Source organism: Culex quinquefasciatus, chromosome 3 (assembly GCF_015732765.1).
Source record: "Culex quinquefasciatus strain JHB chromosome 3, VPISU_Cqui_1.0_pri_paternal, whole genome shotgun sequence".
NCBI classification, from domain to species: Eukaryota; Metazoa; Arthropoda; class Insecta; order Diptera; family Culicidae; genus Culex; species Culex quinquefasciatus.
In genome coordinates, this window is record NC_051863.1 from 7,425,755 (window position 1) to 7,533,322 (window position 107,568).

At 37.4% G+C, this 107,568-nt stretch overlaps 9 protein-coding genes and 1 pseudogene across 19 annotated transcripts; 7 read left to right on the forward strand and 3 right to left on the reverse strand.

Moving 5' to 3' along the window:
- Positions 1–2,129: 2,129 nt before the first annotated feature.
- On the reverse strand, positions 2,130–70,161 carry LOC6032253 (axin). 4 transcript variants are annotated; one of them, XM_038265092.1, is made up of 11 exons: positions 70,084–70,161; positions 30,043–30,989; positions 16,514–16,883; positions 11,125–11,972; positions 10,495–10,626; positions 10,295–10,406; positions 10,097–10,231; positions 9,819–10,035; positions 9,446–9,749; positions 9,033–9,383; positions 2,130–3,119 (listed from the first exon to the last, which is right to left on the reverse strand). In XM_038265092.1, exons 3-11 carry the CDS (start codon positions 16,598–16,600, stop codon positions 2,990–2,992), a joined length of 2,316 nt encoding a protein of 771 aa, XP_038121020.1. In that variant the 5' UTR covers positions 16,601–16,883; positions 30,043–30,989; positions 70,084–70,161; the 3' UTR covers positions 2,130–2,989. The 4 variants fall into 4 exon arrangements, with proteins under 4 accessions (XP_038121020.1, XP_038121019.1, XP_038121022.1 ...); XM_038265091.1 differs by lacking the exon at positions 70,084–70,161 and adding an exon at positions 32,042–32,615; XM_038265094.1 differs by lacking the exons at positions 10,495–10,626; positions 70,084–70,161 and adding an exon at positions 32,042–32,618.
- On the forward strand, positions 36,258–46,055 carry LOC6032254 (ninjurin-2). Of its 5 annotated transcripts, none has more exons than XM_038265101.1 (3): positions 36,258–36,712; positions 44,569–44,745; positions 44,817–45,012. In XM_038265101.1, exons 1-3 carry the CDS (start codon positions 36,662–36,664, stop codon positions 45,000–45,002), a joined length of 414 nt encoding a protein of 137 aa, XP_038121029.1. In that variant the 5' UTR covers positions 36,258–36,661; the 3' UTR covers positions 45,003–45,012. The 5 variants fall into 5 exon arrangements, with proteins under 5 accessions (XP_038121029.1, XP_038121026.1, XP_038121031.1 ...); XM_038265098.1 differs by lacking the exon at positions 44,817–45,012 and adding an exon at positions 45,121–45,380 and having other exon boundaries at positions 36,259–36,712; XM_038265103.1 differs by lacking the exon at positions 44,817–45,012 and adding an exon at positions 45,431–45,799 and having other exon boundaries at positions 36,264–36,712.
- On the forward strand, positions 54,576–56,431 carry LOC6032255 (odorant receptor 94a). Of its 2 annotated transcripts, XM_038265096.1 has the most exons (3): positions 54,576–55,894; positions 55,953–56,219; positions 56,277–56,431. In XM_038265096.1, the coding sequence occupies exons 1-3, from the start codon at positions 55,076–55,078 to the stop codon at positions 56,346–56,348; spliced, it is 1,158 nt and encodes a 385-aa protein (XP_038121024.1). In that variant the 5' UTR covers positions 54,576–55,075; the 3' UTR covers positions 56,349–56,431. The 2 variants fall into 2 exon arrangements, with proteins under 2 accessions (XP_038121024.1, XP_001842892.2); XM_001842840.2 differs by having other exon boundaries at positions 55,953–56,431.
- LOC119770366 lies at positions 58,224–61,342 on the forward strand. The gene has a single exon (XM_038265097.1). It carries the CDS (start codon positions 60,446–60,448, stop codon positions 61,304–61,306), a length of 861 nt encoding a protein of 286 aa, XP_038121025.1. The 5' UTR covers positions 58,224–60,445; the 3' UTR covers positions 61,307–61,342.
- On the reverse strand, positions 58,937–60,065 carry LOC6032256 (annotated as a pseudogene).
- Positions 61,362–64,333, forward strand: LOC6032257 (odorant receptor 94a). The gene is made up of 2 exons (XM_038265104.1): positions 61,362–61,592; positions 64,255–64,333. Exons 1-2 carry the CDS (start codon positions 61,383–61,385, stop codon positions 64,324–64,326), a joined length of 282 nt encoding a protein of 93 aa, XP_038121032.1. The 5' UTR covers positions 61,362–61,382; the 3' UTR covers positions 64,327–64,333.
- Positions 64,369–69,353, forward strand: LOC6032258 (putative odorant receptor 71a). Its single transcript, XM_038265095.1, has 4 exons — positions 64,369–65,405; positions 65,461–65,560; positions 68,885–69,157; positions 69,214–69,353. Exons 1-4 carry the CDS (start codon positions 64,672–64,674, stop codon positions 69,274–69,276), a joined length of 1,170 nt encoding a protein of 389 aa, XP_038121023.1. The 5' UTR covers positions 64,369–64,671; the 3' UTR covers positions 69,277–69,353.
- LOC6032259 (actin-related protein 1) lies at positions 69,328–74,777 on the reverse strand. 3 transcript variants are annotated; one of them, XR_005278791.1, is made up of 5 exons: positions 74,538–74,777; positions 71,373–71,437; positions 70,430–71,303; positions 70,084–70,367; positions 69,328–69,721 (listed from the first exon to the last, which is right to left on the reverse strand). XR_005278791.1 is itself a non-coding variant. In XM_001842844.2 (4 exons), exons 1-4 carry the CDS (start codon positions 74,583–74,585, stop codon positions 70,224–70,226), a joined length of 1,131 nt encoding a protein of 376 aa, XP_001842896.1. In that variant the 5' UTR covers positions 74,586–74,777; the 3' UTR covers positions 69,328–70,223. The 3 variants fall into 3 exon arrangements, 1 of the variants encoding a protein (XP_001842896.1); XR_005278790.1 differs by having other exon boundaries at positions 69,328–69,766; XM_001842844.2 differs by having other exon boundaries at positions 69,328–70,367.
- Positions 74,778–88,178: 13,401 nt separating this feature from the next.
- On the forward strand, positions 88,179–97,344 carry LOC6032260. The gene is made up of 5 exons (XM_038263728.1): positions 88,179–88,397; positions 88,476–88,818; positions 88,888–91,539; positions 95,288–95,464; positions 95,521–97,344. The coding sequence occupies exons 2-5, from the start codon at positions 88,501–88,503 to the stop codon at positions 97,162–97,164; spliced, it is 4,791 nt and encodes a 1,596-aa protein (XP_038119656.1). The 5' UTR covers positions 88,179–88,397; positions 88,476–88,500; the 3' UTR covers positions 97,165–97,344.
- Positions 97,345–100,638: 3,294 nt separating this feature from the next.
- Positions 100,639–102,318, forward strand: LOC6032261 (suppressor of fused homolog). The gene is made up of 2 exons (XM_001842846.2): positions 100,639–100,896; positions 100,957–102,318. Exons 1-2 carry the CDS (start codon positions 100,754–100,756, stop codon positions 102,161–102,163), a joined length of 1,350 nt encoding a protein of 449 aa, XP_001842898.2. The 5' UTR covers positions 100,639–100,753; the 3' UTR covers positions 102,164–102,318.
- The last annotated feature ends 5,250 nt before the right edge of the window (positions 102,319–107,568 follow it).

Here is a 107,568-nt window from a genome sequence, read left to right on the forward strand (position 1 = left end):
GAAACTATTTAACTTAAACAACTACATTTGTTATCATGAAAACGCATAAAAAAAAGAAATGTCACAAAGAATTCGAAATTGTCTTGGAAAATGTAGTCTTTCTGATTCAATCTGGTTTTAATTTCAAATATAAATCATAAACCTTTTTATTTAATTCAAATAAGCTGTGAAAGACTTGACTTCTGTTTAACAATTTTATCAAATTAAAATAATTTCTATTTACAACATATTTTTTCTAAAATAAATTTCAACAATTACTTTAAACAAAATTTAAGGCTGGAATCAGAGTGAGGTTATTGTTAAAAACTATTTTTAAATAATAAATATATTCCATTATGTCTAAAATGAAAATAAAACTTTCAAGATCGCTTCAGAAGGTCTTATTAAAATTAGAGCAATTAGAAAATAAACTAACTCATACATGTCAGCTTTGTCTCACGACTGTGGGGCGATATTAAGACGACAAAAAAAACATTTTACAGTCAAAGGACCTTTAACTTTGTATCACATGATTTATGGTCGAATACTATTATCCGAAAAACTATCCGATCTGTTACATTTTTATTCTTAATTCTATTTTGGGTTCCTCAAATATTTTTATCTAAATAATTTTCAGTTCTGATACGACTTTCGTACATCTCTTTTGATTTTGTTTGATTAAAAAGATGATATCTGATTTTATATGGAAAAAATGTAAATAATCCGGGTATCCGTGGTCCAAGCTCTAATAAAAATAAGTTTGTTTTATATAATATTATCATTCGAATAATAATAAAAAAAATTGCTTACTTTTCAAGATTATGTAGTTCATTTTAACAATCGGTAAAATTCTCAAAAATTAAAACATATTTGATTTTTTTTTGGATTGCCGATTGAGTCGAACAAGGTACACTAAAAATTTAAAATGTATGATTAAGATCATTTTTCATGAACATAGATTATATTTTTCAAATAACATTATTGAAGCTATGAAACGAATCTAACAAATATTAAATTACAAATTGACAAAAAATCTTGCAAAATTTTCAATAATGATATTTGAAATTGTCAAAAATACTCAATTTCAAATCAAGACATAATTAGGTACTATATACGAATTAAATAAAACAAAAATTGTATTCAATGAAAAAATCTCTTTCAGTTTTGTAAACCCGTGAAATCCGCGCCGTCGCTGACTCAATCCGCGAAATTCGCGAAATCCGTGAAAATCGCGAAAGTGTAACCACCCTGCGAGATATGATCAAACTAAAGGCAAAATGTTGAAAGAAAATATTTAAATAAAATCAGAATGACCAACAGAACTAACAATACGCCTATCGGTAGGCAATCGACAAGGTGTCAATATAGTTTTGAGTGTTCGCCGCCAGATGACAGAACTCTGGACTTGGAAGCTTTGCTTGGAAATCGTTGAAATTCTAAGTAATTTCAGATCAGAAAAAAAGTCTCATTTCGCTTTTGACTCGAATTTGGTTTGAGAATGCTGACCAATGAACAGTTTCCATAACCATCGGTTGTTGTGATAAATAATAAAATTAACACAGGAACAAGGGGCTGGAAACTCTAACTGAGTATACTAACGATATTCCAGTATACTTGTTAGTATACTAACCGAAAAGCAATAAACTGTTAGTATATTAAAGATACTCTCAGTATATTGGTAAGTATACTGGCGATATGTAAAGGAAATAATAAGTATACTAACATATATTTTGATATACTGGTGAACATAATAAATATAGCTCTAAGAGTTTCCAACCCCTTGCACAGGAAGGTTTTTCTTTCGTTATAGATTGTTTTATTCACCTATATTTGTAATATATAAATTTCTAAATATATTTCATATTTTCGTTTGTCGATTCAGCAACGTTTTTTGCCATTTTTTTGTTATTGCAAGTTTAACACAATTTACTTTGTATAACTATATACATTCTCCAATTCTTTCCAGATAGAAGCTGTGGTGGAATACTATCTCCAAAAAAGCCAATGTAAATTAGAAAATTTTCCTTTCGTGAACCATGCACACACACTGTAATAAAACTTAGAAGCAAATATGCACCGTTTCAACTGTCGACTTGTTTTTTTTTATTTTGCCACGATCGAGGGAGATGAGAGGGACGATTCTTCCTTTATTATTATTTTCTCTGTCAATAAATAAAACTGTTCTACGTTATTGCGGTATCAAACACAAATAAATCCTCGAAACATTGCCCTTCACTAGGTATTCTGTTTAAAGAAAAGTAAGTAAATAACATAACTAAACTAGAAAGGAAAAAAAATACTGTTAAGACTCCTACTCTCTCCTAGCTGGTGTGGCGGTTCTACTTTCACGGCAGCTGAAACTTTTGTCTGATTCGCTCTTCTCAACCAGGAGAAGCAAAGATCCCTGCCTAGAAAGGATTGTTTTTTTTTTTACAATTATGGCAAAATGTGTTCCAGTTGTGCCACTCTGCTCTCAATGCTATTTAATTGTTTGCTTCCTTGTTAACCTGCTTTTTCCACGATTGGCGTTGGAGAACATTTCAAAACGTTTTCTCTAAATTCTTAGCTCTAGCTTGCTCGCAGTTCTGAACACTTTTTGATTTTCTTCTGGTTGTTTTTTTTTCGGGCTTAAGTCGTCGTTTTGTTAATTTTAATTTTGCCTTGGCGCGATCCAAATAGTTTTCAACTGTTTTAACTCTCTCTTCGATTAAAGGCACTTTGACTGTTCCACGCGCGGGGCTCCGAACTGTAATTTTAAAAATATTCCAAAACAAAATTACGAACGTAAAGAAGACTTGATTTTTTTTTTACAACGTGTCTAATTATAAGTTAAAAAATAACACAATTCGGTTCCAAACATAGGAAGGAGATTAAAATGGGTAATTTTTTTTTGTCGTGGCTGCGTTCGATAAATATCCAAACTCGTGGATAATTCAAGCTCGAACGTAAAAAACAAATTAAAAGCATTCTCTTTCTCGCTGGTGGCAGTTCCGCGGCGGCAAGACTGACTTTACACCTCGATCGGCTTCACCGTGCCCATGACCTTGCCCTCGAACAGGGGCAACATTTCATTGTCGTTGTTGATTTCCTCCTGGTAAACTGGATTGTCCACGTCGTCGCAGCGGGTTTTGAAGAAGAACCTAATATGTAGAGCAAGAGGAAAGAGTTGAAATTTACGTTTGAGTTTGATTTTTTGAAATAGGTATTTTGAAAATTTTATAAATCCTGTAATTTTTTTTTTGTTTTTTTCGAACTTTCTCAATTTTGTATTTTTTTGACAATTTGGTCAATTTAATCAATTTGGTCGATTTGGTCAATTTGATCGATTTGGTAAATTTGGTCGATTAAGCCAATTTGGTCATTTTGGCCAATTTGGTCGAGTTAGTCAATTTGATCGATTTGTTCAATTTGGTCGATTTGCTCAATTTAGCAATTTTGGCCAATTTGATCAATTTTATCGATTAGGTGAATTTGATTGATTTGGTCAATTTGGTCGATTTGCTAAATTTAGCCATTTTGGAAAATTTGGCCAACTTGGTCAATTTGATCGATTTGGTCAATTTGGTCGATTTAATCAATTTTATCGATTTGTTCAATTTGATCGATTTGCTCAATTTAGCCGATTTGTCAATTTTATCGATTTGGGCATTTTGGCCAATTTGGTCAATTTGGTCGAATTGGTCAATTTAGTAAATTTGATCAATTTAGTAAATTTGATCAATTTTGGTCAATTTGATCAATTTGGTCGATTAAGTAAATTTGGTCATTTTGGCCAATTTGGTCGATTTGGTCGATTTGGTCATTTTGGTCAATTTGGTCATTTTGGTCAATTTGGTCGATTTAGTAAATTTGGTCATTTTGGCAATTTGGTCGATTTGGTCAATTTGGTCATTTTGGTCAATTTGATCAATTTGGTCGATTTAGTAAATTTGGTCATTTTGGCCAATTTGGTCGATTTGGTCAATTTGGTCAATTTGGTCGATTTGGTCAATTTGGCCATTTTGGCCAATTTGGTCGATTTGGTCAATTTGGTCGATTTGGTCAATTTGGTCATTTTGATCAATTTGATCAATTTGGTCGATTTAGTAAATTTGGTCATTTTGGCCAATTTGGTCGATTTGGTCAATTTGGTCAATTTGGTCGATTTGGTCAATTTGGCCATTTTGGCCAATTTGGTCGATTTGGTCAATTTGGTTAATTTGGTCAATTTGGTCGAATTGGTCAATTTAGTAAATTTGATCAATTTTGGTCAATTTGATCAATTTGGTCGATTTAGTAAATTTGGTCATTTTGGTCAATTTGGTCGATATGGTCAATTTGGTCATGTTGGCCAATTTGGTCGATTTGGTAATTTGATCGATATGGTCAATTTGTCGATTTGGTAATTTTGGCTAATTTAGTCGATTTGGTCAATTTGGTCGATTTGGTCAATTTGGCTAATTTGGTCGATTTGGTCAATTCAGTTAATTTGGTCATTTTGGCCAATTTGGTCGATTTGGTAACTTGATCGATATGGTCAATTTGGTCGATATGGTCAATTTGATCGATTTGATCAATTTGTTCAATTTGGTCGATTATGTAAATTAGGTCAATTAGGTAAATTAGGTCAATTTGGTCAATTTCATCAATTTGGTCGATTTGGTCAATTTATTCAATTTGATCAATTTGGACGATTTTGTCAAATAGGGCATTTTGGTCGATTTGGTCAATTTGATCGATTTGGTCGATTTGGCCCATTTGGTCAATTTGGTCGATTTGGTCAATTTGGTCATTTTGGTCGAATTGGTCAATTTAGTAAATTTGGTAATTTTGGTCGATTTGATCAATTTGGACGATTTTGTCAAATAGGGCATTTTGGCCAATTTGGTCGAATTGGTTAATTTGCTCAAATTAGTCGATTTGGTCAGCTTGGTCAATTTAGTCAATTTGGTAAATTTGGCCGATTGGGTCCATTTGGCCAAATTGGTCGATTTGGTCAATTTTGTCGATTTGGTCAAATTGATCGATTTGGTCAATTTGATCGATTTGGTCAATTTAGTTAATTTGGTCGATTAGGTAAATTAGGTCAATTTGGTCAATTTCATCAATTTGGTCGATTTGGTCAATTTATTCAATTAGATCAATTTGGACGATTTTGTCAAATAGGGCATTTTGGTCGATTTGCTCAATTTAGCAATTTTGGCCAATTTGATCAATTTTATCGATTAGGTGAATTTGATTGATTTGGTCAATTTGGTCGATTTGCTAAATTTAGCCATTTTGGAAAATTTGGCCAACTTGGTCAATTTGATCGATTTTGTCAATTTGGTCGATTTAATCAATTTTATCGATTTGTTCAATTTGATCGATTTGCTCAATTTAGCCGATTTGTCAATTTTATCGATTTGGGCATTTTGGCCAATTTGGTCAATTTGGTCGAATTGGTCAATTTAGTAAATTTGATCAATTTTGGTCAATTTGATCAATTTGGTCGATTTAGTAAATTTGGTCATTTTGGCCAATTTGGTCGATTTGGTCAATTTGGTCATTTTGGTCAATTTGGTCGATTTGGTCAATTTGGTCATTTTGGCCAATTTGGTCGATTTGGTCAATTTGGTAATTTTGGTCAATTTGGTCGAATTGGTCAATTTGGTCGATTTAATCAATTTTATCGATTTGTTCAATTTGATCGATTTGCTCAATTTAGCCGATTTGTCAATTTTATCGATTTGGGCATTTTGGCCAATTTGGTCAATTTGGTCGAATTGGTCAATTTAGTAAATTTGATCAATTTTGGTCAATTTGATCAATTTGATCGATTAAGTAAATTTGGTCATTTTGGCCAATTTGGTCGATTTGGTCGATTTGGTCATTTTGGTCAATTTGGTCATTTTGGTCAATTTGGTCGATTTAGTAAATTTGGTCATTTTGGCCAATTTGGTCGATTTGGTCAATTTGGTCATTTTGGTCAATTTGATCAATTTGGTCGATTTAGTAAATTTGGTCATTTTGGCCAATTTGGTCGATTTGGTCAATTTGGTCAATTTGGTCGATTTGGTCAATTTGGCCATTTTGGCCAATTTGGTCGATTTGGTCAATTTGGTCGATTTGGTCAATTTGGTCATTTTGGTCAATTTGATCAATTTGGTCGATTTAGTAAATTTGGTCATTTTGGCCAATTTGGTCGATTTGGTCAATTTGGTCAATTTGGTCGATTTGGTCAATTTGGTCATTTTGGTCAATTTGATCAATTTGGTCGATTTAGTAAATTTGGTCATTTTGGCCAATTTGGTCGATTTGGTCAATTTGGTCAATTTGGTCGATTTGGTCAATTTGGCCATTTTGGCCAATTTGGTCGATTTGGTCAATTCGGTTAATTTGGTCAATTTGGTCGAATTGGTCAATTTAGTAAATTTGATCAATTTTGGTCAGTTTGATCAATTTGGTCGATTTAGTAAATTTGGTCATTTCGGCCAATTTGGTCGATTTGGTCGATTTGGTCATTTTGGTCAATTTGGTCAATTTGGTCATTTTGGTCAATTTGGTCGATTTAGTAAATTTGGTCATTTTGGTGAATTTGGTCGATATGGTCAATTTGGTCATGTTGGCCAATTTGGTCGATTTGGTAATTTGATCGATATGGTCAATTTGGTCGATTTGGTCAATTTGGCTAATTTGGTCGATTTGGTCAATTTATTCAATTTGATCAATTTGGACGATTTTGTCAAATAGGGCATTTTGGTCGATTTGGTCAATTTGATCGATTTGGTCGATTTGGCCCATTTGGTCAATTTGGTCGATTTGGTCAATTTGGTCATTTTGGTCGAATTGGTCAACTTAGTAAATTTGGTAATTTTGGTCGATTTGATCAATTTGGACGATTTTGTCAAATAGGGCATTTTGGCCAATTTGGTCGAATTGGTCAATTTGCTCAAATTAGTCGATTTGGTCAGCTTGGTCAATTTAGTCAATTTGGACATTTTGGCCAATTTGATCGATTTGGTCATTTTGGCAAATTTGGTTGATTTGGTCAATTTGGTAAATTTGGCCGATTGGGTCCATTTGGCCAAATTGGTCGATTTGGTCAATTTTGTCGCTTTGGTCAATTTGATCGATTTGGTCAATTTGATCGATTTGGTCAATTTAGTTAATTTGGTCATTTTGGCCAATTTGGTCGATTTGTTCAATTTGGTCGATTTGGTCAATTTGGTCAATTTTGTCAATTTTGTAATTTTGGTCAATTTGGTAAATTTGATCAATTTGGTCGATTTGGTCAATTTTGGCGTAATTGTATTTTTTTCAATTTAGCTGAATTTGTTTTATTTTTAATTTTGCCAAATAAGTATTTTTTCCCAAGCTTGGTCAATTTTGTAAAATTTGTGAACTAGTTTTTTTCAAATTGCTCGTCAAATTTGTTATTTTGTTTGAACTTGTATGTATGCAAATTTGCCTTTAAAAAATGCCAGATTTGCCATTTTGTATTTTTTCTGTCAATTTTGGAAAACTTGTAATTTTTGCCAAAATTGTCAGTTGGTCAATGAATTTGTTGTTTGAAACTTAAGGGATTTTTTTATATTTTTTAGAATTTTGTTGATTTTAGAATTCATGTGAGTTGTGTTTTGTGAGATTTTTAAAATTTATTAGATTGTCAGGAGCTATTAGATTTTTGAGATTTAAATAATAATAATATTTTTTGAATTTGTGTAATTTAAGATTTTGGAAATTTGATGAGATTTTTTAAATTTATGATATTAGATTTTTTAGATTTATAAAGCATGAGATTTTTAGATTTTAAAAACGATTTTTAAGAATTTGAGATTGAAGTTATTTTTTTGGATTTAAAGCATTTTTTTCAGTTTCAGCATTTTACATTCTTAAGAATTTTGAGATTTTTATAACTATTAAGGTATTTGCAAATTGGAAGATTATTCACGTTTATTATTATGATTTCTATTTTTTTTTTTCAATAGATTAGTCAGAAAGTTGAGATTCTTGATACATGTGATTTTGTGAAATTTAAATATTTGAGGTTTTTTTAGGTGAGATTTTTAAGAATTTAAGAACATTCATGAGATTAATTGATTAAATATTAAATAAATTTGCTCTATTTTTCGAGATTTTAGATATTTTCCTTGGGATTGATTAGATTTAGGTCCTATTTACTGCCGTTCTACGCATAATTGTCCCATGTTCAAAAAAGTGCAACTGAGAAAAACGCGATTGAAATTTTTCGACCGATTTCTGTGTTTCTACGCATAATTGTCCCGTGGGTTCCTATTCGCCCTATGTGTCCCTAATCACCCCAGTTAGCAGTTTATCACCTTTATTTGTGATTCTCTTGCTTTACAAAAGGTAAACAAGACATAATGTTTAGTAAAACTAATGATTCCGTGTAAGAAAATACTTGGTGGGACAATTATGCGTAGAAGTTTAACGATGGGACAAACAGACTTGGTGTTGTTTTTAATGAGTTTCCGAACAAAGTACCAGATTTTATGTGTTTTTCTTAAAGTACACATCAAACTAAACTTAAAAATGTCATAAAGTCAAAATCGACCAAAACTGACATGGGACAATTATGCGTAGAACGGCAGTTTAGGAGATTCGGGATTTTAGGGATTTTAAGAGCTTCATAATCTTGATGTTTTTGTGTTTTTTGTTTATGTTATTTTCATGAGTTTAAAAATTGTAGAAAGTTTTTTTAGTTCGATCTATTCTTTGATATTTTTTTTAATTCTAGAATTAGGATGAGATGATATCTAGAGTTTATTTTTATAGGTCCTAATAAACATATGAAGCACAATAGCTAATAGGACCGTTTAAAAAAAACTCTAGATATTTTTATTTTATTTACATGATTCAAGATTCAAACTATTTAAAATTAAAAAATGTAAGATCATTTTTTGAAATTTCGGGATTTTATTTTGTGATTGAGCATTTTGAGATTAATGTTTTGTTTAATGTTAAAAATTTTGTATATCTCTGATTTTTTTTAATAGCAGAATTTAGACGTTCGAGTTTGAAACTAATTGGTATAGGGGATCCTCTTGGATTGAAATGCTTGCTCAACTCACCGGTAGTTGCCCTTCTTTGGCAGGTATTCTTTGAACTGGCGCAGCGTCGGCGGATTGCTGCCGGGGATTTTTATCCTGTACGGGACTTCCTCGTCGCAGAACGAGTACACGACGACGGTGAACTCGGTGGTGGTGGCGGCGCTGACGACGGCGCCGGCGGTGGCAGGTGCAGGTGGAGGTGGCTGTTGGAAAACCGGCATGCCGCGCGGTACTCCGGGAAGGCCCTGCGAGGGCTTGGCAGGTATCGGAGGTGGAAGGAGCGACGAGGGGTGGGTCATGGCCGACGGAGGCAGCGGCGGAAGCGGCATCGTTTGGATCATCGGCTGGCCCGAGTGCTGGTACCGTTTGGATCTGGAAGGTCAAGGTGGGATTTAAACAGGTTTCTTCTTTTTGGGGTGACCCTCGAAACTTACCTCCTCGTTTCATCCTCCAGCCGCCGGCTGGACTCCTGCAGCAGCGTGGCAGTGTTCATGACCGACATGTCGCAGTGCATCGTCCGGGAGAGGGGCCGCGAGGTGCTCGTGCTCGCACACTGCATGTCCTTGTTGCTGTACTTGGTGAGCGTGTCGGACGAGAACAGGCTGATGCCGCTGTCCGTGTTGACCGAGGGCCACTTGTTGCTGAGCTTGCGGGGGTGAGGCTGCGCCGGCGGTCCCATCAGACCCAGCTGGTGACCTTCGGGCATCGATTTCGAGTGTCGCATGGATGATTGTGCGCCTGTAAGCGGGGGGAAAGGCGGAGGGTTAGCATTTGAAGTGACGTGCAAAGTGCTGCAGAGATTCTTACTCATCGAACCGAAGCTGCCCATTTCGTGGCGTCGGGCTCGGTTGATGTTCGGGGAGGGTGAGACGCGGCCCGGCGACCGGTTCGGCGTCAGGTCGGAGAACACCCGCGACACGTGCTGGTCCAGGATGTCCTGGTCGGTTTCGTCCTCGACCTGTAGCTTTTGGCGAATTTGCTCCGCGAAGAACTTGTTGCTCTGCGAGTTGGTTGACTGGTCGGCCTAAAAGTGAAGACAAGAGGTAAAACTTGAACAATTCTAAACGGTTAAGAGTCCTTCATACCTCTTGTAACTTTTTGCCCAGCAGCTCATCGTTATCCTGTAGCTTTTTGACCTTTTCGAGCTTGCTCATCAGCTGCGAAACAAATTCTTCCTTCGGCAAGGGCTTCTGGTTCATGCGTTGCGTTCGGGGAATTATCTGGTGAAAAAAGGAGTATTAATTAAACATTCAACTGAGCTCATTTGATCAACCCCAACTCACCGCATGTCTGTTGAGTTCGCTGTTGACCATGGCGTTCTCGTGGATCAACCTCCGTTCCAGCGAGGCCTGGTGGTGATTTCGGTGCATGTTGTGGGGGTGTGGCCGGCCGTCTCTGCAAGAAAATGCCAAAACAACGGTTAAGCCAAAATTTCCTTTAAAAAAAAAACTTTTTCCAAAACATCAAATCTACGAATACTTACGTCGAAATGCTCGACAGGGACATCGTGTCGGAGTCGGTCCGGCCCGAGCTGAGGCTGGCCTGTTCCGAGTCCCGGCGCGACACCGGATTGTAGGACGAATACTTTGTGTACACGGAGAATCCGGCGCGCGGTCTGCATGCACAATAGAGCCAGCCAAGGGGTGTGTGTGTTTGTGCATGTGTGTGCGTGTGCAGGACGCAATCGTAGCAACCATGTGCAAATATGGCGCGCAAATGGGGGTGGGATTTGTTGGTGGTGTTGTTGTTGTTGTTGTAGAACAACGTGATGAGGGATTTCAACGAGTGGTAAGGAGGGAAGCACACAGCGAGCGCATGCGTTTCAAAGGAGGAAATCAAAACAAAAGGATAATGGAAAATATGACCATAAAAAAAAACAGCGGTAATGCACACATTCAACACGCACACACATAAAATATTGGCGATGTGAGCAAATGAAGATGAAAATGAAAATAAGAGAAAGAGAAATAAAAATAATTTCATTAAAATATAATAATCATAATTTTAAAACCTAAAAGCTACCAAAAAAGAATCTAAATTTTCTACAGTGCCCAGCAATCAAAAGCGCACAGTGCACAGCATCAGTACAGAACGTAGAACAAACGAAACTTACCCAGAAGGCCTCATCTCGAGCCGTCGCTTCTCGGTCGCCCGGAGCGCGTCCTTCGTCAGCGTCATCGCCGGCTTGCTGGTGGACATGCTGGTGCAACTGCTTGCGCTGCCACTCCCACTAACGCCGGACGTCACCGAGAGGCTACTCGCGGCAATAGCAGGTCCAGTTGCTCCGTAAAGCTGCTCGATCGAATCGGCATTGACTAGTAGTTCCGAGTCTTCGTGCAGCGTTGGCAAGGTGGAAGAACTGTACGAAATCAGTTCCGAGGTGGAGCTGCTGCTGGTCATCGAAGAAACCGCCCCTCCCGCCGAACTGGAACTGGCCGCGGCAGCCGCCGCAACGCCCAACGGGATGCTGATACAGCTTCCCCCACCACTTCCACTCCCACTGCTCGTCTGCATGTTCTGCACGTACTGCAGGTACAAATCCGACTGCAGAAAGTTCGGATACGTCGTGGAGCTGATGATCGAGACCACATTTTCCTGCATCTGGTCGAACACATCCGGCGTCAGTATCACGTGGCCATCGTTCCGCAGACCCGCCTTGATCATGACACGCATCTCCTCGTCGACGTACATCGGCGAACCGCGCGGCGCCCGTTTCAAAAACTTCCGATAAATCACCCCAATCATCATGAGCATCCGTTCGGGGTTCCGCTCGCGTTTGAGGCCCTGACAGGCGAAGTAAAAGTTCAGATGGTTCAGGTGCTCTTCGTCCTCAAGCTCCACGAAGCGCTTGAAGAGCTCCGCGCCATCGCTATCGTCGAGCAGGTACGAGACATTGTTCGCCCACCGGCAGTACGCCGGCGGGGAAGTCCGCGACTTGTCCGGATGCAAGGTGTCCGTCATCTGGGGATAGAAGAGACGTATATTGGTTTAATAAATTAACAAACAAGGATTTTCGAAAACACTATCAATTAAAAATGCTGTGAAGTACAGAGCAATCCTAACCCTCAATGGTTTTTAGATTTTTTTGTTATCGTTTCATTGAAAATATTTTTAGTTACGAAAAAGTTTTTAAGTTTTTCTTCTATTATTTTTAGTATTCTAAATGCATAATTTTCTGTTGTTTCATTTTTCAAATGATTCTTCAATATCAATATCTTCTATGTCTCTTTTAAGATTTGCTGGTAATATTTTTTTCAACATTATGTGCTATAAAATTAATCATTACATTTTAAGATGTAGCAAATTCACCTACATAAACTGATATTTTTCTTATCATTTTATATGAAACAAGGTCTTGTCCGATATTTCCAAAGTATGATTTTCGAAATTATTGCACAATTTTTAATGTTCCTATTGTAGACCGAGTCACGTAGCCTAGTGGTAACGCTTCCGCCTCATAAGTGGTGAACTTTTCTCTTCTGGATTCAATTGCTTAGTAAAGGGAAGGTAGTGTATCGTCACCAGCTGGATCTTATCATGACACCTTAGGGAAGGCGACCTATGAAAAGTTAACATTAACCTTAACATGTTAACATTAACCTTAACATGTTAACATTAACCTTAACATGTTAACATTAAGGTAAGAAATAGCCACTGAATCCGCTTTGTAAATGCGGCTCCGATACTCTTCATGGGTCATGGGAAAAATTTACTTTACTTAAGGCTACCAACTCTTGCTGAGCGAAAATCCGTACACTTTGCCGATATGACACCATGGTATAACAAAAACTGATAGATAAATTTAATTTGAGAATTAAAAAATATAAAACTGTGTCGCTTTTACCAGCCCGGGAGCATGTTGACAGCTGTTGACTAAGCGTACCGTAATCTGGGGTGAATCGGGACTACAGTCTTAATAGGGGCAGCAGTTTCTAGAGCATTTAAGCCTTTTAAATTTGGAAATGGATGTACACATTTTGTTGGCCTGAGTCTGTTCTAACCGAAACCAACCAGAAAAATCAAAATATAGTGCTCCAACATGGTTAAAACTGCTGTCCCAATTCGCCCCATGTGTCCCGATTGACCCCCGTTTACGGTACCTCTTTTTGTGGGCCCAGTGAACCTAATATGGCGGCCTTCGATATTATCTAGCCAAACTTTTTAAAATTACGAATAGTTTAAATAAATATAGTTTTTGCCTTGTTTCGGTTGAAAAAGACAAAATAAACAGCCTGGAATCATTTTCTTAAAAAAATTGTTAAGAGATACGCCACGTTCAAATATTAGTCTAGAACAGTTGAAGTGAGCGTGCCGCGAAAGCCGTCACGAAAAAAAAGTTTCCCATGCAAATTTTGAGTTGCGTTTAATGGGCGGACTCCGACGAGGCCCACTGGCCATCTGTCGGTGAATACGCGCAACTCACGAAAACTGTCATCTTAGGGTCCGGCTGATTTTTACAGCTAACAAATTTCACAAAATGCTATCAGAGTGACTTGCACGTTTAAAAGTATTCATAAAATAAACTGTGATTTGAATCAAATCATTATATTCTTCATTTTTTTTTGTTAAACGTTTAAAAGTTTACGAAATGTTAAGTTTGCTTTTACGAATAATATCGTTCTTAGTGTTATCACGAACACTTTTCCAGAGTTTTTTTTTTATTAAATATATTAGTAAGGAATTTCTAAAAGATGAATTTCAGAATTTTTTTAAAATGTCCTTTCAACATATGAAAGAAAATAGTTCAAAAACTCTAGAATTATTGATAATCAAGTTTGAATTGAGGAAACCCCGGAAAACTCTCCCTTTTAAATTCAAACTCACAGAAAAATAAAAATTTCTAGTTAACAAAAGCTTCGACCAAATCAAAAAAGCAATTCAATGACTAGAAGTTGTTAATATTCCGTACAAATCCGTATTATGCGTAAAATTCCCTACACAAATTCCGGCCTGTTAAAAATCCGCGAAGAGGTTCGAAAATCCGTATGGTAAGGAAAAAAAATCCGTACAGTTGTTGGTCTTACTTATACTAATGATTCTACAAATCGTCGCGAACATTTCAAAAAGCGCCATCAACAAAGGCTTTGCGTGAGACATAATTCCTACTGAAATGTTAGCGACGAAATATTGAAAATAAAAAAAAAAAACATTTTTCAAAATGATGGAGTGCTGAGTTGTACTTTTACACATTTTCCAGAAACCATGTTAAACATTTAAAACGACAGCAGTTCCTAACGCTAAAAGTTTTTTTTTTTGTATGGGATTTTACATATTTACGATTATTTTTGTGACACAAAACAGCTCTGATTGGTTGAATATTAGATTAGAAGAAAGTGATGAAAATTTCACCAATTCCTGATGTGAAATTTAAAATTTTTACCCAAAATCTGCCACCATTCCCAGATGTTATATTACCATATTTTTTCTCCACCCTACATAGGAGAAATTCCTGAATTTACGGCAGTTTAAGGACTCGGTCCCAACTCCGTTCAATTTGCAAATGCTCACTATTTGCACAATTTATTTTGAGAAAGTTTTGATAGAAATTCGATTGATCACTTCTCATTAAGCTATTTATTCTGCTAAAAACGCACTTAAGGGGTTACATACATGTAGAAAATCACAAAATTTCATATTACAGAAAATTCACTAAAAAGATGATTTTCAATCACTCCTGAAAGTTTCGTGAAGATATTTCGTGGCTGAACTGAGTAAGAGAAGAATTAAGTTCACAATTTTGCCATGCGCAAAGCGAACTGTCAAACTTTGTGAACGGTTTTCTCTAAACACCAAGTTGATTTACGGGTGCCACGATATCTCGAGATGGGATGGACCAAATTGGCTGAAATTTGGGGTGAAGACTCTCAAGACATATTCCGTGTGCATGACGAAGCCCGATTTTGAAATTTTGCTTTTTAAAAAAATACAAAAATTTAAAACTGACGATTTGTTATATGAAAAACATAAAAATATTTTAATCTTTTTTTTTTAAATTAAGTTTTTGACAATCGGCCTTCGTCATGCACACAGGACCGGTTCAACGAGTCTTCACCAACATTTTGAGCCGATTTGGTCAAAACAGTGTTGAGATATCGTGGCACCCGTTTTTTGAAACTGTTTACTTAAAATAGTTATATCTCGGCAAAGGTACATCCAAATGTCTTTATATTTATTTTGTTAATAGATGAAAATATATATTTTAATGCCCTGCAAAAAGATTACATGTATGTAACCCCTTAAAACAAATGTTACAGTGCAAGGATCAATACACGGAAAATTTTGTTTGCAGATTTTTTAATTAACTTTTTTTCACAACAACAGAATTTTCCAAAATCCGTGTTTTTTGATTTTCGAGATTTTTCAATATGTAGCAGGAAACAAAAACACGCATCTTTTGAGCCACAGAAAAGTATGGTCAAAAATCCTGCCGCCAAGTTATACATTTATGAAAAATAATGTTTTTTGAAAAAAATATACATAAAATTTGTTTGACCTAATTTTGTTTATGTCAAATTGAATTTGCAATCGACAAGTACTTAACAGATTTTTTGATAAAGGGTCCCGATTTCAAGATAAAGCCACCGAAATATTGATTTCAACAAAATATGAATTTTTAAAAATAAAAACCATGAGTTACCATTTCTTAATTTTTTTTTTATGTTCAGAAAATTTGCTATAAAATTGTATAAGAGGCATTGCAGATTGGACCTTTAGTTGCAGAGATGCAGCGGCTTCAAGAAAAAGAAAAAAAAAATGAAGTTTTCTAAGTCTCGCCCAAATAACCCTCCTTTTCTGATGTCGATATCAATTCGATTCGATTTTCAACTTGCGTGAAATTTCCCGATATTTTCGAAAACAATATTTTCAATTTTTTTAATCATGACTAACATTTTAAAAGGACCAAACATTCCATATTACACCCTTTTGAAATGTTAGTTTTGATTTTTTTTTTAATATTTCATTCAAAAGTTACAGAAAATTCATTCAAAAGTTACAGATTTTCGAATATTTACGTACCACTTTTGTATGACCAGCTGCCAAAATTGTATGGAAATTTGTATGGGTGTAATGGCTTCTTTGGAGGTAGGGAAGGTCCCCACGAAGTTTGAGCCAATTAAGAAAATACAAAAAAAGGTGAAAAAAATATTTGTCGTTTATATCACGATAATTTTAACATTATGCGCATTGTTTTAATTTTCAGACGTGATCCTTGAATTCGTTTTTAGATCGGAAAAAAAAAATCCAGATTGGTGTATGTAAATTCTAAAAACCATAGAAAAAACTGAACATCTTATTCCTATGTGAGCTAGAGATTGACATCAATTTAAAAGAAATAATGCTGAATGCTGAAGGAAAGTTTTTATTTCTTCAAAAAATATCTAAACTTTTTGTAATGTTCTGTACTAAGAAAACCCTAAAATGTAGTTTAGGTTACCTTGAATGGATTCGCGATTCACCGGAGGTTGAACATAATTAATAACAAAAATAATGTGTGTATTTACCTTGCGACGGCTTTCCTCTCCTGGCACTGGTGGTCTGGGCCCACTGCACGTAAAGTCATCAAATTTGGAAAAGGAGTACTGACTCATCGGTGAAAAGCTTGCGGTGTCCGAGACTTGACTTGAACAGGGGGCTCGAGGATCTCCTCACGCAAACTCCGCCGGGGAAGACGACTTGCCGGTATAATGACGGGTCTGATCAATCGTAGTGATAATGAGGCTGATGAGTTTACAACTTGGGAAATTGGAAGGAAGCTGTGGTCCACAAGGGCGAGGAGTCTGGTTTGTGGTCAGCTTTGAGGTGTGAATTTGATAACAAGAGTCGGCGTGTGTGTGGTCTTTGGAGCAACTCCTCGGGTGGGCTCCAGATAACCTGCAATTGGGGAAAAACGAGAAAAATTGATGCGGTTAGAGATCGGCATTTTTCATCTGGTTAGTAAAATCGAGCAGCTTCTGTGGGCTTTGTGTTCCGCTCTTAATGAAAACGGTCCCTCCATGATTCTTTTTCATTCAACCGTCAATCCAAACCCAAACGAGAACTCTGCTCTGTATTTCGCATATTCTTCGCATGAGTTCATTTATGTTTTATTCCCTCCCTTCCATTGTTCTGAATGTATAGGCAAGGATCACCGTCGTGGTGCCTTCAGCATAATTATGTTACTGGAGAGCCTGTGTATATTAAATACAGCCGTCCTGGGACGATAGACAAACACGCCATGGGGAAAATGTTGGGAATAGGTCAGATTCATGGATTTTTTTTTCTGTTTTCTCTTTTTTTTAATTTGGTAGTTTATAAGAGTAAAAGTAACTTAGTGTATAACTTTTATTTTCAAAAAATTAAATCAGTTCTTTATTTTGAAAATTCCATTCCACAAATGTATTATCTTTTTTGAAAAATAAACTTTTTCAACACTTTTTTTGTATGTTTTGAAACATTAAATCCACCCTGTACCGCCCTGCATCCCCCTGAAGCAAGGATCCGGCCAGAATCAAGGGCCCTCGAGCTGCTTCACGCTGGCTGAACGAAGGACACACGCTGAATGTGAGTGGTTTGCATTTATTCGCTCCCTTTTTTCATTCCTCAAAAAATTCAATGGAAAGAAACTAACACAGCCATATCAAATACGGACGGGGTCCTTTTGCTGGTGGCAAACAACTCGTGTTTTTCGTCCCCATGCTTTTAATCGTTATCCTGCAGCGTGGAAGAACGTGACGCAATTGGTCCGTCGGAACGAGCGAATCGCAATCGCAGGGAGGAAAATGGCCGTCGGTGTCTGGTGACATTATTTTTTGGTGACATTTTCTAGTGATGGAGATATTCGGTGTATAAACTGAGCTGAACGAGATTGTCGTTCAATCGGTTAATGTATGTGGTAGTGAAATAAATTGTGAACTTTTTAAATTAAACATTTTTTTATCCTGTACGTCAAAGTTAGTGAAGAAACAAGTTCCCAAAAATCATCTTAAAATATTTATATATATTAGCCTCTTTGCGATTTTAATAAGAAGCTATTCAGTTACGATATTTTCATAATAAACTTATGAAGTTTAACTTTAGTTTAGTTTGGATTCAGTCTCTAATCACGTAATTTAGTTGCCCACAGGGCCCTGCCGTTTTTCTGAATTTAAGATTTGATTTAACGAATTTGCCAGTTTTTGATATGGGGTCCAACAATTTGGAGATTTTGTAAGGTTCGTTAAAAAATTACGTCCATGAATAGAGGGAGATCTTGGGTTTGTGACAGCATGTTAAAGATCTGAAATCCCGAAATCTCTGGAAGTAATATTTGAACAAAAGTTAGCAGTTAAATATCTGAAAAATTTTAACCCAGAGCCGAGGGACAACAATTTAAAAAAAATGTAAAAACCTAATCAACAGGTTGTTTTGTGTGCTCTAGTGTTTGTTTTTACATAATTGTGGTGATGTCCAGTTAAAAAAACTGACTTTATCATAAAATATCGGAAACATGATTCTGAGAGTTCGACTGTTGTTGTTCTTTTACCACATAGCGAGTTGCTTTTTCGGCGTATCAGTCAGAAGCTAGTAGATCGTTTATGTTTGATTGTCCGACGTTTCGGCACCACTTAGTGCCTTCTTCAGAGGGTATGGGGGGTAATTTATTAAATAAGTGAACTAACATCTAACTGACAAAGCAAAAGTCGGACTTACTTGTTTGTTTGTCCGTTTTTTTTGTAATTTTATCACTGTAGTCGATGAACAAACAAAATCCCATGCTACTTTACGTTACACTTTGAAAAGTGTTTTAACAAGGACATGCACGTTACATGCAAGCAAAACTTCCTTTTTGTAAAAATCTGCTTTATAACGTCACGAAATGTATAGCAGCTGCAAAAAAAGAGCTGATTTTTTAACCATTCGATTCAGCAGTCAATTATACGTTAAAAACATCAAAAATCTAATTTATGTTGATTGGCAAATTTAACGTAATCTTCCACAGAGTTATTAGCAGTTCTCTAGGAAATCGGGCTTTTTTTTAATAAATTATATTATTTGTAGTTTTTAATCCGGCTGAAATTTTGTTGGTATCTTCAGTATGCCCAAAGAAGCCATTTTGCATCATTAGTTTGTCCATATAATTTTCCATACAAATTTGGCAGCTGTCCAGACAAAAATGATATATGAAAATTCAAAAATCTTTTGAAGACATTTTGATCGATTTGGTGTTTTCGGCAAAGTTGTAAGTATGGATAAAGACTAGACTGAAAAAAATGATACAAGGTTCAATTTTTTTTGGTGATTTTTAATTTCACTTTTCGTCACTAAAACTTGATTTGCAAAAAATACTATTTTTTTTCATTTTCTGATATGTTTCAGGGGACATAAAATGCCAACTTTTCAAAAATTACCAGAATGGGCAAAAAATCTTCGACCGAGTAATGAATTTTTGAATCAATACTGATTTAAAATAAAATCGAAATAACGGTCGCAAAAATTTTTCAATTAAATTTTTCGATATAAAATCGAATTTGCAATCAAAAAGTACTTTAGTGAAATTTTGATAAAGTGCACCGTTTTCAAGTTATAGCCATTTTAAGGTAACTTTTTTTTTTAATAGTATCAGTTATATTTTTTTAAATTAGTGCCCATGTTTGCCAACTCTAAAAAAAAGTACTGGATTTTCTAGGCTCTTTTGAAAGAGCACACGATTTTGAACCGAACTGCATCAATAACTCAAAAGCGATGAAAAAGCATATGGGACATTTATGCGATCAGGGGCAGCATATCGTGTTTCGAAATTACGATAATTTTGCCGACAATAAGGTAGTATCGCCGATTATCGACGATGGCTCATTTAATGTAACTTCTTTATTTGAACTCAATCAAACAAAATCTTTCTGACTTTAAATTTTTTTTTACATGAGCAATATTATTTTAAATGAAGCAAGATTTAAAAAGTACTTAAACAATTTTACAAAATACCGTTTTTACCAAAATATTGGAAATTTATAAATGGTTATTTAGTGACGTAAAGTTTTGTGTAAAATTTAAGACCCTTTATTTAGTGCAGATCTATGCAAAATTAAGCGTCGTTTGATTTTTGTATTGGATACAAAGCAAATTTGTGTGTATAACGAACCGAACATTCGAAAAATGTGTACGCAAAAAAAAAGTGTTATGCGCAAGAGATGGCGATAATAATAACGTAGTATTTTAAACCAATATTTGCACAACAAAGCATTCCTGTGAGCATACCAAAATGGAAACAAGAAACTTATCGCGTTCTGATTGTGCCATATGTTTGACAGCAAAATTAGCCAAATTTGCGAACATCTGTAAACTGCAGATTTCAATTGGAGAGCTCGCGTAGGTGCAAATCGTGACCAACTCCAGAACCAATTGCGTACCGGAGTAAGCAAATACTGACTAGCTAATTTAGGCGCATCCACAAGATGTTTGGAGCCGTCAGGCAAAGAGTTTTCATGAGATTTTTAACAGTTTGTATGGAGCATGTAAATTATAGAGCAAAGTGAACTTGGGTGTTTGAAAATCTAACAAAGATGAAGTCACTTATATGATGATATTGACGATATGATATTGTATTTTTGCATTCCAACTATGTTAAAGATCCGCATCCTATTCATTTTTAATCTATTTTAACATAATCAACTCCGTTTTGAAACCGATTTTGTAAGGAAGTTTTCTTTCAGTTTACATGCAAAAAAGTGTCTTGGTGAGAACATCGACAGATGCCCCTTCGACGTTTTCAATTTCATCAACCATTGTAAAATTATTGGTTGGCTTTTCAAATTAATAATTAATAAACTTGCATTGCAGCAGAAGGCAATATTCAATTCCCGAGTACATATTTATTTGAATGTGTTCAAAACGACAACAAAAAATATATAGGAAAGGAACCTCTTGAATGATCCTTCGGCGTCCCCAGTTTTATTTTGCTTGCCACAACCAACAGCAGTCATTCTACCGATTCAAAGGGAAATTGCAAAAAGGGGCTGAAACTTTTGTTCCCTCGAACCCCTCTGAGATGGAACGGTGGCGGGAAGGGATTATAAAATGAAATGGTGGAACATTGGACAGACACAGTGAACGTCGGATTTTATGACGTGAATAAATTTGATTGAGGTGAGAAATTCTTAAATTTTCATCTGATTGTTGAGTTTATTGTTCGATTTTTTTTTACAGTAATGATTATATGTTTCAAAGTTTTAACTGTTTAAAAAAAATATATTATACGTAAAAAAATTAAGTAATTAATCCCAATCTTTCAATATTTGCAACAAATTTATCGCTAAACCCTCTAATTAAACGGTTTAAAATAGAAAAAAAAATATTTTTACCAGTGTCTGATACAAACATCAGATTTTAATGAATTTAAATCTTTGTTCTATAGTGCAAAAAACAAAACAAAAAACAGTTGCCTTCTTACCCAATCCAGAGGAGAAAGGATAAAAAATCACGGTTTGTTAAAATAATAAAAAATAAAGAAATGTTTATTCAAAAGAAACCATTTTTATAAAGATATAGTCCACTTAAGGAGCTATTAGACTAGGGCAAAAAAAAAAACAAATAAGTTCGCAGGCAAACAAATCTCGGGTGAGTTTTCAAAAAGCCGTAAGCGCCACCGTGACCTCCGACCCTAATATTCGTTTTTCTCAAATTGTAACAAAATTTCATTTAGTTTTAATTTGGGGCACTTGAAAGACGTGTAGATGAACAATCTGAAGCAACTTTGAAATTGGTTTTTCGTAAGTAGGTCGAATAGCGATGCAAAAAAGGCTTTTTTTACTATTGGCTCTTATGTCTTTTTGAAAACTAATCCGAGAAATAGAGCAGGCAAACTGTCAAAAAGTGTGTGTTTGTCTTAGTCTAATACTTTTTTTTAGGATTTCTAGAGTTCCCAAAACTGGGGTAGCCTCAGTTAAAATTCAGACAAACGTAAAAAAACAATAACAAAGCAAAATGATCAAGAGGTCTGTCGATGCAAAAATAGTTATTAACAAATAAAATATTATTTTTAAGTGTCATAAAATTTCAGGTCATATTCAAAAGATGTTAAAAGCGTATGCTCTGGTTTTTTGTGTGAGTCACTTTTTTTTTGTTACGATAAACAATATAAAAAATATAATGCATTGACGTTCCAGCAACATTCGGTAACTGTGCGTTTTTCTATGCCCAGTTAACGAACATGTACTGTATTATATAATATTATTTCATAGTAATTCATAAATATTTTTATAGGCTCGAAAATTTCACTTCATTTTAAATAAGTATGGAGATTATTTTCAATGTGGTAAACTAACTGGTGATAAAATTGAATTGCATCAATATATTTATGAAAAACAAGCAAGCATTTGAAACAGTGTTCGACAAAATATATGTAAAAAAACATGCAAAAATAACAAACAAATAAACAGTTCTTATTCGGTAACTGGGCTGAGAACGTAGCCCAGACACCGAATGCTGCCTGCTAACTGGGCTGAACGAAAAATTACGAGGGGACCACCGATGCATCATGTTATCCTGATGATATATAAAAATTAAAATTTATCAAATTTATTTACAATGCTTACTTTTCGTATCTCTTTAATTGTGAGTTGGAATTAATTTAAAGTTCGAAAAAAGTATTTTTATTTATTGAACATGATTTTTGTATTCATTAACCCCTCGGTCATTTCGGTTTGTTTTGGTTTTTTGACGTTTGTCTGCTTTTTAACTGGGCTACGGCCCAGTTATCGAGCGCCCAGTTAAAAAGCAACCCAGTTAAACAACGCCCAGTTACCGAACAACTACACAGAAAAAAATAATGTAAATTTGGAAGCTGTAATTTTGGAAGGTTGAATATTACCTCTTTTATGATGTAATTTTACCTCAATTTAGACTGAAAAAGTGACATTACACCAGAAAAGTGGTAAAATTACACATTTCCAGAGGTAAAATTAAACCTTTTTTCTGACTTAAAAGATGTACCCCTTCCCAGATGTAATATTACCATGATTTTTTTTTCTGTGTAGGGGAAATTCTCGTATGTTTGGCAGGTTAAGCACTCGCTCCTAACTCCATCCAATTTGCTTATTTTCATTATTTAAACAACTAATTTTGCAAAACTTTTGATAGAAACTTGCTTGCTCACTTCTTATTGAGCTTTTTATCACTCGATTTCAGTTGAAAACGCTTTTAATTAGCTTTAATTGAATGGTAAAGTTCTGACCTGCCAACATTAGAGGCACGCTGGAATTAGATGCTGTTCCCCTACTGTATATTGAAAAAAAAAAAACAAGAAAACCAAAATTTTCCGTGCAGCTAAAGTTTCTCAAAATGACCTACTGAACACGGGCGAAAAAACATGTTGGTCAGTAAAAGATTCAAATGACATAATTTGTAGTTTTTTTTTGTTAACAGTATTTAAACATATCATTAAAATATAATGGCACTTCAGTGGCAAAAAAAACTTATTCAATGTGTAAAATGCTTGATTTAAAAATAAGCAGCAAATTTTATAAACTCATATTAGTTCAAATTTGTATTTTATTGAAAGTTAAAAACCTAGTCAAACAACAAATCGTGAATTTCTCAAATTTAACATTAAAAGCCACCCTGATAATATATTTGGTGAATCAATTCAATTTGTGTACTTTAAATCTGTCACCCAACGCAGATTTTTGTTAAACAGGATTGATTTTTTTTCGGAAAAAGGACATATAAAATGTGTGGCTTAATACAGTTCATATTACGCAGGTTTTCTGATAACTTATTTAAACTTTCGATCAAGCAAAACAAAGTTTTTAACAAACAAAAAACACAGTTATTGAATGTTTTGCTGTATTTAGTAATAATACAAATCACTTTTTTTATTGAATAGGCCGAAGTTCTAACAAATATCATTGATAATGTTGATTATTACCTCCAATTAAAACAAAAAGCCAAATCCGATAATTCAATCCTCCTGCACTCAACCGTGACACTTTCCGGGATGATTTCTTCCTTTCACTGAGTATCCCGAAAACAAAAAAAAAAAACTTTACTACGAGAGTGTCCTTCGTTAGCGCATCGAATGCATTCACATCCGAAAGAAAGCAAATCCACAAATAAAAAGAGAGGGAAAAAAAGTGTCAACACGACTTTTGCGTCACTCGACTAGGAAAGCACAATACAAAAGCGTTTTTGAGGAGAGATGTAATCCTAGATTTCAATCACAATTGACAAAATCGACTTCCGTGCTTTGACACTCGCGGCGGCGAAAATCAAACTGATGAATGCGGCGGCGGCGATGGTTTGATGAATGCCGTTTGGAAGGATTTTATGTGAACACCCTCTATTCTCATTTCCATTACATCCTTAGGGAAGTTGAATATGTTGGGCACATGCGCATTACTGCTTGAGCTGATCACAACATTACAAGTCTGTTGGATTAATTGACCGGCATGATGAATGTGGCCGTCTGGTCTTAATTTTGACAGCAAAAAAAAGAAAAGTTTAAAATTTCCGTAGTAACAGTTCAATAGGGCGAATCTGCGTTTGTAAACAAGCAGTCTATCCCCTTCTTACTTGACGTGAACTGCCACTTGAGCAAAAGGGATAGACTGCTTGTTTACAAACGCAGATTCGCCATATTGAAATGTTACTACGGATTTTGTTAGCTTTTCCGTATAGTTCCTTTTTATCATCGCAAAAAATAAAAAAAATAAAGTAAATTTTACAAATGTAACAAAATCAATGAACGAATAATGTTGCCTCTTAATTTTTGTAAACATAATTTATTGTTGATAAGAATATTGTAATTTGTAATTATCAGCTATTAATTTTGATCGTTACAATTAATCGTATGAACTATTCAATGTTGACAATCTTCAAAAAGAGATTTTGAAAGTTTAGGGGTTTTCCAAGTATATTTAAAGGCCATTCAAAGTCCTGCAATTTTCTGTGCAAAAACAGAATAAAAATAATGCGTCATCCGAGAATAGCTCCACTCATCAACGACTTATGCTTATTTTACCTGCTTTCTTTAGCTTTTCTAAGATTCAAAACAAACCGTAAGCAAAATAGACATAACAGGTCAAATGCAATAATTATAAATGTAAATTCTTTACATTTGGAAAACTTGAACTGCCGTTTGAGCAAAAAAAAGTACACCGGGTTTTTTCAAGATTTACGATCGAGGCAGTCATAAATCAGGAAGGCACACACAAATTTTTCGTCAGCTACCTGTTGTTCCGAAGAAAGTTTCCCCAAACTGATCTCTCAAAGAAATGCCGCTCGGCAAAGGAGCGTTTCTGCCGCATGATTATCTCTGGATTATCCTGCCCTTGAATATACAAATCTTTACTTGAACTATGAGCGGGAACCGTAAGAAAAGGGGGAGAATTGGGATGATTGAGTTTTGGATTTGCCCGTTTTAGTCTGGTGAAAGGGGGCCGGGCAGACATGTCCTCCCGGTCAATCGATTATTCAGCGCTTCTGTATGCGATACGTGCGTATTTGTATGAACTGAACTCAAATATGATTACAGTACCGCAGAATCAGTGTCCGATTATGAAAAAATCATATTTTCGTAACAGTACAAATCATAAAACCTCTTCTGGTTGTGACTTTTGAAGGGGTTCACATGTTCTTTGCATGGTTTCTCGTCTCCATCAAGATAAGGATTAACCCCATATTTTCATAGATGCTGTTGGCGGAAATCGAACTAGAAGAGATGGTTGAGGTAAGTACGTCTTCACTTTAGCACGAAAAAAAAATTACTTCAAATTTATTAGAGGGTTAAAATTTTTATTCGATTTTTTTTTGTATTTTACTCCTATCACCTTTTGCCTATTTAGTGATTTCATGTTTTTACAGTTACTTTTATTTTTTTGCTTGTTTTTTCACATTTTCACTATAGATTGTTAACATTAACATTTAAATTTTGTAAAAATGAATAGATGCATAGGTTGAGATAATACAAAAAATACTGCATAATTATTTTTACATATAATTAGGGTTAGTTAAATTTCACGATTTCGCGGACAGCGTGAAATCCGTGAAATTTGGCTTTTTTGTGAAATCCCCTGAAATTTTATGTTTGTGTGAAACTGTAACGATTTTTCTCAAAATGATTTATCAAGCTCAAATAGGAATGAACATAATCTTATGAACTACTTTGAATTAAATGAATTAATACCCTTGTTTAATTATTAGTATAGTGTTAGTGATTTTTGACGTATTCGTGGACGACGTGAAATTCTTGAAATTTATCAATTTTCTCAAAACATTTTTTTTTTCAAATTAGCAACATAGTAAATATTTCATCCACTATTCAAGTAAATTTTATTAGTTTTTAATTGGAAAGCTTGATATGAACCATTTGAAGAATTGATCATTTTTTTCAGTTTTTTTTTTTTAAATAAACTAAGTTTAGTAATATTTTCATTCGCTGTTATAAGATAATTACTGCTATTTTATTAGAAATGTAGAGAAATAAAAAGAATCAAGTTTGTTTTATTCCTAATAAAATGAAAGCTTTGAAATCAAATTTTAAAAACATTACAGTTTTTTCTGTGTCCTGTTTAATTCTAACGATATTTGATTATTTGGATGGACTATTCTCGTGAAAAATAAAATACTACTTTTTGTTTTGTTTTTATTTTAATTAAAGTGTCGATTTCGTTACAAATTATATTATTTTTGCCTTTTGATTTAAAATTTAAATTTTGTAAAAGGATATAAAAACCTTTAAAAGAATGTTAATATGCCAAACTTCGCAAAAAATCAAATTGTTTTACTCATTTTTGCTGGACAAGATTGTTAAATATTGCTTTGATATGAAATTCAATAAAATAAAACAAATCAGCGAAAACTTTTGGGTAATTCTCCGCCAACTCACACAGCAGTTGCCCCGACCCCTCTTCGATTTGCGTGAAACTTTGTCCTAAGGGGTAACTTTTGTCCCTGATCACGAATCCGAGGTCCGTTTTTTGATATCTCGTGACGGAGGGGCGGTACGACCCCTTCCATTTTTGAACATGTGAAAAAAGAGGTGTTTTTCAATAATTTGCAGCCTGAAACGGTGATGAGATAGAAATTTGGTGTCAAAGGGACTTTTGTGTAAAATTAGACGCCCGATTTGATGGCGTACTCAGAATTCCCGAATAAACGTATTTTTTATCGAAAAAAACACTAAAAAAGTTTTAAAAATTCTCCCATTTTCCGTTACTCGACTGTAAAAAATTTTGGAACATGTCATTTTATGGGAAATTTAATGTACTTTTCGAATCTACATTGTCCCAGAAGGGTCATTTTTTCATTTAGAACAAAATTTTTCATTTTAAAATTTCGTGTTTTTTCTAACTTTGCAGGGTTATTTTTTAGAGTGTAACAATGTTCCACAAAGTTGTAGAGCAGACAATTGCAAAAATTTTGATATATAGACATAAGGGGTTTGCTTATAACCATCACGAGTTATCGCGATTTTACGAAAAAAAGTTTTGAAAAAGTTGGTCGTCATCGATCATGGCCATTCATGGTCACCCGCGACAGACACGGACGACGAAACAAAGAGAAACGCAAAAATTAACTTTTTCAAAACTTTTTTTCGTAAAATCGCGATAACTCGTGATGTTTATAATAATACGCATGCCCTACATTTTATTTCAAAATATATGTAGAGTAGAGCCCACACATAAACTAGGTGGAATCTTTATTGAAAATTAAGAGATTTTTTTGTGCCACCTTCAAATTTATTTAAGATTTTTTTTAGTTTATTGAAGAATAAAATATAATGAAGCATAAAAAGTAGTTTCTGTGATTTAAACATAAGATTTTCAGAGTTATTTTAACAATTTTATCGTTCCGCGAAATTTGCGTGAAATTTGGTGTTTTGAAATTGAGGTCCCCGTGAAATTTGCGATTTTCGAGCGTGAAAAATCACTAAGCCTACATATAATATATAGTAATAATATAGTGCAATAAAGTTCTACAAATTTGTAGAGCAGACAATTACAAAAAAAAATATGTATACACATAAGGGGTTTGCTTATAAACATCATGAGTTATCGAGATTTTAAGAAAAAAAGTTTATCAACGAGATATAAAAAAACGGACCTCGGATTCGTGGTCAGGGACAAAAGTTACCCCTTAGGACAAAGTTTCACGCAAATCGAAAAGGGGTCGGGGCAACTTTTCCTGATTTTCTGTGAGTTGGTAGAGAATTACCCAGGTTGAAAGGACAACATCATTAAACGTGATTTTCACCAAAATTATACACATTTTTTATCCAACAACTTAAATTTTTCTAAGTTTCATAATTTCTCGGCGTCGAGCGAACAGTTGTTCTAATTTCTGCTGAAGTTCGGCAGATAAAACCAGAGAGTTGACCGATTTTGGTAAAATTTAATCGAAATTCAGAAGTTAAGTTCATTACAGTTCGCTTTACAAACGATTTTTGTTACAAGTCTGATAATCTAGGAGTATCAAATCAAATTATTCGCTCTACAGTCCCTTGCCATAGCGTTCTCGGTTGCGAGATTTCTACTCGAAACTAGGTGTCCAAAGGCTTGATTGTTGAGGCAATTGCAAACCTCTTTTTACACCATCCACCCCGGGATTCGAACTGACCTTTGGGTTGTGAGTCCAACTTCCTACCAGCGAATTCCTTCCAGTAGTATCAGGACCGGGAATAATGTGTGTGTTTTTTTAAAACAAACTTTGAGTTTATACATCATATGAACGTTTTTTTTTATTGGAATAAATATGTAAAAAAAAACTTGTTTGTATGAAGCGTAGACAATTGCATTGAATTCCTGAATTTTTATTTGTTTTGTTCTAAATAAATTTGTGAATTTTTGAATTCATTTTTGAATTCTAAAATTTTTAAATTGTGGATTGTGGATGGCAAAAAAATTGATATTTATTTTGACCGTTTTCATTAAAACATTGTGCGTCAAGCTGAGAATTGACATATTTTCATACAGTTTTTTTTTCAAAAATTAAGATGACCACAAATTCTAAAAACGTTTTTTTTCAACATTTCAATATTTGTTCCAAATATGTCAACGTCAATAATTGTAACTGGCTTAGAAAATATTTAAGTTAAACTCTCCATATTGCCCATGTGTTCAATACGCCAATGTCCCTTTAACCCTCTCCCGCCCATGGTTACTCAAGAGCACCAAAACTTTGAACGCAAATATCTCGGAAGTAACACAACTTTTCATGGTGCTTTAAGTTGCAGGTGTTCATGTAGAATGTATACTACCATCTCCCCAAATTTCACCAAATTTTGTTAAGCACAAGCAAAGTCGCAGTACGAAATGTAAACAAAAATGGGCCAATTTTAGGGAAATAAATAAGACCTGTTTCCGAAAGCCCGTAAAAACTACCAAACACAAAATTTTATGAAACAAAAAATGTTTTGCTATCATTCGAACCTTGGACAAGAACGGTTTTGAGTGTTTTTCCACTTTTTTAAATTTGGTGCACCAGAGGCATATGAGTCATATGAGCAACTAAATATTCAGGAGCACTTTTTCTAAATTACAGAAAAAGCTTTTTTTTATCAAAACAAAAGTTTATAAACATTTGGGCTATTCATAAACAAACAAAACATTGTTATTAGACCGATGGTTTTATTATTTTCCTTATTTTTCATGAAAATGGTTGTTTGTGAGTTTTGAATGAGCCAATGAAAGAAATCTGAAAATTCAGAGATTTCAGAATTTGTAATTCATACTTCAGAAATTTGGTCTTACAGCAAAAAAAAGTAGTTTTAAACACTTTTCGAAGCATTTTCAAACAACTGAACCAATAGATTTAAAGAAAACGAGATTTTGTGATTAATAAAAAAGTTGCTCATCTGTCTGATGGTGCTCTGGTGCACCACTTCAAAATCAACTTATTTGCACCAATTAATGATTACCCTCGGTGGGGTCAACAGTGACTAAATTACCAACCCCTTATATCAACTTCCGGTGTGGGTAAGTAAAATAGTCACTCAGTTATGAGCGTACCGGTAGAGATGCTCTAAGGAACATTTTTCAAAAGACTGTTTTCAAGAACATAAACACACAAGCTCACTTACCTCAGTCTTTGTGTATTATAATCCAAAACTCAATAGATACAGCATTATGATATCCATCATGGTGACACTATCGATTCCTCTTCGCTTCCGTTTGATTATCACTTAATTGGAGCACCTTTGCTTTGCACCCATTCCCGAACTGATTTCACACCCAAACACCTTACTAATTTAACAATGACACATCTCATCAGCCCATAACACAATAAACAGCGCTCGAATTTTCCACTTTTTTTTTGTCGACACCTCCACCAACTCTCACTCTCTTCTCTTCTCCTTGCAGGGAAGCACACTGCCCCGATCGGTGTGCAGATCGGGAAGTATAGAAACACAGAAAAAAAATTACTAATAAGAAAAAAATAGCCACTCTCGCGCTAAGCTATCTATCCATCGCGTCGCCGTCGTCTCTCATGCGGCGGACGCGGACTTGTCGGCACTTTTAATGTGTAAAACTTGGCTTATTCTTCGGTGGCCTCTTCTTCTGCCATCTACTTATTTTTTTCCCTCTCTCGTTTTCGTAGTAGTGGCCGTCTTTGCAGCACTCTCGATTAAAACCTGTTTATTCTCCTACTTCTTCTTCTTGGTTGGTGTTGTTTTTTTTTCTTTTTCCTTCAGCTTCTTCCTCACTGCTCTGTTTCGCTTGACGTGTGTGTGTGTGTGTGTGTTTGTGTGGATGACTGCCGCCACTGTACTCTGTCGTCGCCGTGGACGGTTCCGCGCCGTCGAAGCCGCGGTCACTGCTTATGGATATCGATTTGATCTCGCGGCCAGCAGACACACTTCTTTTGAGCGATAAGATGATGATCTCTCTTTGATGGTTAAACAGTTTTTTTTTCAGGGTTCTCGTGTGGTCTCGGGACAGTAACGATCACGGAAGACCGGGTCCGGGATCATGGCCTTAGTTCATGTGTCATGAAGAAGCGATCCAGCCGAGTTTTGTCCTGTGATCACTGAAATTGAAACGGAGAAACAATAGCACATGAGCATCGCGATAATGGTTGAAATAGTTTGGTGTATGACATCGAAACATCTAAACGCATGTACCATGGTCATGAGCCTCGTGCCATTGGCATCAACAGTCAATGCGACGACTAACGACATGAAAATCTCATAGAGTAAAAAAAAAAATCGGTATATTTTTAGTTGTAACATAAACAATTATCGGGCGTTCTGGTACGTTCCACACTGGATGTGGAGAGAGAAAAAAAACAGTAAAAATGAAGATTCAAAATAGTGGGCAACGAAAAACGTAAAAGTATTAACACTTTAATTCATTTTGCCTGCTTCGTTTTCTGTTCGGTGCGTTTCTCACCACACACACATACACAAACAACAGCCGCATTCGGTACGCTTTAAGTTTTTACGTTGTCGGCGCTGGCGTTCTCCGGGATGCCAGTTCTCGGTTCTCGACAGCATCGTACATTCCCTACATAACAGCTGATACAGCTTCCTTAAATGTTTTACATCTTTGTTTCTGGGGTCATGTTTTTGGTTGGTCTTTTCACTAATAGTTATGGCTGCAACGTTCTCTTTTTTGAATTCTCCAGGGCCTTCTCCGTTAGCGATATCTAAGCTCTGTAAATATCTTTCATGTAAATTCTTTAGACACTTGATTGTTGACAATTTCAAATAAGTCTGAACTTTCAACACCATAACATAGGACCATCAAGAAAATCGTTTCGATTCAAACGATCTAGCAACCCTGCCCGTTTTTCTTCTTTTCTGCCTCTTTTTTTTAGGCTGTGCGTGTTCCCTTAAGACACCTCCGCAGCCGCAGAGATTCGGAAAGAAATAACAAATACAGTGATGTTTTTGAAGCTCAGCTCAATGACGACGACGGTGGCGGCGGCAGCGATTCATGAATACATATGCATGTTGGAATTTCTATTGCTCTATTTTTCCTTCACTATTACTCTTCTCATTGGTTTTGCCAAACAGATAAATCTTCAGATCACGAATAGCTCTGCAAATACTACAAATTCCATAACACTGCAAAGATTACCTTGCAAATGGAGCAGCGATCAACGATGAAACCATTTTCATTCCACAGGACCCAGTTGAATTTCTGTTCGGTTCTTCAGCTACGATCCAGACCTGTCATAAACACAAACTGCATCAAGGTAGGCACAGCACAGCCTTCAGAATTATTATTATTATTATGCTGCCATTAGAAATCGGCCTGCTTGGACAGACGACGGACGAGGTTCACGCGCACACTAGACATTCCGCGAAGGCAAAGACGGCGGCGACGACGATGACTGACAGCCGTGGACACGAAACGCCATCATTTTTCAACTTTGCCCATAGACCGCGATAGGGAAAAAAATTACAAATCTCGCGTTTTCCTATGATGTCGCGCACTATTCCAAAAAAACTGGATGCTGACCTCGCGTATGTACAGACTCGTCGTTCCGAAAAAAAAGACCCCAAACTCAGAGTGGACTCGGTGTCTCGGTCGAAAAAGAAGAAAACTGGAATCTCTTTGCACTGGTACTGCCTGGCCTGGTGGCAGTTCTGTCCTGTGTTGTTCTTCTTCTGTGTCCGCATAGGGTACTACTGCCTGTGTGTGCGAAGATATTCCTTTGACAGCAGAGACGGGAGCGCGCTCGGGTTGTCAAACTTGGTGGCTGTCATCGTGGCGGCTGCGTACTGTGCGATTCTTGATGCCAACATGACGGAATTTGTTGTTTAAGTTGACTGTTGCTTGCCCCTGGGGGAAATAATGTACTGAGATGTTGTTGAGTTGATTGTTACACCGCAGCTTCCTTAAACGCTTTACATCTTTGTTTCTGGGGTCAAGTTTTTGGTTAGTCTTCGTTTGTTTGTTTCGTTAGCGTTTGTTTACGCTTTGGTTGACAGTAAAGTTTGTTCATTCCTGAATTCTCCATGGCCATTTCCGTTAGCTGTTTCTAAGCTAAAGTCACTTGTTTATCTAAATGTCATTTTGATATACACTGTGATGGAATGTTGGTAAAAACAATTCTGCATAAGATTGCATGATGTAAATTGTTATTTATTGAAAATTCAGCTGTTGTGCCAAATCAAGTATTTTGAGAAAAACGGATTTTATTGTACGTCGACAAAACTTCGCTAAATCAATTTCCCCATTAGAATAGAATATTAGTTAAATTAAAATTTTAGTGAAATTCAAGATTCAGAAGATGCATTCGAACATCCTCTACCACCTGGATTGTTTGTTTGCCAACTAAAAATAAATCGCAAGAATTTGACTGCAAATAAATGTCAAAGTTAATTCTTTTTCTTTTGTCGTAAAACCGACGTTTTTGCAGTAAAGCAATATAAAAAAACGTTACTTAATCCACCTTTAGGTGGTTGGTGCCTTCCTTGCATTCATAAAAGTGAATACCCTACACAGCCTCAAAAAAGTGTAAAAATAACACTTATTTTTATCAAAATATCCGAGATCCGGCCTAAAAAAAGTGTATACAAAACACTAAAGTACTTATAACTTTTGATATGGTTGTCTGATCCTCAATCTCTTGGGCTTATTGAAAAGGTCTTTTGATTACCTATCCAACGATGGATCGCACGATAGATCCGGACAGCTTTTTCATCAAAATATTTGAGATCCGGCCTCAAAAAAGTTTATAAATAACACTTAAGTGCTTATAACTTTTGATGGGGTTGTCAGATCTTCAATCTTTTGAATGCATTGGGAAGGTCTTTCAAATACCTTTCTAACAATATGTAGCATGACGGGGTTTCTTACAAAAACCACCCTTTTTACAATCTTCAGAAGTTTAGCTAAAATCGTTTTTTTAGCATAACTTTTGAAGTACTTTTCTAAACTTCATAATATTGACTAGGGTCTTGTGGGACCCCAAGACGGATCGAATGAGACCAAAACAGTCCAAATCGGTTAAACCAGTCCGGAGATAATCGTGTGCATATTTTTCGGTGCACGGACTCACATCCAGACACACGCACAGACATTTGTTCAGAATTTGATTCTGAGTCGATAGGTATACGTGAAGGTGGGTCTACGAGGTCGAATAAAGAAGTTCATTTTTCGAGTGATTTTATAGCCTTTCCTCATTAAGGTGAGGAAGGCAAAAACTAACTTAATCCACCTATGTGGTTGTTGCCTTCCTCACTTTTTGCCAACATTTGTTGATATGATGGGTTTGGACACAAATTCTATCTATCTTCTATATATATTCAAAATTTCGACGGTTTTGTTCGAACGTGAATCAATTCAACACGGAACGTCCGATCGAGGTACTCTTTGTTGCGTTGGGTTCGTATGGTAAGTTCGTGAGTGCCTAAAAGTTACAACCGATTTCGGAAAATTTGCAGATTGTATGGGAAAGGTTAAAATTAAGTTTTGATCACAGGAGGCTGAAAACGTCAACAAACGAAAAAAGGCAGAACGAACTTTGTCAGGCAAGGCTTGTTTCTCAATAAAAAAATACACAAATGTCACTTAAGCGGTCATAACTTGAGACTGAGCGTTGTCAGATCTTCAATGTTTTGGACTCATTAGAAAGGTCTTTTGATTACCTAACCAACGATCGGTCGGAAGATGGATCCGGACATAGTTTACATGCATTTAAGTGAAATCCGTCATCAAAAAAGTACATAAATATCACTTAAGTGGTCATAACTTGAGATAGGGATGCCAGATCTTCAATGTATTGGACTCATTTTAAAGGTCTTTCGATTACCTACCCAACGATGGGTTGGATGATGGATCCGGACATTGTTTACATACATTTAAGTGAGATCCGGAATCAAAAAAGTACATAAATATCACTTAAGTGGTCAACTTGAAACAGGGTTGCCAGATCTTAAATGTATTGTACTCATTGGAAAGGTTTTTCGATTACCTACCCAACAATGGGCTGGATGCTGGATCCGGACATAGATTACATACATTTAAGTGAGATCCGGCTTCAAAAAAGTACATAAATATCACTTAAGTGGTCATAACTTGAGACAGGGTTGCCAGATCATTAATGTTTTGAATTCATTGGAAAGGTTTTTCGATTACCTACCCAACAATGGGCTGGATGCTGGATCCGGACATAGATTACATACATTTAAGTGAGATCCGGCTTCAAAAAAGTACATAAATATCACTTAAGTGGTCATAACTTGAGACAGGGTTGCCAGATCTTTAATGTTTTGAATTCATTGGAAAGGTCTTTCAATTACCTATCCAACGATGGGCTGGATAATGGATCCGGACATAGTTTACATATATTTAAGTGAGATCCGGCATCAAAAATTACATAAATATCACTTAAGTGGTCATAACTTGAGACAGGGTTGCCAGATCTTCAATGTTTTGGACTCATTGGAAAGGTTTTTTGATTACCTACCCAACGATGGGCTGGATGATGGATCCGGACATAGTTTACATGCATTTAAGTGAGATCCGGCATCAAAAAAGTACATAAATAAGGTCTTTTGATAATCTAACCAACGATGGGTCGAGTGAGGGGTCTGGATATAGTTTACATGCATTTATGTGAGATCCGATTCGCAACTCTGACACTTTTTTATACGTAACTTTTGAACTACTTATCGGATCTTCAAACAATTCAATAGTGCAGTATGGGGCACCAAACCAGATCGAATGCAACTTATTTGACTCAAATCGCATCAGCCTGTGCCGAGAAAACTTGGCAAGAATTTTGAGCACCAAGGGGAATACGCACACACATACACACACACACACAGACATTTGTTCAGTTTTCGATTCTGAGTCGATAGGTATACATGAATATAGGTCTACGAGCTGTTTTTCAAAAGTTCATTTTTCGAGCAGGATTATAGCCTTACCTCAGTGCGGAAGGCAATACTTTGGGATCGTTGAACAATTACGTTGGTAGGGAAAAATTGTCCCGAAAAAACTTGCCAGTTGCTGCTCGACGAGCAAAGTTCAATGGACCTATTTAAAATTCCACGCAATCCTAGACGCTGACTCGAGACATTTGACCATATAAGTTAATAACATTAGCATAATAGCATGGTCCTTTAGACTTGCGTGTCCTACATTGCTCACCTTGATTGCACCTGTACGAATCTCGCAAAGCAAGTTATGAATGAAAGCTCCAAAAAGGGCACCAGCAGGTGCTGCGTTCCAAGTCTCTGACTAAAAGCAAAGCTGCGCTCGTACTTTCTCATTGTTTTACGACCGTTGGTTGCTAGTCAACGGCGAGTCCCATTAAGTGTTCATGCATTCCGTAGTAGAACTAGTAGTGTGTATTGAGTCTTACTATAGACAGAATATCCTTTTATGCTTGATGCATGAAACCATTACCTACACATGTGAACATACTTGGAGCTTTCGCCCCAGAAGGTATCGATTTCCAGCGAACTGAATCATTCGCTAAATGGCAAAGGCTCGAACTACACCTGGCGGAATTACGGCCTGGACATTCCACGAGGGAACAAAGCAGGTCCCCACAGTATAAAAAGGCCCCCACGGAACGCCGATCAGCTTCAACCTGTGGCCACATCCAACGACGTGTACTTGTCTCCTGCAAACCTGGTGAGAAGAGGTATACTTCGGAAAGTTCGTGAAAGCTCGTGAAAGAAGTTCTGCTGTGTGAAAATTGCTTCATTCCTGACGAATATTTGGATACCACTGCTCGAGATGGCTTCGATTCTGCCTGCAGCGCTGGGAGGTGGCGAGAGTGACCGAGTCGTAAGTGTGATTATAGGCTATCGCGGGGAATACGTGGTCAGGGTGTATCGCACACACGGAGCATAAATTATGAAATTGAATAATAAGTGTGGATCTAGAAAAAAAAGAACACTTTGTCTGAATAAGTGCCCGCTTTAGTGTGGTGTCATCGTTTGGCGGTGAAAAATCAATATCAGATAAACAACGGTCAGAATAGTTGTTGTGCTAGGCTGAGAGTGCATAGTCGATGATATTTGGACTGTGAAAGGACATTCAATAATATCTGGTACAAGAGCTGTCTGATTGAGAGCATCAATAATGTATAAGGAGGTAACATTCGAAACACTTTGAATTTCAGTGTCGGCGATGATAATCTTGTTGTGGATTTATCAATGAGGAAAACATCATCAGTTTTGAAGTCACTAGAATTGACTGCCGAGTCTAACTAGAATAGGATAAATATTCATATTTTGATATCACAAATAGTTAGGCTGAATGTGTTATGTTCTCTACTAATCAGTTAATCGATGTCTTCAATATTTGACAACAATGGATTACATTATTATAAAATTTCACAATAGTTGTTTATACAACTAGTTGCAAAAAGAAGATTATTTTTTAGCACGAGTCAAAAATTTATTCATCTAACGAAGTTTACGACGAGTGCTGAAAAAATCAAGTTTTGCATCGAGTTTTTGAATGGAATTTTATATCAAACATCCATGTGTTAAATAATTTCACCATTCATAGCAAAAAAAATACTGAAAAAAATTGCTTTTCGATAATTGTACTGAAAAGTTCGACTTTTCAGCACTGGTATTGAAAAGTATTAATTTTCCATTTTGTTATTTTTGGTATATAAAAGTAGGGCGTTTCGTCGCTCGAGAGTGACAGGAAAAGTATATAGTTTCACAACGGAATTACAAAAAAACCAAGTTTTCATTATACAGTAATCCTGATTTCAATTAATCTTGTTGACAGATTTTCCTGTTGTTTTTAGCATTACTACATTTAAATTAACTTTTGTTGATCTAAAATTCAAACGAATTTTGGGGGAAGGTTGGGGCAAGACGACCATATGGGGCAAGAGGAACAATCGCTCGTACGGCCGTAATTTTTACAATTTTTATTATTTCCAGTATGAGGAATTGTTGGTGGCAATGCAATTAGCTGATTCTACTACCACATAACCGCCAAAACGACGTAAACGCCACGGGGCATGAGATTTAATGAAGTTTTTTCAAATCCTTTGTTTTCTTATAATATTTGGATAGTTCAAAATAAGGCTTTGGGTTCGTTTTAAGGCTCATTTTATCAAAATGTTATTTTTCCTAGATCAGTAGTGTCCCTACCAATGATTGGCACCTATTATAGAGTATGATTTAACTTTTGGTTATTTTTGTTGAGAGCTTTTAAAAAATCTTGTTCAGGAGGGGCAAGTGTACCATATGAATTTTTAGTATGAAAAAAAAAAAATACGAATTGCTGCAACAACATATTTTATTGGGAAATAAATACATAAAAGTACTTAAAAATTGAAAAACGATTTAAAAAAAAATTGTCCATACAAAATATAGTGATATTATGAAAATTTCCTTTTTTTTATCTTAGTAATAAATTTTCTTCGTTAAAAACGATCAAATTTTGAGTAAAATATTATTATTGAATCTAAAAATGAAAGAAACGTTTCAAATACATTCTAATCTGATGTATCTAAGTGATAACAGTTCAATTGTTAACAGATTAACATGTTGTTTCATGCATTGTTCCTCTTGCCCCAACGGGTTGTTCGTCTTGCCCCACTAGTTGAGAAGAACGTACGGAAAATGAAATTTTTTGAAAACAACTTTTTACATTAAAAAACAGGATTTTTTAAAAACTTGTTCTGTCAAAGTCTTAGTCAAGACCTGGAATAAGATGATTATAAAAAATCCGACAGATTTTTTAACGTTTTTGATGGGTTATAACGAGCATTTTCTTAGCTTGTTACACTTGCCCCACTTTCCAATTGTTAGATTTTTACCAATTTTTACCAATATGTTACCAATTGTTAGATTTTTCTCCACAGACAGTCTGTCATTTAACCATAAATTTAACCCGCAATAACCCGTAGAGAAAAACTAATCAAATCAAGTGTTTTCTAAAGGTATTTTGTATCCTATAGGTGATTTTTTCAGGTTTGATTAGCTTATTAAGAAAAATCACCAATATTTAAAATAAATATTAAGGATTGAGGGGGGGAGGGGGGCGTCATATTGACTATTTGGCCCTTTTGAATGTTTGTCTTGATTTAAAAAAAAAAAAAACAAAATATTGTTTTCGAAAAGATCGAAAATTTTTACTAATGTTTCATACTTTAACATTAAAAATCGAACCATTATTTGCTGAGATATCGACATTAGAAAATTGAGAGTTGTTAGGGTGAGACTTGAAAATTCAATTTTCTGTTTCTTTTTCCTTTATCCGCTGTATCTCAGCAACCAGTGGTCCAATCTTCAATGTTTTTCAGACGAAATTGTAGAAATTTTTTTGAATTCTTTGAGAAAAAAAAAAACTTTCAGGGATGAACCAAAAATTAAAAAAAGACAGGAATTTTTCGGACAAAATTTAAATTTAATTCAAATTAATTTAATTTAATTTAAGAAACAGCGCAATTAATAAAAAAAAGTACTTTTAGAATGCAAATTCTACTTAAAAAATGAGGTCAAAAATTTTAAGTACAATATTTCATCCTTTTTTCAAAAATCACTCTTTAAAAAAAATCATAACTCGTTGGCAAAATGTAGGTCCATATTTCTGAATGGCTTTAAAGATGCGGGGTTTTATTCCCTAAAACATATAAAAAATAAAAAAATCGAAAGTTTGTACGAATTTTGGAAAACTGATTTTTTGTAAAAAAAAAAAGTTAATTAAAAAATCACATTTTTTCTGTGTGCATTTTTTCTGAACAGTCCTCATCAATACCTACAAGTTTGCCGAAGACACTAAATCAATCAAAAAAATCCTTGAAAAGTTATAGATTTTCGAATATTTACGTACCATTTTTGTATGAACAGCTGCTAATATTGTATGAAGATTTGTATGGGTGAACCAATGATACAAAATGGCTTCTGTGGTGATAGGGAAGGCCCCTACAAAGTTTGAGCCAAATCCAAAAATATAAGTAAAATCCATTTCCTGGTTTGGTGGAGAATTGCTTTTACATAAACAATAACATAACAATAAAATCCTTGAGCATGAAAAAGCAACATTTTAATTAAATTACAATATAACAAATTACAAACTCCCAACAATCGCACAATTCAACAGCCCACCTTAAAAATAAACAGCTTTGAAATGGTTGATTTTATTTTCAACCAAATTTCAAGAATGTTTATCCGAAATAAAAAAAATATATGCAAAAATAAATTTTATTTAAAAAAAACCAGGCCAATAGTTTGCACTTTTGATTCATACTTTCATCGGTTCGTTTCAAGCTTACACTATCGATTTAATCGAACCACCGATAATTACCTTCTGTTAACAATAGAAATTCCCTGCTCGTCTCGAGCTAATCTTTGGTCGAATTGGCTTCGCTTCACGCGTGACTTGAATGCCAAATTTCCTCTGCACTTTTCCTAATCCAACACGGCTTGACCCTCACAGCAACGCGACAGCTCCGACGGGACTATCGTCGACGACTAGCGTGTCCTGCTTTGAAGGCCTCGTGCGTGGACCGTTTTCCCGGCTCCCAGTCTGTAACCGGATAGTTAGCACACAGTGGAACGACCGCGTCGACTGCGAATCCCTCTTTCATGTTGGGAACTCCTTCCGCGCGGAGAATACTGTTACGAAACGTGAATCACCACGTGCTACCAATCTCACACTCGTCGTCACAGCGTGAGACCGTTCGTCTCCATTCACTGTCCTTGCTTCTCTAGTTGGCTTCAACCGAAGCGTGGATCATGATTCTGCCCGAAAATCCACCCTTGTGATGGGCTCACGCGACTCTAGGTTTCAAGTTACACCTAGAATAAATAAGTTTTGCCTCAGGGCGCGCACGCAAATTGAACGCTACTAGGTGCTTGGCGACGCAACTGCCAACATAACTCGCAGGGCCTGAAGGGGAATTTCGTCCTGGCGGAAGCTGAATGTGATGTTTTGATCATGTTTAGCTTGATTTTTGTCACATGCTATAATGAAATTGTGCTCAAGGTTTATGCAGCTTGGAAGGGGTTCCCGCGTGGACAGTGAAATCGTTATATGATGGAGATTTGAAGGGAAAAAATCATTTTCGTTCAATCATGTATATGAAACTGTGGAGTAAAATAAGCAATTAATGTTAAATAACACAAAAATTAAACTTTTATGACAACATAAACAGTCGAAACGTTAGAGGAAAGTAATTGTTTTCAAAAGGATGTAACTAAGAGGAAAATAATAAAATTCTAGTATTAACCTCAAACTAGAAAGCATTCACTGTTTCTTATCTCGGTATCAGCCGCAGGGAAACAGAAAACTCCCCGCGATCCCGGTGAATCGGACCGCCCGAGTGACAAAAACTTCTAACCAACAGTCGTGTGTACAGAAAAAGAGGAGGGAGAAGAAATCGAGGGGGAATCTATAATCACTTTTGTAATTGTATTACGAGAGTGTCGTACAGACAGAAACAGTTATTACTAGTACAGTTGGGCACACTCAGTAGCTAAAAATTACTCAATTTTTTAACAAGAAATTGTAAGACTTGTTTCGTACAAGAAATTATTAACAGTAACAAAAGTCCTGACTCGATTACCCAAGGCCTAAGCTAAATTTCACTTGGGATAATCGAATCACGAAAAAAAACATGTTTTATTGTCTTATTTTTGATTCTTTAGTTCAAGTTTGACCCCTAAACTACTCTAAAGTGATTTAACATTTTTAAATCCAAGATGGCGGCCAAAATGGCGGTGATGAATTGTTAAAAAAATTATTTAATAGGCATTTTCAACCAATTTTCAACAATTCAAATTTGACTAAAATGGGGTTGCTGAATTCGAAATTGATGTTAAAAATAAGAAAATTAAAAATAGCGGATTTTTTTTGTTCGTGATTCGTGGCATCGGATAATCGAGGTTGGATTGTACAAAAAATCTTGATGACATTAAGTGTGCAACTGACTGTACATCATGATGGTGACAAAGAAAAAAAAATCCTTGTTAACACCACACTCGGAAGGAACAGTTTCAGTCCCTATTTCCTCGACGCGCAAGGACATCAAACGGACCGCTTGTAGCACTGTTGCTTCGGTCGGAGGAAAAACTATTTCACTTAGCTGTCCAAAGAAACCAAAATTTGTGTGGTAGATTTAATATTGCAATACAAATTTTTGAAATCAACTTAAATTTGAAAAAAAAAATATATTTAATTTAGTGAAAAAAAAAATAGAATTAACTTAGTAAATTAAGTATTACACATGTTAATGCTAGTACAAATTTTATGTAGAGTTTTTGTCCATAAGCTCTGGTCATGTTTCAAGCTTAATTTGAAAAATAATAATTATGTAAAAAGTATCACAAAATGAATTATACGGTTTAACAGTAACTGTAATAAATTTGCTAAAAATTAATCAAATCAAAATCAAATTATTCGCTCTACAGCATTGCCTTGGCGTTCTCGATTGCGAGATTCCTACTCGAAACTAGGTGTCCGAAGGATTGATTGTTGAGGCAATTGCAAACTTATTTTTACACCTAAGCTTCCATCCACCCCGGGATTCGAACTGACGGCCTTTGGATAGAAAGTCCAACTGCCTACCAGCGACTCCACCGAAGCAGGACCCAGGGAGACGACTCCTACACCTGAAATTGAGCTAACGACCTAACCCTTTAGGTTAGACCGGAGCCAACATTTACTTCCCCATCCGACGGAAGGCGTGGTCAGACAAATCTCGTCTCGAAAAATGCCACCGGGACCTTCTGGGATCGAACCCAGGCCGACTGGGTGAGAGGCAACCACGCTTACCGTTACACCACGGTCCCGGATAAAAATTAATGAAGTTACAAAAATAATGTTTTTTTTTCTTAAGTTTTAAATATTTTTTCAGCATTTCAAATTATTTTACAAATTTTTAATTTTACCAATAATTATTTATTTGTTCCCTGTGTTTTGGAAAAAAATCACTGGCTTTATTTGCAACACTTTGGTAAAAGCATAATTGTCCCATGTGCTAATGTATAAACCAGAAAAAGCGTGTTTTTTGCTTAACTGAAATATTTTTGGACTAAATTAATGTTGACATTTTCATATTTGACCTCAGCTTGTGGACAGAGGTTTTGGAAAAAGTCCCATACAGAGAAACCATTGGAAGGTTTTGAACAGATTTCGGAAAAATATAGTTACAAAGAAAAAAAAAACGATTTTTTATTGAACTTTTAATCAAAACAAGTAAAGAGATATAAATTTCGGGAAAATACTTTTTTTTAAAACCTTTAAAAAAAAAATTTTAAAGCTTAATCGAATTTGCGATAGAAAAGTACTTTGCCACATTTTTGAAACTTCTTACTATTTTTCTCAAATAGCCAAACTTATCACCTTTCTTTTGCGTCTAAGACAGATAAAATCGAATGAAATGACGCGGAGATATTATTTTTTGGTTTTTGCGAAAACTGACGAAAATTGCCATTTTTTGAACCACCCTAGCACGATGTAGGTCACTTTAATCGCCAAACAAAAAATTTAAAGCCCGATTTTTTTGGTTTAGGCTCTTTTCAAATGGAATTGCTGTTATTATATAATTTGAGGTTAAGTAAATAAATCCAAGTTTACTTACAAAACTATTCTTTTGTAAACGCCTTCAAAACTGTAGATATTTTTTGATTTCTGTTTCAATAACGTATAAAACTTGTAATCCAGGAACTATTTTTCCGTTTTGTGATTCGAACTTATTTTCCTTGAGAAGTAATTAATGATAAGTAATGATAAATAGGATTATTTAATTTCTTCTCAAGGAAAATAAGTTATATTAAAAAATCGGAAAAATAGTTTCTAAATTACAAGATATTATACGTTAATGAAACAGAATTAAAAAAATATCTCCAGTTTTGAAGGTGTTTTTTTTAATAACTTTTGAAACATTTCAAAATATGTGGAGTCGGAGTCGGAGCCAACCATTTGTTGAAAGCTGGAGTCGGAGTCGGCTAGAGTTGGTAGGCCGGAGTTGGAGTCGGAGTCGGTTGGAGCTGAAAGCCGGAGCCGGAGTTGGAGTCGGAGTCGTTTGAAATATGACCCGACTCCGCAGCCCTGGTTTGAATACAAAAACAATGGAAAAGAAAGAACTTTTTTTATCTGGTTTTTTTTTCGAAACGCTAAAATATAAAGGATAATTTGATCTCAATAATTCAAAAATGATGAACTTTATTCAATCATCAATCAAACCATCTATTAAAAATTTAGAAAAAAAAAACTAAATTCCAAAAAAAACTAGCTCACCTTTTGTAAAACTTCTATAAATTAAAAAAACAATAATCCACGGACGTTTAAGAGTGCCAACGATCGAAAAATAGGGGTGCCACCACTGCTCAAAATCGTTGGCCGTGCAATTTTGCGTTTGCAAGTCGGCCGCTCTTGCATATAATCCCGCTATTATTGTCACATCAAATTTCCGTCCCCGATCAACGTGTCAACGTGGGCTTTTTTGAACGAGGGTGCCCCTGCGTGCAGCAGCAGCAGGCAGTTACACTTTTAATTGGCTGCCGCATAAGTTATGCACGATTTCTTAATGAAATTAGCATTAAATTTGGGAAGGGGTTCTAAGCGGCTTAGGAAGTCGCGAAATGTGTGATGCACAAATAAAGGATTAAAGATTTCGTTAAAAATCATCAGAATTGTACAACTTCAAATTTGAATCTCGTTTTCAGCTGAAATCGATGGACGCGAACCGGTATGCCACCAAGAAGACGATCGCCCAGGGTATGCTGGACATTGCCCTGTTGACGGCCAACGCGTCCCAGCTCAAGTACATCCTGCAGGTCGGAGAAAAGCACGAATTCTACACCCTGATGCTGACTCTGATTAGTATCTCAATCATACTGCAGGTGAGTAACTCATTTATCGTAGCTCACACTAACTGTAAACTTAATCCACGCAATTAACCCACACCGTGAAGGTTACGATGGGAGCACTAAATCTGTCCCTGAGCTTGCTTCGAGATTGTCGACTTCATATCGAAGAGTATCACCGATCGGCTAATATCATCAATTACATTGTAACGGGGGGTGCCTTTCTGGTTGCCATGATAAATCTGCTAATTTCGGCTTTTGATCCGAAGGTTTTGCGATACGTGCTTGATTAAAGGATGATGAGGAGGCAATCCCTATCATTCACGGTCTGAATCATTCGAAATCCATGTCAGATGTTTGTTTGTAGTTATTTTTAAACAACTCACAGACTACGTCTGCCTCTCGTTACAGCTCATTGTGGGAATCCTCTTTGTAATAATCGGTAGTTTGAACATCAATCGAAAAACTGACCAAACGGCCGCCGTCATACTAAACGATGTCATACTCGTACTAATTTTCCTACTCTCACTAATCAACGTAATAATATCTGGTTTCGGTATCGAGCATTCGTCCCAGCCCTTACGGTTGTTGGATCGCGAAACGGTCGATTCCCGACCATCGAGCAGCACTAGAAACGAAGTGTAGATTGATCCCCGACTAACACTCCATACTAACACCATTAACATCCCCTTTCCCTCCTAACCGGACCTTCATTTTGCAGGTCACAGCCGCCATGCTGGCGGTTATCCTATCGCTGGTTAACTTCCACAAGGGAAAACTCCAGCAGCAGGTCGCGAACCTTCTAAATCATTTCTCGCTTGGCTTCGTGGTGATGGCCCTGTTCTGCGATATAATCAAGATGAATTTTGGCCTGGATCCGGCAGTTCCCTACATTCACAGTTAGAACCGTTACTAAGTTTCGTTTTTTGCTTTGCAAAATGTCCAGATTGCCCAAGGCGTCGCCTGTATCGTGTTGGCCAACTTCGACATCAACAAGGAGACCAACCACAAGGTCGCCAACATGGTCCAGAACATTTCGCTTGGCTTCAATATGTCCACGGTGGTGATCAACATTATGATTAACGCCCTCGAGGTCAAGCAGATGAGCGACCAGGGACCCCACTTTCCGGCAGACAGCATCAAAAGTGACTAGTTAACCCGCTCGCGCAATCAAAATTCTGACATGGCTTTCAATGATCTGATCTCGAAACGAAATACGGAAACCAAATATTATTACCAATGTTTAGCTTAGAGGGTAGCGAAATTTTAGAGCAAACAATGTAACTTGTGGACTTTGTAATATAACCATGTATTAAAATTTTTGAAATAAAACAGGATACGGCAAATCAATTTGATTAATTTTTGATATCACTTTCCATTTTTCACAAAAAAAAAAAACACGGAAAAAAACAGTTCGCAAAAACGTGAACAAGCGTTCATGAATTTTATGAAAACGTCTTCCCGTATTTGGTGGACACTAGGCCGTCCCAAAAAAATGAAAAGTTGTCAAATCTTCGGTGCTCACCCCTAGAATGATAGATTAGGATGTCAGGAACAATATTTTCATACAACTAAAAATTCCCAAAAATGGTTTACAACTCGCGCGCGGAGCTTGAATGAAAAAAGTGCATTTTTCGTGTATTTTTCAGAAATGCGAGTAACAATCATACTAAAGTCATTCAAATTTGGTCGCCTTGGGCTTCAAGTTATAGTTCAATGTCCCCTGAACAAATTCCTGTGCAGACATAGTCCATATAAGCTTGTGTTCGGGCAGGGCAGGGAGTTTTAGGGAGAAAAAAATGTATTTTTTAGCCAAAAAATTTCAAAAATCACTCCCCAAAACGAGTCAAAAAATTTAGCAGCCAAATTCAGCTTATAGGATGTAGCCAGTAGCCAATGTTTTATGCTAAAACACTTATATACAAAGAATTTTGAAAATTCGTCACTTTTTGTTCACTAAAATGCAAATATCTCGGCTTTGCGTCAGGCCCGTAGCCAGGGGGGGGGCTTCCGGGCTGCAGCCCCCCCCCGAAATTTTTTCCATTTTTTTTTATTGATCTACTTTAAAAAAATCTTAAATCAATGATTGTGTGTTCTCTTCCCAGAAATAATTTGTAAGATAGAGAATCAAGAATTGATTGATCAAACTAAGTAATTTGCCTGTCCATTGCCGGGCTCAGTTTTTGTAGATTATGGATCCAAAATTTGGATATTTAAAAATTGAGCTGCAGATTTGAACATTGTTCCATTCAGTAACAACTCATTTATCTTGTAGTTTTAGCATTACATTGGTTAGGATGGTCCAAATCTGGGATTACTTGGGCTATCCTGAAATCAAAGATTTACGCATCACTAGCCTAAGTTCCAAAATTTGAGCTTTTTCTGACCACTGACCACCAAGTTTGGGCAAAATCGTCAAATTGTATGGAGAAAAGCAACTGTTTCAGTTTTTGACCAATGCAAGCCGCAATAACTATCCAGTTCTTATAAATTTTCAGAACTAATATGTTCTTTAAATTTGGAAAAACTTTCCCGAAGACACCTTATTTTTTTGGGTTTTGCCTTCCTCACCTCACTGAGGCAAGGCTATAAAATCACTCAAAAATTGAACTTTTTAAATAAGCCTCCCAGATATACCTTTACGTATACATATCGACTCAGAATCAAATTCTGAGCAAATGTCTGTGCGTGTGGATGGACGTAGAATTTTTTTTTCTCACTCACTTTTCTCGGAACTGGCTCGACCGATTTTGTCCGGATCTATGTTTTTGGATTTGCAGGCCAAGGATTGATACCTAAGAGCATGCAATGGCACTGACCTTGTTGCGTGCTCTTCGGTTGACGTCCACGTAAGGAACATCCTGGAAGGAGCGTAACTAACTACATCCGTAGTTCTGTTAGATCATCCGAATTATCTTGATCAGAACAGTATAGCTCTGGTTCCTTGCGAGTGTCCTATTTTCTTACCTCCACGTTGGCTTGGTTTTCATGATGACCTAGCTGGTGGCCTGTGGAAACGGATCGTAAACCTTTGACCACCGCGGGTCAGAGTCGAGACGGCTAAAAGAAAGGGCGCGACAATGTGGGAAAGGGAAGTAATTTGTGATTGTAGACGGTATTGTTTTGATTCGCAGTATGTTGAGTCAACTGCTGTGGATGTACCTGAAACATCGCACAACGGGGTTTCTCTTCTCTTCATTCTCAGCTACCACCTATCTCCTATTTTTATTTTGCTCTACTGATTCGTACTTCTTCACTAATTCTTCTGTTTACCATTTTGGTTTTGATTTATTAACTCTTGATTCTCGTATCTCTCAATGCTTGCACTTTTTTTTCCAAATAATGCTGCTTTAACAAACTGTGTGTTTTCTTTAAAATAAACCTTCCCCTAATGTACTAGTAATACCAAGTCTATTTATCATTTGCCTATTCTTTGTTGATTTACTTCTTTATTTATTTATTTGATTAATTTTGTATCTAGTCTATCATAACAATAATCTAAGCTTGTTTGTTATCTCTATTTATTAACTATTGTCTATTTCTAGATCTACTACATTAAGCTTATTCTTTTTACTTTTTTACGTACAATTATGATTCTCTTACTATTGATTCTTTATAAAGTTTCGGACCCGAATGACTCTTGAGTTAAGTGGTCCTTAAACGCAAATAAATAAAATAAATAAAATTCTTTATAAAGTATATTCTCCTTTACTGTCTATTGTTTTCAACCTTCACCCTTTTCTTCTAACAAGTGAGGTTCAAGCCCTTACTCAATTTATAGAATGATTGAAGGATTAACACAAATATTACTATTGTACTTTTGGTAAACTTTTGAATAACATGCTTAGGTTCAAAACATTGTAACAAAACACCGCGACAGAAGAAATAGCAACAGATAAACACGACTCAACACTAGGAAAGACTTCAGGAGAAAACAATACACAGTAAATAACAATTAGTTTTGAATTCAAACTAAAAATAAAAAAGTTTTTGCTTTAATAAAAGTTAATAGGCACACTATAAATGGTTAGGCGCTTATACTTACATCAAACCCTACGTAATGTACCACCCCCGGCCGAGTTAAAATGCGTAACCGGAAAAGAAGGTGTGCATGCCTGGCACGAACACTCAAAGCGTGTTCTAGCGTGCTGCTCGTACTGACTCAGAGCAAGGGTGAGATGTAGGTGTAAGGGCAGTGCGTGTTCGTCGGGAACCTAGTGCATAAGATCGGTCAAGGCCCGTTCTTACACTGAAAATTGCGAATTGCGAATCTATGTTTTTGGATTTGCCTTCAGGTTCTTTAAGTCTTTTTTAAATTTCGTCCGGCTTGGTGCAGTACTTTAAAAGATATGTTCGAAAAACTGTTTTGGTTGATACTAAAAAGGGTCATTATTTACATAATTTGAAAGCTCCGGCGGAGAGCTGTCGGAACTTTACGCTCAGTGCACGCACACAAACACTGCAGTGCTTTCAAATGGTTCATTAAATTTATCATACCTAGATGGCAGCACTCAGATGTATAGTGTCTTTACTAAGTAAGCGTATAATTAGCCAAAGCTTTCGTAGTGTGTGGTTGCAAGGCTTTTAGGAGGAAGGCAGCAACCACCTTCCGGTGGATTAAGTAACGTTTTTTGCTAAAAAGTTATTAACCTTCGAAAATAGCAATTTCCGAGCGGACTGCTCTAAGGGGCTACATAGAAATAATTACCGTCGTCTGGGGCGAATCGGGACTACAGTCTGAATAGGGACAGCAAAAATCCTTAGATCTTGTTGTCTTATTTTTGATTGTAGAACTTAAGTATGACCCCTGAAGAACCATAAAATAATTTAGAATTTTTGGATTCAATGTGGCGGTCAAAATGGAGGTCAAGAAATATTTCTGGTGTTTTTTTTAAAGGTCTGATAAACCAAATTTCCAGTTTTTGCTTTTTGGGTGCTTTTGAAACCGTCAGGGGTATTAAAAAACACCCAAAAAGCAAAAATTTGGTGTATTGGACCATTAAAAAAACATATGCCGAATTTGATGTTAAAAACAAGCAAATAAAACATGCCGATTTCATTTGTTCCTGATTCGGTTATCCGAAGTCCTTCGAACTTCGGATAATCGAAACTTTGGATAATCGAGGCTTCGGCTAGTCGAATTTGGATTGAAAAATTAATAGCCCTCCTTTATTTGCATTAAAACCTTTAAACTGTTAATACATGTTTTTTTTCTACATTTTTCAAAATTTATCATAATTTCTCAAAAATATTTAGATTTTGTTTTCAAAATAATATGAAAAACATTTGAGTGAATTTTGACTATTATCAGAAATACAATTCTAATTTTATCGTTTTGCTTTTAAGAATATGGTTAGTTAAATATCTAAGACCTTAGAGAAAAATGCTTGAGAAATATCTGTGTGTATTTTTTTATTACTTTTTCGTAAACCTTTTTCCGAAACCACTCGTCCAAAATGCTTTCTTTTGGTCACATTTTTTAGTTTCCACCGTGGCCAATCTCCAATTTTTATTTAATATATCAAAAATCGGAAGATCAACTAAGTGAATACTAATTTTCACTTTGTGCATGAGCTTGCGATTTTTAAAGGAAGAAATAAAATGATAAAAATATTCAAAACGTTAAAAAAATTTAAGCTTGGATTCAAAAACTCTGAAATTAAATTAATTGAACATCACTTTCAAATTATATAATTTCTGATCAATAATTCATTTTTAAACTATTTAATTTCTATTTTTTATATTTTACAGATTAGAATTTGCATTTTGAAAATTTTAAAATTTCTTTATTATTTTTTTTAATAATTTCTTATTTCTGAATATCAATTGTAAATATTTTCCAAAGTTTATGTTGCCACCTTTTCAAAATGGACCAAAAAACAGAAAGCAAATACAATATTTAAAAAAAAAATAGCTTCACAATTTTAATGGAAATAACTTATTTCGATTAAGTCTTTTTAGGACCAGCGACCAGGTCGGTCCGGAAAACAAATTTGAAATGTTTTTCCTGCTTTGATAATCATATACGACATGTTTGGGCTCGTTTAAAAATATTAAGAATTTTTGTAACATGTCGCGGAAACGCGGAAAGTTTTTTCTCACGAAAAAAGGATTTCGCCATCAGCTAGATATTTTGAAAACTAATGATGCAAAACAACTGTACTGATTTAAAGTGTGTTTTGAACACTTTTAAAATAATAAAACCATAGCTTGTAGTTTTGATTTGTAACCCTCTCAACTTTGGTCAGAGTTTAGTGACATAAACTTCAGAATAATATTCGCAACGGCTAATTGAAGATTTAAAAATTTTACACTTTCAAATTTCTAAATTTTCATAATTTTTGATTTAATTTTTTTTGGTATAAGACAAAGAAATGCCAGAAATCAAAAATAAAAATAATAAAAACATAAAAAATTTAAGATAACAATTCAACAGAATAATATCAAAAAATATGAAATTCCAAAAATTAAAAAATCTAAAACTGAAAAATTTATAAAATAATTGATACTTAAGAAATCCTAAACTAAAAAAAATATCATTTTAAAATTAAGTTATTCAAAATCCAATAAATTATGTTTTTCAATCTTAATTTTGGATGCTTTAAATATTTTTATGTTTGAATTCTAGTATTCCTAAATTAATTTATATTTACCAGAAAATTAAGTGATTTTTGTAATGGCTTTTCCTTATTTCAGCATTTTAAGATTCAGCGTTTTGATAGTCAGCTTCATGAGGCAATTCTTCAATATTATTTAAGCGAATACATTATTTTCAAACGTTATTTTCAGTCGCATCCAAATAAACAAATCAAAATCTCATCAACACATATTGCTCCCGAAGAAATATCAAACGACGCTCTTGTTTCTGTTCCTTTTCAGCTGCGTACCGCTTAAGAGAAGTCTTTTCGTAAACCTTTACTTGACCGTTCCTTGAGATTTTTTTGTATGGAGTTTTAAGAGTCTCCGTACTACAGGACATTTTTTAAAATTTTCGTTTGAAAGTAAAATATAGTTCTTGTAGCAAAATTCAGACTAAGATTTGATTTACAGGAAAAATGTAATTGATTTTTATTCTTACATAAAGTATTCTTTACTTTTAAAACAAAAATTTAAGATAATAATTACACATGATAATTTCAAAAAAAAATCAGAAATTCCAAAAATGAAAAAAATCAAATACATAAAAAAATATAAAATAATTACAACTAAAAAAATCCTTAAATTATAAAAAAAAAACATTTTTTATCATTTTTAAATAAAGATATTCAAAAAATAATTTTCAATCATTTCAATAAATTATGTTTTAATAATCTTATTTTTTGATGCTTCGAATATTGGTATGTTTGAATTCAAGTGCAGACTAAGATTAGATTTACAGGATAAAACTAATCAATTTATGAATTCTTACATAAAGTTTTCTTTATTTTTAATTTAGCAAGGTTTCGTAAATATAAAATTTCTAAACCATAAAATGTGCAGGATTTTGTTCCTAGAGTCAAGATATTGCTTGAACAAACATCGATTTTAATAAATGGTTACAATCCTAAATTATTAAACATGTATATAGATTAAAATTTTATTAAAAAATTATCTTTAGAATTGAGATCTGATTAAATTTTTTTGTCATGTTTAAAAATTTTATTTTTGCTCAAATTCTGGACCAATTTTCAGAATACAATGAGTAATGAATTTGAAAATGGCGTTTAGTCGGAATATTAAAGTTAAACATGATTCGTTTTAATGTTTGGAAAATTTTAACGGTTACATATGCATTTAAAAATGGTTACATATGCATTATTAACAACTCTTCCAGTGAATATTTTGGAGTTAAAAATTAATTTAATACATTTTATCTAAATTTTTCAACACATTAAAATTAAACACAGGCACTGATTTTTTTTCTTCAAATATATATTTATTATAGGCCTACACAGAAAAAAAATGTGAATTTACTCGACACGGAAAAAATGAATCACATGTAAACTCAGTTGATGTAAACTTGAGATTCGACGTAATTTTTTTTTTTGTTGCCATGGAGACACTTCAGAAGCTGAAATTTCAACGATTATATTTTTTTGTATTTCATTAAAATTATTTATTTTTGAGAGCACCAGGAGCTTCGCAAAATATGAAATGGCTTCAATAGCTTAGAACAATTAAAATAAAAGATTGTTTAAGTTTGTTTATAAAATTTTAAGAAACACAAATATTCCAGTTATGAGTTTTATGTTGTGCTAGAAAAAATGAAAAATGTTAGATAAACCATCACAATTATCACACAGCTGAAAATGTAAATCCAGACGGTTTAAAATTTCTCTCAGTATAAAATACAGAAAACATAATACTTAGATAAATCGATATTTCTTTTAAAAAAAATTTATGCTTTCAAAAATTTGATTCAAGTTAAGTATATTTTAAATTTAGCGACGTTTATCACGAAATTGGATTACAATTAAACAATTCAAGAAAATGTTTAAAAAAACACTTTCTCTACTCCTTTAATACAAACTAGCTGTTAAAATAAAGAAAAAAATGACGAACGAGTTTCTTCAATAAATACATTGATAACTTAATATGAAAATCTTCGAAAACTTTTTTGCATACATTACATTAAAATTTTACAATTCATCTCAATAATTATACCACAAACCAAGTGATGGTATAAATGATTTGCTGATTTTTGTACTCCTTGAATATTTGCACCCAAGCCCCCCCCGAACAAAAATTCTGGCTACGGCCCTGCTTTGCGTGGACATAAATTGAATGTCAAAAAAAGCAAAATGATCTCCGTGAAATTTCTTATAAGCTGAATGCATTAGTTTCGGCTGCAAAATTTTTTGGCTCGTTTTGGGGAGTGACTTTTGAAATTTTTTGCCTAAAAAATACAATTTTTTCTCCCTAAAACTCCCTGTCATGCCCAAACACAAGCTTTTATGGACTATGTCTTGTTCAGCGGACATTAAACTATAACTTGAAGCCCAAGGCGACCAAATTTGAATGAATTTAGTATGATTGTTACTCGCATTTCTGAAAAATACACGAAAAATGCACTTTTTTCATTCAAGCTCCGCGCGCGAGTTGTAAACCATTTTTGGGATTTTTTTGTTGTATGAAAACATTGTTCCTGACATCCTAATCTATCATTCTAGGGGTGAGCACCGAAGATTTGACAACTTTTCATTTTTTTGGGACGGCCTAGTCTGCCCACCATTGAAAAAACGGCTAATATCCACTTTTGGCAAAAACGAGTTATTAGCACCAGGTGATAGAGGATGTTCCAACGCATCTTCTGATACTTGAATTTTACTAAAATAGTGCACCCAAACGAAAAATATATCTAAAAATCTGCAACAGTGGATTTGCTGCAAAAAATGTTATATTTTATTACATTTTTTGCAGCAAGCCCATAGATCATTTTTGCCCGCGTGTAAACACGTCAGCGATCTGCAGTTCTCACCAACACATAGAATGCTGGCGCGTCCCCGAGCAACACTCTAGAGAGCACATTATGTTCGCGCTCTGTCCCTCACCATTCATCAAGCGTCCATGGCGCGGTGGTAGCGTTTCGGATCAGCAACCCAGAAGTTGATGGTTCAATCCTCGTTCTGTTAAGATTTTTTTTTCTGCAATACAATCAATCTGCCGTCGGTAATGTCGATAATTGTCGGTAACGGGCAAAAATGTCATACCCCTATATCGCAAAAAATGCATGAGGACAGATTTCATGCAGATTCTGATATACTTTCATGCCGCCATGTATCACAATCATGCGACCGCCGGTTGGGTGTGTTTAGATTTGGCTGCCGATGCGAAAAACTAAACGGCTAATATGCCACTCTTATGGGAAGAAGATTTGGTGACGAACACTAAAACGCTTTTTTCTCGGAATACTTGATTTGGCATAATAGCCGAATTTTCAATTATGGGCAGTAGTGGACACTTGTTCATATTTTTTTGAACTGATTTGAATGATGTCGTCATCTCGTAGCTTGTTCATCACTGCATATCAGCGGAGTTTGGTTTGGGTGTAGCAAAATCTGTTGCCACCAAGAAGTCACTTTGTATTGAGTAAAATGACGATACAGTTCAAATGGGTAGGTTAAAATAAATTTCAAACAGTGACATTTGTGTGCAACATTTGGTGGAATCCCATGCAGAAGGTTGTGCCAGAACCAGTTTCCTGTTTAATTAAAGGTATTTGTACAATGTACGCCTACGTTAATTACCGGTTATTCTAGAACACCCTTAAAATGGTCCGACCAAAAGTCTAATTCCCGTAGTTTCCTCATTCATAAGTGACTTTCCTTCGGGAGGTGTTGGGATTTGGTCACATTATCGGTTCACGAGTTCGAACAGACAGTCTACAATGAAAAATCACATACTTTTCATTAAGCTCAATTTCAAGTTTTTGAAAATCTTCGGCCTGTGGCACGATGGAAACGAATCGCGTTCCTACAAAGTATATCGAATTGTGTTTCTCGTAATTTTCTTCCTACTCTATTTAGGATCGATTGTGATAAGTGCAGTGTTGACCAGTTCTGTCGAAGAGTTTTTCTCGCAAATTTTGTACGCAGCGCTGACCGAAATGGCTATGGCGGTGAAAACATTTTACGGATATTATCACTTCGTAACAATCTATCGACTCCACAAGCAAGCAATTTCAAAGAATTTTCAACCGGTCAACGCCGAGGAAGATAAACGATCAAAAAATTTGCTGAACAAGATTAACTTGTATTTTTTCGGCTATCTCCTGTGGAGTACTGCTGGAGTTTGGACCAACATAGCATTTCTTTTCAACGGCCAGTTCAAGCTACCATTCTTCCCGTGGCTGCTCGGAATCCCGTACGGCAAACACCTGCCCTACAATTACAACTTTTTGTTGTTCTATCAACTCACCGGGATTTGGATCCACGCTGTTCTCAACGTAATCGTGGACTCCCAGGTCGGATATCTGCTGGCTGTCGCGGGCATCCAGATGGACTTTCTGGCGGCCAGGCTGGAGGCAACGCAAGCCGGAAGAATCGGTCAGAAAAAGTTTCGAAACACGTACAAACAGCACATCAAACATTTCAACGTGGTGAACAATTTTGTGAAAAATGTCGAACGAGTCTATTCGAAGTCGGTATTTAGTCAGTTTTGTGCCAGCGGAATCACAATTTGTGCCATAGCTTATAGGCTTTCTTCGGTATGAGTTAGAAATAATTTTCTATGAATTTCCTAAATAATGTGTCAAATGTTTTCAGGTCAACTTTGCGAAAGAATTCTCCACCGTGCTACCAATTGGTATCTACCTGCTATCGATGCTGAATCAGATCTTTTTACACTGCTACTTTGGGAACGAGGTTACCCTGAAAAGCTCGAGATTAACGAACGCACTGTATACGTCGGAGTGGTACAAGATGACACCAAAGGATAGAAAGAACGTTGTCATGATGATGACACGTTCGATCAGGCCCATTACGGTGAAGGCTGGTGGATTTTTCCACTACAATTTACATTCCTTCTCGTGGGTGCGTATTGTTGTTTAAAAGAGCTTTTGTCATGTTTTAGCATTTTTACCTTTTCAGACATTAAATACTGCATACTCGTTGTTTTGTGTATTACAAAGGCGAAAAAGTATTGTAGAAAATGAGCATTAAAAAGAGTTAAATTTTTACGTTCTGACTCATGGAATCGACAAATAAGTGGAATAAACATTGTTTTCAGCGTGAAACTGTTTCTATTGTGATATGAGTTCGTTTTTTGCCTTCCTCGCTGAGGAGAGGCTATAACATCACTCTGGAAATGAACTTTTCAATTTGACTTCCTAGACCCACTTTCCTCTATACTTATCTTCTCAGAATCAAATTCTGAGCAAATGGCTGTGCGTGTGTGGGGATGTTGATTAAAAATTTGCAATTGATTTTCTCGGCTTTGGCTGGACGAATTGTTATGTGGTCCACTCGGTTCATTTTAAGGTCCTAGACGGTGTGTTTTGTAGAAAAAACTAATGATAAAAAAATCGGTATGTCTGATATTTGGAACCGTGAAAGAAGGGCTCTTTCCCGACATTTTGCGGGCTCTACCGGAATATTTCGTTATTTTTCGGTTTATGGGATATTTGTTCAAAAACGTCACAGAACATCGGTGCATTCATGTTGATATCACTCAAAATTTCTTATGAATATGTTTTGAGAACTCTAACTAACTATATTTGACCAATACTTGACCTCCACCAAAAAAAAATCGAGTCAAATTTACCAGATTCCTACTTTTCTTTGAAATTATTCCAAAATCCAAGCTGGACACCATGATACAACCGAAAATATTTTTTTTTCTTTGTACAATTTGTCATGAAAATTCAGCAATACATTGCCCGAATACGAATTTGAGCAATAAACAATGCAAAACATGGATCATTCAATTAATAAGCTGTTTATTACTCAATAGATTTCGATTTTTTAATCCTCTGCCACATTACACCATAACATTCAAAAACATGTTAGAATCAATCACATAGTAGAAAACAGTTTTCTGAACAAATTCCATAAAAAAGTATCAGCTTTGGTTCAATATTAGCAGAGATATGCCCAATTTCCTAAAATAAGTAGGGGAACAGCATCTAATTCCAGCGTGCCTCTAATGTTGCTATATCATTACTTTGACATTCAATTACAGCTCATTAAAAGGGTTTGAAATCGAGTGATAAAAAGTTCAATAAGAAGTGAACAAACAAATTTCTATCAGAAGTTTTGCAAAATTAGTTGTTTAAATAGTGAAAATCAGCTAATTGGATGGAGTTAGGAGCGAGGGCTTAACCTGCCAAACATACGAGAAATTCCCCTAGTGACTTTCTCCAACAATTTTTAATTTAATTCCTTTTCACATGATCGGCACTGCCTACTATACTGCCTACATGAATTTCGTCAAAATCAAAACTTATTACAATTTTTATGTTTCAATAAAATATTATCATCATAAAAATTATCAGAGTAGGCAGTGTTCATCATGTGAAAGAAATCAAGAAATTTTGGCGGGTGAATTACTCTATAAATGAGAGAAAGGCAGCAACCACCTGAAGATGGCTTAAGGGGTTACATACATGTAGAAAATCGCAATATTTCATAATTCCGAATATTTATTAAATCCTTTGCAAAGATGAATTCCAATCACTTTCATGGAGATATGTCATGATTTAAGTGAGTAGATTACGATTTAAGTTTAAACTTTTGCCATGTGCTGCAAAGCGGACTGTCAAACTTTGTGAGCGTTTTACTCTGAACACCGATTTGATTTACGGGTACCACGATATCTCGAGTTGGAATAGACCAAATTGGCTGAATTTGGGGTGAAGATTCTCAAGACATATTCCGTGTGCATGACGAAGCCCGTTTTTGAAATTTTGTTAAAAAAATACAAACATCAAAAACTGACAAATTTTTTTACATAAAAAAAAACAAAAATATTTTTATCTTAAAAAAAAACTTATTTAAAATCGGCCTTCGTCATGCACACGGGACCGGTTAAATGAGTCTTCATCAAAATGTTGAGCCGAATTGGTCAAAGCAGTGTTGAGATATCGTGGCACCCGTTTTTTGAAACTTCAAATAGCTATAACTCGGCAAATATACAACCAAATGTGTTCAAATTGATTTTATTGATAGATGATAATTAAATGCCCAGAAAACAGATTTAAAAAAAAGTTTAAGCGTGTGCTGAAACCATCCTCTGCAATTTTTGCCGATTTACATGTATGTAACCCCTTAAGTAAAGGCATGTTAAATACATCCAAAGGTAAGAAATGCTGCAGAAATAGCCGTACAGAACGCTCAGTAAAATCGAGATATAACCGCAGTTTCTCCACGCACACCACGGTTGAATTGATAAAAATAATAATAATAAACAAAAACACATAGAGCGAGGATCGAATCACCAATTTTAAGATTGGACCCCAACACGTTACCACTGCACTATTGAACGCTTGATGATAAGAGGGAGAGTGCGTAAAGATCAGAATCACTATCCAGAGCACGCTTTGTGCAAACATTGACATTTAAACTAAACTAAACAGACTTTTGACAACTCTAAACAATCAGACTGTTGATGCTAATGATGTCAATGACTGCTAGGAACAATAAAACAAGAAAGAAGATGACCAAACTGATTTGAGCCTGTTTCAACTTGAATGACAATGCCAGTGGATGACATCAAAAGAAAATATTATATTTTTTCAAACATTCCAATTATTTTAAGAGTTATCCTTATAGTTTAAGGTGTGCTGTAGTACAGCAAACAGTGAATAAGCCGAGTTTAGAGTCTACAAAATGGAAAATTATCATTATTATTATCGATATAAGAGTCAAGATTCTGAGTGAAAACAAACTCACCGTAGAAAATAGTTGTAAGTTACACCGAAAGAAACAACCAGCTCTTACTGTTATCGATTTGCCGTTAGTTAGTGTCATCAAAAGCAAAATATAACGTCTAAACTTTCGGTCCAGCCTGTACCACTCACAGGAGTACAGCGAATTCGTCAAACGCTGGCCTTTGAGGATAATTTCGTTACCATAATAGCACGGAAGATAAATTTCCACCATCATCGAGCAAAGATACATGGCCGTGGCAATGATCAAGGGCTGGTTATCTGGGGTTATACTAATCTGTTGAGAAAAGCGTTAGGTTCTACGGAATATAGAGTAAATCGAGTTGTAACCTACAGTTGACAACCTAAATGCGGTGGCACACATCGTGATTCCACTCACGCAAAACTGCACAAAAACCGGTGCCGAGTAGATGCGTTCGACTTGTTTAGCAAAGCGACGAACCCGCTGGTAGTGTGTAATGCAGCGACAAAACTCCCGTTGACGATTGTCCCGGAACACGATCCGGGACAGACCGGTGAAGCTTCGCTCAAGCTGTTCCAGCTGGATTCCCACCGTGGCCAGCATGTAAGCAATTTGGATGTCTCCAGCAACGTTCAGCATGCAGTGGACGATCATCCCGAACACTTGGTAGTACGCTATTAGGTAATAGTTTAGGGGATGATCTGGACCGTACGGGATTCCGAAGAACCAGGAGAATGTCGGCAGTTTGTAGTTGCCTTGGAAAATGTGGATCGATGTAGTGAAAGCTGTTAGTATACTTATGATGAAATAGGACATCAGAATTTGGTTTAAATTTTGTAAAATTATTCGTTGTTTCCTTTCATACATCGGTGAAAAGTGTTCTGAAACTGATATGTTTAATAGCTTGACGATTTGTTCGAAGTTATGATAGGTGGAAACGGTTTTGACAAGCATTGCAAATTCTGTTAACAGAATAAAAAGATCATCCTTCCAAAGCTGCTCACTGTTCTTCTTGAAGGCTCCGATAACCATGGATAGTAGATATAAGTACAAGAATGGGACCGTGAAGATCCACCGATACGTTCTGTACCATGATCTTTGGTTATTTTCGCGCCAAATTCCAAAGCAGCGGTAAATCCACAAGGTTACCCTCACGGATGTTATTAATGGTTTCGTAGATTCCATTCCGGATCCGGTCGTAACGAGTTGTGAAGTACTAATGATATTGGCTGAAAATACGAGTCAATTCCAGGATCTTCAAAAGACAGATTTTTAATTGCAGACGAAGTTAATTAAGGGGTACGAAATCCTTGATTGGTGTGAACAAAATAATTAGGCATCACTGGATCAAATTTATACATTTGAAAAGTCACATAGTAGAACAAGTTGTTTGGAGAAGCAGTCCATCAATCATGGAACACTACTTTTCTTCGATAAGTTTTAGTTTCAAAGTTCTCAAAATATTCGGACTTTGGCGTACCAACAAGGAACGTTACTCGTACAAAGTTTATCGAATGTTCTTCATCTGCGTGTTTTTCATGTTTTATCTGGGATCGATATTTGTCAGTGCACTGACAGTTAGTACTGTGGACGAATTCTTCTCCGAAATATTGTACATTGCACTGACGGAAATCGTCATGGCATTTAAAACATGTGCTGGCTTCTTCAAATTCTACACCATTAAGCAACTTCATCAGCAAACGCATTCGACGGATTTTAAACCTTTGAATGCCAAAGAAAGAAAGATTTTCGACAAGTCTATCACCAGAATCAACAGATACTTCTGGCTTCTACTGTGCAGCACGTGTACCGTTTGGTTTAACCTATTGGCCCTGTTCAGCGGACAGTTTAAACTTCCAATGTTTCCGTGGATGTTGGGAATTCCTTACGGGCGACATCTGCCCTACAACTTTTACTTTCTTGCCGTCTACCAAACTACCGGAATGTTCCTTCACGCGTTTATCAACATTATTCACGACATTCAAGTGTGTTACTTGCTGGAGGCAGGATCCATCCAGCTAATGCTACTCGAAGAACGGTTCAGTACGACCCAGTCGAAACAAACTGGTCGACACAATCATCGAAAACTTTACATCAAATACATGGAACATTTCGTCAAGATAACCAACTTTGTTAAACAAGTGGAAAGTGTATGGTCCAAGGCAATCTTCAGCCAGTTTTGTGCAAGCGGAATAACGATTTGTGCAATTTCATTCCGGTTGTCGTCGGTAAGTTTGAAAGTGTCCTTAGTAATCAAACTTGAAAGGATTTAACCCATTTTATTTGCTTTAGCTAAACTTCGCCCAAGATTTCCCAAACGCTCTGACTTCACTACTCTACTTGATCCTGATGATGAATCAAATATTCATGCCGTGCTACTTTGGGAACGAGGTAACGCTGAAAAGTGCCCGCCTAACCCACGCCCTATACTCATCCGAATGGATCAAAATGAATGCGCCAGAGCGGAAGGAAATCCAAATGATGATGATCCGATCGATGAAACCGATCGTGCTCAAGGCCGGCGGATTCTTCTACTACAATGTGGGGATGTTTACGTCGGTAAGATAAAGCTGATTGAAAAAAGAGCAGTTCTCTAGATTTTCGCAAAAAAAAAAGTTTTTGTTTATTTACATCAACGTAATTTTTTTTAAACTTTATCATCCTGGTATGAGAATCGAACTCACGACCTCTGGATTGAAAATCCAGCACGCCACTAGTCAGTCGAACCCCATCCCCTACCGGTCAGTATTCTCAATGAGCAGATTTACTCTTTGAAGGGATCTGACTTTGCCAAACCTAACAGGAATCGATCAACCTTTTCATTTTTTTTGGCAATGTTTAATCTTTGTACTTTAAATTTGCGATAAAAAAAACTTTAGTGAGCTATTGATAAAGGGTACCGTTTTCAAGTTATAGCCATTTTAGGGAACTTTTTTGAAAAAGGTCGAATTTATTTTTATTTTTTGTCCAACTTTTTAGAACTTTGTTGATACGATATTCAATGTTACACCTTTTTGATATGTTTGTCTTTGATCCAACATATTTTGAAAACATTAAAAATGATTGTGATGCATGGCGGCATGAAAGTATATCAGAATGTGCACAGTCCTCATGCATTTTTTGCGATATAGGGGTATGACATTTTTGCCCGTTACCGACAATTATCGACATTACCGACGGCTTTTTGATTGTATTTCACACAAAAAAAAACCCTTAACAGAACGAGGATTGAACCACCAACTTCTTGGTTATTGATTCGATACGCTACCACCGCGCCATCGACGCTTGATGAAATGTGAGTGAAAGAGCACCAACATATTATTCTCTTTGGAGAGTTGCTCGGGCACGGGCCAGCATTATATGTGTTGGTGAGAACTGCAGATCGCTGAAATGTTTACACGCGGGCAAAAATGATCTACGGGCTTGCTGCAAAAAATGTTATAAAATGTGACATTTTCTGCCGCAAATCTACTGTTGCAGATTTTGAGATATATTTTTCTTTTGGGTGTATCTATAACTTTCTATAACTAAAGAAACTCACTTATCGAAATTTAATTAATATAAAAAAAAATAATCTTTTTTTCGTTTTTTTTTACATTCATTTCATTTCAAAACATCGTAGCTTGGCCAAAGATTTTTTGCTTATTCTCATAGAATTGCACAAGTGTCAAAAATACAGCAAGTTTTCATTGCAAAATCAGTTCTTTAACTGGTTTTTGAAATCATACAGTGACAAATTTTGCAAATATTTCAAAAATGCCACAGATTTTTAAAATTACGAAAAAAATTGGAAATAACTTAATTACTTGGGTGATAATTGATTTAAAATTAAGGGCAAAATGTGTTTCATATTTCAATATTTTCCTTCTCTTGCCAAATCCATTGTTAGAATATCCAATTACATCTAAATGAATTATAGTGTAAACCATAGTTGAAAGGAACTCCAAAACTCTATTAGGTTATAAGAAACACTAAATTGTAAATTGATTATTTACTAATAAACACTAATTGAATTGAATATTTCAATACATTGACAAGGCATTTAACTCCCATTTGACCTTTTTGATGCTTTTTTAGGAGATTGAGGATGAACAACATTTTTTTACACCGAATTGATCAAAAAGCTATTTTCGGGATTTTTATGGGAAGCCTCCATATTTTTATGGAGAATTGGGCCCTAAAATTATGCTTTAATTAATGATATCATTGCATTGCATCATTGCAAACGATAAAGCTTATTTATCTGAGTACAATGACTCTTTCTACAACCGCAAAGGATTAAAAATAAATTTAAAAAAAATATCTTTTCGGCCCTCCTTAACATAAAGACCCTAATTTACAACTCGTTTCAAGGGGACGATAGTTGTCCCATCGTAAAATGGTGTCTACAATTTATTTTTTGCATTAAAATGAAAATAAACAATATCAGAAATGGTTTTTAAACGTGTTTTTTATACCGTAGTACATAAAATTTACATAAGGCTCCTTTTGTAAGGAGAGAAAAATAATACTGACCGATTCTTCGGCTCCTTTTTAAAAAAAATCCAAGTTTTTTTCAGCGTTTTGGCTGTAGTGGCAAAATAAAAGAAGAAACCTACCAATGTTATAACATTTTTGGAAAGATAATTGATTTTCCTAAAAAGAAATATCATGCAGAATTAACCATATAGTACCTGTGCTTCTCCTGAAATAAAAATGTAGCGTGACGGGACAACATCGTAAAACTGGACTTTTAAAAGGAACACTAGTTTGATTTGTAAAAACTTTTGCTCTTCTACACATTATCACTAATTAAAAAACGAATCTTGAACTGAAAGAATTGGTTGAAATTTGAGTTTTTGCCAGCCATTTCTTTTCGTGACGGGACAACGAAAGGAGCAGATTTATGAAAAAACTCTTCTTCCGTTCAATGGCTTGCAGACCACATTTGGACAGTATTCTTGGCTTTTAAGGTAAGAAAACGCATTTAAAGCACATTGCAATTATTGCATCATAATCAAAATGATTTTTATCATATTAAAAATCACATTGAAAATAGAAAAATGTGACATTTTGGTGTAGCTTCGCTAAGAATCGGTCTACTAAGGCATAATTCGACTCAAATAGTGGAGAAAGTTTCAATTAAATAAAAAAAAAAAATGCAATTAAAAATCGGTTTGCGAAGTCGTAGAGAACTGCTCGTGTTTTTTTTTCTTTTATAAAGTGTTTTTTTTTATTCCAGACATTGAACACTGCATATTCTCTGTTCTGTGTTTTACAGAGAAGAGTAAGTTCGACACGTGGCGAAATGTAATGAAAATTTGCAATTTGAAAGCTGTAACAAATTGTATCAAACATTTTATTGTTTACTTACATTTTGTTCACAATTATTGATTTTTCATCATAAAAACCTTCAAAAGCAGATTTCGAACTTTGTTATAACACAGAACATTAATTTATAAGCAGAAAGTTTTCAAACAATAAATAAGCACCCTTCTACTAAATTATCTTACAGTTAGATCAGAGATCAAAAAGTTTTTCCCGTAACCGGGAATTTCCAAAAACGGATAATTATAGGACTTTCCAAAAAAACTTTTTTCCATAAATCGAACCCTCTGATTCAACTCTGAGTCAGTAGTCCTCGAAAAAATCCCCTCAAATGGCACGCTTCGGCGAGTACATTCCAAGTGAACGGTTAACCTTCTGGATCTGGAAAATCCTCGGCATCTGGGCGACCCAGGATGAAAGTCGGCTGTACCGTGCGTTCCGATGGATCTACCACTTTACGTTCACAATCGTGTACCTGTTTTGCATCTTTATAAGTTCGTTCTTCAAAGAAACCATGGCCGAGCTGTGGTCGGATGTGATGTTTATCCTGCTGACGGAATTGGCCATGTTCACCAAGACGGTCATCACGGTGCGGAAGTTCGAGACGGTGTACCGATTGCACTGGGAGACCATCTCCGACGAGTTTAGGCCGATTAGTGAGTGGGAAACGCGCGTGCATGGTGCATTTTTCAGTCGGTTTAGTACCGCCATGCTGGGGTACTATTTGTGTAGTTTTCTAACTCTGTGGGCACATTTGGGCTTTTTGTTCGAGTACAAATTTCCCTTCTTCAGCTGGTTCTTCTGGCTGCCGCTGGGACGGGCAAATCTAACAAATTATTACATTATATTTGCGTACCAAATGTTCGGAATGTTGGGCCATTTGTCGCTGAACGTGTCCGGAGACATCCAACATGCTTATTTGCTTGCGACGGCCGGGATTCAGTTGGATTTTCTGTACGAAAGGCTCACCAAGCTGCCGATTCCAACGTCGAACTCGTCGATTGGAAAGGACCATTACCGGGAAACGCTGATACAACACATTGAGCATTACGAGCGGATTTACAGGTAAATGGAAAATGTCGAATTGACACAAAAGAAATCAAACTTTTCTTATAAACAGATTCGTGAAGGAGATTGAGGATACCTTTTCGATGGCCATTTTTGTTCAAATTTGTGCCAGCGGTGTAACGGTGTGTGCTACCATACTTCGTCTGTCAACGGTAATCCAATCTTGAAGTTATAACACAGCTCTACAAATTAAAAGTTGAAGTGCCGAAAGATCGGAACTCTCAAAAATTTGGTTTCTCTAGCAATTGGATATACCCTGGAACGGCTAGAGAACTAAATTAATTAGGGTCCATTAGGGTGGTCCAAATCCGGGCTTCCTCGGGGCCACCCCCTGAAATCAATAATTGAACCATAACTAGGCTAAATTCCAAATACTTCCACATACTTCGCAGGGCTGTGACAGCTCGACCTCGATCATTGTTTGCCTCAGGACACTGTGACGAGAGGTTCGTCATTTTTGGGTTATTTTTTTTTACTGGGCCTAGCAGGGCCCCGGTGATGGCCTGATATGAGCTACCGAACAACATTGGCAATATGGCGTCGTTTGTTTACAAACATGAGATTGTTTGTGGACGAACCGAAAAATTACCTTTTTGTAAAAAAAATCTATATCCATTGTGCAATAACATTAAGTCTTACAAAACAGACAAAGTTTCGTTAAATTCTAGACCAAAATTTATTTTATTATTATTTTTCAATTTAAGCCCATTTTTTCGCGATTCTGATCAAGATTGCACATCAAATCATCGTGGCTTTAGTATATCTTTAGTTTTCACATCGATTCACTGTAGATTCGTGTTTAAATTTTGAAATTTAGCATAAATTGAAATAAGTTGCAAAATTCCCAACTTCAGCCATGTGCAACAATTTCCACATCACCCATGCGGGAAACCGATTATGGGGTAAGTCATGCATTCCAAACTGTCAAAATTCCAAAACGTCATTGCCAATCTTCGGTTCGCTGCTTTTGTTCGTGTTTGAAGTTTCGGGCCGAGACTCTGGGGCCTAGAAAGCCTTATGAGAAAATTTTTAAAAAAGTATGGAGAAAAGCACTATCTATCACTAAACTATCCAAAATTTACCAATTTTCCGAACTAAAATGTTCACTTGAATTGCAAAATCTTTCCCCAAGGCAGGATTTTTTGCAAAAAAGTTGCACAATAATAACACTGTAACACTCTAAAAAATAACTCTAAAAAGTTACAGAAAAACAAGACATTTTAAAATGAAATTTTGCTGACATGTTCCAATGTTTTTTATAGTCGAGTGACAAAAAATAATATAATTTCTGCAACATTTTTTGAAATTTGTTTCAGGGCGTCCATCCCGGGAATTCCCGAGACAAATTTCCCGGGATTTTTTGCAAAACCGGGATTTCCCAAATCTCGGGATTTGTTTATATTTTGTCCCGGGAATTCCGAAATTGAAAACAATAATAAATTTTGGTATAAAAATTCAGATTTGATTGTCGAAATAGATGAACAGTGATCGATAAGACTTTTTAAGCATTAATTTGGCTTATAAGGGAAAATTGTTTAAATTTTAGTTTACAGATCCGCAAAATGCCTAGCGCTTTAAATGTTTTCTATTTAATTTTAATTATTTTTTTGAACATACTTTTATTTATGATTTTAAACTTAACAAAATATCATATTTAATTATTTTTCATCAAACACCGGCATCTGGAGCAAATCAGGACAAAAGTAACAAATTGAGACAGCTGCATTAGCCATTTTTTACAAAATGTTTTAATTTTTTGATTGATTTCGGTTAAATCAGGCACAGAAAAAAAACAATAAGTATACCGGTTTCCAAATGTTTTGCTCTAAAATCTTCAGGTTGTATTCAGACAGTAGTCCCGGGTTTCTTCAGTTGGAAAAAAACATATCTAAAATTTTTCATCGACTGGTATCATTTTATTTGATATCGTTTCTTGTTTATTTTAGCCAGTTTAAAGTTTTTTTTTAGTTTTTGTAGCCATTTAATATAAATAAATAAATAAAATAAATGTATGGATAAAAAACCTGTTTATTTGAATCACATTAGTTTAAAAAATGCAAAAAAAAACAGCAAAATTTTAATGTATTTTAAGCTGTCTGAAAACTGCTGTCGTTGTTTAAATTGAATTATAGCTTATCACCAATTAACAGTATTGAGCTAACTCTATGATTTAAAGCTTGAAAAACATAACAAATATAACAGAACAATTCCCGGGATTTAAAAAATATTTTTCCCGTTTCCGTGGAAATTCAAAATCCGGGAAAATTCGACGCCCTCAATTTTTTCGTTGAAAAATACTCTTCTGAGTACGCCATCAAATCTGGCGTTTAATTTTACATAAAAGTCCCTTTGGCACCAAATTTCCAAACCATCACCATTTCAGGCTGCAAATTATTGAAAAACACGTATTTTTTTCAAATGAAGGGGTCATACCATTCCTCCGTCACGAGATATCGAAAAATTGAACTCGGATTTGTGTTCAGAGACAAAAGTTACCACTTAGGACAAAGTTTCACGCAAATTGAAGAGTAGTCCCGTATATGAAAGTTTGTACCTTGAGATGGAATTGTCTGATCTATTTGGTGTCTTCGGCAAAGTTTAAATTTTAACTTTTAGAAGTTTATTTGACTTTTTTTGAAAATTGGATTTATAAAATACGTTTGTTTTTAACTTTGGTTTTTTTGGTATGTTTTATGGGACTCAATGATTGAAATGATTTTTGAAAAATAACGAAAAAGTGATCCAAAAAGTGATCCAATCGAAAAGTACTTCACCGATTTTTTGATAAAGTGTGTGTTTGGACATAAAATTACTTTAAGGTTATGTGTAGTTTACGGTAATGTTAACAGTTGAAAATGTGGCCCAGACCTATCTTAAATTTTCGTGAAAATTTTCTCTAAGGGGTAATTCTGGTCTCTGATCACGAATCCGAGGTCCATTTTTCGATATCTGGTGACGGTGGGGCTGTACGACTTCTTTCTTTATTTTTAGATTTTGCCATTTTCCGATATTGAACTGTCAAAAATCGTGAGACATGTCATTTCACGGGAAATTTAATGTACTTTTCGAATCTGAAATATACCAGAAGGGATTTTTTTTTTCATTTAGGCCGCAATTTTTAATTTAAAATAGGTTATGATTTTGACCATTGTTGACAAGTTTTTCGAATGATTAGGGTTTGTTAAAAAATTACGTCCATGAATAGGGGGAGGGGGGGGGGGGTCTGGGGTTTGTGACAGCCCATGTTAAAGGTATAGGCAAAGTGCGTGACAGGGGGGTGGGGGGGGGTCCGAAATCCCGAAAATCACTGGACGTAATATTTGAACAAACCCTTAACCCCTAAAACTCAATAGTGGATAACGCAATTTTTTGAGAAAAAACCAAAATAGAAAGTCCATAAGCTTCAAAAATTAAATTTGTAGAGCTGTGTTTAAATAAGCACAACTCCAAACACTAAATCCCCCCCACACAAATAGGTCAACCTAGCGACAGACCTCGGCACTGACGGCGCCCCGATGGTGTTCTATCTGGTGGCGATGCTGACGCAAATATTTCTCCCGTGCTACTTTGGCAACGAGGTCACGCTGAAAAGCGTCAAGCTTACGAACGCTCTCTACACCGCGGACTGGTTCCGCCTAGCCGGGGTGTCGGACCGGAAAGAAATGGCCGCACTGATGCTGCGCACGAACAAACCGATCGCGCTCAAGGCGGGCCACTTTTTCAACTACAACCTGGAGGCGTTCACGTCGGTGGGTGGGTTCGGGCTTGTTTAGACATCATCAAACTTAAGACTTATTTCTTGCAGACACTGAATACGGCGTACTCAATTTATGCCGTTGTATCGAAGAAGAACCGGGAGCAAGCCTAAACCCAAAAAAAGGACGTTCTTTCGTTCTACCGCAGAGGACAACTTGTCGCGTTTGTTTCTTTTCTGATATATATTTTCCTCTTTCCTGGAACTCGCTCACTTTGCACGCTCCTCGTGTTATTATCATAATCTGATTCGTTTCAAAATCTGTCTCGTTTCCACTTTTTGTTACATAATATCTATATTAGTTTAGATTACCTTATGATTTTTTTTTTTGTTCTTTTCAATCTTTTCCTTTGTTAAGTATAAATTATTAAATTATAACTTACTAAATCTTAGAGAAAGCGATTCGTGTCGCGTTTTTCCCCTGTAGGGTGTGTGTCTTCACGAAAAGCATAATAATCTGTTAGAATCACACGCATCCATTGTACGGAATCAATAATTTCGAAGGTAGTAAATTCAAAAGGACATTGTAGCGGCCATGCAGATCAACGGGATCACACGTCTTGGTGGGGCATAACAACAAAACAGAAAAGGAGAGAAAACAGAGCTGGAATGGATTGCATCGTAGCTTCTTAGCGTAATCTAAAACATTGACATTGAGGAATCAAAATGGGACGAGTTAGCTTGAAGATTGTGTTAGAAACAATTGCTGAAGGTTTTTTTTAAGCCAGCGTAATTCTAAGTTTCAAATGGTCCAATAATAAGCGTTGATTTGTTTCGCTAAGCAGAACAATTAAACGAATATCACTCAACGGTATCGTTTGTTCATGAATAAAGAATTGATAGTAGAGCACAGCGTTCGTCTTTTTTATCGCACAATAGAGTCGTCTACACAGAGAATTAAGACACGGTGATGACACTTACCTTTCCTGCTGCCGATTGATTGCGAATGTGTGCCCACGAGCCTAGTACGTTGAGTGTTTCGTGAGTTAATCTAGGTGTTGTAGGTGTGTGTGTGTGCCTTTGAGGGAATTTGTGTATTGTTGCTCGTAAGATTGCGCGATTTAGAACGTTTTCCGATGAATCGCCCGCTGGCCGTCCTCGTCGAACTCGCGCTTCGAGACCCACATCTTCTTGAAGGTGTCGAGCGATGCGAGAATCGAACCGCCCATCCAAGTCGAGTAGATACGCTCCTGCGGGGCGGCGATCTAAAATGAAGAGAGAAGGTCACATTTCACCAGGTTGAAGTTCTCTAGCGCCAATAACTCACCCTAATCTTCATGTCCTTGGCGACATGTTTTCGAATCTCGGACAGCAGCCGGTCGCCGAATCCCTTGAACAGCGTGGAACCACCGGACAGGACAATGTTCTGGTACAGCATCTTCCGCAGGTCCATGTCGGACTTTTGGATCGAGTACATGAGCACTTCGTGAATACCTTCGCACTCTTCGCCGAGCATGTGCGGACGGAAGAGCACTTCCGGTGCGCGGTACCTCGCCGGGCCAACCTCCAGCACGTTGCCGTCCGGTAACGTAAACTTGACCTTCTCCGTGTCTACGCTTTCCTCCTTCTGCGGGATCGTCGGCAAATAGCAGATCTTCTCCTTGATCGACCGGACAATTTCAAACTCGGCCGTTGTGCGAAAGTTGAAGCCCTCCTTGCGGATGAGCGTTCTGAGGTAGCGGGTTACGTCCCGACCGGCAATGTCCACCCGCATGATGCTGTGGGGCATCGCGAAACCTTCGTAGATCGGGACGGCGTGCGTAACGCCGTCGCCAGCGTCCAACACGACTCCCGTAACGCGACCGGTCGCGTATAAACTGAGCACGGCCTGCATTGACACGAACAGCGCCGGCACGTTGAACGTTTCGAAGAATATCTCCGCGGCCTTCTCACGATTCTTCCGCGGATTCAGGGGCGCCTCCGTCAGCAGAACCGGATGCTCCTCGGAGAACGTGGATAGCTCATCTTTGCTGTAGATGTACGTCCAGATCTTCTCCATATCGTTCCAATCCGTCACGATACCGTGCTCCATCGGATAACGGATGCTCAACAGCCCACGGTAGTCCTCTGCCTTTGGTCCCACAAACACATCTCCCTCCAGCGCACCGGCCATCACCCGCACGTGCTTCGGTCGACCCATGCTGTAAAAAAAACAAGAACAAACAAATCAAATTTCCCTACCCACACAGCAAGCCACGACTTTCACTCACTAATTCGGGAAGCGACATTTCGGGATGTGATCTCCGGCGAAGCCGGCCTTTATCATTCCAGAACCCTGCAAAGAAACAAAAAAAAAACAACCCAAGATTAACATGGACCGCGCCAAGGTGCGTCGCCAAATTTGTCGTGCGATTCCGGCCGGCGGAAACTTCACCGTGTTCGACCACGGGCGGATGCAGTGGGCGGATCAATTTTATCTCAACTGTCAGCGGCACCGGGATTACTATCGTGGGCTCAGCGTGAACCTGGACAAGCAGCCGTACTTTAACGTTTGCGCAAAGAGGCGGTACCCCAGCCAGCGCAATCCGACGGAGGACTTTGTGTGGCGATGCGAGAGCTATCACCGGCATCCGTACGGCGTTCGGTGTCCGTGTCCGGAGCGTTACGAGATCGGAAAACCGCAGGAGCGGGGAATCAATCTTTGTGGTAAAACGGAGCGGTTTCATTGAGTTTGTGGAATAAAATCAAATGCTAGTTTGTCAATTTCTTGTGTTTTAAAAATTCTATTTTACAAACATTAGTCTAAAATATTCTAAGTGATTGATTGAAAAAATTTTATAAAAAAAAAATCCTAAATTTATTTTCGAAAAAAAAAACATCGGGTATGAGCTCAATCCAACACTTTGTGCATTCTTGGTCATTTCGGTAATGCCTGTGACATTGCTACTTATGTACAAATCAAACCATTTTGTTGTGTGCAGGGATGCAATAATCGCAAAAAATCGCTTTCGAACTTTCTTCAGAGAGAGGAGGCGTAACACGCAAATGAAAATTGCTCCCGAACATTTAAAAGAAAATCAATCAGTCGAAGATTTTCTGTGAATCTCATTACCAGCACCACTTGAATATCTAGCAAAACAATGTAATTGGCCTAATGTCAAAGTGTAAACAAAGAGTCTATCCTGCTCACTCCTCACGATAAGGTTCAAGGTTCAACGTGGTTCAACTGACGTGACTCTGTGTTTACACTTTGACATTGGCCCAATTACATAGTTTTGCTTGACTTATTAAATTCGTTTTGTTTACAAATATTGTTCATCAACAATGTATTTAGATTAGATAAGGTAAGGCGGGTTTTTCCAGCTGTCAAAATAGTTAGCACGAAACCTGAATTTTATATGGAAATTTTTAGAAAAGTCAAAATTTGACAATTTGTCGGGCAAATTTCACCGGATTTTTTTTCTGTAGGTGTGTTAAACATGCCAAAATGAATCGAAAAACGTATCAAAACTTCGCTGTTATTTGGACATCTCATGTAATAAAACTCTTTTAGATTCAACTAATTGACTTGACGGTTAACGTTAAATAGTGGGCCTGGCCCTGCCTAGCCACATTTTTGGCAGGGGGAGGCGGGGCGAGTGTAACAAGCTAAGGAAATGCGCGTTGAAACTCACAAATCTTATTTCTTGACTACGAATTTGTAAAGACACGTTAAAGAAAATTCCAATGGGAGCGGCCGTGGCTGACTGGTTAAGCGGTAAACGTACTTCGGAAGGAATCGGTCAAGAAAAATTTCAAATGGGCAGCAGCGGCAGCGAAAGCAAGCCAGATAGGGTGAAGAAAAGCCCCAAGAAATCGTTCCCTATCCTTTGTTCTGCTATTCGTAAAGCTGTTTCTTGACCCCCTTCCTTCTGATCTGCGTGCTAGCCTTTACGGTGTTCGCTTTGTAAGCGAATGATTTTGGGTTCGATTCCCATCTGCTCCCAACGAGAAAGTTAAGAACACAGAAATTTGAAATGATGAATATTTGAACGAAAAGTCGCTCGAGACGGGGGTATATGAAAATCCAAAAATCTTTATCTTTTAAAGGATTTTTTGGATTGATTTGATGTTTTCGGCAAAGTTGTAGGTATGGATAAAGACTACACTGAAAAAAAAATGATACAAGGTTATTGGCATTCATAAGCTAAACGACATGCGACACCAAGTGTTGAGTAGCAGAACAGAGCGAAGAATGTCGATTGAAATTTTTGCCCTTTGAGGTTATGTATGCGAATTCTGTTTTGTTAAATTCCAGTGTTCAAAACAACTTTTGAGCAAAAATTCGAGCTGATACTTTGTTAACTTTTGATGCTCTATCATTTTAAACAATATTATTTTTTCAAAATTATTTTTTTTTCCAAATTTTTTTTATTGCGTTAATTTATAGAGGGCAAAAAGTTAACAATCGTACTACTTGAATGTTTTCTCAAAAGTTGTTCTAAGAGCTGTAAAATCAATTTTAAGTTTGCATTCCTATGTAACCGAACAGCGAAAATTTGAATCGTCATTCTTCGATGCTTTGCGCCATCTGTCGGAATTTTAGAGCTTTTAATCGCGAATAGCCATTTTTAGGTGACTTTTTTTTTGAAAAATAGTCGCAGTTATTCATTTTTTAAAATTAGTGCCTATATTTGCCCAGCTTTGAAAAAAATATTTTTGAAAAGCTGAGAAAATTCTCTTTTTTTTAACTAAGTTGATACGACCCGTAGTTGCTGGGATATTGCCATGCAAAGATTTTAAAACAGGAAAAATTATGTTTTCTAAGTCTCACCCAAACAAGAACAACCCACTATTTTCTAATGTCGATATCTCAGCAACTAATGCCCGATTTTCAATGTTAAAATATGAAACATTTGTGAAATTTTCCGATCTTTTCAAAAACTATTTATCAAGACTCAATTTCTATTTTGGTTCTATTTTGCTTGAACAAATATTTTGGTTTACTTATGTCACAAATGCACAAATTTTGAAAAACAAATAATAAGAAAGACATTAAAAAGAATTAATATTGCAGACTGATTTTGTTGTTGTACCCTCGAGCCCCTTCTCTCCTACCTTTCTCCACCTTTTCCCCTACATTCAAAACGGTGATGTCATGGATGTCTAATGTGCAATTTCAGCCTTTTCCCGTAACAAATTAAGGATTGTTCCATTCAAACCGTAAATCTTCCCGACCGTCGATTCCTCCCAAAAATTCTCCATTTCCGCCCCGAATCCCATTTAATCGGTGAAAATTTTCGCCCAAATCACACACCCCGACAAAATCATTTACTTTTTCTTCCTCGGAATGTCCATGGCTCCATCTCCCTCCCGCAAAGCTACCAACGCGAACCCACCAGAACGGGACGGAACTACCTAGGAAAGGAAAAACCTCTTTTTTTCTCTCTACGTACATTGTCGATCACAACTGGCTGGTTGACTATCACATCGTAGGGCTCCATATTTCCGGTCGGTCTGCTTCCGGGTGACCTCTAACTAGCTGGAGGTAGATTGCACAAAACTTTAACCCGTAAAAACTGCACTTTTATCGGGCTTTTTTCACTACTCCGCAAGCTGTCTGTTCTTTCGTCTTCCTTTCCCGAGATCGCGCAACGTTGACGTATCTGCTGCTGGCTGGCTGCGCTGCGGAACGCGATGACAGTTCGGTTCGGAGGTTTTTTTTTGGTTTTTTTTCAGGGATGCCAGACGCGTCGAAAAAAGTCTGCAAACTTTTACTTCACAACCATTTTTGCGATTGTTAAAATACAGGTACCAAGCTTCCCTGCACCGTGCGGTACACGCGGTTCACTTGTACCTCGGGTTCGCTTTGCGCCTGCTTTGTTCGGTTTACACCCGTACCCGACTTTCTCGAGCCGAGGGTATTTTGGTTCAACGTACCAGCGCACCACGACACTCTCGGTTCGTCGCCTCGGTTGTGTGTCTGGCACTCACCCGAGGCATGAACCCAACGTATGAACCAAGGTGCTTCACTCGACACGAGCCGAGGTACGTGCCGTGGTACGCGCTGGCGGTACTAACCGGTATCAATACCACGGTGCGTACCACGGCACGCTGGGTTCATGCCTCGGGTGAGTGCCAGACACACAACCGAGGCGACGAGCCGAGATTGTCGTGGTGCGCTGGTACGATGAACCAAAATACCAACACACAATGGGTTCAGGCTCGTGCCGAAGCTAGAAAACCAAACCCGCGGTGTGCGTTGGCACTGGCGCATGGGAAGCTTGACAGGTACATTAAATTTGCATTAAATATATTTGTTCAGAGGATTAAAACTACGTTTTGACATTGTTTGTGAAGAATTATGATCATGAATAACAGTTTTTAATAAAAATTAGAGCAAATATTAAATATTATTAATTTATCTAAAAAAATTTATCTGTCAGCCGGTCAAATATGGCAGAGTTCGGTAGGATTTTTGAACCTGGCCACTCTGGTAGTGGATGACAGAACGTGATATTACTCACACAAGCATAAATGTAAACACAATGTGGAACACGCGGAAACTGAAACAGCAAAGCACAGTCAAAAAACTTTTTTTTTCATTTTTCAAGTGCTAATTTTTGCAAGCAAAAAATAACATAACCAAACTTTTCAGCACCCCATCAGTACAAATTGCTGTCTAATCTAATCTAATCTAACACAAACGCAGCCAGTCTGATGTAAGCATGCTGGAAAGTCTTGTGATTAGATTACGCTCCAAACACTTTTCCTGTCAGTATTAATATAATTGGGTCCTAAAATGAAGCTTAGATTGCTGATATTATTGTTTACAGCTATAAAGATTATTTTTCTGAGTACAATGACCCTTTGTACGACCACAAAGAGTTTAAAATTGATTTTTAAATCAATTTTGAAAAATTATCCTCGCGGTCCTTCTTGACAGAAAAGCTCCAGCTCATTCCAAGGGGACCATAGTTGATCCATCGAAAAAATGTTGTCTTGTCATTTTTTTTTTGCATTAAAATGAAAAAAAGTGATCAGAAATGGTTTTTGATCGTGTTTTTTTACCGTTGTACATAAAAATTTACATAGGGCTTTAGTACCCAATTAGACCTCCTAGACCCACCTTCATGTATACCTATCGACTCAGAATCGAATTCTGAGCAAATGTCTGTGTGTGTGTGTGTGTGTGTGTGTGTGTGTGTGTGTGTGTGTGTGTGTGTGTGTGTGTAGGGATGTGGGTCTGTGCACCAAAAAATATGCACTCGATTATCTCAGCACTGGCTTAACCGATTTGGACCGTTTTGGTCTCATTCGATTCGTCTTGGGGTCCCATAAGTCCCTATTGAAAATTATGAAGTTTAGTAAAGTACTTCAAAAGTTATTCTAAAAAAACGATTTTGACTAAAGTCCGGAAGATTGTAAAAAGAGTGGTTTTTGTAAGAAACCCCAGCATGTTATACAATTTTAGAAAGGTATTTAAAAGACCTTTCCAACGCGACCAATACATTGAAGATGACAACCCTATCAAAAGTTATTAGCAATTAAGTGTTATTTATGCACTTTTTGGAAGCCGGATCTCAGATATCACGATGAAAACGTTGTCCGGATCTATCATGCAACCCGTCGTTGAACAGGTAATCAAAAGACCTTTGCAACGCGTCCAAAACATTGAAGATCTGACAACCCTATCAAAAGTTATAAGCACTTAAGAGTTATTTATACACTTTTTGGAGGCTAGTTCTCAGATATTTAGATGAAAACGTATTCCAAATATATCATGTGACCTATCTTTGGATAGGTAATTTAAAGACCTTCCCACGAGCGTGTCTATTTTGGATAGTATTACCCTTTGAATGAGAGGAAGGCACCAACCACCTGAGGGTGGATTAAGTAACGTTTTTTTGCATTATTTTTGTGAAATTTGTGTTTAGTGTAATAATATATGTATAGTTAAATATAATATAATAAATGAATAAAATAAATAAATGAATAAATTTATTTTATATAGTGAATTACCTTTATAATTCAGTACAAATTGCTGTCCGATCTTTTTCTGGATCTCTTCCGGTAAAGATCCGGCAGTATATTTGTAGGGTTTGAAGTTTGCGAAGAAATGAAAACAAAATTTGATTATAATCTCTTCGACGAAGAGTCTTCGTGCGGTGATACAAATATTTTTTGAGGTTTATGTCGACTGAAATATTTTTTTTTTGTATTTAGCGCAAATTTAGCGCTTCCGCTTCTGATTTGCCAAATTCGATTCCAAGCTTCAAGATCGGGACCATTAAGGTGCCATAGACATTTGCCACTGGTTATGTCCGATCTACGACTCTTAACTTTACTTGAGACTTTACTCTTAATTTAAGAATTTATTCGAGAATTGAATAATATAAGAATTTAAGGATAAACAGCAACCAACACAGCAAATTCTGATGTTCGATTTCAGTTAATATTTACTGAAAACTGCACTACTGAAATCTTCAGTTAATTTTTCGTTGAACATCAGTTACAATTTGTATGGAGCTGTCAAAGTTTGCTGAAATTCAGCAAGTTTTCATGTACTGAAAATTTCAGTAAATTTAACTGAATTCAGTAATAAGAAATTGGTGTGAACGAAGCTGTTGCTTTAAGGAATCTTTAAGGAAATAGTGGCTTAGGCTTAGGGGATGAATAAAAATTAAATTGATAGTTCCCGTAAAATTTAGGAATTTAAAAATTCAAAAATTCGGTCGAATTCAACCCGCCGGAAGGTCACCGCAGTCGTCTGTATAGATAGAGTGCTTGGGCTGGTATTTTTGTGGCGCTGTGCGATTTTCCAATTCTGCTTGTAATAGCGGGTGAAGATCCGGTGCATTGCCAACCTGTACGATCGACCGGTCTACCGGAAAGCGATTTGGAAAAATAAACAATCTACTGAATCCCCAGCCACGTACATCCGTAAGCCAACAAATCTGACAAATTGCGATTGAAGAAAAAAAAACCGGTCGCGTCTCAATCGATCTTCCGATGCACTTGGTGTGGGACTTTCCCGAATACTGAACCGCTTCCTCCGCGCTCGAGCTCGTTTGTCCCGACAGGGCGTCGTACAAATTCCGAAAAAAATAGTCTAGATAATCATCCGACAAGCAGCTTAAGCTGCTCCACCCGGGCTCGGATAGCGCACAACGACTTCGGGTCGTAACCGGTGCGGCTTGCACATGACTGCGGCGACGGCGATTCCACTCGCGGTCCAGATCAACTTGGACTTCAATTTTGGAAGCCAAATTGGTTTCGCTTCGTGTGGCACGACGGCAATTATGTAAACAAGGCGGGAGACACCCTTGGCTTCCTGTTGGGCTTTCAGGAGTCCCCGGATGATTTCACTTCCGCTCGTCCCGACTTAGGCAGGCTCCCATCGAAAAAAAAAAAAAAAATCACAAAGAAACATCATCAGCAAATTTCTTCACTTGAAAAAATTACTTACCTGTATTTTCCAGCATAATGTTCAATCCTTAACGGCCACATCGCCACATTCCTAAGGAGGAAGGGAATATTCGCCAACGTACATATTTGCTCTTTAATTTGCATTTTTTTTTTGAGGTTTTCAAAACAAAAACAAACTTGACGCGAACGCGCGCGCAAATCAGCGCAAAACGGAACTGAGAAAAGAAGCGCTGCCAAGCCAATCTGTCATACGGGGGGCAAGCCGATGCGGTTCATCGTGGTTCACTCAGTTCACAGCGCATGAGTCATAATTGGGTACTAAAGCCCTATGCCAATTTTTATGTACAACGGTAAAAAATACGATTGAAAACTATTTCTGATCACTTTTTTTCATTTTAACGAAAAAAAAAATTTGACAAGACAACAATTTTTCGTTAGATCAACTATGGTCCCCTTGGAACGAGCTGTCAAGTAGGAGCTTTTCTGTCAAGAAGGACCGCGAGGTTAATTTTTCAAAATTGATTTAAAAATCCATTTTAAACTTTTTGTGGTCGTACAAAGGGTCATTGTACTCAGAAAAATAAGCTTTATCGCTGTAAACAATAATATCAGTAATCTAAGCTTCATTTTAGGACCCAATTAAATATATATTTATTGAAAAAAAAAAATGCTCAAAGTCTGAAGTTTTTTTTTTAATAGGTCCAACAAACCAAATTTCCATTTTTTGCTTTTTGGGTGTTTTTGAAACCGCCTTGAGTCAGCGAAATTACAAAACACCCAAAAAGCAAAAACTGAAAATTTGGTTTATTGAACCTTTTCAAAAATAAACTCCAGAAGTGATTAGTCTTTTTTTAGTCTATAGTTGATCCATCGAAAAAATGTTGTCTCGTCAATTATTATTTTTTTGCATTACAATGATAAAAAGTGATAAAAGTGGTCTTTAAAAGAGTTTTTTATCATTGTACATAAACATTCACAACATACACAACATAGGGCTTTAGGACCCAATTGTATCCCGTTGGTTGGTCAAATTCAAACTAAAAATTGACGGTTAACCGAGGCTAAAAGTCAGATTTACAGAGTTTTTTTTTTTTTTTTTGAAAAGGTCCTCTATGCTATTGTCTTTCATATGTTTAAAGGACCAAATAAAAAAAAGTTGAGATTTTTATCTTCGTCTTCAGCCGTCTTTGCAGATTTCCCATCACTTTGCTACAGATTACTGTTCAGAACCCCATTTCTGCCAACCCTGTCCGCCTGTACTGCTGCAACAGAACCAACTGACAGTTGGACAAAATTCAAAAAAGAGAAGACAAACCCAAAACGGAGCGGCGCAAATTGCTCAACAGCAAAACAACCAGATCTCGGGCAGATTGATAACCGACGCGCGACGCAACCCGATGATGCTTCCATCTGATTCTGGGCGTCGCGCGTCGGTTATCAATCTGCCCGAGAATTTTGCATTTTTTCAATTGTGTTTCTTTTGCCGGTTTGTGACCCCGTAAAGGAAAGATGCCGCCACGAAAGCGTAAAATAAAGGTGGTGTCCCCGGAGAAGCCGCAGTTCAACTTCGAACCGATTGAAACGGTTTTGAATGGGCAAAAGGATGTAAAAAATCATCCAAATCTGATAAAAATAGCTGAAGGAGTTGTATCAGAAGGTTTGTGTAATGAGTTTTTTTTTTGCATTCAACCGGTTCTTGAAAATGTTATGCTTGTTTCCAGATGCCTCACGATACGTTTATGGGTCGTTTATCCAATCGCTGAAAGCGCCGATGTGTCTTGAAGTGGGCAACACCTTTGTCACCTGAAGTTGTGCGCAACCTTCATCGCCGAACCGATCTAGTGCGAGCAGGAGGAAACGCACCCGCTGATCATGGCCATCTTTGATTTCCTGCTGTCTAAAAATCAGCCAAAACGCGATCGTCCGATTCCGGATCTGTCAGTTTGTAAACATGGTCCTGAACGCGGGACCGGAGGCACCGCTGGACGATGACATCTGCGATCGGATTCTAAAGTACCATCTAGAACGAATGCGGGACATGACCCCGTCGGTTCGCGTCCAAGCCGTGTTGGCCCTGCAACGTCTGCAAAGCCCGGAAAATCTGGAAGACGACGTGTTCCGCATATACATATTCCACATGGAGTCGGACGTGTCGCCGATTTGCGACGGTCATAACGACGACGTGACGAGGTCGGACGGGAGAACTTAAATAAGGTGCTGGCGGAAATGTTGGCTTGCGGCGATCTTGGCGAGGGCAACGTGAAGACGATTATGGCCATCTTTGAGTGGTTGGTGGGTGACGTCGAGGAGCGGTTCCGATTCTGTGTGGATTTGATCAACGGATTTTTGGAACCCTCGCGGGCGGACGTTTCCAACACGTCGCGACCGTTGGTGGATGAGTACTAGGAAAAGAACCCGGACAAGAGTCTACAGATGAACATTTCCTCGCTTCGGTTGAACATAATGGACTTGAAGGAGCAGGAGAAGGAAAAGGTCAACAAGAAGGATTATGGCGGTAATCCGTCCGCGCCGAAGCTCATTCTGCAGAACCGGCTGGAAATCTGACTGGGTTATGTGAGCGCCGTTGACGAGTACCAAGGTGGACTGATGTTCAATCTGGACGTTTCGCGTCGTGTTCTGCTGCAGATCACCGATATGAGGACTTTTTTCTGCCTCGATCTGTACGAGATCATCCAAGAGGAAGACTACAAAGGACGATTTGAATGTACCAGATGGACTTCCTGTCGCCGTAGTGAAGAGAACGAGGTGGATGAAAAGAAGCCGGCGAGATTAAGTCACAGGATCCGGCGGTAAGTGTTTCGTCTTGGACTCGCGTTGTTTGAATAACAGCGGTGTTTTCGCAAGTGATTGTATCACTATGGCAGCGCTGTAGTCCCGATTCGCCCCAGATGACGTAATGTTCCGAATGTGATGAGCGGAAGTTAGTAAATTCGTTTGGATTGCTCTCTGCCATCGAAAGAAGATATTCGCAAAGGCACCCCTTCTTAGAGCTGCTGATTGCACAGTGTCTGATCGGTTAGATTGACCAGCGGAATAACAGTTTGGTTCTCTAGCACGATGATGTGGAGTTGTAGTGTGATATTTTATACAAATAGGGCGTTTACCCCTACGAAATTTAGTTTCAGAACCTCCGTTATTCTTGGTTTCGCATAATTTACGCCAACCATCAAAAATCAAAATCAAATCAAATTATTCGCTCTACAGCATTGCCTTGGCGTTCTCGATTGCGAGATTCCTACTCGAAACTAAGTGTCCGAAGGCTTGATTGTTGAGGCAATTGCAAACCTCTTTTTACACCTTAGCTTCCATCCACCCCGGGATTCAAACTGACGACCTTTGGATTGTTAGTCCAACTGCCTACCAGCGACTCCACCGAGGCAGGACCCAGGGAGACGACTCCTACACCTGGACTGAGCTAACGACCTAACCTTTTGGTTAGTCCGGGGCCAACATTTACTTCCCGTCCGACGGAAGGCGTGATCAGACAAATCTCGTCTCGAAAAATCAAAGGAAGCGCAATTTTCACAAACGCAAGGGCTCGCCTTCCTTTGAATGCAGATTAAAGAATCTCATGTTTTAAATTATTGTTTATTGATTTCAATTCTTTAGGCAATATTTGTACTTCTAAATCAATTTAGTAGTTAACAACATTTTGGATTCAACGCAAAATTAAATTTGCCTTGCGCGCTCTCTCTTTTCTCTTCTCTCGCTACGCTCCGTTACCTGCTCTTTCGCAGGCAAGCGCACTGCGCAGGCAAAAACAGTCTGATGTGAAACGTTTGTGCGGCTGGTTGTTGTTTACGTTTTCTGCGCAGGTATAATTTTCAAACAAATCATTTGATTTACCAAATACTTTGTTTATATTTTTCTTGTTGATCATTTCAGCGCCGTGGAGAACTTGATAAAAACGGAACAGCTGGTGCTGGAGAACTCGATCGGTAATCAAAAGAGATTTTGCCGGCAGCGGGCCGACAATATTGTTCCGCCGGGGATGCGACCAAGCGAACAAACGATTGGCATCAATCAATCTGAATAATCAGATAAGTACATATTATATTTGAATTTTATATTCAACTTGATACTTTGTGATTTTTTCTTCTTACTTTTTCAGGATTAGACGATTTTGGCAGAATGATCAACTAAACAGAATCGACATCGCCGCTTAAGTTCAAATATTATTGTTGTGAACCATCCGTCAAAAAGTGAACAATTCTGTAAAAAATAGGTAGGTAAAAAATGTAAGAAAAACTTTTAAAAACCATTTCAAAACTATTTCTCAAAAAGTAGTAAATTTGCATGATAAACTTTAATTTACCATTTGAAAACTATTTCTCAAATAGTGAAACTGGGAAAAAATGTAAGATAAACCTTAAACAACCATATGAAAACTATTTCCAAAATAGTAGCGCTAGGTAAAAATAGCAAGAAAAACCCTAAAAAACCATTTACAAACCCTTTCTAAAATAGTAGACGCAAGGTTAAAAATTGTAAGAAAAACCTTAAAAAACTTTTTAAAAACCATTTCTCAAACAGTAAAAACCGAGAGAAAAAGGTCGCTTTTTCGCGAAAATTGACTTTATTTTTACCATTACACAAATGGTAATTTGACGAAATGTTGTTCGGGGATTTTTAAGGTTACCGTTGCTAACCACCCTCAATTCAGATGGTCGAACTTTATGATAAATGGTAGTGTACCATTTCCGATATGGTATTTTTAAGGTTTTGCTACCATTTTTCAAATTGTGGTTACGATCTCTGAAATGGTGACAAAACTATTTAACAAAAAGTTTTTTTAAGGTTCTCGTTTATGCGGGGATCATAGTCATACCGTACCCCAAACTGTTCAATTTTTTTTTATGTGAACCGAGATGTGAACCGTACCACAAATTAATAAAATATGATTTTAAATGGTAAACTGCTTTACCGACACTTACCGACACCATTTGAAAAGGGAGGAGCCAAAAAATAAACTCTACAAATGTTCTGGGAACTATGGATTTAACGGGAATGGTAAGTATATGATTATTAATGGTTAGCGTTTTTTTTTTTTTGTAATGTCCGGGATTTGTTACCGCTTGATGATGATGTCTCCTGTTGATTTTTCCGTTGTGCTGCCGCCTTATCTAATTGAGCTATCTCAGTTACATTACGTTTGGCGGTTTAAAATGCATTTTATTATGAAATGTGGCCTCAAAATTTATCATAAATATATCGTAACATGTATGGTAGAACCATACAAATAAATTATAGACCAATCACATGGCGAACAATTATCGTTCTGATAATGGTCAATCAATTGTTTAAATTATTTGGACTTATAAAAATTATCACGAAAATAAATTAGCTTTACATACAAACTATATGGCAAACAGGTATATCGTTCCATGAATTGTTGAACAATGGTTTGAATTGTTGAGACTTAGGAAAATTTTCGCTGAATTCAGATATATCGTTCCATGAATTGTTGAACAATGGTTTGAATTGTTGAGACTTAGGAAAATTTTCGCTGAATTCAGGTATATCGTTCCATGAATTGTTGAACAATGGTTTGAATTGTTGGGACTTAGGAAAATTTTCGCTGAATTCAGGTATATCGTTCCATGAATTGTTGAACAATGGTTTGAATTGTTGGGACTTAGGAAAATTTTCGCTGAATTCAGGTATATCGTTCCATGAATTGTTGAACAATGGTTTGAATTTTTGGGACTTAGGAAAATTTTCGCTGAATTCAGGTATATCGTTCCATGAATTGTTGAACAATGGTTTGAATTGTTGAGACTTAGGAAAATTTTCGCTGAATTCAGGTATATCGTTCCATGAATTGTTGAACAATGGTTTGAATTGTTGGGACTTAGGAAAATTTTCGCCATAATTCAGGTATATCGTTCCATGAATTGTTAAAGTATTATTCGAATCATTCGGACTTAAGATTTTTTTTGCTGTAGTTCATTTGGCTCAATCATACAATACCTGTTTCAAATAATCCTAAGCGTTAGGCGAACAGTTATATCGTTCCATGAATTGTTGTACAATTGTTTGGATTATTGGGACTTAAGAGTTTTCGCTGAACTTCAAGTTGGAAATACTACGTCGGCTATGGTACCCTTATGTTTTAACAATAGCTGTTCCGAAAAATCCTTACCATATGGCGAAAAGTTATATTTCTCCATGAATTGTTCAACAATTGTTTGAATCATTGGGACTTAAGAAAATTTTCGCTAAAATTCATTTTTGGCTCAATCATACAAAAACGGTTTGAAATAATACCAAACATATGAGGAATAATTATATCGTACCATTAATTATTGTGCAATTGTTTCAATTATTAGGACTTAGGAAATTTAGGAAATTTTTCGCTTAGGTTTCTTTGACTAAATCATACCGAGTTATTGGAAGCATAGTAACCTACGACCAGTTGAACAGTTCCGTAGTAACAGTTCAATAGGGCGAATCTGCGTTTGTAAACAAGCAGTCTATCCCCTTCTTACTTGACGTAAACTGTCACTTGAGTGAAAGGGATAGACTGCTTGTTTACAAATGCAGATTCGCCCTATTGAAATGTTACTACGGAGTTAGCATAGTTACCTAGTTGTTGATTGCAAATAAATATGTATTCTCGTTTCAAACCTCAAGACTACTGGACGTCTTTTACCCTGCTAAAAGGTTATGGGCCTTCGCACAAAGCCGAGAAATTTTTTCAAGTAGCGGACAAGTTTTGAAGATGCCGAGAACTCGCCGCAGCGGAGGAAGCTTTCCGGAAGTTACACCAAATGGAAACGGTGGTTCGGAAGTAGCTGCAGGTGGAAGCGGCAGTGGCCAAGGTCCGAATGGATCCGGACAAGCGCCAAACGGAAACGGAGCAGCTGGCAACGGCGGGAACGGAGCCCCGCTAGCCCAAGTTAGGAACGTTCGGGTCACGAGTTCGGTGGCCATGCCGGCGATCGAGAAGCTAAAGGGTCGGGAGAACTACTCGACGTGGGCGTTCTCGATGCGGATGACCCTGATCCGCGAGGGCAGCTGGCCTGCCGTGCGACGAGCGGAAGGTGACATCGTAACGGAGGACCTGAAGGAACGGGCGCTGGCTACGATCTGTCTGGGTGTTGAAAACACCAACTTTGGTCTCATTCAGGACGAGGAAGACCCGAAGGAAGTCTGGAGGAAGCTGGCGGCTTCGTTCCAGGACAAGGGATTGCCGAGGAAGTTCGGTCTGCTCAGGAAGCTGACGTCGATTCGCCTCGAGGATTGCGCGAGCGTTGAAGAGTACGTCAACGAGCTTATGACGACTTCTCACAAGCTCACTGCGATCGGTTTTAAGGTCGACGATGATTGGATGGTAGCTTTGCTGTTCATGGGACTGCCGAGCTACTACGAGCCCATGGTCATGGGTCTGGAGGCCTCGGGGGCTGCTCTGACACCGGATTCAGTCAAGGCCAAGATCCTGCAAGACGTGAAGCACGAGAAGGGGCCGACCAACGCCGGATACGACAGTGCATTTTGTACCAGGGTACAAGTTCGAGTCGGACCAGGAGCCGCTGCAGTCAAGACCAGAAAAGCGATGCTTTGTATGCGACAAGCCGGGACATTTTGCGGCCAAGTGTCCAGAGAAGCGGATCGAAAAATCGAAGCCAATAGCCTGGTTCAGCACGGACACGACGGATGGTGTCCATGCAGGCGCATGGTATTTGGACTCAGGAGCATCGTGTCACCTAGCAACTTCGGAACAGAACTTCAACGGAGAGGAGTCTGTGCAGTTCGTCGTTGGAACGGCGAACAACGGTTCGATGACGGCGGTCTCAAGAGGAAACGTGGCATTGGAGTGTCCAGACGGCAGCTTGGACATTCGCGGAGTGCTGAAGATCCCAGACCTGGCCTCGAATCTGCTCTCGGTGAGTACAATCTGTAAAGAGGGCCACATGGTGATCTTCACGGCAAAGCAGTGCAAGATACTGGATGAAGACGGTAAGCAGGTCGCTTCCGGGCGAGAGGAGGGCGGACTGTATCGATTGGCCGAGATGAAGCTGTCGCCGAAGATGGACGAATCGGTCGTGTGTCGACCGGAGAGGGCGTTTCTGGTCAACACGGCGAAACTGATGGAGAAGACGGCAGAACCGGTTGCAGAGGATGAGCAGTCCGGCACAAACGATCGGACCGTTGCGGTAGACGGTGATGGTGAAGCTCGTGGGGAGGCTGGCCTTGCGCTCCCGCCGCAACAAGATAGACCCGTTGACACTTGTCAACAAGAGTCGAGGCACAGCGGCCGGGAGCGCCGTTGTCAAGGCAAGTACGATGACGTTTGTTCCGGTACACTTTCTGTCGCGGATTTTTATCCACAGCCTGCTACAGTGAAGGACGATTATTTCTTGGAGGACGGTCCACTGAGTGTCGAGGTCATGCGGCGACCTGACTGCGAAGCTGGGAACGGACCCAATCTCGACGGCGGAGCTGATGCGAGAGGTCAAGCAGCTGCCGTACGTGAACCAGAAAGAGGACGAATGAGCGAATTTACGGTTCCTGCGTTCAAGAGGTTGCTGTCTATCGAGCTGGACGAGTTTGCCGACGTGGAATCATACGTGGACGAGTTCATGGCACTGGCTCGTGGTCTGGTGGATAACGGTTACGTGATTGGAGAACCAATGCTCGTGGCGTTGTTGCTGATGGGACTGCCGGTGAGCTGTGATTCCTTGGTTCAGGATGTGGAGAGCTCAAAGATGTCGCTGGACGCTGCGAAAACTCGGATTCTTCGGGACGTTCGTTTGTTGCAGGAGGAGTTCGAAGGAAGTCGGATGGCGCGTGAGTCCACCGAAGGTCTAGGAGATGGAGGCGATACCGATTGAGGAGGAGTCAGGGGAACAATCGGGTTCGCCGCTTAGTTAGTTAGGGAAGTTTTTTCAATGGTCGTAGTTTAAGGAGGAGTATTGGAAGCATAGTAACCTACGACCAGTTGAACAGTTAGCATAGTTACCTAGTTGTTGATTGCAAATAAATATGTATTCTCGTTTCAAACCTCAAGACTACTGGACGTCTTTTACCCTGCTAAAACGAGTATCATAACTTTTATCATACCGGCTACAGTACAATTATGTTCTAACAATAGCTGTTTCGAACCATCCTAATCGTATGACGAATAGATACCGTTCATTAAATTGTAGGAAAAAAAATCAACCATTCGAATATGTCAAGATAAGTGCAACAATTCGGGAAATAGTACCATTTTAATTTTGTTATATGGTTGTGACATTATATCAACAATATCACAAATGGTAACCATACCAGAAATAATTTTCTTATGATTTCGACAGTTTCACCTTTGGTATTTGATTATGCGGGTATTAGAATATGATTTATGATTTTAAGAATTTAAGACTTTAAGAAATAGCGTTATCTTCGTGCGCATGTATTGCTTGTACGTACACGATAAAAAGTGAGGTTGTCCGGCCAGCAAAATCAAATGGTGCGTTAGTATGCGTACGCGAAACGTCATAAAACAGTATTAAGTTTTTAAAGATAATTCAGGATTTTTTAAAAATAAAATTGCAAAATAATTGAAAATGTTTCATTTTTTTTCGGCCAGTGTTTTGACTACCAACGTTGCTCCGTTTTTCCTTTTTTCATATTCTTGCTGTTTCACAAAGGAACGCAGCTGAAACGAAACAACTACAAAATTGAAAAGCGCAGCAAACTGAAGCCGAGCAGCAAAATTAAATTTCTCTTCTATTTGTACAATTTTTTAAACAAAACTATATCAAATTTCGTTATTTATTCAATAAAGTGTGACCACCAATTGTGAGTAGTGATATAAAAGTATAAATGACGCGCCTGTAACGAAAAATCCTGAAAATCAGCTGACTCTTCTCGAGCCGCCAACGGTAAGCGGTTGCTTTGTTTTGAAACTGCCCGCCCCACAAAACATAACCTCAACTTTTTTCGGTTGCCCCTTTAAACAGATCCGTCCGCCCAGCCTCCAAAACAATGTCCTTCTCCGCCAAACTGGACGCACTGCGGAGGGGTTTCTCCGAGGAGGCCACCGCGGCCAAAACGCTGCCCGCGCTGCGGGACCTGTTGGGTACCATTCCGAAGCAGCTGGACCGCGAGAAGACGGCCGTTTACATGTTCAAGGAGGTGCTGAACGTTTACGCGGAACTGGATGACCGGGACGTGGGTTTGCGGGACGTGCTGCTGGAAGCGCTGGAGTATTTGGTGGGATTGTGCGCGGATGCGGACGACGGCATTCGGGTGCACTTTCTGGTGCGCACGTACAACGCGATGGTCAAGTTTAACGGCAGTGAGGTGGGTTTCGAGGGGTAAGATGTACCGGGATGTAGTTTGGTTGAATCGTACTCTTTTTTTTAATTACAGAACAACCGACTCATGATTGTGCAGTGCTGTGACCTCGTGACAAAGTGTCCCGTGAAGGAGGACCAAATGGATCTGCTGCAGAGACTCTGCAAGGTCGTCCTGAGGGCAGTTTGGGATTTGAAGGCTGTAAAAGTGTCGACGGAAGGAGCGCTGGATTTCATCTGCGCGACCAGCATGAAACTTGTGGAGCACTGGTCGGAATCGGATTCGGTGGAAGTTCGTGCCAAGGCGATCGCCATCTTCCACGACGTGTTTGGCAACGCGACGGCGGTGCTCTATCGGTTGTTCAATCTGGACGAATCGCGTGCGGTTGATTATTTCCGGAAGTTGGTGCATCTTTTCCGAAGCAAAGGAAAGTTCTCCGAACGGGAGCTGATTGAGCTGCTGCAGCAAAGTTTGCCATATCTGGAGAACGTTTTAAGTCTCGGCGATGCCTCCAAGTCGTACTTGCAGTTTGCCTCCTTCATAAATATTTTCGAGAGGATTATTGATGCGCCGACGAGGAAGTCTTGGACTGTGCTGCGAGATTATCTGAACTTTCAAAACAGTCCCGTACCCGATGAAAGCAAGCTCGTAAATTTGTCGACCATGCTGAAAGAACTGAGCGCCACTTCCGCCTCCGACCCTTTGCTGGTGGACATTGTTATTTTCGTAACGTTGCAGCTCCGAATCCATCTGGAACAGTTGAAGCTGCAAGCACTGACGATCGTCCGGCCGGTCATAGATCTGTGCAAATCTCTGACGAAATTCTGCAAGTACTGCCCGAGAAGCGTCGCGCACATCTGCGGCCGTTGCGCCAGCTCGAGTCGACACTTGGTAGATTACATCTCCACGATGGTGGTTCAGCTGGCGACGATGCTGTCGAAGGCCGGCCACAAGATCGATGCCGAGTTGGTGGTGTTGGTGAATGGCTTCCTGAAGCACAAGCTGCTAACGCTGGACGATTTGAGCTGTGATAAAAAGCAGTCCCTGCTGTATTCCGCGCTGCGATTTGTGTTGAATTGGGCACGCGTCGGATTCCAGCTGGTCAACGGGAGGGACATGTTGGAGCTGACAAGGATGGTGATTGATTTCAAGTATCGGTACGGGTTCGATTTTCTGACGCCGGTCTACATGGTTCGTCTGTTGGAGAGTTGCTTCAAGAGCTGTGGAACCATTTGGGAGATCATCAATGTTAAGTTGATCAAACTGCTGTTGATGTTGCGTGATGATTCCGGCACGAAAGAGGTCGATGAAGTGATTTATTCGATAATGAGCCATCAAATTGGAGGCAAGGACGAGAAACTTCGTGAGCAGAACATTGTGCAGCTGCTGGAGCGTTCAGATTTGGAACTGTACGGCTATCCCATAAGTCCAACGCTGAATCAACAGGAAAAGATCACCGTACTTTTGCTTGAGATGAACTGGGCGTCTCGATACAAGACCAGCTCTCTTTTGGACTACTTTGAACGACTGCAGAAGCTCAACGCAGATCCAGCGCAGCTGGGAATGACGCTGTACCTGTTCCAGGACGGAAACATCGCCCAAGTATCCGACGAAACCAAGGAGAGTCTCAAGGTGAAACTACAGAACGCGCGACCCAAAGCAGCGATCGAAAAAATCCGACGACACGGTTCGCTCGGCTTGTTGAGCTACTACGAATTCATCGCAACTTCCAAAGCGATCGCTTCTAAGCTGAAAGATTGCCAGTTCAACAGGGACACGCTGAAAAACGACCAAATCAACGACATCCTACGGGAAAACACGATGGAGCAGGAAATGGTGCTGCTTTCGCAGCTCGAACAGACTTATCTCAACTACCGGGACATGACTGCGACGCTGGCGGAAACCTCGTTCGAGCACTTTGGTCTGATCTACTCGCTCAAACAGATTTCGTCCATGTTGTACAACACCTGCCGCTTCTACCAGATTTCCTACTATCCAAGACGAGGCGTTGAACTCCAGCTGCTAAACTACGTCCTGCTCTGCCAAAAGCCCGACCGAATCCTGGATCTCTGCTGCCCGTTGGGATTCCTCCTCGAGTACCACCAAATCTACGACAAGCTACAACAAGAACCGTTCTATCAAAAATCGTGGGTTCCATCCCTCAAACAACTGGCACGAAAGGCCAAAGAAATCATCAGTTCCGCTGACGACACCTCCATCTCCAAAGCGTCAGAAACCCTCAAATACAACTTCATGAACCTCCACCTCAGCCTAGCACTGTACGAAGCGTCAACCGACAACCTCCCAGCGTCAATCAACCACCTCCACACCCTCAACACCCTCCTCCAAAATCACCCCGACTCCACCACCGTCTCCGTCATCCGCGGCCGAATCTACCACGTAATGTTCCGCCTGGTAACAATCTATAAACTCCCCTCGCCCCGTGGCATCTCCGAGCGCGTCTACATCCGCCTCATGCTGGAGCACTACAACGAGATTCAGAAGCTCCCAACCGATTACGCGTTTGTCGTGCCGACCAGCACGCTCGAGATGACGCTGGACACGTTGCGGTATCTGATGATGCGCTACGACACCGACCGGATCGAGGCCCACGTCGAGCAGATTTTGCGCTTTGCGATGCGGCGCGGAGCGGGGCTGAGGGCCATGCAGGTGCTGACGATGTACGCGGTGTTGAACGCCGACGGGGAGAAGACTACGAAAAGCAGGGTGAGTAAGGGGAGATGACTTCCAACACAATTTATCTGTTTAATTTCTCGTTGCTTCATACCCTTAGTGACGTAATAGGAGCAAGGGCGTCTATACAAAGTGTCCCTTTGTCTATACGAAGTGTGTCCCAAAGTGTCCGATTTGTTCACCTAGCGCTCAAATGTTTTTCAGGACCATGTTGCCGGCGGGTATGAGGATCATACATACATATAAATAAATTAGTTTTTTTTGCAACTTCGGAATTGTTGAATATTTGAGCTTTTTAATATTGTTTTTTTTTGTGGATATTTGTTTTTAAAATAATGTTTGTATTTTTAATTCTTCTATATTTATAATTTTGAGTTTTTGGGGTACGGTACGAAATTTGAACATGATTTTTTTTAATTATAAAAAATTGGAAACTCAAAATAAAAAACAATGAGAACAGTTTGATTTTTATAAATATGAGTATTTTGAAGCTAAAAAACTTAAGGGTGCACAGCAACGAAGAAAGTTGTTGTCTTCTTATTCCAAAATTGTCAAATTTACGGACCCAATCCTGCAACAACGTAATTGTAAAAATAATCAAATTTTGTTGTAAATTACTTTGTGGAGTCTTGAAGATACTGAAATCGAGCTAAACATTTCATTAGGGCACAAAACCAAAACGTAAACATTCGGGATTATTCCACTATTCCATTCATTAGTACACTCCCTACATGCCCTCCAAGAATCAGATTGATAACAAACAATTTCCTATTGAAAAAATCAAAAACTCAAAAGGGCCCATAACAATGTTCACTCCGAACCAGAAAAAAAGTTCAATTGTGCCCTTTTCTTTTTCGTTAGTTTTTCGTAGTTGAGGAACTTTCTATGTTATGAAGTGAAGTTTTCATACATTCTTAACACTAATTCACTTCAAAACAACGTTTGGTTAACGTTTCACCAAAGATTTCTGCAGAAAAAAACTTCGTCTAACCACAATATTTAACACGGTCCCGCGGATCCTGTTCAGTACACCTTTGAAGAATTTTTATATTTCACATGCTCTATTCTCACCATTCGATCACAAAACTTCACCAATTAACACGTGAATTAACATAATGTTCGCTGAATTCCTCATTATTTCTAACTGAACAAAAGGTCCCATAAACATCATTCAAAACAACAATCGAATGACAGCGCTTTAGTGCCCTTTCAATTCTCTTCGAAATTGCATCTAGAAAGGGCCCATTATGAACAACAGTTGGAAAGTTAAAAGGGCCTAATAACGAGATTTTTTCAAATTATGAGTTTTATTGCGAAAATCAACATAAATTAAGAAGCATGCAAGCAGAGTTGAGGATAATGATGTGTTTTATCGTATCATAAGTAAAAATACCATCAGTGAAGCTTCTTTTTTAAATAGGAATTGAAACAAGTTGTGCACTTTTTGCAAGCGATTTTCTCGAATCGCGGATTTTGGTTTTGTGCCCTAATGAAATGTTTGGCTCGAAATGTCTGACAAAATCTGTGACAAAATCTGAGTGCAAAAGCTCTGATTGATGTGCACCGTTAATCTTTGAAAAATATTTGCAACGGCCTTTTTTTAATTCGATTTGTCAAATTTTAAAATTTTGTAGGTTCGGAATCTAAAATTTTAAAATAAAAAAAAAATAAATCAGGAACTTAAATTTTGAATTCTATTAATAAATTTGTAAATTTTGGATCTGAAAAAAACTTCAAACATCAGAATTTATTTAATTTTGAGTTTCTAAAATTTGCAATTCGAAAATACAAAAAAAAAGTGTTCAAGAAATTTTTATATAGTAAAATTGTAAAAAAATATAACCTGGAATAAAAAAATAAAAAAATCGGAGTTTAAAAATGAAAAATGTTTAAAATTTAGAATTCTTTGAATTTGAAAATTTTGAAATCAAAAAAGTTTAAAGAATAATTTTTGGAAATTTTAGTTTTTTAATTTTGAAATTTTAAAACACTGATTTTTTTAGGTTTTTATTGAATAGCCTTAAAATTTTGTTTTATTTTTTGATTTTTTAAGTTCAATTATCTGTAATTTAAATTTGTCAAATATTTAAATTTGTAGTAGTAGCAATGGAGCAACAGATTCGAGTCGTTAAATGACAGTTCTCCCATAAGGAATGCATTGTACATAGAAAAAAGCAAAAACTGCTCGAATGAAAATACTTTATTGTTTCAACAGTTTTGCCTTCCTCACTTCACTGAGGCAAGGCTATAAAATCACTCGAAAAATGAACTTCTTAAATACACCTCCAAGATATACCTTCACGTTTACCTATCGACTCAGAATCAAATTCTGAACAAATGTATGTGGGGATGTGTGTAGACATAATTTTTTTCCACACGATTATTTCAGAACTGGCTGAACCGATTTTGGCCGGATCCGCCTTATTCTGTTCCTTTTTGGGTCGCCTAAGACCCTATTAAATTTGATTCTGTTTAGTGAAGCTACAAAAAGGGTGATTTTTGCATAACCTCAAAGGTCGAGTCTTTTTGCTTACGCGCGAGAGTCGCGCAGCATGCGGTTGCCACATTGCTTAAGCAGTGTCTGCGTCTCTTCTGGAAAAAGTCTGTATTAATTATGTTGCTGAATACATCATTTTGTCTCGACAAAGATTTATACGAACTTTTAACTGAAATATACAACTCATAAGACATTGCTTACTAAGACTAGGGGGACAGCATGCAATTCCATCGTGCACCTAATGTTGGCATATCAGCACTTAAAATTCAATTACAGCCCCCCGCCTTTTCTCCTTTATTTTGGAGAGTTGGTAAAAAAGAATTGAAAATTGCTGTTCTGGTTAAAAACAATAATTATAAAAAAACTAAATGAAAAAAATAAATAAAAAATAAATTAACAAAAAACTCTTAAATTTAATTTGTAAATACAACCTAAAAGACAACATGAATGTGAGGAAGGCATCAACCACCTTAATGTGGATTAAGTAACGTTTTTTCTGCTCACACTTAATCGAAATTGACGGAATTTATTTCATCCAATGATTGTATCTGAATTAATATGTAGCTGTAAGTATGTCCAAAACTCTGCATTTTGTAATAAGATAAGCATATTTTATTTTTATTAGTACAACAAATAAATGGAACAATACAAAAAATAATTGAAATCTGGATTTAAAAATCAAGAATCCTATTTTTTATAATTTTGGATTTAATTTTTTTCAAACATCAGAATATTTCAGGGGCTGACAAAATTTTTTAATTTTTTTTACCAGCCTAACACCAATTGCATTGAAATACATACCAGGCCAGGCCTACTGTGTAAAGTTTACCGTAGAGATGATTCGTTGCATCGGGATATTTGTTGCAAGTTGCAAGTGTATTACACAATCTAACATTAATTTTTTCTCTCTAATAATCTATGTTTGTTGATTTTACACGTTTCATGTGATTTTAGTGCGAACGTTTGGAAAATTATTCAATTTTATGGGGGTCAACTTTGGCCGTGTTTCAATCTAATATCACCGTTATTTACCGTAACACTACACCATGCCTATATAACAATATAAAAAATGGGTGAATGAAAAAATATATCAAATTACCCAAAACAGGGGAAAAAAAGAAAATAAGTAGAGCTGCTGATAACAACGAATTATTTTGTAGGTAAATCTTTATTAAAAAAACTTTCTTAGCCTTCAGAGGTCAGGGAAAAATGTTTATTTACAGTTTGAGTCCGCACCGTGGACTTCCGTAAGTTCAATATTTAATCACAGGTTTATCTCTACAGATGCTGCTCACCTTCCTGGACCGGCTGCTGATGTTCCGTCCGATAACCACCGATAGCAAGGACTCTTCAAAAGGCCAATTTGGCGACTGCCTCGAAGTTCCTCAGCTATCGCTGAGTGAAACTCCCAACGGCGTGGACCCAACTCGCAAGGCTGTAAAATACGTCAAGTCGCCTCAAGTGTGTAGTTTGAACCTTCCTCTGCATCTCTGTTCCTAATTCAACGTTTTTTTCAGAAACGAAGCCCCTCGCCGAACCTGTTCCCCGAGCAGTCAATCGATTGGCGCCAGTACCTGGTGCACCACCACTCCGGCTGCAGCTGCCAGTTTTGTCGCTGGCCACAGTACAAGTGTGCGGCTCTGCTGGCGCTGGCAGGTTACGCACGGGTTGCATTCCTCAGCGACAACCACGAACAGTGTCACCAGCTGTACAGTGCCCTGTCGGAGTTTTGGACGCAGCGGAGCGATGGATTAAAAGCTGCCGGTGAGTTGCTGGGGCAGATGGAGGAATTTCTGACGATGATGGCACGGGTTTTCATGAACTACGGACAGCTGCTGATGAAACATGGCCAGCCGGATAACGCTCGTCGTGAGCTGAGGAAGAGTTTGGAGATGGTGCGGGAGATTGGCGGTGGGGTTGACCCGGGGCTCGTTCAGGACATTGAAATGAACCTGCAGGCGTTGGAGGATGGTTCCAAGTACGGCGGGAAGAGCAAACCGAGTGGGGCGGCGAGTTTTGCGGAGTTTATCAAACAAAATGCGCATTTGGAGCCGGTTCCAGCGGTACGGACAAACAAGTTCCTGCTGAAGACTCCGAAGGTGGGTCCAAGTCGAGTCATTCCCAAAACGGCCAGCCGGGCAGATGATCTTCTGAAGCAGGTGGCGCGCAAGCGGCTTAAAACGACCCTCGCAGAAAATAATCACAGCCACGAGACGGAGCTGATAAGTGCCATGACCGGACTGTCGTGTGGGTCCGAACGGAGGCTCAAAACTACGGTTAGCATATTTGTAGACTCGCCGGAAAAACCTAGTGCAAGTGGTCGGCTGCAACCCGGCAAGAAGAAGCTGTTCTGCAAGGAAACGTACTCCGCCGAGCAGGATGAAACATCCCCCAAAAAGCCATCCCGAGGAAGAAACATCGTCGGTGAAACTCCCGCTGCGGCCCCGAAACCAACCCGCAAGAAAAGACTGCCATTAAGTCCCACGCTCCACGCGTCCTCATCCACCGAATCCTTCAAGGACGCCCTCGTCAACGGATTGCAGTGCAGTACGCCAAAGGCCACCTCGGTAACAACCAGAACCAAAGCCGGCCGCACCACCAGCAAAAAGTCCAAACCAACCATCGAATACCCCAAGCTAGCTCGCGCCAAGTCCAAATCCCCCAAGCAAAACCACTCGTTCAACAGTTCCTTCCGTGACGTTTTGCTCAAGTCCATTACGGAGAGCGCCAAGCAGCGACCTGCCGCCGCAGCCGCCGCCGATTCCAGCGTCATAGTGCTAGACGATTCAGACGACGTCATCAACACCAGCATCGCGGAAAACACCTCCATCAGCCACAACTGCGGCGGCGTCCTGTCCCTCAAAAAGTACTCGGACCGCAAGGTGTACGGAAGCACGCGGAAGAAGATCCCCGCCAAAACGCGCCTCCAGTTTGATAGCTCGGTGGTGGACATTACGACGCCGGTCAGCTCTCCGGCGGTGACGCCGGCAAGTGGTAGCGGTGGTAACAGTGCTGAAGCCGTTCAGGTCGTGAAAAGAACAAGGGGTCGACCGAGGGTGGTGAAGACGACGGAGGTCACTCCGGAGTTGGGGGAAGCGGCGGTGACGGGTAAAGTTACGAGGACCACCCGGAAGGTAAGGGGGAAGGCGGGAGCGATTTGATGGAGAGCGGGTTTGCTGTCGCAGGTACTGTAAACGATTGGTATCACACACTATTTTTTTCGTTTTTATTTATGAATCTTTTTTTTAACATTTTTAAACTTAGCAATAAATTTAATGAATACTATTTTGTAGCCATTGTTCCAAATAATAGTTGTCTCAATTGTTTATGAAATATGAAAACTGTAACAAAGAAACAAATTTATTTCGGATTCAGCGCCCACGTTTGAAGAACTCCTTGTTTAATCGGAATAAAAATTAATCAACTACTTATACTGCCGTTCTAAGCTAAATTTTATTTTTCATTAGGCTCTTCGTGACCTGGGCTTGTTTATTTTTGAAACTTTTAGTGAATGGTGACTGAGCGCTTTGTTCACCTTCACTTCGTAAACCGGGCTTTGACATTCTTCTTTCGTTCATACACTTACGAACGAATGAGCGCAACGCAAAGTCACTCACACAAGCATTTTACTCTCACATTCGCGCAGAGCTTGTTCGTTTGAATTCTACCGAAACTCCGATCACCTTCCACATGACTACACTCAAATGATTGCTGTCACCACGCAGTATCGCACTTGCAAGAAAGAGAGAAAAAAGAGAGAAAGAGTATGTGCCTTCGTGTTGCGCGGCATTTTTTACATTTTGATTTTTATCATTTTAATTTTTCACTTATTTTTTTTGAAACCAGCACAATAGCGTAAAAATTGAGAAAATTCTCTAAAACTTTCCCGAATAAAGTGTTGTGCTATCTTGCTCCTGAGCAGTTCTCTCAGATTTCGGTCATTCGATTTTTTTGTATTTTTTAATCCGACTGAAACGTTTTTGGTGCCTTTGGTATGCCCAAAGAAGCCATTTTGCATCATTAGTTTGTCCATATAATTTTTCATACAAATTTGGCAGCTGTTCTATGATGTATGAAAATTCAAAAATCTGTAAAAAAGTGTTGGAATTTTTTGATCGATTTGGTGTCTTTGGCAAAGTTGTAGGTATGGATATGGACTACACTGAAAATAAAAAGATACACGGTAATTTTTGTTTTGATGATTTTTTATTTAACTTTTTGTCACTAAAACATGATTTGCAAAAAAACACTATTTTTAATTATTTTTTTCATTTTTTGATATGTTTTAGAGGACATCAAATGCCAACTTTTCAGAAATTTCCAGGTTGTGCAAAAAATCCTTGACCGAGTTATGAATTTTTTTATCAATACTGATTTTTTTCAAAAAATCGTAATATTGGTCGTCAAAATTTTTCTACTTCATTTTTCGATGTAAAATAAAATTTGCAATCAAAAAGTACTTAAGTGAAATTTTGATAAAGTGCACCGTTTTCAAGTTAGGGCCAGTTTTTGGTAACTTTTTTGAAAATAGTCGAAGTTTTTCATTTTTTAAAATTAGTGCACATGTTTGCACACTTTTGAAAAAAATATTTTTGAAAAACTGAGAAAATTCTCTATATTTTGCTTTTTTGAACTTTGTTGATACGACCTTTAGTTACTGAGATATTGCCATGCAAAGATTTAAAAACATGAAAATTGATGTTTTCTAAGTCCCACCCAAACAACACACCATTTTTCAATGTCGATATCTCAGCAACTAATGGTCCGATTTACAATGTTAAAATATGAAACATTCGTGAAATTTTCCGATCCTTTCGGAAAAAAATATCTTCAAAATTTTTAAACCAAGACTAACATTTTAAAAGGGCGTAATATTGAATACTTTGCCCTTTTGAAATGTTAGTCTTGATTTAAAATTTTTGAAAATATTGTTTTCGAAGAGATAGCAAAATTTCACGAATGTTTCATATTTTAACATTGTAAATCGGACCATTAGTTGCCGAGATATCGACATTAGAAAATGGTGGGTTGTTTGGGTGAGACTTGGAAATCATCAATTTTCATGTTTTTAAATCTTTGCATGGCAATATCTCAGTAACTAAAGGTCGTATCAACAAAGTTCAAAATATAGAGAATTTTCTCAGCTTTTCAAAAATATTTTTTTTCAAAAGTGGGCAAACATGTGCACTAATTTTAAAAAATGAAAAACTTCGACTATTTTCAAAAAAGTTACTTAAAAATGGCCTTAACTTCATCAATATTTCACTTATGTACTTTTTGATTGCAAATTTCATTTTATATCGAAAAATGAAGAAAAATTTTTGCGACCAATATTCCGATTTTTTGAAAAACTCAGTATTGATTAAAAAATTCATAACTCGGTCATAGATTTTTTGCACAACTTGGAAATTTCTGAAAAGTTGGCATTTAATGTCCTCTAAAACATACAAAAAAATTAAAAAAAATTAAAAATAGTGTTTTTTGCAAATCATGTTTTTGTGACAAAAAGTTAAACAAAAAATACAAAAATTAAAATTCTAAAAAAAGATCGATTTCGTAGAGAATTGCTCTCCTGTCAAATGATATAACTTGCTCAAAACTGGTCTAAAATGTGATTTCCGATCATAAAACACGAGGACGAAAAAAGTCGAAAAATTGTTCGATGTTATTTTTTAGATGTAAAATTTTATTTTCAATTGAAAACCACCTTTCAGAAATTTCAATAACGTACACTGTTTCAAGTTCAAGCCACTTAAACAGATTTTTGTTAAATACGTTGTCACCTGTAGAATTTTTTTTTCGGGGGTGGTCAAGCTTGTTCATAATTTCTACAGGTAAGAAGAAAAAATAGTGGCTATGATAAAACGGTTTATGATAAAAAAAAACTTGTTCAGTACTTTTGCAAATTTAATTTTGAAATCTTAGGAAAAACTATTTTGAAAATTTCTAAAACTTGGCAACACTGTCAAATAAATTTTGATCAATTCAGAAGAGGGCAATTTTTGCAACTAAAATATATTTTTAACAAGAATTTCCTAAACTGGTTATTTTGTGCCATTCATTTTATTTTTTTGTTGTGAAGATTCGAATCAGGCATTAGGGGCAGGTATACTTTACCGAAGACACTAATTTGATCAGAAAATCCGTTCTCAAGGTTGTATGGAGACTGGTATGGACAAAAATAATGATGCAAAATTTCTTCTATGATCATAAAAAGACATACATCGTTTAAATTAGAGAAAAGGCTTATGTTCGTTTTTATTAAGTTGTGTCAATGTGTAGAAAACTTAAACTGAACTATTGGAAGCTTCGAAAATCCAATTTTTTGAACTTTGCGTCAAATTGAAACGCATTTTTTAGATATAAATAATCGTATTTTTGTGTGTAAAATGATTGGATTACCAATTTTTAATTGATTTCGTAGAATCTAAATTCAAGTCATACTCCTAAAAGCAACTGTTTCGGGCGATCTCTACCTGTTCAAGCGCTTTCTACATGTCGTAACCCCTGAAGTAACCTGAGCCGTTTTATTTCAATACGTTCCAACAAAACGTAACGCCCAGCTGAAGCATAAAAGTTTATGCTGCTCCTGCCTGTCGCGATCGAGAATAAGCTAAGCTAGGGAACAAGTGAAACAAACAGTTCAGTCCGTCGCTTAGCCATAGCATAGCATCAGTTGTTTGTATACACGGCAGCGCATCCTGTTGGTGCTTTGTGTTTGATTCTCCATTTTTAGTTAATTTTTGTGCGATGGCATCGATCAAAACTGAAAAGGAAGATCCGCTGAAGCGACGGATGGTTCCGCGAGGACTCCAGAAGTTGATCGAGCAGTGTTTGAAAATCTACCCCGATCAGACAAACCCGCTGCAGGTGACCACCGTGCTGAAGTATTGGTTAGTAGGAGATTTGTTCGAGTTTTTAGAATGATAAATTAATATTGGTGACTTGAATAGGTTGGGAGGTCAGGACCCCTTGGACTACATCAGCATGTACAACAATCCGGGCAATCCGGACGAGAACATTCCCCCACATTGGCACTACATCAGTTTCGGACTTTCGGATCTGCACGGCGATGGACGGGTTCATCTTCCCGACACTGTCGGTGGTTTGGAACCTCGTTCGGGAATGGGTTTTGAGCTCACGTTTCGGTTGGTGAAATCACCCGATGAGGAAAGACCGCCAACGTGGCCGGCGAATCTGCTGCAGTCGCTGGCCAAGTACGTCTTCCAGTCGGGAAATCGCCTCTGCTCCGGAGACAACATTCCGTGGCGTAGATCGTTGGACGGAAAGACTTCCAGCATCCAGCACATGTTGATCGCCGAAGATCCGCAGATGTCTCGCACGGAGACGCCGTTCGGATGGGTTGACTTTCTACAAATCGCCGGTGTGACCAACGAAGAGCTGGAGCAGGCGTCACGCTGGAACGGCAAAGGAATTCTGAACCTGCTGCAAAAAGACCCAACTACCGGAGGATCGTGGCTGATCACCAACATGGCTCGTTCGAAGAGCGTTTTCGAGCTGTTTCCCAAAACTCTACGCCAGCTGGAGATCGACTTGGAGAAGGAAGGATCTGACCTAGCTGGTGTGAACGCGGATTTCACCTTCAAAGAACTTCCCAAAATTACAATCAAAAAGGAGATTGTCGATCCGGAGGAAGAAATTACCAAATGTATTTCCTCGTGCAACATCGAGATAAAGAAGGAGTTCAACGATGGCCTCGAGCACTCCGGATCGTCCGACATGGTGAACCCGTTCAACCACTCGCAGGTTCCATCCCGGGTGTCCCCGCTGAACGGAATCGAACTGACGCTCGCACCCTACGCGGCCAAGTTCCTGGTGTTGGCAATCAAGGACAGAATTCGCCACGGTCGCCACTTCACCTTCAAGGCGCAAAACATGGCCGTGACGTTCGTGTCCGAGTCCGTCACCGGGTCTATCGTTACGAAGGATTCGCCGTACGGTGTGCTCGGTTATTGGGTTCAAATTCTCATCCCGAACGCGCTGATTCCCAAAATGATTGACACGTTTAGCGACCTGAACAGTAGCGTTGATAACTTGAAGATCCCGCTAACGTACGAATGGCCTGAGCACAACCTCAAGTTTATCATCGACAATCCTCCGCCGGAACTGCTCAACCAGCAGGGGCCGATTTTGGCTTAGTGGTGGTAAAGTAAGTTGGACGGAGGGATGTAGACAATTTCATTTTTCATACTAACGATTTGAAAAAAAAAAAAATAATAATACTCTAAACTTTATGTATTAAGACTCAAATTCCATTTACAGATGATGTGCCTTTCGAATTAGATATCATAGAATAAACGCAAAATTCAATTATCATTTGATATTTTTTGTTGAAAAAAGAAAAAACCCTTTTGTAATTTCTGTGGCCGTTGCTAAGTAACTAAGTAGGTATAAGATTGTCCATGCAACGCAGAAGCTGTACTGTATTCATTTGGTTCCAACTTGTTCGGTTCGGGCCAAGCCAGCTACACCCAATCTATGTAGATTAAATAAGGTAAAGCCTGATCTACAATCAAACTTACGCAAACTATTGCGTAAACAATCGTCAAGTTGATGCAGATCAAAATGTCAGTAGACTATCGACCATCGGTTACTGCGATCCCTGCCTGACATCAAAGTAACAAAGTAAACAGGGGCAAAAGTGACAGACGCAATATTCTGCGATTTGCCATTGTAAATCAGGCTTAATGCGGGTTTACCAGATGTCGAAAACAAAAAAAGGTTAGCACGAAAACCGTATTCAGAAAAGTGCAAATTTTACCATTTTCCTGGCAAATCTCACCAGATTTTTTGTGGGGTTGTTTAACATGCCAAACCAGATTACAAAACGCTTTTAGTACCTAATATTTTTTTTTCGTCTTTCCTCATAATACATTTTCACCGCAATTCAGTTTTTATTGTTGAATAAACAAGTAACAATAAGTTCAATTTGTGTAGAAAACCGAGTTTTGGAGTTCCTTTCAGCTGTGTGTTACACTTACCCATGTTGGAAGAATTATTGTTTTTTTTAGCTGTGGTCTTAACAAAAAGTAAGAAAAGTTTTGAAAAAACTTTTTAAAGTTATTTAAAATACATTTTTCAATCCCTTAAAAAAATTTAAACAAATAACATGAACTAAACTTATGTAATAAAAAGTTTTTTTTTTAATTTCAATAATTGAAAGATAGTTACTATTTTTCCAGTAATTTAATGGAAAATACATTTTAGTAAGTTTTTTTCTTTATTTTTTTCTTACTCTGACACCTTTATTTACAAGCAATAATTGTTCCAACATGGGTTATGATGTAACGCACAGCTGTACGGAACTCCAAAACTCTGTTATGTACCTCAAAAGAACATATTGTATCTTGATTTTTCACCAATAAAACCGAATTGAATTGATATTGAATTAATGGAAAATACCTGATCGATAAAAAAATTGCCCAAATTATTGGTTATTTGAGCAACTCTCTACGAAATCGGCCGATTTCGACCATTTTTATTTTTTGTATTTTTTGATTTGACTCAAACTTTGTGGGGGCCTTCCCTATGACCAAATATGCTATTTTGTGTCATTGGTTCACCCATACAAGTCTCCACTAGCGTGCCCAGATCCTCAAGGAAGGTGGGGCAACAATATGAGCGTTTTGGAAATTTCGTCGTTTATGGACACCCCCTTGGCAATTTTAGAACAAATTTCTGAGGATGGTGGGGCAACTGCCCCATGTTGCCCCACCCTGGGCACGCTAGTGCAAGTCTCCATACAATTTTGGCAGCTGTCCATACAAAATTTCGAGATTTTTTGATATGTTTTAGGGGACAAAAATCCGCAACTTTTGAGCCATAGAGAAACATGGTCAAAAAATCTGCCGCCGAGTTATGAATTTTTGAAAAAATAGTGATTTTTGGAAAAAATCGAAGTTTCATGCAAAAACAAGTTTGACATTATTTTTTAATGCAAAATTGAATTTACAATCGAAAAGTACTTTACATATTTTTTGATAAAGGGCTCCGTTTTCTAGATATAGCCACCGAAAGTTTGATTTTAGCGAAATATTTGCAGTTTTTCAATTTTTAAAAATAGTGACCATGAGTGACCATTTCTAAAAATATATTTTTTGAAAAGTTCAGAAAATTTGCTATAAAATTGTCTAAGAGACATTGAAGATTGGACCTCTGGTTGCTGAGATACAGCGGCTTAAAGAAAAAGAAACACGAAAATTGAAGTTTTCTAAGTCTCACCCAAACAGCCCACCATTTTCTAATGACGATATCTCAACAACTAATGGTCCGATTTTCAATGTTAATATATGAAACATTCGTGAAATTTTCCGATCTTTTCGAAAAAAATATTATGAAAATTTTTAAATCAAGACTAGCATTTTAAATGGGCGTAATATTCAATGTTTGGCCCTTTTAAAATGTTAGTCTTGATTTTAAAATTTTCAAAATATTTTTTTCGAAGAGATCGAAAACTTCAATTTTCGTGTTTCTTTTTCTTTAAACTGCTGTATCTCAGCAACCAGTAAAGTACTTTTCGATTGCTAATTCAATTTTGCATTAAAAAATAATGACAATCTTGTTTTTGCATGAAACTTCGATTTTTTCCAAAAATCACTATTTTTAAAAAAAATCATAACTCGGCGGCAGATTTTTTGACCATGTTTCTCTATGGCTCAAAAGTTGCGGATTTTTGTCCCCTAAAACATATCAAAAAATCTCGAAAATCAAAAAAATACGTATTTTGGGAAATCGAGTTTTAGTAAAAAAAAAGTTGATAAATAATCCTCAATTTTTTTTCCGTGTACCTATTTTTTTCTCAAAAGTCCTCAACAATACCTACAACTTTGCCGAAGACACCAAATTGATCAAAAAATTCACTCAAAAGTTACAGCTGTTTGAATATTTACATACCATTTTTGTATGGACAGCAGCCAAAATTGTATAGGGGTAATTCTCCGCCAACTCACACAGCAGTTGCCCCGACCCCTCTTCGATTTGCGTGAAACTTTGTCCTAAGGGGTAACTTTTGTCCCTGATCACGAATCCGAGGTCCGTTTTTTGATATCTCGTGACGGAGGGGCGGTACGACCCCTTCCATTTTTGAACATGTGAAAAAAGAGGTGTTTTTCAATAATTTGCAGCCTGAAACGGTGATGAGATAGAAATTTGGTGTCTAAGGGACTTTTGTGTAAAATTAGACGCCCGATTTGATGACGTACTCAAAATTCCGAATAAACGTATTTTTCATCAAAAAAAACACTAAAAAAGTTTTAAAAATTCTCCCATTTTCCGTTACTCGACTGTAAAAAATTTTGGAACATGTCATTTTATGGGAAATTTAATGTACTTTTCGAATCTACATTGTCCCAGAAGGGTCATTTTTTCATTTAGAACAAAATTTTTCATTTTAAAATCTCGTGTTTTTTCTAACTTTGCAGGGTTATTTTTTAGAGTGTAACAATGTTCTACAAAGTTGTAGAGCAGACAATTACAAAAATTTTGATATATAAACATAAGGAGTTTGCTTATAAACATCACGAGTTATCGCGATTTTACGAAAAAAAGTTTTGAAAAAGTTGGTCGTCATCGATCATGGCCATTCATGGTCACCCGCGACAGACACGGACGACGAAACAAAGAGAAACGCAAAAAGTAACTTTTTCAAAACTTTTTTTCGTAAAATCACGATTACTCGTGATGTTTATAAGCAAACCCTTATGTCTATATATCAATTTTTTGTAATTGTCTGCTCTACAACTTTGTAGAACATTGTTACACTCTAAAAATAACCCTGCAAAGTTAGAAAAACACGAAATTTTAAAATGAAAAATTTTGTTCTAAATGAAAAATGACCCTTCTGGGACAATGTAGATTCAAAAGTACATTAAATTTCCCATAAAATGACATGTTCCAAAATTTTTACAGTCGAGTAACGGAAAATGGGAGAATTTTTAAAACTTTTTTAGTGTTTTTTTCGATGAAAAATACGTTTATTCGGAATTCTGAGTACGCCATCAAATCGGGCGTCTAATTTTACATAAAAGTCCCTTTGACACCAAATTTCTATATCATCACCGTTTCAGGCTGCAAATGATTGAAAAACACCTCTTTTTTCGCATGTTCAAAAATGGAAGGGGTCGTACCGCCCCTCCGTCACGAGATATCAAAAAACGGACCTCGGTTTCGTGATCAGGGACAAAAGTTACCCCTTAGGACAAAGTTTCACGCAAATCGAAGAGGGGTCGGGGCAACTTTTCCCGATTTCGTGTGAGTTGGTAGAGAATTACCCATAGAGACTTGTATGGGTGAACCAATGACACAAAATAGCATATTTGGGTATCCAGCTTTTTAAGCGAAAATGGCGTTCGAATGGTGAACGCCCGAAATGTCAAAATCACGCAGTGGTACCAACATTACGGAAAAAGTGTGCAATGACATGACAGCCACATTTTTTTCTAATGTTGGTGCTACTGCGCGATTTTGACATTTCGGACGTTCAACATTCGAACGCCATCTTCGCTTAAAAACCTGGATAGGGAAGGCCCCCACAAAGTTTGAGCCAAATCAAAAAATACAAATAAAATTCATTTCCGGTTTTGGTAGAGAATTGCTCATTTATATTTTCGTACCATTTTTTTATAGATGACAAAATAATTCAAAATTACTTCTTTAGTCAATGAGAATGCCTAAGAATAGTTTTCTACGATTTCACATTTTTTACACGATTTTTAATCTTATTTTTTTGATTTGCGTTTCATGTATTTTCTATGTCAAAAGAAGTCATTTTGCATCATTAGTTTTTACATACAAGTCTCCATACCATTTTGGGGACTGGTCATACAAAATGGGTATGTAAATGTATAAAATTCTGTTTCTTGAGAAGGGATTTCCTGATCCATTTGATGTGTTCGGCAAAGTTGTAGGCAGGGTTGCGAATGAGCGAGCGCTCACGGAAGGCTTGCTCGCTCCAGCTGGAGCGTGAGTTTTTATCAGGTAGCTCGTGCTCGCTCACGCTCACCGGAGCGTTTTGCGCTCACGTGAGCTGGTGAGCCAAAGTAGGTAGTTGTTTTTTCCTGTTGAAGCATCTGCCTGTTTGAAACGAAGTTTCCAGAACTATCTCAGCACAGGCAGCAAAAACAAACAAGAAAGTGGTCGAACAAACAAAAGTATGCAATGAAGTGGATTTGGTCAGCGAACCGAAATTTACGTTCTATTTAAAATCTAGACGTTTTTCGAACAATTAACAAAAAACTTAATTCATAATGTAAACATTCATTGACGTGAAGAGATGCACTATTTGTTCACAAATCAAATCCATATTTGACCATATTGTATTGCTGTTATGTACAAAAAAAATTACAATTTATGTATGTTTTGATTATTTTGAATAATCTTTTAAACAGTTACAATCATTCATGTTCAAAAAATCATATATAACTTGTAATTGAATATTTTCAGAGGTTTGGTTGCGGAAATGTTGAATAAAATCCACTTGTTGGAAGAAGAGCCAACCTTTTTGTGGTGAAAAATATTGACAATTTATTCGATTTGAGTCAAAAGGG

What these genes read in the sequence shown, in the direction of transcription:
- LOC6032258 (XM_038265095.1), top strand. Translation starts at nt 64,672, where the DNA reads ATGGCACGCTTCGGCGAGTACATTCCAAGTGAACGGTTAACCTTCTGG. An exon ending in CATTACGAGCGGATTTACAG is followed by an intron (nt 65,406 to 65,460) that starts GTAAATGGAAAA and finishes TCTTATAAACAG; the next exon opens with ATTCGTGAAGGAGATTGAGG. An exon ending in CCATACTTCGTCTGTCAACG is followed by an intron (nt 65,561 to 68,884) that starts GTAATCCAATCT and finishes CCACACAAATAG; the next exon opens with GTCAACCTAGCGACAGACCT.
- LOC6032254 (XM_038265098.1), top strand. Translation starts at nt 36,662, where the DNA reads ATGGCTTCGATTCTGCCTGCAGCGCTGGGAGGTGGCGAGAGTGACCGA. An exon ending in GTGGCGAGAGTGACCGAGTC is followed by an intron (nt 36,713 to 44,568) that starts GTAAGTGTGATT and finishes TCTCGTTTTCAG; the next exon opens with CTGAAATCGATGGACGCGAA. An exon ending in GTATCTCAATCATACTGCAG is followed by an intron (nt 44,746 to 45,120) that starts GTGAGTAACTCA and finishes CTCTCGTTACAG; the next exon opens with CTCATTGTGGGAATCCTCTT.
- LOC6032255 (XM_038265096.1), top strand. Translation starts at nt 55,076, where the DNA reads ATGAAAAATCACATACTTTTCATTAAGCTCAATTTCAAGTTTTTGAAA. An exon ending in TAGCTTATAGGCTTTCTTCG is followed by an intron (nt 55,895 to 55,952) that starts GTATGAGTTAGA and finishes AAATGTTTTCAG; the next exon opens with GTCAACTTTGCGAAAGAATT. An exon ending in ATTTACATTCCTTCTCGTGG is followed by an intron (nt 56,220 to 56,276) that starts GTGCGTATTGTT and finishes TTACCTTTTCAG; the next exon opens with ACATTAAATACTGCATACTC.
- LOC6032261 (XM_001842846.2), top strand. Translation starts at nt 100,754, where the DNA reads ATGGCATCGATCAAAACTGAAAAGGAAGATCCGCTGAAGCGACGGATG. An exon ending in ACCACCGTGCTGAAGTATTG is followed by an intron (nt 100,897 to 100,956) that starts GTTAGTAGGAGA and finishes TGACTTGAATAG; the next exon opens with GTTGGGAGGTCAGGACCCCT.
- LOC6032260 (XM_038263728.1), top strand. Translation starts at nt 88,501, where the DNA reads ATGTCCTTCTCCGCCAAACTGGACGCACTGCGGAGGGGTTTCTCCGAG. An exon ending in TCAAGTTTAACGGCAGTGAG is followed by an intron (nt 88,819 to 88,887) that starts GTGGGTTTCGAG and finishes TTTTAATTACAG; the next exon opens with AACAACCGACTCATGATTGT. An exon ending in AGAAGACTACGAAAAGCAGG is followed by an intron (nt 91,540 to 95,287) that starts GTGAGTAAGGGG and finishes TTATCTCTACAG; the next exon opens with ATGCTGCTCACCTTCCTGGA.
- LOC6032257 (XM_038265104.1), top strand. Translation starts at nt 61,383, where the DNA reads ATGATGAATCAAATATTCATGCCGTGCTACTTTGGGAACGAGGTAACG. An exon ending in ATGTGGGGATGTTTACGTCG is followed by an intron (nt 61,593 to 64,254) that starts GTAAGATAAAGC and finishes TTTTTATTCCAG; the next exon opens with ACATTGAACACTGCATATTC.
- LOC6032253 (XM_038265092.1), bottom strand. Translation starts at nt 16,600, where the DNA reads ATGAGTCAGTACTCCTTTTCCAAATTTGATGACTTTACGTGCAGTGGG. An exon ending in CTCGAGATGAGGCCTTCTGG is followed by an intron (nt 10,627 to 11,124) that starts GTAAGTTTCGTT and finishes TTGTGCATGCAG; the next exon opens with ACCGCGCGCCGGATTCTCCG. An exon ending in TCCCTGTCGAGCATTTCGAC is followed by an intron (nt 10,407 to 10,494) that starts GTAAGTATTCGT and finishes ATTTTCTTGCAG; the next exon opens with AGACGGCCGGCCACACCCCC.
- LOC6032259 (XM_001842844.2), bottom strand. Translation starts at nt 74,585, where the DNA reads ATGGAGCCCTACGATGTGATAGTCAACCAGCCAGTTGTGATCGACAAT. An exon ending in AAATGTCGCTTCCCGAATTA is followed by an intron (nt 71,304 to 71,372) that starts GTGAGTGAAAGT and finishes TTTTTTTTACAG; the next exon opens with CATGGGTCGACCGAAGCACG. An exon ending in CCAAGGACATGAAGATTAGG is followed by an intron (nt 70,368 to 70,429) that starts GTGAGTTATTGG and finishes TCTTCATTTTAG; the next exon opens with ATCGCCGCCCCGCAGGAGCG.
- LOC119770366 (XM_038265097.1), top strand. Translation starts at nt 60,446, where the DNA reads ATGGAACACTACTTTTCTTCGATAAGTTTTAGTTTCAAAGTTCTCAAA.